At 49.6% G+C, this 144,179-nt stretch overlaps 2 protein-coding genes across 4 annotated transcripts in view; both read left to right on the top strand.

Moving 5' to 3' along the window:
* Window positions 1–15,879, top strand: part of SAPCD2 (suppressor APC domain containing 2) — a 30,553-nt gene extending 14,674 nt beyond the window's left edge. For both annotated transcript variants that reach the window (XM_076056090.1, XM_076056091.1), the window contains exons 5-8: window positions 6,161–6,280; window positions 6,826–6,927; window positions 7,592–7,708; window positions 8,499–15,879. In XM_076056090.1, the coding sequence (XP_075912205.1) occupies window positions 6,161–6,280; window positions 6,826–6,927; window positions 7,592–7,708; window positions 8,499–8,633 (474 nt within the window). In that variant the 3' untranslated portion in view covers window positions 8,634–15,879. The remainder of the gene's footprint in view (window positions 1–6,160; window positions 6,281–6,825; window positions 6,928–7,591; window positions 7,709–8,498) is intronic.
* Window positions 15,880–39,495: 23,616 nt separating this feature from the next.
* CCHCR1 (coiled-coil alpha-helical rod protein 1) lies at window positions 39,496–127,415 on the top strand. 2 transcript variants are annotated; one of them, XM_076056085.1, is made up of 18 exons: window positions 39,496–39,802; window positions 44,422–44,572; window positions 90,630–90,788; window positions 93,036–93,070; window positions 93,817–94,643; window positions 98,544–98,676; window positions 100,020–100,130; window positions 104,208–104,396; window positions 104,895–105,005; window positions 111,224–111,330; window positions 113,506–113,618; window positions 116,462–116,546; window positions 116,957–117,072; window positions 117,909–118,109; window positions 118,785–118,886; window positions 122,577–122,728; window positions 123,874–123,961; window positions 124,794–127,415. In XM_076056085.1, exons 2-18 carry the CDS (start codon window positions 44,482–44,484, stop codon window positions 124,883–124,885), a joined length of 2,712 nt encoding a protein of 903 aa, XP_075912200.1. In that variant the 5' UTR covers window positions 39,496–39,802; window positions 44,422–44,481; the 3' UTR covers window positions 124,886–127,415. The 2 variants fall into 2 exon arrangements, with proteins under 2 accessions (XP_075912200.1, XP_075912201.1); XM_076056086.1 differs by lacking the exon at window positions 104,208–104,396 and having other exon boundaries at window positions 39,497–39,802.
* Window positions 127,416–144,179: the final 16,764 nt, after the last annotated feature.

Raw genomic sequence — 144,179 nt, 5'->3', positions numbered from 1 at the left:
CACCATCACACGGTACACCACCATCACCAGGTACACCATCACTACCATCACACGGTACACCACCATCACACGGTACACCACCATCACACGGTACACCACCATCACACGGTACACCATCACTACCACCACACGGTACACCACCATCACACGGTACACCACCATCACACGGTACACCACCATCACACGGTACACCACCATCACACGGTACACCATCACTACCACCACACGGTACACCACCATCACACGGTACACCACCATCACACGGTACACCACCATCACACGGTACACCACCATCACACGGTACACCACCACTATACGGTACACCACCATCACACGGTACACCACCATCACACAGTACACCACCATCACACGGTACACCACCATTATACGGTACACCACCATCACACGGTACACCACCATCACACGGTACACCATCACCGCCATCACGGGACTCGACCATCACTCAGTACACCATCACCACCATCACACGGTACACCATCACCATTACACGGTACACCACCATCACATGGTACACCATCATACGGTACACCATCACTACAATCACACGGTACACCATCACCACCATCACGGGACTCGACCATCACTCGGTACACTGCCACCATCACACGGTACACCACCATCACCAGGTACACCATCACTACCATCACACGGTACACCACCATCACACGGTACACCACCATCACACGGTACACCACCATCACACGGTACACCATCACTACCACCACACGGTACACCACCATCACACGGTACACCACCATCACACGGTACACCACCATCACACGGTACACCACCATCACACGGTACACCACCATCACACGGTACACCACCATCACACGGTACACCATCACTACCACCACACGGTACACCACCATCACACGGTACACCACCATCACACGGTACACCACCATCACACGGTACACCACCATCACACGGTACACCACCACTATACGGTACACCACCATCACACGGTACACCACCATCACACGGTACACCACCATCACACGGTACACCACCATTATACGGTACACCACCATCACACGGTACACCACCATCACACGGTACACCATCACCGCCATCACGGGACTCGACCATCACTCAGTACACCATCACCACCATCACACGGTACACCATCACCATTACACGGTACACCACCATCACATGGTACACCATCATACGGTACACCATCACTACAATCACACGGTACACCATCACCACCATCACGGGACTCGACCATCACTCGGTACACTGCCACCATCACACGGTACACCACCATCACCAGGTACACCATCACTACCATCACACGGTACACCACCATCACACAGTACACCACCATCACACGGTACACCACCATCACACGGTACACCATCACTACCACCACACGGTACACCACCATCACACGGTACACCACCATCACACGGTACACCACCATCACACGGTACACCACCATCACACGGTACACCACCATCACACGGTACACCATCACTACCACCACACGGTACACCACCATCACACGGTACACCACCATCACACGGTACACCACCATCACACGGTACACCACCATCACACGGTACACCACCACTATACGGTACACCACCATCACACGGTACACCACCATCACACAGTACACCACCATCACACGGTACACCACCATTATACGGTACACCACCATCACACGGTACACCACCATCACACGGTACACCATCACCGCCATCACGGGACTCGACCATCACACGGTACACCATCACCACCATCACACGGTACACCACCATCACACGGTACACTACCATCACACGGTACACCATCACCACCATCACGGGACTCGACCATCACATGGTACACCACCACCACCATCACACGGTACACCACCATCACACGGGACTCGACCATCACACGGTACACTGCCACCATCACACGGTACACCATCACTACCATCACACGGTACACCACCATCACACGGTACACCACCATCACCAGGTACACCACTACCATCACACGGTACACCATCACACGGTACACCATCACCGCCATCACAGGACTCAACCATCACACGGTACACTGCCACCATCACACGGTACACTGCCACCATCACACGGTACACCACCATCATCAGGTACACCATCACTACCATCACACGGTACACCACCATCACACGGTACACCACCATCACACGGTACACCATCACTACCACCATCACCACCATCACAGAGCTCGACTATCACACGGTACACCATCACCACCACTAATACCACCACCATTCGCCACTAAGTGACGGTGACGTCACCATGGCTCCTGTACCAGGCTAGGTTCACTTTGAGGCTATCGCGTGAAATGACGAAGGCTCTCTGCTGGCAGGAGGTCACGGGACAGACCCTGCAGGTGCCATGGGTTGACCGACTGAGATGATCGGTAGATGCTACCATCTGTACATCCTACTATGCCAACTTGCTGCGCTTTAGCCACCCGGCGCTCCGCTCGTTGTTGTGAGCGTCGCTCCTCCGCCCTCTGTTGTTGTTGGAGGGCGACTGCCTCCAACAGCCCAGTAGCAGCGTCCTTCACGAGCCTCCTCGACAGAGGCCGATCTTGACACCGCTGGTACCAGTCATCGGCAAGTCCACTCAGCCCCACGTCCTCCTGTACCACATCACTCCATCTCTTCTCTAGCCCGTGCCGCGCCCGTTTAGCCCCCCCGATCCGGCCGAACAAAAGCTGTTTCGGCATGCGGTGGCTGGGCATGCGGGCTACATGACCTAGCCATCGCAGCCTTGCCTGCCGGAGGAGCTCACCGATGGGACCTTACCCAGATCTTTCAAGGATTTGTGAGCTCCTCACACAATCCAGCCTGGTTAAACCCAGGAAGGATCGTAGGCAGGCCAGCCTAAATGTTTCTAACTGGCAAAGATGTTCCATTTGGGGGGGGGGGTCCACGTTTTGCAAGCGTAGAGAAGGGAGGGCATGACTGTCACCACCACCATCATCACCACCATCACCACCATCACGGGGTTCAACCATCACACGGCACGCCATTGTGGTGTTTGTGTGTATGTCTGGTTATAGTGGTGGTTGTGTGTGTGTGGTTATAGTGGTGGTTGTGTATGTGTGTGGTTGTAGTGATGGTTGTGTGTGTGGTTATAGTGATGGTTGTGTGTGTGTGTGGTTATAGTGGTGGTTGTGTGTGTGTGGTTATAGTGGTGGTTGTGTGTGTGTGTGGTTATAGTGGTGGTTGTGTGTGTGTGTGTGGTTATAGTGATGGTTGTGTGTGTGTGTGGTTATAGTGATGGTTGTGTGTGTGTGTGGTTATAGTAGTGGTTGTGTGTGTGGTTATAGTGGTTGTGTGTGTGTGGTTATAGTGGTGGTTGTGTGTGTGTGTGTGGTTGTAGTGATGGTTGTGTTGTGTGTGTGTGTGGTTATAGTGGTGGTTGTTGGTGGTCATGTGTATGTATTATAGTGGTTGTGTGTGTGTGTGGTTATAGTGGTGGTTGTTGGTGGTCATGTGTATGTGTTATAGTGGTTGTGTGTGTGTGGTTATAGTGGTGGTTGTTGGTGGTCATGTGTATGTATTAGTGGTTGTGTGTGTGTGTGTGGTTATAGTGATGGATGTGTGTGTGTGTGGTTGTAGTGATGGTTGTGTGGGTGTGTGTGGTTATAGTGGTGGTTGTTGGTGGTCATGTGTATGTATTATAGTGGTTGTGTGTGTGTGTGGTTATAGTGGTGGTTGTTGGTGGTCATGTGTATGTATTATAGTGGTTGTGTGTGTGTGGTTATAGTGGTGGTTGTTGGTGGTCATGTGTATGTATTATAGTGGTTGTGTGTGTGTGTGGTTATAGTGGTGGTTGTTGGTGGTCATGTGTATGTATTATAGTGGTTGTGTGTGTGTGGTTATAGTGGTGGTTGTTGGTGGTCATGTGTATGTATTAGTGGTTGTGTGTGTGTGTGGTTATAGTGATGGATGTGTGTGTGTGTGGTTATAGTGATGGATGTGTGTGTGTGTGTGGTTGTAGTGATGGTTGTGTGTGGTTATAGTGGTGGTTGTTGGTGGTCATGTGTATGTATTATAGTGGTTGTGTGTGTGGTTATAGTGGTGGTTGTTGGTGGTCATGTGTATGTATTATAGTGGTTGTGTGTGTGGTTATAGTGGTGGTTGTTGGTGGTCATGTGTATGTATTATAGTGGTTGTGTGTGTGTGGTTATAGTGGTGGTTGTTGGTGGTCATGTGTATGTATTAGTGGTTGTGTGTGTGTGTGGTTATAGTGATGGATGTGTGTGTGTGTGGTTATAGTGATGGATGTGTGTGTGTGTGTGGTTGTAGTGATGGTTGTGTGTGTGTGGTTATAGTGGTGGTTGTTGGTGGTCATGTGTATGTATTATAGTGGTTGTGTGTGTGTGGTTATAGTGGTGGTTGTTGGTGGTCATGTGTATGTATTAGTGGTTGTGTGTGTGTGTGGTTATAGTGATGGATGTGTGTGTGTGTGGTTATAGTGATGGATGTGTGTGTGTGTGTGGTTGTAGTGATGGTTGTGTGTGTGTGGTTATAGTGGTGGTTGTTGGTGGTCATGTGTATGTATTATAGTGGTTGTGTGTGTGTGGTTATAGTGGTGGTTGTTGGTGGTCATGTGTATGTATTATAGTGGTTGTGTGTGTGTGGTTATAGTGGTGGTTGTTGGTGGTCATGTGTATGTATTATAGTGGTTGTGTGTGTGTGTGTGGTTATAGTGGTGGTTGTTGGTGGTCATGTGTATGTATTATAGTGGTTGTGTGTGTGTGTGTGTGGTCATAGTGGTGGTTGTTGGTGGTCATGTGTATGTATTATAGTGGTTGTGTGTGTGTGTGGTTATAGTGGTGGTTGTTGGTGGTCATGTGTATGTATTATAGTGGTTGTGTGTGTGTGTGTGGTCATAGTGGTGGTTGTTGGTGGTCATGTGTATGTATTATAGTGGTTGTGTGTGTGTGGTTATAGTGGTGGTTGTTGGTGGTCATGTGTATGTATTAGTGGTTGTGTGTGTGTGTGGTTATAGTGATGGATGTGTGTGTGTGTGGTTATAGTGATGGATGTGTGTGTGTGTGTGGTTGTAGTGATGGTTGTGTGTGTGTGGTTATAGTGGTGGTTGTTGGTGGTCATGTGTATGTATTATAGTGGTTGTGTGTGTGTGGTTATAGTGGTGGTTGTTGGTGGTCATGTGTATGTATTATAGTGGTTGTGTGTGTGTGGTTATAGTGGTGGTTGTTGGTGGTCATGTGTATGTATTATAGTGGTTGTGTGTGTGTGTGTGGTTATAGTGGTGGTTGTTGGTGGTCATGTGTATGTATTATAGTGGTTGTGTGTGTGTGTGTGTGGTCATAGTGGTGGTTGTTGGTGGTCATGTGTATGTATTATAGTGGTTGTGTGTGTGTGTGGTTATAGTGGTGGTTGTTGGTGGTCATGTGTATGTATTATAGTGGTTGTGTGTGTGTGTGTGGTCATAGTGGTGGTTGTTGGTGGTCATGTGTATGTATTATAGTGGTTGTGTGTGTGTGTGGTTATAGTGGTGGTTGTTGGTGGTCATGTGCATGTATTATAGTGGTTGTGTGTGTGTGTGGTTATAGTGGTGGTTGTTGGTGGTCATGTGTATGTATTATAGTGGTTGTGTGTGTGTGTGGTTATAGTGATGGATGTGTGTGTGTGTGGTTATAGTGATGGATGTGTGTGTGTGTGTGGTTGTAGTGATGATTGTGTGGGTGTGTGTGGTTATAGTGGTGGTTGTTGGTGGTCATGTGTATGTATTAGTGGTTGTGTGTGTGTGTGTGGTTATAGTGATGGATGTGTGTGTGTGTGGTTATAGTGATGGATGTGTGTGTGTGTGGTTGTAGTGATGGTTGTGTGTGTGTGTGTGGTTATAGTGGTGGTTGTTGGTGGTCATGTGTATGTATTATAGTGGTTGTGTGTGTGTGTGTGGTCATAGTGGTGGTTGTTGGTGGTCATGTGTATGTATTATAGTGGTTGTGTGTGTGTGTGTGGTCATAGTGGTGGTTGTTGGTGGTCATGTGTATGTATTATAGTGGTTGTGTGTGTGTGTGTGGTCATAGTGGTGGTTGTTGGTGGTCATGTGTATGTATTATAGTAGGGGTGGTGTTTGTGGCGTGGTTGTCGGTGGTGCTTGTGCAGGCGGAGGCAGTGCAGCAGCAGGAGGCACTGTCCTCTGCTCTGCGCGCCCTCGACTCAGCCCGGGTTCGGCTCCAGGACGAGGTCACGGGGAGGGGGCGGAGGGACGGAGGGGCTCCCCTGGTAACCGCTCCGCGTCACACCGCGCCCCACCATTCCACGCCGTGCCACGCAGTTCCACACCACGCGGTGTGAGACAGCTCCACTTATTGCCGCACAGCCCCCCGCCGCTGCCGCTCCTCGCTGCAACAGCGCTTGCAGCCGCTACTGCTGCCGCTCCTCGCTGCAACAGCGCTTGCAACCGCTACTGCTGCTCCACACTGCTTGCAGCCGCTGCTGCTGCCGCTCCACGCTGTAACAGCGCTTGCAGCCGTTGCTACTGCTGCTCCTCGCTGCAACAGCGCTTGCAACCACTGCTGCTGCTGATCCACGCTGTAACAGCGCTTGCAACCGCTGCTGCTGCCGCTCCACGCTGCAACAGCGCTTGCAACCACTGCTGCTGCTGATCCACGCTGTAACAGCGCTTGCAGCCGTTGCTACTGCTGCTCCACGCTGCAACAGCGCTTGCAACCGCTGCTGCTGCTGATCCACGCTGTAACACCGCTTGCCAGTGCTGCTGCTCCGCGCTGCAACACCGCTTGCAGCCGCTGTTCTTTTGCGTTGGCCAGCAGGGTCACCCGGCGGACGTGAACCCGGCCCGCCTGGGGCAGCTCTACCACAGGATCCAGGAGGCGACGCGGATCCTGGCAGAGGTGACCGAGTCGGCAAAGGTGACGGCGCCGTGACGTCGTCGCGGCTGTAAAAACATTTTTTTTTTAAATAAATTAAACACCATGGGTGAGGCCCCCCCCCTCACCCCCATCTGAGCTGCTTGCATAGCTATCTTTCGTTCAGAAGCGACAAAACATCTCCTAGCCACCGTGATGATGATGATGGTGATGAGAGAGACGCAGACTCCAAATCTACAGCAGCAGGCGTTGTCAGGGTCGGGATCGAACCCACGACCTCCTGCGTACCAGGCGAGGTAGTCAACATCTCATAGCCACCGTGATGATGATGAGAGAGAGAGACACGCAGACTCCAAATCTACAGCAGCAGTAGGCGTCGTCAGGGTCGGGATCGAACCCACGACCTCCTGTACACCAGGCGAGGTAGTCAACAACTCACCACTATGATGATGATGATGAGGGAGAGAGACACGCAGACTTAAAGTATACAGCAGGCGTCAGGGTCTGGATCAGACCCAGGACCTCCTGTATACCAGGCGAGGTAGTTAACATCTCACCCAATCACCACCACCACCATCACGGGGCTCGACCATCACTACCACCACCACCGCCGTCATCAACAACAACAACATCATCATCATCGTCGTCGTCGTCTTTATTGTGACTGTGGCCATGTTGCTGTTGGGTGTGGTGGGGGGTGACGCAGGCCGGGACTTACGGAGCGGAAGGCTGCGGGCCCCCCATGGCCCCCATGGCCCCCAGTGCCAGCGTGTTGCAGCAGGCACTGGGCGTCCTGCGTGACCAGAACCGGCTGCTTACACGGGTGAGTAGCCGCTCCCTCACCCCCCCCACCACCACCACCACCACCCCCCACCACCACCACCACCAGCACCACCCCCAGCACCACCACCACCCACCAGGTGTGTAACTCCCTCGCCCCACCCTCACCCCCCACCACCACCACCAGGTGTGTAACTCCCTCACCCCACCCTCACCCCCCACCACCACCCACCAGGTGTGTAACTCCCTCACCCCACCCTCACCCCCCACCACCACCACCAGGTGTGTAACTCCCTCACCCCTCCCTCACCCCCCACCACCACCACCCACCAGGTGTGTATCTCCCTCACCCCCCACCAGCACCACCACCCACCAGGTGTGTAACTCCCTCGCCCCTCCCTCCAGCTCGCGCGTCTCCCCCCGTGCCCCACGCCTCCCCGTGTCTCCCTGTCTCTCGCCACGTATCCCCACGTATCCCCGTGTCTCCCTGTGTCTCTGTGTCTCCCCGTGTCTCCCCGTGTCTCCCCACATCACCCCACATCTCCCCGTGTCTCCCCGTGTCTCCCCACGTCTCCCCGTGCCTCCCCGCGTTACCCTCCACGCCCGTCTCCCCGTGTCTCCCTGTGTCTCTGTGTCTCCCCGTGTCTCCCCGTGTCTCCCCGTGTCTCCCCGTGTCTCTCCACATCTCCCCGTGCCTCCCCGCGTTACCCTCCACGCCCGTCTCCCCGTGTCTCCCTGTGTCTCTGTGTCTCCCCGTGTCTCCCCACGTCTCCCCGTGCCTCCCCGCGTTACCCTCCACGCTCGTCTCCCCCTCCCCCCCCACCGTGGCGCAGGAGGTCTCCGAGAAGAGTGACCGCATCTCTCAGCTGGAGCACGAGAAGTCGCTGCTGATCCAGCAGCTGTTCGAGGCTCGCTCACGCCACCACGGCAACGCCAGCCTCCTCCTCGCGGACTCCACCTTCATTTGAACGCCGCGGGGCGGGCGCTGACCCTCGGCACGACCTCGCCACCGCGACGCGCCCGCCGAGCCCCAAGTCTCGCCCCCTGCTACCGCCTTGTACACCGCCGCCACCACCCCCCCCGCCATCCCGCCCCGGGATATCGGCGCAACTCGTTGCAGGGACGAGGGTCCGCGCGACGCCACGGACGAGTTGCCGCAACCGGCGGCGGCTGTCATTGGCGGCGGCGGCGGCGGCGGCGGCGTCTGGAGCCCGGCCGCGACGCCACGCGGGGGAGAAGAAACGACGCGGCGGGAGCAGCAGCAGAAGCAGTAGTAGAAGCAGTAGCAGAAGCAGTAGCAGAAGCAGAAGCAGCAGCAGAAGCAGCAGCAGAAGCAGCAACAGAAGCAGCAGCAGAAGCAGCAGAAGCAGTAGAAGCAGTAGAAGCAGCAGAAGCAGCAACAGAAGCAGCTCCAGAAGCAGCAGCAGAAGCACAGCAGAAGCAGCAGCAGAAGCAGCTCCAGAAGCAGCAGAAGCAGCAGAAGCAGTAGAAGCAGCAACAGAAGCAGCAACAGAAGCAGTAGAAGCAGCACCAGAAGCAGCAGAAGCAGCAGTAGAAGCAGCAGCAGAAGCAGTAGAAGCAGCAGCAGCATCAGCAGAAGCAGCAGCAGAAGCAGCATCAGAAGCAGGAGAAGCAGCAGCAGAAGCAGTAGAAGCAGCAGAAGCAGCAGCAGAAGCAGCAGAAGCAGCAGCAGAAGCAGCAGAAGCAGCAGCAGAAGCAGGGCCAGGCGCTGCTTTGTACACGTGTGTGTGTGTACGTTGGGCTTCTTTCACATCACCGTACGTCGCCGACCGCTGTTGATCGGAGCACAAGAACAACAACAACAATCAAGTTTAAGGAAAATAACGTCGCGGTGGAGAGGGTAGCGTCGTGATGTTGAGGCTGTGTGTGTCAGTGTTGAGGCTGTGTGTGTGTGTTAGTGTGAGGCTGTGTGTGTGTGTCAGTGTGAGGCTGTGTGTGTGTGTGTCAGTGTTGCGGCTCTGTGTGTGTGTCAGTGTGAGGCTGTGTGTGTGTGTGTCAGTGTTGAGACTGTGTGTGTCAGTGTTGAGGCTGTGTGTGTGTCAGTGTTGAGGTTGTGTGTGTGTCAGTGTTGAGGCTGTGTGTGTGTCAGTGTTGATGTTGTGTGTGTCAGTGTTGAGACTCTGTGTATGTGTGTCAGTGTTGAGGCTGTGTGTGTGTCAGTGTTGAGGCTGTGTGTGTGTCAGCGTTGAGGCTGTGTGTGTGTCAGTGTTGAGGCTGTGTGTGTGTCAGTGTTGAGGCTGTGTGTGTCACCGTTGAGGCTGTGTGTGTGTCAGTGTTGAGACTCTGTGTATGTGTGTCAGTGTTGAGGCTGTGTGTGTCAGTGTTGAGGCTGTGTGTGTGTCAGTGTTGAGGCTGTGTGAGTGTGTCAGTGTTGAGGCTGTGTGTGTGTCAGTGTTGAGGCTGTGTGTGTGTGTGTCAGTGTTGAGGCTGTGTGTGTGTCAGTGTTGAGGCTGTGTGTGTCAGTGTTGAGGCTGTGTGTCAGTGTTGAGGCTGTGAGTGTGTCAGTGTTGAGGCTGTGTGTGTGTGTCAGTGTTGAGGGTGTGTGTGTGTCAGTGTTGTGGCTGTGTGTGTGTGTCAGTGTTGAGGCTGTGTGTGTGTCAGTGTTGAGGCTGTGTGTGTCAGTGTTGAGGCTGTGTGTGTGTCAGTGTTGAGGCTGTGTGTGTCAGTGTTGAGGCTGTGTGTGTGTCAGTGTTGAGGCTGTGTGTGTGTCAGTGTTGAGGCTGTGTGTCAGTGTTGAGGCTGTGTGTGTCAGTGTTGTGGCTGTGTGTGTGTCAGTGTTGAGGCTGTGTGTGTGTCAGTGTTGAGGCTGTGTGTCAGTGTTGAGGCTGTGTGTGTGTCAGTGTTGAGGCTGTGTGTCAGTGTTGAGGCTGTGTGTGTCAGTGTTGAGGCTGTGTGTGTGTCAGTGTTGAGGCTATGTGTGTGTCAGTGTTGAGGCTGTGTGTCAGTGTTGAGGCTGTGTGTGTCAGTGTTGAGGCTGTGTGTGTCAGTGTTGAGGCTGTGTGTGTGTCAGTGTTGAGGCTGTGTGTGTCAGTGTTGTGGCTGTGTGTGTGTGTCAGTGTTGAGGCTCTGCGTGTGTGTCAGTGTTGAGACTCTGTGGGTAAGAAGAAGGCTGCCTCCATGTTCAGGTTGCACCCTTCGCTAATGGGCCACGAGCGAGCCTAATGCATGTCGCTCGATGCACGCAAAATGAATGCCTCCACCCCGCATCTCGAATGGTATAATCCATGCCCCCCCCCCCCCCGCTTAAATCGCAAATGGCATGCTCCGTATAACTGTGGTGTCGTTGCTGAGAAGGTCGTGAGATGGATTCTTGACAATTGGTCTCCCCCCCGTAGTTACCGATTCCGCAGCGGTCGATCTTCTCAGCTCGAATTGCGGCGACTTTGACGACGGTCCCGCCCCCCACTCAGCTCCCCCGCACGTGTGAAACGGCACTACTCCGCGTCCTTACGTAGCACGTGCCCCTTCGGCAAAACCCCTGTGCATGGAACCGTTCGGCTGCAAACAACACGCGCCACGGGGTGTACGCTATGCAGATCGGCTCAAGCCTCGTGTGAACCCACGTTACTCCTGTGTGGCCACTCCCCCCGCCTGCCCCGCCCACTCCGAGCTCCTCCCCCTCTCCGTGCCGCCGCCCACTGTGAAAACAGACCCCTCTGTGCGGATCTCTTTTGCTGCTCGCTCCTCCCTCCCTCCCTCCCCACTCTTCCATCTCTGTCATCATCATAATCATCGCCATGGTGGCGCCTGGTGTACAGGAGGTCGTGGGTTTAGGTCCTGACTCTGACGATGCCTGCTGCTGTATATTTGGAGTTTCGCGTGCCTCTCATCATCATCATCGTCACGGTGGCTATGAGATGTTAACGCCCTCGCCTGGTATACAGGAGGTCGTGGGTTCGATCCCGACTGACGACGCCTGCTGCTGCTGTATATTTGGAGTTTCCGCGTCTCTCATCATCATCGTCGTCACGGTGGCTATGAGATGTTAACTCCCTCGCCTGGTGTACAGGAGGTCGTGGGTTCGATCCCGACTGACGACGCCTGCTGCTGCTGCTGTATATTTGGAGTTTCCGCGTCTATCATCATCATCGTCATGGTGGCTATGAGATGTTAACTCCCTCGCCTGGTGTACAGGAGGTCGTGGGTTCGATCCCGACTGACGACGCCTGCTGCTGCTGCTGTATATTTGGAGTTTCCGCGTCTCTCTCCCCGTGGTCACGTGGGATATTTTTTTTCCTCCACGTCCCTCCGTTATTTTTTCTTTTCCGCAAGCGTCGACGGCGATGACGAGGACGACGACGACGATGATGATGAGACACTTCGTTGAGCTATCGCTTGCGGGTCGCTTACCCAGGGTCGCTTACCCTGGTTAACGGTCAAGTAAAAAAAAACCGCCACCCTTTCATCAACCCCGAGATGTTGGGGCCCAGTCATTCCTCATCCTCCCCATCCTCCTCTCTCCCTGCTGCTCGTCCTGATGAACGATGACCCCCTCCCCTCCTCTCTCTCTCTCTCTTCATCTTCTTGGTTCTTTCGGTAAAGTCACCACGTAGAAGGGAAACAATAAAATAATAAAAATATAAAACAATACAATTCTCACGACGTTTCGACTGCAACACAAGCAATCAGCACCAGGTGTGGTTTTCACACCTGATGATGATGATTTCTTGTGTTGCAGTCGAAACACCTGATGATGATTGCTTGTGTTGCAGTCGAAACGTCGTGAGAATTTCATTGTTTTATATATTTTTTATTTTATTGTTTCCCTTCTAACGTGGTGACTTTACCGAAAGAACCAAGAATATGAATCCCTGCAGTCACGAAAGCTTTAAATCAAAAATCTCTTCATCTTGTTTGCCTCTGTCCCAGCCTCCCGCTCCCTTCTGTCTGTAATATAACACCTAATCATGTTGCGCAATACAACGTCGCCATTGCCGCTCCGCTGTTCGCGGGCATGGTGTCGAGGTCCGACGTTTGAACGGCGGACCGGCGTGAGTTTTGTTGTTTTTTTGCCACGAAGCACAGAAGCCCGCCGCCGGCTAATCGCTCAGTCATTGGTCGTTGGTCGGATGTCAGCGACGTCGCAGCGTCGGTGTGGCGAGGGGCCACCCACTGCTAACCACCCCCGCGGGCAACTGGCCCAGACTACCCACACTGCCCACACTACTAAGACTGCCCACACTACGAAGACTGCCCGGATTACCCAGACTGCCCAGACTACCCAGACTGCCCAGACTACAAAGACTGCCCAGATTACCCAGACTGCCCAGACTAGGAAGACTGCCCGAACTACCCAGACTGGGCAGTCTGGGTAATCCGGGCAGACTACCCAGACTACTCAGACTGCCCACACTACCCAGACTACCCAGACTGCCCACACTACCCACACTACTAAGACTGCCCACACTATCCAGACTGCCCACACTGCCCACACTACCCACACTGCCCACACTACCCAGACTGCCCACACTACGAAGACTGCCCGCACTACCCAGTCTACCCAGACTACTAAGACTGCCCACACTACCCAGACTACCCAGTCTACCCAGACTGCCCAGACTACTAAGACTGCCCACACTACCCAGACTGCCCACACTACCCAGACTACCCAGACTGCCCACACTACCCAGACTGCCCACACTACCCAGTCTACCCAGACTGCCCAGACTACTAAGACTGCCCACACTACCCAGACTGCCCACACTACCCAGACTGCCCACACTACCCAGACTGCCCGCACTACCCAGACTGCCCGCACTACCCAGAGTGCCCAGATTACTCAGACTGCCCACACTACCCAGACTGCCCACACTACTAAGACTGCCCACACTACCCAGACTTCCCGGATTACCCAGACTGCCCGCACTACCCAGACTGCCCGGATTACCCAGACTACTCAGACTGCCCACACTACCCAGACTACTCAGACTGCCCACACTACCCACACTACTCAGACTGCCCACACTACCCAGACTACTCAGACTGCCCACACTACCCACACTACTAAGACTGCCTGCACTACCCAGACTGCCCGGATTACCCAGACTGCCCGCACTACCCAGACTGCCCACACTACCCACACTACTAAGACTGCCCACACTACCCAGACTGCCCACACTACCCAGACTACCCAGACTGCCCGGACTGTGACTGCCCGGCCGCCGCCCGTCCGACAGATCAGTAAACAAGGCGCCAGAAACCCAACACGACTGCGACGGAAGCGGCCGCTGGAGCGAAAGTCTCGCGCTGCGCTGCAGAGGTCACGTGGGGCGACGAGGCCGCCGGCAGTGATGCGACTCAAGCGGTGCCCCCCCCCACCACCACGCGTGGCCTCCCCACCACGCCTGGCCCCCCCACCACTCGTGCCCCCCCCCCACCACTCGTGGCCTCCCCACCACGCCTGGCCTCCCCACCACGCGTGGCCTCCCCACCACTCGTGACCCCCCCACCACTCGTGACCCCCCCACCACTCGTGACCCCCCCACCACTCGTGACCCCCCCACCACTCGTGGCCCCCCCACCACTCGTGGCTCCACCACCACTCGTGGCCTCCCCACCACGCCTGGCCCCCCCACCACGCCTGGCCCCCCCACCACGCCTGCCCCCCACCACGCCTGGCCTCCCCACCACGTGTGGCCCCCCCACCACTCGTGTCCCCCCCCACCACGCGTGCCCCCCCCCCACCACGCAGGGGGGGGGTGGCACGTGCCCCCCCCGCCCCCCAATGATCCGATCGAAATCTCTAATTTCGATGGGATCATTGGGGTTTGTTAGTAATAAATCGGCATTTTGCGACCCCCACTGCCACCGTGTAGCATATTATTACGTGGCCAGCCAGGGACTCTACGAGATGATAGGACAGTGGTCTGAGTCCGTAATTGGCGATAAGGAACGGCAAAGCGGTTTATAAGCGACTCGCAGAATTGTGCTCAGTCGCGTCTACAGAGTCCACGACTTCCCTGAATGCATCGGCACCTTCAGCGAGCGCGGTGGCGATGATCGCTAACGACGCGGTGCGAATTCGACCCCTCGCCATCGACGGCCGCGCGTGCCCGCTGTTATTCTTTAATGCCCCTAGATTTGTTTCGAGCACGTTTTTTTTAATTCTCTCTAAGCATGGATTCTTGTAAATGCATTTCCCCGTGATTTATCATCGCGTTTTTTTTTGTGGCCAATGCGATGACTCGCTTGCCCGAGAAAGCAACGTTTTTTTTGGGAGGTTCATGCCCCGTTTGGAATCTCTGGGACGGTACCGGTTACATTGGAGGTTGTTTTGTTTGGCCATGGGAAGGAACCTGGAGAACACGGAGCAAACCCATGAAGAACAGGGAGAGAAAATACACACTCCACTCCACTCTGTCAAACAGGGGGAGATCATACAAACTCCACTCACTCACTCTCAGAACAGGGGGAGATCATACAAACTCCACTCTCTCACTTTGTAGAACAGGGGGGGATCATACAAACTCCACTCACTCTGTAGGACACGGGGAGATTATACAAACTCCACTCACTCTGTATTACAGGGGGAGATCATACAAACTCCACACACTCTGCAGAACAGGGGGAGATCACACAAACTCCGCTCACTCTGCAGAACAGGGGGAGATCATACAAACTCCACTCACTCTGCAGAACAGGCGGAGATCACACAAACTCCACTCTGTAGAACAGGGGGAGATCACACAAACTCCACTCACTCACTCTTTAGAACAGGGGGAGATCATACAAACTCCACACACTCTGTCAAACAGGGGGAGATCATACAAACTCCACTCTGTAGGACAGGGGGAGATCATACAAACTCCACTCACTCTATAGTACAGGGGGAGATCGTACAAACTCCACTCACTCACTCTGCAGAACAGGTGTAGAACATACAAACTCCTCACGCAGAGAGGCACTCGTATCAGGAATCAAACCCAGCCCCTTGTTGCTGTGAGGCACAGGCGTAGTCGACCACTGCTGCATCGCCACCCCACCACCGTATTATTTCCCCTCCGATCTGTGATGTTTACGTTTTTCGTTTTAATTATCATCGTTCATGTAACGTCCTTTTAACTTACGCTTATGTAACCTCTTGTCAATTAACAGCAGTAACCGATGCAATACTTCGTCGTTATTATAATTGTTCGTGGTTATGATCGTCTGACGTTCGTTTTTTTTACGACGCAAATACAATGCTTAGTCAAATCCGCATTCGGCATTGAATCATTATGTCATTGTTGGCTCAAGGTTCCGTGTTCTGATATTTCTATGAAGGCAAGAAGACACAGCATCATGGAGGAGCCTTAGTCTGGCCCTGTGAGTCTCAGTGATTAACACTGAACCCTGTGGGAGCCTTAGTCTGGCTCTATGAGCATTAGTGATTAACACTGAACCCTGTGGGAGCCTTAGTTTGGCTCTATGAGCATTAGTGATTAACACTGAACCCTGTGGGAGCCTTAGTCTGGCTCTATGAGCATTAGTGATTAACACTGAACCCTGTGGGAGCCTTAGTTTGGCCCTGTGAGTCTCAGTGATTAACACTGAACCCTGTGGGAGCCTTAGTCTGGCCCTGTGAGTCTCAGTGATTAACACTGAACCCTGTGGGAGCCGTTGTTTGGCTCTGTGAGCGTCAGTGATTAACACTGAACCCTGTGGGAGCCTTAGTCTGGCTCTGTGAGTCTCAGTGATTAACACTGAAACCTGTGGGAGCCTTAGTCTGGCTCTATGAGTCTCAGTGATTAATACTGAACCATATGGGAGCCTTAGTCTGGCCCTGTGAGCCTCAATGATTAACACTGACCCCTGTGGGAGCCTTCGTCTGGCTCTGTGAGTCTCAGTGATTAACACTGAACCCTGTGGGAGCCTTAGTTTGGCCCTGTGAGTCTCAGTGATTAACACTGAACCCTGTGGGAGCCTTAGTCTGGCTCTGTGAGTCTCAGTGATTAACACTGAACCCTATGGGAGCCTTAGTTTGGCCCTGTGAGTCTCAGTGATTAACACTGAACCCTGTGGGAGCCTAAGTCTGGCCCTGTGAGTCTCAATGATTCACACTGAACCGTGTGGGAGCCTTAGTCTGGCTCTGTGAGTTTCAGTGATTAACACTGAACCCTATGGGAGCCTTAGTTTGGCCCTGTGAGTCTCAGTGATTAACACTGAACCCTGTGAGAGCCTAAGTCTGGCCCTGTGAGTCTCAATGATTCACACTGAACCCTGTGGGAGCCTTAGTCTGGCTCTCTGAGTCTCAGTGATTAACACTGAACCCTGCAGGAGCCTTAGTCTGGCTCTGTGAGTCTCAGTGATTAACACTGAACCCTGTGGGAGCCTTAGTCTGGCTCTATGAGCATTAGTGATTAACACTGAACCCTGTGGGAGCCTTAGTTTGGCCCTGTGAGTCTCAGTGATTAACACTGAACCCTGTGGGAGCCTAAGTCTGGCCCTGTGAGTCTCAATGATTCACACTGAACCCTGTGGGAGCCTTAGTCTGGCTCTGTGAGTCTCAGTAATTAACACTGAACCCTGTGGGAGCCTTAGTCTGGCTCTGTGAGTCTCAATGATTAACACTGAACCCTGTGGGAGCCTTAGTCTGGCTCTGTGAGTCTCAGTGATTAACACTGAACCCTGTGGGAGCATTAGTCTGGCTCTGTGAGCCTCAGTGATTAAGAATGAACCTAGTGGGAGTCTCAGTGATAAACAATGAACCCTATGGAAGTCTCAGTGATTAACACCGAACCCTATGGGAGTCTCAGTGATTAACACTGAACCCTATGGGAGTCTCAGTGATTAACACTGAACCCTATGGGAGTCTCAGTGGTTAACACTGAACCCTGTGGGAGTCTCAGTGATTAACATTGAACCCTGTGGAAGTCTCAGTGATTAACACTGAACCCTATGGGCGTCGCAGTGATTAACACCGAACCTTATGGGAGTCTCAGTGATTAACACTGAACCCTATGGGAGCTTCAGTGATTAACACTGAACCCTATGGGAGTCTCAGTGATTAACACTGCACCTTATGGGAGTCTCAGTGATTAACACCGAACCCTGTGGGAGTCTCAGTGATTAACACTGAACCCCATGGGATCCCCCCAGTGATTAACACTGAACCCTGTGGGAGTCCCAGTGATTAACATTGAAGCCTGTGGGAGCCCCCAGTGATTAACATTGAACCCTATGGGAGCATTTGTCATTAACACTGAACCCTATGGGAGTCTCTGTGATTAACACTGAACCCTATGTGAGTCTCAGTGATTAACACTGAACCCTGTGGGAGTCCCAGTGATTAACACTGAACCCTATGGGAGTCTCTGTGATTAACACTGAACCCTATGGGAGTCCCAGTGATTAACACTGAACCCTATGGGAGTCTCAGTGGTTAACACTGAACCCTATGGGAGTCTCAGTGATTAACACTGAACCCTATGGGAGTCTCTGTGATTAACACTGAACCCTATGGGAGTCCCAGTGATTAACACTGAACCCTATGGGAGTCTCAGTGGTTAACACTGAACCCTGTGGGAGTCTCAGTGATTAACACTGAACCCTATGGGAGTCTCTGTGATTAACACGAACCCTGAAGGAGTCTCAGCGATTAACACTGAACCCTATGGGAGTCTCTGTGATTAACACTGAACCCTATGGGAGTCTCAGTGATTAACACTGAACCCTATGGGAGTTTCAGTGATTAACACTGAACCCTATGGGAGTCTCAGTGATTAACACTGAACCCTATGCGAGCCTCAGTGATTAACACTGAACCCTGTGGAAGTCTCAGTGATGAACACTGAACCCTATGGGAGTCTCAGTGATTAACACTGAACCCTATGGGAGTCTCAGTGATTAACACTGAACCCTATGGGAGTCTCTGTGATTAACACTGAACCCTATGGGAGTCTCAGTGATTAACACTGAACCCTATGGGAGTCTCAGTGATTAACACTGAACCCTCTGGGAGTCTCAGTGATTAACACTGAACCCTGTGGAAGTCTCAATGATGAACACTGAACCCTATGGGAGTCTCATTGATTAACACCGAACCCTATAGGAGTCTCAGTGATTAAGACCGAACCCTATGGGAGCCTCAGTGATTAACACTGCACCCTATGGAAGTGTCATTGATTAACACCGATCCATATGGGAGGCTCAGTGATTAACACCGAACCATATGGGAGTCTCAGTGATTAACACCGAACCCTATGGGAGTCTCAGTGATTAACACTGAACCTATGGGAGCCTCAGTGATTAACACTGAACCCTATGGAAGTCTCAGTGATTAACACCGAACCCTATGGGAGTCTCAGTGATTAACACTGAACCCTATGGGAGTCTCAGTGATTAACACCGAACCCTATGGGAGTCTCAGTGATTAACACTGAACCCTATGGGAGCCTCAGTGATTAACACTGAACCCTATGGGAGTCTCAGTGATTAACACTGAACTCTATGGGAGCCTCATTGATTAACACTGAACCCTATGGGAGTCTCAGTGATTAACACCGAACCCTGTGGGAGTCTCAGTGATTAACACTGAACCCCATGTGATCCCCCCAGTGATTAACACTGAACCCTGTGGGAGTCCCAGTGATTAACATTGAAGCCTGTGGGAGCCCCCAGTGATTAACATTGAACCCTATGGGAGCATTTGTGATAAACACTGAACCCTATGGGAGTCTCTGTGATTAACACTGAACCCTATGGGAGTCTCTGTGATTAACACTGAACCCTCTGCGAGTCCCAGTGATTAACACTGAACCCTATGGGAGTCTCTGTGATTAACACTGAACCCTATGGGAGTCCCAGTGATTAACACTGAACCCTATGGGAGTCTCAGTGGTTAACACTGAACTCTATGGGAGTCTCAGTGATCAACACTGAACCCTATGGGAGTCTCTGTGATTAACACTGAACCCTATGGGAGTCCCAGTGATTAACACTGAACCCTATGGGAGTCTCAGTGGTTAACACTGAACCCTGTGGGAGTCTCAGTGATTAACACTGAACCCTATGGGAGTCTCTGTGATTAACACTGAACCCTGTGGGAGTCTCAGCGATTAACACTGAACCCTATGGGAGTCTCTGTGATTAACACTGAACCCTATGGGAGTCTCAGTGATTAACACTGAACCCTATGGAAGTCTCAGTGATTAACACCGAACCCTATGGGAGTCTCAGTGATTAACACTGAACCCTATGGGAGTCTCAGTGATTAACACTGAACCCTATGGGAGTCTCAGTGGTTAACACTGAACCCTGTGGGAGTCTCAGTGATTAACATTGAACCCTGTGGAAGTCTCAGTGATTAACACTGAACCCTATGGGAGTCTCAGTGATTAACACTGAACCCTATGGAAGTCTCAGTGATTAACATTGAACCCTGTGGAAGTCTCAGTGATTAACACTGAACCCTATGGGAGTCTCAGTGATAAACACTGAACCCTATGGGAGTCTCAGTGATGAACACTGAACCCTATGGGAGTCTCAGTGATTAACACTGAACCCTATGGGAGTTTCAGTGATTAACACTGAACCCTATGGGAGTCTCTGTGATTAACACTGAACCCTATGGGAGTCTCAGTGATTAACACTGAACCCTATTGGAGTCTCAGTGATTAACACTGAACCCTATGGGAGTCTCAGTGATTAACACTGAACCCTGTGGAAGTCTCAGTGATGAACACTGAACCCTATGGGAGTCTCATTGATTAACACTGAACCCTATAGGAGTCTCAGTGATTAAGACCGAACCCTATGGGAGCCTCAGTGATTAACACTGAACCCTATGGGAGTCTCATTGATTAACACCGATCCATATGGGAGGCTCAGTGATTAACACCGAACCCTATGGGAGTCTCAGTGATTAACACCGAACCCTATGGGAGTCTCAGTGATTAACACTGAACCCTATGGGAGCCTCAGTGATTAACACTGAACCCTATGGGAGTCTCAGTGATTAACACCGAACCCTATGAGAGTCTCAGTGATTAACACCGAACCCTATGGGAGTCTCAGTGATTAACATCGAACCCTATGGGAGTCTCAGTGATTAACACTGAACCCTATGGGAGTCTCAGTGATTAACACTGAACCCTATGGGAGTCTCAGTGATTAACACCGAACCCTATGGGAGTCTCAGTGATTAACACCGAACCCTATGGGAGTCTCAGTGATTAACACCGAACCCTGTGGGAGTCTCAGTGATTAACACTGAACCCCAAGGGATCCCCCCAGTGATTAACACTGAACCCTGTGGGAGTCCCAGTGATTAACATTGAAGCCTGTGGGAGCCCCCAGTGATTAACATTGAACCCTATGGGAGCATTTGTGATTGACACTGAACCCTGTGGGAGTCCCAGTGATTAACACTGAACCCTGTGGGAGTCTCAGTGATTAACACTGTGCCCTATGGGAATCTCTGTGATTAACACTGAACCCTATGGGAGTCTCAGTGAATAACACCGAACCCTATGGGAGTCTCAGTGATTAACACCGAACCCTATGGGAGCCTCAGTGATTAACACTGAACCCTATGGGAGTCTCAGTGATTAACACTGAACCCTGTGGGAGTCCCAGTGATTAACACTGAACCCTATGGGAGTCTCAGTGGTTAACACTGAACCCTGTGGGAGTCTCAGTGATTAACACTGAACCATATGAGAGTCTCAGTGATTAACACTGAACCCTATGGGAGTCTCATTGATTAACACCGAACCTATGGGAGTCTCAGTGATTAACACTGAACCCTATGGGAGTCTCAGTGATTAACACTGAACCCTATGGGAGTCTCAGTGATTAACACCGAACCCTATGGGAGTCTCAGTGATTAACACCGAACCCTATGGGAGTCTCAGTGATTAACACTGAACCCTATGGGAGTCTCAGTGATTAACACTGAACCCTATGGGAGTCTCAGTGATTAACACCGAACCCTATGGGAGTCTCAGTGATTAACACCGAACCCTATGGGAGTCTCAGTGATTAACACCGAACCCTGTGGGAGTCTCAGTGATTAACACTGAACCCCAAGGGATCCCCCCAGTGATTAACACTGAACCCTGTGGGAGTCCCAGTGATTAACATTGAAGCCTGTGGGAGCCCCCAGTGATTAACGTTGAACCCTATGGGAGCATTTGTGATTGACACTGAACCCTGTGGGAGTCCCAGTGATTAACACTGAACCCTGTGGGAGTCTCAGTGATTAACACTGTGCCCTATGGGAATCTCTGTGATTAACACTGAACCCTATGGGAGTCTCAGTGAATAACACCGAACCCTATGGGAGTCTCAGTGATTAACACCGAACCCTATGGGAGCCTCAGTGATTAACACTGAACCCTATGGGAGTCTCAGTGATTAACACTGAACCCTGTGGGAGTCCCAGTGATTAACACTGAACCCTATGGGAGTCTCAGTGGTTAACACTGAACCCTGTGGGAGTCTCAGTGATTAACACTGAACCATATGAGAGTCTCAGTGATTAACACTGAACCCTATGGGAGTCTCATTGATTAACACCGAACCTATGGGAGTCTCAGTGATTAACACTGAACCCTATGGGAGTCTCAGTGATTAACACTGAACCCTATGGGAGTCTCAGTGATTAACACCGAACCCTATGGGAGTCTCAGTAATTAACACCGAACCCTATGGGAGTCTCAGTGATTAACACTGAACCCTATGGGAGTCTCAGTGATTAACACTGAACCCTATGAGAGTCTCAGTGATTAACACCGAACCCTATGGGAGTCTCAGTGATTAACACCGAACCCTTTGTGGGAGTCTCAGTGATTAACACCGAACCCTGTGGGAGTCTCAGTGATTAACACTGAACCCCAAGGGATCCCCCCAGTGATTAACACTGAACCCTGTGGGAGTCCCAGTGATTAACATTGAAGCCTGTGGGAGCCCCCAGTGATTAACATTGAACCCTATGGGAGCATTTGTGATTGACACTGAACCCTGTGGGAGTCCCAGTGATTAACACTGAACCCTATGGGAGCCTCAGTGGTTAACACTGATCCCTATGGGAGTCTCAGTTATTAACACCCAACCCTATGGGAGTCTCAGTGATTAACACTCAACCCTATGGGAGTCTCAGTGATTAACACTGAACCCTATGGGAGTCTCAGTGATTAACACCGAACCCTATGGGAGTCTCAGTGATTAACACCGAACCCTATGGGAGTCTCAGTGATTAACACCGAACCCTGTGGGAGTCTCAGTGATTAACACTGAACCGCAAGGGATCCCCCCAGTGATTAACACTGAACCCTGTGGGAGTCCCAGTGATTAACATTGAAGCCTGTGGGAGCCCCCAGTGATTAACATTGAACCCTATGGGAGCATTTGTGATTGACACTGAACCCTGTGGGAGTCCCAGTGATTAACACTGAACCCTGTGGGAGTCTCAGTGATTAACACTGTGCCCTATGGGAATCTCTGTGATTAACACTGAACCCTATGGGAGTCTCAGTGAATAACACCGAACCCTATGGGAGTCTCAGTGATTAACACCGAACCCTATGGGAGCCTCAGTGATTAACACTGAACCCTATGGGAGTCTCAGTGATTAACACTGAACCCTGTGGGAGTCCCAGTGATTAACACTGAACCCTATGGGAGTCTCAGTGGTTAACACTGAACCCTGTGGGAGTCTCAGTGATTAACACTGAACCATATGAGAGTCTCAGTGATTAACACTGAACCCTATGGGAGTCTCATTGATTAACACCGAACCTATGGGAGTCTCAGTGATTAACACTGAACCCTATGGGAGTCTCAGTGATTAACACTGAACCCTATGGGAGTCTCAGTGATTAACACCGAACCCTATGGGAGTCTCAGTGATTAACACCGAACCCTATGGGAGTCTCAGTGATTAACACTGAACCCTATGGGAGTCTCAGTGATTAACACTGAACCCTATGGGAGTCTCAGTGATTAACACCGAACCCTATGGGAGTCTCAGTGATTAACACCGAACCCTATGAGAGTCTCAGTGATTAACACCGAACCCTGTGGGAGTCTCAGTGATTAACACTGAACCCCAAGGGATCCCCCCAGTGATTAACACTGAACCCTGTGGGAGTCCCAGTGATTAACATTGAAGCCTGTGGGAGCCCCCAGTGATTAACGTTGAACCCTATGGGAGCATTTGTGATTGACACTGAACCCTGTGGGAGTCCCAGTGATTAACACTGAACCCTGTGGGAGTCTCAGTGATTAACACTGTGCCCTATGGGAGTCTCAGTGATTAACACTGAACCCTATGGGAGTCTCAGTGATTAACACCGAACCCTATGGGAGTCTCAGTGATTAACACCGAACCCTATGGGAGTCTCAGTGATTAACACTGAACCCTATGGGAGTCTCAGTGATTAACACTGAACCCTATGGGAGTCTCAGTGATTAACACCGAACCCTATGGGAGTCTCAGTGATTAACACCGAACCCTATGAGAGTCTCAGTGATTAACACCGAACCCTGTGGGAGTCTCAGTGATTAACACTGTGCCCTATGGGAGTCTCAGTGATTAACACTGAACCCTATGGGAGTCTCAGTGATTAACACCGAACCCTATGGGAGTCTCAGTGATTAACACCGAACCCTATGGGAGTCTCAGTGATTAACACTGAACCCTATGGGAGTCTCAGTGATTAACACTGAACCCTATGGGAGTCTCAGTGATTAACACCGAACCCTATGGGAGTCTCAGTGATTAACACCGAACCCTATGAGAGTCTCAGTGATTAACACCGAACCCTGTGGGAGTCTCAGTGATTAACACTGAACCCCAAGGGATCCCCCCAGTGATTAACACTGAACCCTGTGGGAGTCCCAGTGATTAACATTGAAGCCTGTGGGAGCCCCCAGTGATTAACGTTGAACCCTATGGGAGCATTTGTGATTGACACTGAACCCTGTGGGAGTCCCAGTGATTAACACTGAACCCTGTGGGAGTCTCAGTGATTAACACTGTGCCCTATGGGAATCTCTGTGATTAACACTGAACCCTATGGGAGTCTCAGTGAATAACACCGAACCCTATGGGAGTCTCAGTGATTAACACCGAACCCTATGGGAGCCTCAGTGATTAACACTGAACCCTATGGGAGTCTCAGTGATTAACACTGAACCCTGTGGGAGTCCCAGTGATTAACACTGAACCCTATGGGAGTCTCAGTGGTTAACACTGAACCCTGTGGGAGTCTCAGTGATTAACACTGAACCATATGAGAGTCTCAGTGATTAACACTGAACCCTATGGGAGTCTCATTGATTAACACCGAACCTATGGGAGTCTCAGTGATTAACACTGAACCCTATGGGAGTCTCAGTGATTAACACTGAACCCTATGGGAGTCTCAGTGATTAACACCGAACCCTATGGGAGTCTCAGTGATTAACACCGAACCCTATGGGAGTCTCAGTGATTAACACTGAACCCTATGGGAGTCTCAGTGATTAACACTGAACCCTATGGGAGTCTCAGTGATTAACACCGAACCCTATGGGAGTCTCAGTGATTAACACCGAACCCTATGGGAGTCTCAGTGATTAACACCGAACCCTGTGGGAGTCTCAGTGATTAACACTGAACCCCAAGGGATCCCCCCAGTGATTAACACTGAACCCTGTGGGAGTCCCAGTGATTAACATTGAAGCCTGTGGGAGCCCCCAGTGATTAACGTTGAACCCTATGGGAGCATTTGTGATTGACACTGAACCCTGTGGGAGTCCCAGTGATTAACACTGAACCCTGTGGGAGTCTCAGTGATTAACACTGTGCCCTATGGGAATCTCTGTGATTAACACTGAACCCTATGGGAGTCTCAGTGAATAACACCGAACCCTATGGGAGTCTCAGTGATTAACACCGAACCCTATGGGAGCCTCAGTGATTAACACTGAACCCTATGGGAGTCTCAGTGATTAACACTGAACCCTGTGGGAGTCCCAGTGATTAACACTGAACCCTATGGGAGTCTCAGTGGTTAACACTGAACCCTGTGGGAGTCTCAGTGATTAACACTGAACCATATGAGAGTCTCAGTGATTAACACTGAACCCTATGGGAGTCTCATTGATTAACACCGAACCCTATGGGAGTCTCAGTGATTAACACTGAACCCTATGGGAGTCTCAGTGATTAACACTGAACCCTATGGGAGTCTCAGTGATTAACACCGAACCCTATGGGAGTCTCAGTAATTAACACCGAACCCTATGGGAGTCTCAGTGATTAACACTGAACCCTATGGGAGTCTCAGTGATTAACACTGAACCCTATGAGAGTCTCAGTGATTAACACCGAACCCTATGGGAGTCTCAGTGATTAACACCGAACCCTTTGTGGGAGTCTCAGTGATTAACACCGAACCCTGTGGGAGTCTCAGTGATTAACACTGAACCCCAAGGGATCCCCCCAGTGATTAACACTGAACCCTGTGGGAGTCCCAGTGATTAACATTGAAGCCTGTGGGAGCCCCCAGTGATTAACATTGAACCCTATGGGAGCATTTGTGATTGACACTGAACCCTGTGGGAGTCCCAGTGATTAACACTGAACCCTATGGGAGCCTCAGTGGTTAACACTGATCCCTATGGGAGTCTCAGTTATTAACACCCAACCCTATGGGAGTCTCAGTGATTAACACTCAACCCTATGGGAGTCTCAGTGATTAACACTGAACCCTATGGGAGTCTCAGTGATTAACACCGAACCCTATGGGAGTCTCAGTGATTAACACCGAACCCTATGGGAGTCTCAGTGATTAACACCGAACCCTGTGGGAGTCTCAGTGATTAACACTGAACCGCAAGGGATCCCCCCAGTGATTAACACTGAACCCTGTGGGAGTCCCAGTGATTAACATTGAAGCCTGTGGGAGCCCCCAGTGATTAACGTTGAACCCTATGGGAGCATTTGTGATTGACACTGAACCCTGTGGGAGTCCCAGTGATTAACACTGAACCCTGTGGGAGTCTCAGTGATTAACACTGTGCCCTATGGGAGTCTCAGTGATTAACACTGAACCCTATGGGAGTCTCAGTGATTAACACCGAACCCTATGGGAGTCTCAGTGATTAACACCGAACCCTATGGGAGTCTCAGTGATTAACACTGAACCCTATGGGAGTCTCAGTGATTAACACTGAACCCTATGGGAGTCTCAGTGATTAACACCGAACCCTATGGGAGTCTCAGTGATTAACACCGAACCCTATGAGAGTCTCAGTGATTAACACCGAACCCTGTGGGAGTCTCAGTGATTAACACTGTGCCCTATGGGAGTCTCAGTGATTAACACTGAACCCTATGGGAGTCTCAGTGATTAACACCGAACCCTATGGGAGTCTCAGTGATTAACACCGAACCCTATGGGAGTCTCAGTGATTAACACTGAACCCTATGGGAGTCTCAGTGATTAACACTGAACCCTATGGGAGTCTCAGTGATTAACACCGAACCCTATGGGAGTCTCAGTGATTAACACCGAACCCTATGAGAGTCTCAGTGATTAACACCGAACCCTGTGGGAGTCTCAGTGATTAACACTGAACCCCAAGGGATCCCCCCAGTGATTAACACTGAACCCTGTGGGAGTCCCAGTGATTAACATTGAAGCCTGTGGGAGCCCCCAGTGATTAACGTTGAACCCTATGGGAGCATTTGTGATTGACACTGAACCCTGTGGGAGTCCCAGTGATTAACACTGAACCCTGTGGGAGTCTCAGTGATTAACACTGTGCCCTATGGGAATCTCTGTGATTAACACTGAACCCTATGGGAGTCTCAGTGAATAACACCGAACCCTATGGGAGTCTCAGTGATTAACACCGAACCCTATGGGAGCCTCAGTGATTAACACTGAACCCTATGGGAGTCTCAGTGATTAACACTGAACCCTGTGGGAGTCCCAGTGATTAACACTGAACCCTATGGGAGTCTCAGTGGTTAACACTGAACCCTGTGGGAGTCTCAGTGATTAACACTGAACCATATGAGAGTCTCAGTGATTAACACTGAACCCTATGGGAGTCTCATTGATTAACACCGAACCTATGGGAGTCTCAGTGATTAACACTGAACCCTATGGGAGTCTCAGTGATTAACACTGAACCCTATGGGAGTCTCAGTGATTAACACCGAACCCTATGGGAGTCTCAGTGATTAACACCGAACCCTATGGGAGTCTCAGTGATTAACACTGAACCCTATGGGAGTCTCAGTGATTAACACTGAACCCTATGGGAGTCTCAGTGATTAACACCGAACCCTATGGGAGTCTCAGTGATTAACACCGAACCCTATGGGAGTCTCAGTGATTAACACCGAACCCTGTGGGAGTCTCAGTGATTAACACTGAACCCCAAGGGATCCCCCCAGTGATTAACACTGAACCCTGTGGGAGTCCCAGTGATTAACATTGAAGCCTGTGGGAGCCCCCAGTGATTAACGTTGAACCCTATGGGAGCATTTGTGATTGACACTGAACCCTGTGGGAGTCCCAGTGATTAACACTGAACCCTGTGGGAGTCTCAGTGATTAACACTGTGCCCTATGGGAATCTCTGTGATTAACACTGAACCCTATGGGAGTCTCAGTGAATAACACCGAACCCTATGGGAGTCTCAGTGATTAACACCGAACCCTATGGGAGCCTCAGTGATTAACACTGAACCCTATGGGAGTCTCAGTGATTAACACTGAACCCTGTGGGAGTCCCAGTGATTAACACTGAACCCTATGGGAGTCTCAGTGGTTAACACTGAACCCTGTGGGAGTCTCAGTGATTAACACTGAACCATATGAGAGTCTCAGTGATTAACACTGAACCCTATGGGAGTCTCATTGATTAACACCGAACCTATGGGAGTCTCAGTGATTAACACTGAACCCTATGGGAGTCTCAGTGATTAACACTGAACCCTATGGGAGTCTCAGTGATTAACACCGAACCCTATGGGAGTCTCAGTAATTAACACCGAACCCTATGGGAGTCTCAGTGATTAACACTGAACCCTATGGGAGTCTCAGTGATTAACACTGAACCCTATGAGAGTCTCAGTGATTAACACCGAACCCTATGGGAGTCTCAGTGATTAACACCGAACCCTTTGTGGGAGTCTCAGTGATTAACACCGAACCCTGTGGGAGTCTCAGTGATTAACACTGAACCCCAAGGGATCCCCCCAGTGATTAACACTGAACCCTGTGGGAGTCCCAGTGATTAACATTGAAGCCTGTGGGAGCCCCCAGTGATTAACATTGAACCCTATGGGAGCATTTGTGATTGACACTGAACCCTGTGGGAGTCCCAGTGATTAACACTGAACCCTATGGGAGCCTCAGTGGTTAACACTGATCCCTATGGGAGTCTCAGTTATTAACACCCAACCCTATGGGAGTCTCAGTGATTAACACTCAACCCTATGGGAGTCTCAGTGATTAACACTGAACCCTATGGGAGTCTCAGTGATTAACACCGAACCCTATGGGAGTCTCAGTGATTAACACCGAACCCTATGGGAGTCTCAGTGATTAACACCGAACCCTGTGGGAGTCTCAGTGATTAACACTGAACCGCAAGGGATCCCCCCAGTGATTAACACTGAACCCTGTGGGAGTCCCAGTGATTAACATTGAAGCCTGTGGGAGCCCCCAGTGATTAACATTGAACCCTATGGGAGCATTTGTGATTGACACTGAACCCTGTGGGAGTCCCAGTGATTAACACTGAACCCTGTGGGAGTCTCAGTGATTAACACTGTGCCCTATGGGAATCTCTGTGATTAACACTGAACCCTATGGGAGTCTCAGTGAATAACACCGAACCCTATGGGAGTCTCAGTGATTAACACCGAACCCTATGGGAGCCTCAGTGATTAACACTGAACCCTATGGGAGTCTCAGTGATTAACACTGAACCCTGTGGGAGTCCCAGTGATTAACACTGAACCCTATGGGAGTCTCAGTGGTTAACACTGAACCCTGTGGGAGTCTCAGTGATTAACACTGAACCATATGAGAGTCTCAGTGATTAACACTGAACCCTATGGGAGTCTCATTGATTAACACCGAACCTATGGGAGTCTCAGTGATTAACACTGAACCCTATGGGAGTCTCAGTGATTAACACTGAACCCTATGGGAGTCTCAGTGATTAACACCGAACCCTATGGGAGTCTCAGTGATTAACACCGAACCCTATGGGAGTCTCAGTGATTAACACTGAACCCTATGGGAGTCTCAGTGATTAACACTGAACCCTATGGGAGTCTCAGTGATTAACACCGAACCCTATGGGAGTCTCAGTGATTAACACCGAACCCTATGAGAGTCTCAGTGATTAACACCGAACCCTGTGGGAGTCTCAGTGATTAACACTGAACCCCAAGGGATCCCCCCAGTGATTAACACTGAACCCTGTGGGAGTCCCAGTGATTAACATTGAAGCCTGTGGGAGCCCCCAGTGATTAACGTTGAACCCTATGGGAGCGTTTGTGATTGACACTGAACCCTGTGGGAGTCCCAGTGATTAACACTGAACCCTGTGGGAGTCTCAGTGATTAACACTGTGCCCTATGGGAGTCTCAGTGATTAACACTGAACCCTATGGGAGTCTCAGTGATTAACACCGAACCCTATGGGAGTCTCAGTGATTAACACCGAACCCTATGGGAGTCTCAGTGATTAACACTGAACCCTATGGGAGTCTCAGTGATTAACACTGAACCCTATGGGAGTCTCAGTGATTAACACCGAACCCTATGGGAGTCTCAGTGATTAACACCGAACCCTATGAGAGTCTCAGTGATTAACACCGAACCCTGTGGGAGTCTCAGTGATTAACACTGAACCCCAAGGGATCCCCCCAGTGATTAACACTGAACCCTGTGGGAGTCCCAGTGATTAACATTGAAGCCTGTGGGAGCCCCCAGTGATTAACGTTGAACCCTATGGGAGCATTTGTGATTGACACTGAACCCTGTGGGAGTCCCAGTGATTAACACTGAACCCTGTGGGAGTCTCAGTGATTAACACTGTGCCCTATGGGAATCTCTGTGATTAACACTGAACCCTATGGGAGTCTCAGTGAATAACACCGAACCCTATGGGAGTCTCAGTGATTAACACCGAACCCTATGGGAGCCTCAGTGATTAACACTGAACCCTATGGGAGTCTCAGTGATTAACACTGAACCCTGTGGGAGTCCCAGTGATTAACACTGAACCCTATGGGAGTCTCAGTGGTTAACACTGAACCCTGTGGGAGTCTCAGTGATTAACACTGAACCATATGAGAGTCTCAGTGATTAACACTGAACCCTATGGGAGTCTCATTGATTAACACCGAACCTATGGGAGTCTCAGTGATTAACACTGAACCCTATGGGAGTCTCAGTGATTAACACTGAACCCTATGGGAGTCTCAGTGATTAACACCGAACCCTATGGGAGTCTCAGTGATTAACACCGAACCCTATGGGAGTCTCAGTGATTAACACTGAACCCTATGGGAGTCTCAGTGATTAACACTGAACCCTATGGGAGTCTCAGTGATTAACACCGAACCCTGTGGGAGTCTCAGTGAATAACACTGAACCCCAAGGGATCCCCCCAGTGATTAACACTGAACCCTGTGGGAGTCCCAGTGATTAACATTGAAGCCTGTGGGAGCCCCCAGTGATTAACGTTGAACCCTATGGGAGCATTTGTGATTGACACTGAACCCTGTGGGAGTCCCAGTGATTAACACTGAACCCTGTGGGAGTCTCAGTGATTAACACTGTGCCCTATGGGAGTCTCAGTGATTAACACTGAACCCTATGGGAGTCTCAGTGATTAACACCGAACCCTATGGGAGTCTCAGTGATTAACACCGAACCCTATGGGAGTCTCAGTGATTAACACTGAACCCTATGGGAGTCTCAGTGATTAACACTGAACCCTATGGGAGTCTCAGTGATTAACACCGAACCCTATGGGAGTCTCAGTGATTAACACCGAACCCTATGAGAGTCTCAGTGATTAACACCGAACCCTGTGGGAGTCTCAGTGATTAACACTGAACCCCAAGGGATCCCCCCAGTGATTAACACTGAACCCTGTGGGAGTCCCAGTGATTAACATTGAAGCCTGTGGGAGCCCCCAGTGATTAACGTTGAACCCTATGGGAGCATTTGTGATTGACACTGAACCCTGTGGGAGTCCCAGTGATTAACACTGAACCCTGTGGGAGTCTCAGTGATTAACACTGTGCCCTATGGGAATCTCTGTGATTAACACTGAACCCTATGGGAGTCTCAGTGAATAACACCGAACCCTATGGGAGTCTCAGTGATTAACACCGAACCCTATGGGAGCCTCAGTGATTAACACTGAACCCTATGGGAGTCTCAGTGATTAACACTGAACCCTGTGGGAGTCCCAGTGATTAACACTGAACCCTATGGGAGTCTCAGTGGTTAACACTGAACCCTGTGGGAGTCTCAGTGATTAACACTGAACCATATGAGAGTCTCAGTGATTAACACTGAACCCTATGGGAGTCTCATTGATTAACACCGAACCTATGGGAGTCTCAGTGATTAACACTGAACCCTATGGGAGTCTCAGTGATTAACACTGAACCCTATGGGAGTCTCAGTGATTAACACCGAACCCTATGGGAGTCTCAGTGATTAACACCGAACCCTATGGGAGTCTCAGTGATTAACACTGAACCCTATGGGAGTCTCAGTGATTAACACTGAACCCTATGAGAGTCTCAGTGATTAACACCGAACCCTATGGGAGTCTCAGTGATTAACACCGAACCCTTTGTGGGAGTCTCAGTGATTAACACCGAACCCTGTGGGAGTCTCAGTGATTAACACTGAACCCCAAGGGATCCCCCCAGTGATTAACACTGAACCCTGTGGGAGTCCCAGTGATTAACATTGAAGCCTGTGGGAGCCCCCAGTGATTAACATTGAACCCTATGGGAGCATTTGTGATTGACACTGAACCCTGTGGGAGTCCCAGTGATTAACACTGAACCCTATGGGAGCCTCAGTGGTTAACACTGATCCCTATGGGAGTCTCAGTTATTAACACCCAACCCTATGGGAGTCTCAGTGATTAACACTGAACCCTAAGGGAGTCTCAGTGATTAACACCGAACCCTATGGGAGTCTCAGTGATTAACACTGAACTCTATGGGAGCCTCAGTGATTAACACCGAACCCTATGGGAGTCTCAGTGATTAACACTGAACTCTATGGGAGTCTCAGTGATTAACACCGAACCCTTTGTGGGAGTCTCAGTGATTAACACCGAACCCTGTGGGAGTCTCAGTGATTAACACTGAACCCCAAGGGATCCCCCCAGTGATTAACACTGAACCCTGTGGGAGTCCCAGTGATTAACATTGAAGCCTGTGGGAGCCCCCAGTGATTAACATTGAACCCTATGGGAGCATTTGTGATTGACACTGAACCCTGTGGGAGTCCCAGTGATTAACACTGAACCCTATGGGAGCCTCAGTGGTTAACACTGATCCCTATGGGAGTCTCAGTTATTAACACCCAACCCTATGGGAGTCTCAGTGATTAACACTGAACCCTAAGGGAGTCTCAGTGATTAACACCGAACCCTATGGGAGTCTCAGTGATTAACACTGAACTCTATGGGAGCCTCAGTGATTAACACCGAACCCTATGGGAGTCCCTGTGATTAACACTGAACCCTGTGGGAGTCTCAGCGATTAACACTGAACCCTGTGGGAGTCTCTGTGATTAACACTGAACCCCGTGGGAGTCCCAGTGATTAACACTGAACCCTATGGGAGTCCCAGTGATTAACACTGAACCCCGTGGGAGTGTCAGTGATTAACACCGAACCCTATGGGAGCCTTAGTCTGGTGCGTGACCTAATTTATGGACGGCCCCTAATAAGTAAATTCCTACAGAGGGGCTTTGCCCTGGTAGGATGGGGTTTAGTGTTGTATTTGTAAAGCGCTTGGATGATTTGTTCATATTTTCTCCGCTTTCGCGTTTGTCCTACCTCTGCTCACGTTCAGTTTCACTTATTTGGTATAGCCCCGTGAGCCATCCGGCTCTTGAATCATGAACAAGAAAAAACATATTCTTAGCTCTTTCAGTAAAGTCACGTTGAAGGGAAGCAATTAAATAATAAAATATATATAAAACAATAAAAATTCCACGGCGTTTCGACCATAACACAAACGGTCGTTATCAGGTGTGACGGTGTTATGGTCGAAACGTCGTGAGAATTTTTATTGTTCTATATATATTTTTTATTACTTTATTGTTTCCCTTCAACGTGGTGACTTTACCGAAAGAGCTAAGAATATGAATTACTGCAGTCACGAAAGCTTTAAATCAAAATTAAAAAAACATCTTAACCGAGCGTGGAGCGGCAGCAGACGGCACCTCGAGCCATCACCGCGCGATTCCACGAGAAAGAACCACGGTCCACGCTCACGAGGAATTGTCCCGCAACAAACGCAGGGCGTGTTGCTCCATTCAGAAAGCGTTTCTTTCGTGAACGGTTTGGTAACACTGGCGCGCAAGCAGTTTAGAAGAGGTGGGTGGCTCTGAAAAGAGCCTTTGGGTTGGTCTTGTGCGCGAGAGATGGCCGCTCAGCCTGTTTGGTTCTTTCGATAAAGTCGTCATCACGTAGAGTGTAAAATAAATTAACTGACGACGTTTCGGGCGCGCACACAAACGTCCGTCATCGGGTGGGAAAACCACAGCAAGAGTAATGGATTCCTGCAGGCACGAAAGCTTCAAATTAAAATCATCATCATCATCATCGCCATGTGGAAATTTTTTATAGCAGCCAAATATTCTAAAACGCGTGGCGTTCATTCCACAGACTCGCAGAGACCCACAGAGACTCTAATATATAAACCGTAGAGACCCACAGAGACCCACAGAGACCCTAATATATAAACCGTAGAGACCTACAGAAACCGATACTCAACAAGACCCATACTTAAACTGAACAAATTTATTTTACCAGCTTCAAATTAAGATCATCATTATCATCGCCATGTGGAAATTTATAACAGCCAAATATTCTAAAACGCGTGGCGTTGATTCCACAGACTCGCAGAGACCCACAGAGACCCTAATATATAAACCGTAGAGACTCACAGAAACCCACAGAGACCCTAATATATAAACCGTAGAGACCCACAGAGACCCTAATATATAAACCGTAGAGACCCACAGAGACCCACAGAGACCCTAATATATAAACCGTAGAGACCCACAGAAACCGATACTCAACAAGTCCCATACTAAAACTGAACAAATTTATTTTACCAGCTTCAAATTAAAATCATCATCATCATCGCCATGGGGAAATGTATAGCTGCCAAATATTCTAAAACGCGTGACGTTGATTCCACAGACTCGCAGAGACCTACAGAGACCCACAGAGACCCTAATATATAAACCGTAGAGACCCATAGAAACCGATACTCAACGAGACCCATACTAAAACTGAACAATTTTATTTTACCAGGTAAGGCTCACCGAGCTACGTGACGCTCTTTTTCATAAGTGACTCTGCCTATCGCAAATGATAACAGCTCAACGGGTAGTTCATCATCATCACCATCATCACCACCACCATGCAGCCAGCTATGGCTCTAGGGTTTGGTGTTACATGTTACTTACGTAGTTTATTGTAAAAATTCGATCACAGTCCCTATGATCACTGTTACGTTGCAATTATGGCTTTATTTTTTGGTGATTTCGAAAAGTTTTTTTGGTTTGGACATGTTTGTTTTGTTGTTGTACGGAGTTAGACTGATGGCCTTAATCTAAGTTTTCTTGTTGTGGTTGTTGTTGCTTGACTTGCATCCCACTGGAATTTTTTGCACACAGCGTTGGTGTACGGTGCTTTTTTCAGGAATGTTTTGCTGTTTTTTTAAATGGATTTTCTGTTTTGCACAGTCACACAAAGTCACTTTAAGATGTTTTCTTGTTCGTGTTTTCGTTTTTTTGTTTGTTGTCGTTGCACCCGATTCAAGAGCCGAATGGCTCACAGGGCTATACCAAAATAAAGAAACTAAACTAAAACTAAACCACCATCATCATCATCACCACGTGGAAATGAACAGCAGCAGCCAAACACTCTAAACGTGTGGTCATGTCGATTATAAATGTGGAAGGGGAAAAACCGGAGCTGTGTGGAGTCGCTGGTGACCCCTGAATGTGGTGAGCGTGGTTGTCATCAGGTGGAGTCGCTGGAGACCCCTGAATGTGGTGAGCGTGGTTGTCATCAGGTGGAGTCGCTGGTGACCCCTGAATGTGGTGAACGTGGTTGTCATCAGGTGGCGTCGCTGGTGACCCCTGAATGTGCTTAGCATGGTCGTCATCAGGTGGGGTCGCTGGTGACCCCTGAATGTGGTTAACGTGGTCGTCATCAGGTGGGGTCGCTGGTGACCCCTGAATGTGCTTAGCGTGGTTGTCATCAGGTGGGGTCGCTGGTGACCCCTGAATGTGGTGAGCGTGGTTGTCATCAGGTGGGGTCGCTGGTGACCCCTGAATGTGCTTAGCGTGGTTGTCATCAGGTGGGGTCGCTGGTGACCCCTGAATGTGCTTAGCGTGGTTGTCATCAGGTGGGGTCGCTGGTGACCCCTGAATGTGCTTAGCGTGGTTGTCATCAGGTGGAGTCGCTGGTGACCCCTGAATGTGGTTAACGTGGTTGTCATCAGGTGGGGTCGCTGGTGACCCCTGAATGTGCTTAGCGTGGTTGTCATCAGGTGGAGTCGCTGGTGACCCCTGAATGTGGTTAGCGTGGTTGTCATCAGGTGGAGTCGCTGGTGACCCCTGAATGTGGTGAGCGTGGTTGTCATCAGGTGGGGTCGCTGGTGACCCCTGAATGTGCTTAGCGTGGTTGTCATCAGGTGGGGTCGCTGGTAACCCCTGAATGTGGTTAGCGTGGTTGTCATCAGGTGGGGTCGCTGGTGACCCCTGAATGTGCTTAGCGTGGTTGTCATTAGGTGGAGTTGCTGGTGACCCCTGAATGTGCTTAGCGTGGTTGTCATCAGGTGGGGTCGCTGGTGACCCCTGAATGCGCTTAGCGTGGTTGTCATCAGGTGGAGTCGCTGGTGACCCCTGAATGTGCTTAGCGTGGTTGTCATCAGGTGGAGTCGCTGGTGACCCCTGAATGCGGTTAGCGTGGTTGTCATCAGGTGGGGTCGCTGGTGACCCCTGAATGTGCTTAGCGTGGTTGTCATCAGGTGGAGTCGCTGGTGACCCCTGAATGTGGTTAGCGTGGTTGTCATCAGGTGGAGTCGCTGGTGACCCCTGAATGTGGTTAGCGTGGTCGTCATCAGGTGGGGTCGCTGGTGACCCCTGAATGCGGTTAGCGTGGTTGTCATCAGGTGGGGTCGCTGGTGACCCCTGAATGTGCTTAGCGTGGTTGTCATCAGGTGGGGTCGCTGGTGACCCCTGAATGTGCTTAGCGTGGTTGTCATCAGGTGGGGTCGCTGGTGACCCCTGAATGTGGTTAGCGTGGTTGTCATCAGGTGGGGTCGCTGGTGACCCCTGAATGCGCTTAGCGTGGTTGTCATCAGGTGGAGTCGCTGGTGACCCCTGAATGTGGTGAGCGTGGTCGTCATCAGGTGGGGTCGCTGGTGACCCCTGAATGTGCTTAGCGTGGTTGTCATCAGGTGGGGTCGCTGGTGACCCCTGAATGTGGTTAACGTGGTCGTCATCAGGTGGGGTCGCTGGTGACCCCTGAATGTGCTTAGCGTGGTTGTCATCAGGTGGGGTCGCTGGTGACCCCTGAATGTGCTTAGCGTGGTTGTCATCAGGTGGAGTCGCTGGTGACCCCTGAATGTGCTTAGCGTGGTTGTCATCAGGTGGAGTCGCTGGTGACCCCTGAATGTGGTGAGCGTGGTTGTCATCAGGTGGGGTCGCTGGTGACCCCTGAATGTGGTGAGCGTGGTTGTCATCAGGTGGGGTCGCTGGTGACCCCTGAATGTGCTTAGCGTGGTTGTCATCAGGTGGCGGGACAACCACAACAGGAAACAATTGCCCCACCTGATGACGGACGCTTGTGCTGTTGCGTCCGAAACGTCGTGATTTAATTCATATTATTTTATACCCACGTGACTTTACCGAAATAACCAAGGAGTGCATGGATCGCTGCAGTCACGAAATACTTCAAATCTGGATTTTTGTTGGGGCTGTGTTTGTCGTTGTTACGTTCTTACTGGGGCTGAACGATTTGGCAGAAAATATCTCATTGAGATTTTTCTGACAGATATTGCGATTCAATTTTTTTAAAGTCAAGCTTCAGTTCAATATTCACCGAGTTATAGATTTAAAACACGTGATGGAGCATTACCACGTGATACCATCATGTATATTAACTGCTCTATATATATTCTAATGCAAGGATGAGAACTTAAAATATATGAATTGCTTCCAACATGCATTTATTAAAATGTTTTAACTGAAATAGAACAATTAAACGCACAACAATTGCTAGGTTAAATAAAAACAAGTTTTTTAAATAATAAATAATGAAAACAATTCCAATCAGAATGTAATAGGACTTTTCAAATCGCAAAAAAACCGCAGCCTTTTTCAAATTGCGATTTCGATTTGAAATCGATTAATCGTTCAGCCCGCGTTCTAACCTAGTGGGACACTATTGTTTGTTAAAGAGCTTCATAGCTCATCGGATTCATCCTGCAGTATCAACAAATATTCTGACACTGGCGTTTTAGCCACGTCATCACGCTATCAAGCGTATCGATTGCGTGACGTCACCGCGTTATCGCTGCAAGGTCACTCGGTCGTGACGTCATCGCGCTAACTCTACCAGACGGCAACGCGAGACGTCACCGCGCTATTGCCTACAAGCCCACTCGCTCGTGACGTCATCGCGTCAACCCTTCTCCAAACCCAGTCGCTCGTGACGCGTCTCTGGTGTGACGTCATCACGGCAACCTCTCGACAAGCCCACTCCTGCTCGTTACGTCTCTGCGCGCGCGCTGTGAGCGGGAAAGCCGTTGCCGTGGTGCGCGTGACGTCATCTCGCACAACCCTTCGACAAGCCCACTCGCTCGTGACGTCATCTACGCGCTAGCCGTGAGCGGTAAAAAGGTGACCGTGCGCGTGACGTCATCACGCCAAACCCTCTGCAGGCACACTTGCTCGTGACGTCATCCGCGCGCGGAGCTGTGGGTGGCAAAGCCGTTGCCGTGGGTGCGCGAGACGTCATCACGCACAACGCTCCAAATACCCCCTCGCTCGTGACGTCTTCTGCGCGCGGAGCCCTGGGCGGGAAAGCCGTTGGCCGTGGCTGCGCTTGACGTCATCACGCACAACTCACAAGCCCCCTCGCTCGTGACGTCATTCGCGCGCGGAGCCCTGGGCGGCAAAGCCGTTGCCGTGGGTGCGCGTGACGTCATCACGCACAACTCAACAAGCCCCCTCGCTCGTGACGTCATTCGCGCGCGGAGCCGTGGGCGGCAAAGCCGTTGCCGTGGGTGCGCGTGACGTCATCACGCACAATGCTCCAAATACCCCCTCGCTCGTGACGTCATCTGCGCGGAGCCGTGGGCGGGAAAGCCGTTGGCCGTTGGTGCGCTTACTCAACAAGCCCCCTCGCTCGTGACGTCATCCGCGCGCGGAGCCGTGGGCGGCAAAGCCGTTGCCGTGGGTGCGCGTGACGTCATCACGCACAACTCAACAAGCCCCCTCGCTCGTGACGTCATTCGCGCGCGGAGCCCTGGGCGGGAAAGCCGTTGCCGTGTGTGCGCGTGACGTCATCACGCACAACTCAACAAGCCCCCTCGCTCGTGACGTCATCTGCGCGCGGAGCCGTGGGCGGGAAAGCCGTTGCCGTGGGTGCGCGTGACGTCACCGCGACGGTTTGTGAGGCCGCCCGCGTTCGCTCGCGGCGTTTTAAAACGAAGCCGCCTCAGCCGCCTCAGACACAAAATAAAGAACGATGAATGTTTGCCAAAGTTTATATTTTTGTTCGTATTAAAATGTAGCTCTTACTTTAACTAACGCCCGCCCCCCCCTCTCTACGGGAATTGACAACAACCAGAACAGCGACGACAAAACCACCACCACCAGCATCACCGTAGCCGTAAGTGAAGAAGATGAAACGCATTGACGTCTGACTTGCTTGTAGACTTGCTAGGGCCACTGCTGAAGTCGCCGTGCTGACTGTTGACTGAAGTCGCCGTGTTGACTGTTGACTGAAGTCGCCGTGTTGACTGTTGACTGAAGTCGCCGTGTTGACTGTTGACTGAAGTCGCCGTGTTGACTGTTGACTGAAGTCGCCGTGTTGACTGTTGACTGAAGTCGCCGTGTTGACTGAAGTCGCCGTGTTGACTGTTGACTGAAGTCGCCGTGTTGACTGTTGACTGAAGTCGCCGTGTTGACTGTTGACTGAAGTCGCCGTGTTGACTGAAGTCGCCGTGTTGACTGTTGACTGAAGTCGCCGTGTTGACTGTTGACTGAAGTCGCCGTGTTGACTGTTGACTGAAGTCGCCGTGTTGACTGTTGACTGAAGTCTCCGTGTTGACTGTTGACTGAAGTCGCCGTGTTGACTGTTGACTGAAGTCGCCGTGTTGACTGTTGACTGAAGTCGCCGTGTTGACTGAAGTCGCCGTGTTGCCTGAAGTCGCCGTGTTGACTGTTGACTGAAGTCGCCGTGTTGACTGTTGACTGAAGTCGCCGTGTTGACTGTTGACTGAAGTCGCCGTGTTGACTGTTGACTGAAGTCGCCGTGTTGACTGAAGTCGCCGTGTTGACTGTTGACTGAAGTCGCCGTGTTGCCTGTTGACTGAAGTCGCCGTGTTGACTGAAGTCGCCGTGTTGACTGTTGACTGAAGTCGCCGTGTTGACTGTTGACTGAAGTCGCCGTGTTGACTGTTGACTGAAGTCGCCGTGTTGATTGTTGACTGAAGTCGCCGTGTTGCCTGTTGACTGAAGTCGCCGTGTTGACTGAAGTCGCCGTGTTGACTGTTGACTGAAGTCGCCGTGTTGACTGTTGACTGAAGTCGCCGTGTTGACTGTTGAGTGAAGTCGCCGTGTTGACTGTTGAGTGAAGTCGCCGTGTTGACTGTTGAGTGAAGTCGCCGTGTTGAGTGAAGTCGCCGTGTTGACTGTTGAGTGAAGTCGCCGTGTTGACTGTTGAGTGAAGTCGCCGTGTTGAGTGAAGTCGCCGTGTTGAGTGAAGTCGCCGTGTTGACTGAAGTCGCCGTGTTGACTGAAGTCGCCGTGTTGACTGAAGTCGCCCTGTTGACTGAAGTCGCCGTGTTGACTGTTGACTGAAGTCGCCGTGTTGCCTGAAGTCGCCGTGTTGACTGAAGTCGCCGTGTTGACTGTTGACTGAAGTCGCCGTGTTGACTGAAGTCGCCGTGTTGACTGTTGACTGAAGTCGCCGTGTTGAGTGAAGTCGCCGTGTTGACTGTTGACTGAAGTCGCCGTGTTGACTGAAGTCGCCGTGTTGACTGAAGTCGCCGTGTTGACTGTTGACTGAAGTCGCCGTGTTGATTGTTGACTGAAGTCGCCGTGTTGACTGTTGACTGAAGTCGCCGTGTTGACTGTTGACTGAAGTCGCCGTGTTGCCTGAAGTCGCCGTGTTGACTGAAGTCGCCGTGTTGACTGTTGACTGAAGTCGCCGTGTTGACTGTTGACTGAAGTCGCCGTGTTGACTGTTGACTGAAGTCGCCGTGTTGACTGTTGACTGAAGTCGCCGTGTTGACTGAAGTCGCCGTGTTGACTTTTGACTGAAGTCGCCGTGTTGCCTGAAGTCGCCGTGTTGCCTGAAGTCGCCGTGTTGCCTGAAGTCGCCGTGTTGACTGTTGACTGAAGTCGCCGTGTTGCCTGAAGTCGCCGTGTTGACTGTTGACTGAAGTCGCCGTGTTGACTGAAGTCGCCGTGTTGACTGTTGACTGAAGTCGCCGTGTTGACTGAAGTCGCCGTGTTGACTGTTGACTGAAGTCTCCGTGTTGACTGAAGTCGCCGTGTTGACTGTTGACTGAAGTCGCCGTGTTGACTGTTGACTGAAGTCGCCGTGTTGACTGTTGACTGAAGTCGCCGTGTTGCCTGTTGACTGAAGTCTCCGTGTTGACTGTTGACTGAAGTCGCCGTGTTGACTGTTGACTGAAGTCGCCGTGTTGCCTGAAGTCGCCGTGTTGCCTGTTGACTGAAGTCGCCGTGTTGACTGAAGTCTCCGTGTTGACTGTTGACTGAAGTCGCCGTGTTGACTGAAGTCGCCGTGTTGACTGTTGACTGAAGTCTCCGTGTTGACTGAAGTCGCCGTGTTGACTGTTGACTGAAGTCGCCGTGTTGACTGTTGACTGAAGTCGCCGTGTTGACTGTTGACTGAAGTCGCCGTGTTGACTGAAGTCGCCGTGTTGACTGAAGTCGCCCTGTTGACTGAAGTCGCCGTGTTGACTGTTGACTGAAGTCGCCGTGTTGCCTGAAGTCGCCGTGTTGACTGAAGTCGCCGTGTTGACTGTTGACTGAAGTCGCCGTGTTGACTGAAGTCGCCGTGTTGACTGTTGACTGAAGTCGCCGTGTTGAGTGAAGTCGCCGTGTTGACTGTTGACTGAAGTCGCCGTGTTGACTGAAGTCGCCGTGGTGACTGAAGTCGCCGTGTTGACTGTTGACTGAAGTCGCCGTGTTGACTGTTGACTGAAGTCGCCGTGTTGACTGTTGACTGAAGTCGCCGTGTTGCCTGAAGTCGCCGTGTTGACTGAAGTCGCCGTGTTGACTGTTGACTGAAGTCGCCGTGTTGACTGTTGACTGAAGTCGCCGTGTTGACTGTTGACTGAAGTCGCCGTGTTGACTGTTGACTGAAGTCGCCGTGTTGACTGAAGTCGCCGTGTTGACTTTTGACTGAAGTCGCCGTGTTGCCTGAAGTCGCCGTGTTGCCTGAAGTCGCCGTGTTGCCTGAAGTCGCCGTGTTGACTGTTGACTGAAGTCGCCGTGTTGCCTGAAGTCGCCGTGTTGACTGTTGACTGAAGTCGCCGTGTTGACTGAAGTCGCCGTGTTGACTGAAGTCGCCGTGTTGACTGTTGACTGAAGTCGCCGTGTTGACTGAAGTCGCCGTGTTGCCTGAAGTCGCCGTGTTGACTGTTGACTGAAGTCGCCGTGTTGACTGTTGACTGAAGTCGCCGTGTTGCCTGTTGACTGAAGTCTCCGTGTTGACTGTTGACTGAAGTCGCCGTGTTGACTGTTGACTGAAGTCGCCGTGTTGACTGTTGACTGAAGTCGCCGTGTTGACTGTTGACTGAAGTCGCCGTGTTGACTGAAGTCGCCGTGTTGACTGTTGACTGAAGTCGCCGTGTTGACTGTTGACTGAAGTCGCCGTGTTGACTGTTGACTGAAGTCGCCGTGTTGACTGAAGTCGCCGTGTTGACTGTTGACTGAAGTCGCCGTGTTGACTGTTGACTGAAGTCGCCGTGTTGACTGTTGACTGAAGTCGCCGTGTTGATTGAAGTCGTCGTGTTGACTGTTGACTGAAGTCGCGGCCACTTGGTGGTGGTCGTTGTTGTCTTTCTGCAAGTCAACCCATGGCACCTGCTGGGTCTGTGCCGTGACCTCCTCCTGCACCTAGCCTGGCACAGCAGTCAACCCATGGCACCTGCTGGGTCTGTGCCGTGACCTCCTCCTGCACCTAGACTGGCACAACAGTCAACCCATAGACATCTGGGTCTGTGCCGTGACCTCCTCCTGCACCTAGCCTGGCACAGCAGTCAACCCATAGACACCTGGGTCTGTTCCGTGACCTCCTCCTGCACCTAGCCTGGCACAGCAGTCAACCCATGGCACCTGCTGGGTCTGTGCCGTGACCTCCTCCTGCACCTAGCCTGGCACAGCAGTCAACCCATAGACATCTGGGTCTGTCCCGTGACCTCCTCCTGCACCTAGCCTGGCACAGCAGTCAACCCATAGCACCTGGGTCTGTCCCGTGACCTCCTCCTGCACCTAGCCTGGCACATCAGTCAACCCATAGACACCTGGGTCTGTTCCGTGACCTCCTCCTGCACCTAGCCTGGCACAGCAGTCAACCCATGGCACCTGCTGGGTCTGTGCCGTGACCTCCTCCTGCACCTAGCCTGGCACAGCAGTCAACCCATAGACATCTGGGTCTGTCCCGTGACCTCCTCCTGCACCTAGCCTGGCACAGCAGTCAACCCATAGCACCTGGGTCTGTCCCGTGACCTCCTCCTGCACCTAGCCTGGCACAGCAGTCAACCCATAGACACCTGGGTCTGTTCCGTGACCTCCTCCTGCACCTAGCCTGGCACAGCAGTCAACCCATGGCACCTGGGTCTGTTCCGTGACCTCCTGCACCTAGCCTGGCACAGCAGTCAACCCACGGCACCTGGGTCTGTCCCGTGGCTTCCTGCACCTAGCCTGGCACAGCAGTCAACCCATAGCACCTGGGTCTGTCCCGTGGCTTCCTGCACCTAGCCTGGCACAGCAGTCAACCCATAGCAGCTGGGTCTGTCCCGTGACCCTTTCTCCTGCCAGCGGCGAGAGCCGTCCACACTTCAACGTGACGGGCCTCAAAGTGCACCTAGCCTGGCGCAAGCGCAGTTGTGAAGTCACCGCTACTAAGCGGGCTTTACCTGGTAAAATAAAAAAATAGTTTTAGTATTTTTAGTAATTCGCTTGGATCTTTCCGACCCCGTGTCGCCCCCCCCCCCGACTGGACATCTGTCGCCCGTCGGATTCCTCCTGCAGCCGGAACAACGATTCGGACGCTTGGCCCGCGTGGCAAAAGCCGCGGTCTCTGTCGTCGCGATGTTTCGGACGCCGGTGAACCGAGGCAACGCCGGGAGCGAAGGAACGGCCCCGAGACTCTGCCCTCCGTGCACGTTTTCGACCACCGCAGGTTTGCCCAAATGCTCACCAACAGCCCCTTCCGCTCCGCGCTTTGTTCATTGCAGTGCGTAGTATCGCGCGCAGTGGTGTACAGTAGTGTATAGTGTAGTGTACGATCTCTCCCTTGGAACGCAGCTTCTGCGCGTGCGTGCGGCGACGGGACTCCTTTCGATCTCTGACCCCGCCTGCTTACCCTTGGGTGACACCCACCTTGAACCGATGTGCGTTGAAACCTTGGATTGCGAGCGTAATACGTTCCCGGAAAACGTGTTTGTATTCCAGAGCACTCCGTATGTCCAAGCACTCGTACATCAGTTGTGTGATCACGTGACGCTCGGCAAGTACAAAGCGTGCGCACGTACGCTACTGCTCGTGTTGCAAGACCCTCTCGCTCGTTTATCAAGTTAATATTTATTTAAAATGTTTTGCTCGTATTGCAAAACACCTCGCAGACCAAGTTGCTCGAAATCCAAGGTTTTACTGTACATAACCTCGATTGGAACCTCCTTTGCCAGTAGCAAAATACGATCATTGTTTTTTTTTAACCCTAATTGTTTTTTTTTACCCTAGTGCTTACCCCGAGCTCTCATACTCTGATGGTGCATTGTCTTTGAGTTGTGCGCCTTTTGGCGTCATCTGGTCCAACACCAACGTGAGACTGGGCTCTAAGGAAAGCCGTCTCGGGTGTGGACCAATCAATTTCAAGGACAGTGCCAATATCATTTTCAGAGTTGTTGGTTTTTGTTTGCGTTCCGACCGCAGGTATTGTGGTCAATGTAAACATGACCCCTTGTAAAAAATAAGGTGTCAGTTTTGTTGCCAGATAAAAGGGTAAAAAAAAGCAATTCGCGTACGTACGTAACCTCTCGTTGCAGCAGCCAATCTCCTGTTCAGCAGTCCTACTGCCGTGCCTTTTCCACCCGATGACGATTTGCTTGTGCCGCGATCGAAACGTCGCGATTCATTATTTTATTTTTTCCACCCCGCGCGAGGACTCCAACCGAAGGAACCAAAGAGTGTGAGTTCCTGCGTTCGCGAACATTTCAAATCGAGAGTGTGCACAGTGTAGTCAGTGCTGCATGAAGACTGTGTAGGCCCCTGTGCTGCGGGTACTGCGAGGCCCCCAGTAATATTTTCATACGGAAAAAAAAAGTCGAAGAAAAATATGTGATTCGTTTTTCACGAGGCTCACAACGAATACAATTCAGCGTTCACAAATGAAATAACTGTTTCACTTAATCTCTGGAGGCCCTCCAGCTGGTGGAGACCCCTGGGCCGCAGCCCCCTAAAGCCCCCCCGCCTTAATCCGGTAGTGTATAGTAGCGTAGTGTATAGTAGCGTAGTGTGTAGTAGCGTAGTGTATAGTAGCGTAGTGTGTAGTAGCGTAGTGTATAGTAGTGTAGTGTATAGTAGCGTAGTGTATAGTAGCGTAGTGTATAGTAGTGTGTAGTGTATAGTAGCGTAGTGTATAGTAGCGTAGTGTATAGTAGTGTGTAGTGGCGTAGTGTGTAGTGGCGTAGTGTGTAGTGGTGTAGTGTGTAGTGGTGTAGTGTGTAGTAGTGTAGTGTATAGTAGTGTAGTGTATAGTAGTGTAGTGTATAGTAGTGTAGTGTGTAGTAGTGTAGTGTGTAGTAGTGTAGTGTGTAGTAGTGTAGTGTGTAGTAGTGTAGTGTATAGTAGTGTAGTGTATAGTAGCGTAGTGTATGGTAGCGTAGTGTATAGTAGCGTAGTGTGTAGTAGTAGTGTAGTGTATAGTAGTGTAGTGTATAGTGGAGTAGTTTATAGCAGCGTAGTGTGTAGTAGTAGTGTAGTGTATAGTAGCGTAGTGTATAGTAGCATAGTGTATAGTAGCATAGTGTATAGTAGCATAGTGTATAGTAGCGTAGTGTATAGTGGAGTAGTGTATAGTAGCGTAGTGTGTAGTAGTAGTGTAGTGTATAGTAGTGTAGTGTATAGTAGCGTAGTGTATAGTAGCGTAGTGTATAGTAGCGTAGTTTATAGTAGCGTAGTGTATAGTAGCGTAGTGTATAGTAGCGTAGTGTATAGTAGCGTAGTGTATAGTAGTGTAGTGTATGGTAGCGTAGTGTATAGTAGCGTAGTGTGTAGTAGTAGTGTAGTGTATAGTAATGTAGTGTATAGTGGAGTAGTTTATAGTAGCGTAGTGTGTAGTAGTAGTGTAGTGTATAGTAGCGTAGTGTATAGTAGCATAGTGTATAGTAGCGTAGTGTATAGTGGAGTAGTGTATAGTAGCGTAGTGTGTAGTAGTAGTGTAGTGTATAGTAGCGTAGTGTATAGTAGCATAGTGTATAGTAGTGTAGTGTATAGTAGCGTAGTGTATAGTAGCGTAGTGTATAGTAGCGTAGTGTATAGTAGCGTAGTGTATAGTAGCGTAGTGTATAGTAGCGTAGTGTATAGTAGCGTAGTGTATAGTGGCGTAGTGTATAGTGGCGTAGTGTATAGTGTAGTGTATAGTGGCGTAGTGTATAGTGGCGTAGTGTATAGTGGCGTAGTGTATAGTGGAGTAGTGTATAGTAGCGTAGTGTATAGTAGCGTAGTGTATAGTAGCGTAGTGTTTAGTGGCGTAGTGTATAGTGGTGTAGTGTATAGTGGCGTAGTGTATAGTGGCGTAGTGTATAGTAGCATAGTGAATTGTAGTGTATAGTAGTGTAGTGTATAGTAGCGTGTAGTAGTATATAGTATAGTGTATAGTGTAGTAGTGTATATTAATGTATAGTGTAGTAGAGCATAGTAGTGCATAGTAATGTATAAGAGTGTATAGTCGTGTGTAGTAGTGTATAGTGTAGTAGTGTATAGTAATGTATAAGAGTGTATAGTCGTATGTAGTAGTGTATAGTTGTGTATAGTGTAGTAGTGTATAGTGATGTATAGTGTAGTAGAGCATAGTAGTGTATAGTAATGTATAAGAGTGTATAGTCGTGTGTAGTAGTGTATAGTAGTGTACACTGTAGTGTATAGTAATGTATAGTGCAGAAGAGCATAGTAATGTATAAGAGTGTATAGTCGTGTGTAGTAGTGTATAGTAGTAACTATGACTCTCTTAAGACTCTCTTAACGGTGCGTTCCCTTGGGTAAGGAACATGAGTCTTAGTGGCCTTGACCTCCACGTGGTCCCGCTGGTAACATCATCTCTTGATGATGGCTAACAAGACTAATGCACCCATTCCATCTCCTATCTCGCATGGAGGCCGCTATGCGTGATTACTAGAGGCCACAAACAAAACTTATGACTGACAAACTTAAGTTCTCAAGCCAGTTGGCACGAGGCCTGGCAAAACAACGTGCTATGGATGGCGCTCGGGTTGGCGATCCACCCATTACAGTTAGACCCACAGAAACCGATCTGTGCAACACTGAGGGTTCATGGGGACGCCGTCCTATGAAACTCTTGTTTGTCTCGGTGTCAACCCAGACACAGAATGAAGATGCCCTCTGGGCATCTGATGTTGCTAAACCTATGGCGTCTAGGTCGGCGCTAAAAATGACTAGTATACCTTCCATGACCTTCCATAACTCGTCCTTGGAAAAGGAAGAGGAGATGAACTACGATTTTTACGAACAGATTAAAAGTCTAGTTGAGTCGGATGACTCTTCAGATGACTTTACAGAGGATGATGAGGATGTGGAGGAGTCCTTCCTCGACATATCGGCTGAGGAACCCGTGTTGGGAAAGTTTCCCATTGACACCAAGGGAACTATCACGGTTGTACTGCCTAGTCTGGAGTATATATGCGTTATCTGTAAACAACACATGGGCAAAGCATCCGAACTTGTTGCACATTTTAACATCAAACACAGAGACATTCCTCTGGTGTTTAAGTGCGCTAAATGTGACAAAACCAACTCAAACCACCGATCGATTGCCTGTCATGCCCCCAAATGTGGGGGAATAAAGTTAACTGAGGAAAGCTTACCAATGGTCTGTGAATGTTGCCAGGCACGCTTTGCGACTCTAAGTGGCCTTTCGCAGCACAAGAGGCATGCTCACCCAGTCACCCGTAATGAGGAAAGGATTAAAGATGGTATAAAGGGTACCTCGCAGAGAGGGGTACACCGTAGCTGCTGGTCTTTGAAGGAAGTAGAACAGCTGGCCCTTCTAGAGTTGCAGTTTCAGGGGAAAAAGAATATCAATAAGATCATTGCTGAAGCGCTTGGGACTAAGACCAACAAGCAAGTCTCTGACAAGAGACGGGACCTAAGTAAAAAGACAGGGGCCCCCATGTTAGACAGCTTACATTTTTCTTCTAGGCTTCTTGAGACATTGTCTCCCCCACCAAATGTAACAACGGGGACTTCATCCATACTCGCTCAAGCAGCTGAGCGGCTTACGAATGAGAATTCTGGGACCCTGGAAAAGCCTGCAATGGAGGCAATAAAGGCTTGGCTTAACGGCGAGGGCCAACATGATGCCCTCGTAGAAACTGCCACAGCATTGATGCTTTGTCCGATGAGATTGGTGAAAAACAAAGGCAAACGTTCAAAACCCGAGAACGACATTATTAAACCCAGGATATTACCCACACGATCTTGGATGAAGAAGAGAGCGGAAAAACGAGGAAGCTTCATGAAGCACCAGAAGCTCTTCTTTAAGAACCGCTCTCTTCTTGCGTCCTTAGTCCTGGATGGCACTGAACGTCATGAATGCCGAATCCCGAACGCAGATGTATATCGTTTTTACTGCGAAAAATGGGAGGTGTTGCCATTCAATGGCCTGGGCCAATTTAAGTCATCAGGTGTTGCAAATAACGAATACTTTGAGCCCCTAATTTCGGTGGAGGAAGTTCAGACTGCCATACGGGCCATTAAACCAACGTCAGCAGCTGGGCCAGATGGCCTAACAAGGGCTGCAATCTGTGCTGCCGACCCCGAGGGTCGGACACTGACAGCCCTATTTAATGCATGGATGATTACAGGAATTATTCCCAAAGAGTTGAAAAAGAATAGGACGATTCTTATTCCTAAGGTTATGGACGATGAAAAGCTGAAAGAATTGGGGAACTGGAGACCAATAACGATTGGTTCAATGATTCTGAGATTATTTTCCAGAATAATGACTGCACGTCTTGCTCGTGCTTGTCCCTTAAACCCAAGGCAGCGTGGTTTTATAGCGGCATCTGGCTGCTCTGAAAATCTTAAGGTGCTACAGGACCTTATGAGACACGCTAAGAAATTGCACAGGCCGTTGGCTGTCATGTTCATCGACATAGCGAAAGCTTTTGACTCGGTTTCGCATGCTCATATTTTATGGGTGTTAAGGCACAAGAAAGTAGATGAACACGTGGTGGGCATCATCCAGAACGCCTACGATCGGTGTACGACCTCGTTCAAAAGCAATGGCGAGTCGACTCGAGAAATTAGCATACGTGTTGGTGTCAAACAGGGTGACCCCATGTCACCCCTGCTCTTCAATCTTGCCATGGACCCTTTGATATGCACCCTAGAGTCACACGGAGTTGGGTACTCCATTGATACCGACCACGTGACAGCTCTTGCGTTTGCTGATGATTTGGTGTTGGTGAGCGAATCTTGGGTTGGTATGGCCGCCAATCTAGCGATCTTGGAATCATTTTGTGGGCTATCGGGATTGGAGGTTCAGGCCAGAAAGTGCCAGGGCTTCATGATAAGCCCAACCAAAGATTCATATACGGTGAACAACTGCGACCCATGGACTATCAAAAATAAAGATGTCCATATGATCCAACCTGATGAATCAACGAAATACCTTGGTCTGAAAATTGGCCCTTGGACTGGCACTATACAGCCTGATCTACATTGTCAGCTAAAGACATGGATCTCGAAAATCGATGAGGCGCCTCTGAAGCCAACTCAGAAGGTTGAACTACTCAATGCCTATAACCTACCCAGATTGTTATATCCTGCAGACCACTCGGACTGCAAGCAATCAACTCTCCGTGTGTTGGACCAAGAGATTAGAAAGGCGGTAAAAGGATGGCTCCACCTTCCCGCTTCAACTTGTGATGGACTGTTATATGCCAGAGCCCGAGACGGAGGCCTTGCCATCTTAAAACTGGAAAAAACAATCCCTTCGGTTCAAGTTAGAAGGCTGCAACGTATAGCAAACTCGTCCGATGCTATCACCCGTAATATTGTGTCCTCGCAGGGTATGGAGGAAGAATACCGTAATTTGTGGGTACGAGCAGGGGGTGACAGTGATGCAATCCCAACATTCGTTCTCAGGGACTCGGTGTCAAAAGAACCTGTATATCCGAGACCCTGCAATTGGAGGGAGCATGAATTTCAGAGATGGTGCGAAAAGCCGGTTCAAGGAAGGGGCATTGTAAACTTTGCGCATGATAGAATCAGTAATGCTTGGTTGAAGCCATGGTGCGGCTTTAAACAATGCTTCTTTATTGCAGCACTACAACTAAGGGCAAATATTTACCCAACAAGAGAAAGCTTGAACAGAGGCAGAGATGGGGCCTTACGTTCCTGCAGGAAATGCTCTGCCAGACTCGAGTCCCTTTCGCACATTCTCGGTCAATGTCCTGCAGTACAGAAAGCAAGAATTGCGCGACATAACAAGATCAGTAACATTCTGGCAGACGAAGCGGCTAGATTGGGCTGGTCTGTATACAAAGAGCCACGGTTCATATCCGAGACGGGAGAGATGAGAAAGCCTGACCTCGTGTTTGCAAAAGATGAGGAGGCGGTTGTGATCGATGTCACCGTCCATTTTGAGCTTTCAAAGAATACGTTGTCAGATGCTGCCTCGCACAAAGTTTCGTACTATACCCCTCTTGGTGATCAAGTCAAAGTGCTGACGAAGGCTAGCAAGGTCACATTCTTTGGATTCCCGGTTGGGGCAAGAGGAAAGTGGCCCCTTGAGAATAACGAGGTACTTACCTCCCTGGGCCTGACCAAACCCAGAACGACATCACTGGCCAAGATGATTTCCCGCAGAACGCTGCTTTTCTCTCTTGATATTCTGAGAATGTTCTGTGGAAATTATGCGGTCTATGAACAGTCATAGACAACCTCCGAAACAAATAATAGTTTTGTTTTAAGATGTCATTTGTTTTAGATTGATTTTGTTATTTTCGAAGGTGAAGTCGGTTTTTATTTCATTTTACTATTTCCCACAATTTAGATTGTTATTTTCCAAGACGAAGTCTTGGTTCTTTTTTTTATTGTTAGTTTTTTTTTAACACGTCGTATTTGTTACTTTAGAGCTTAGAGGGGACTTTATTTTCGACTTAGTATTTTCTGCCTACAAAGAAGATTAAAAATAAGCTTTTTTCAAGATGGTTTTGTTATTTTCCAAGGTGAAGTCTTGGTATTCTTATATTACTATTTTCCATAAAGAAGACCTTTCTTTTAGATTTTGTTATTTTCCAAGACGAAGACTTGGTATTTTTATTATATTGCTATTTTTTTTACACGAAGCTTATTCAAGAGCACTTATATAGATTAGACTTTGTTATTTTAATTCTTTATTTTTGGACTACATCAGTTAGAGAGTCCTGTAACTTACTGTTTTCTGCCTACAAAGAAGACTACAAATGAGCTTTATTTAAGATGTTTTAGATTAGATTTTTTTTTTCCAAGGTGAAGTCTTGGTTTTTTTTATTTTACTATTTTCCATAAAGAAGACTTTTCTTTTCTTTTAGATTTTGTTATTTTCCAAGACGAAGACTTGGTATTCTTTTGCTATTTTTTTTACAGGAAGCTTTATTCAAGAGCACTTATATAGATTAGACTTTGTTATTTTAATTCTTTATTTTTGCACTACATCAGTTCGAGAGAAGACTACAAACCAGCTTTATTTAAGATGTTTTAGATTAGATTTTGTTATTTTCCAAGGTGAAGTCTTGGTTTTTTTATTTTACTATTTTCCACAAAGAAGACTTTTCTTTTAGATTTTGTTATTTTCCAAGACGAAGACTTGGTATTTTTTTATTGCTATCTTTTTTACACGAAGCCTATTCAAGAGCACTTATATAGATTGGTCTTTGTTATTTTAATTATTTATTTTGGGAATACATCAGTTCGAGAGTCCTGTAACTTACTATTTTCTGCCTACAAAGTAAGCTTTATTTAAGATGTTTTAGATTAGATTTTGTTATTTTCCAAGGTGAAGTCTTGGTTTTTTTATTTTACTATTTTCCACAAAGAAGACTTTTCTTTTCTTTTAGATTTTGTTATTTTCCAAGACGAAGACTTGGTTTTTTTATATTGCTATTTTTTTTTTACACTGCTTTATTCAAGAGCGCTTATATAGATTAGACTTTGTTATTTTAATTCTTTATTTTTGGAATACATCAGTTCGAGAGTCCTGTAACGTACTATTTTCTGCCTACAAAGAAGACTACAGACAAGCTTTATTTAAGATGCTTAGATTAGATTTTGTTATTTTCCAAGGTGAAGTCTTGGTTTTTTTATTTTACTATTTTCCACAAAGAAGACTTTTCTTTTAGATTTTGTTATTTTCCAAGACGAAGACTTGGTATTTTTTTATTGCTAGTTTTTTTTATATGTTACTTCAGAGCATAGAGAGGACTTTATTTTTACCTTACTATTTTCTGCCTTCAAAGAAGATTAAAAATAAGCTTTATTCAAGATTACTTATATAGATTAGACTTTGTTATTTTAATTATTTATTTTTTGGAGTACATCAGTTCGAGAATCCGGTAACTTACCGACTCTACTCATTGTTGCCATTGATGCACGGCAGCAGGGATTCGATAATACACGGCATCCCGTTCATGGACCAGCTTGATGATGCTGGATCTGCGTTGGATACACCAGCATGGGAGTACAATACGGTTATTGACTCCACCCCGTGTTATCAAAGATGCATGGTAACAGGGCGAAGGAAACTCACAGCATCCTTGCCACGCTTGCGCAGCAAGCAAAGTATTGCTGACCGAAACGTATCGATGAGGGAGCACGCCAGAACGAGCACGCTGGTGTTCGCCGACTAGTCTCTCGATTGCTGAAGATGCCAGACGTCTGCTTGCGGCATCAGCATTATGGCTCAACCAGCCTGGGGGTCCTGGTCCCTTAGACCACACGGCATCCCGTTCAGGGACCAGCTTGATGATGCTGGATCTGCGTTGGATACACCAGCATGGGAGTACAATACGGTTATTGACTCCACCCCGTGTTATCAAAGATGCATGGTAACAGGGCGAAGGAAACTCACAGCATCCTTGCCACGCTTGCGCAGCAAGCAAAGTATTGCTGACCGAAACATATCGATGAGGGAGCACGCCAGAACGAGCACGCTGGTGCTTGCCGACTAGTCTCTCGATTGCTGAAGATGCCAGACGTCTGCTTGCGGCATCAGCATTATGGCTCAACCAGCCTGGGGGTCCTGGTCCCTTAGACCTCCACTCTCTGAATGTCCTTGGTACTGGACATCGGAGTGTCGTCAAAACCAGTACCGCATGTGAATTTTGTACGGCATGCTTATACCAGCCTGGGGGCCCTGGGGGAAAATAAAAAAAATAAAAAACCTGGCCCCCACTCTCTGTTCGTCTCTGGTTCCGGACGACAGAGTGACGTCAAGCCCGGAAACCCCAGGGGAATCTCGTAACGCCTTGTAACATCCTGCGCATTTCACTTTTGACGGTGGAACATGGACGGGCCATCCAACCCGGAAAAGGTCGGCGTCGAAAGAAGCCGAGTACCAAAGTGTAGTAGTGTATAGTAATGTAGAGCTAGAGTCTGTCGCCAGGGGAAGAGGTGTGGACCGCCACTACTCAACACGCTGCCGCCGTGACCCTCACCGGGACAAGCGGATTGAGAAACGAGCGAATGTGGATTATTATAAAACCGCACGCTTTATCTAAATAAAAAAAATACTAATTTAAATCCACCATATTTCAATGCAGATATGGCGTAAAACACAGTGAGGAAATAAAACAAAAAAACACAGCATCCATAAAGAAACGTAGTGTAATCAATGCGCCAATAGCGGAGAGCCCAGACGAAACCCGTGCAGAACAGGGGGAGATCACACAAACTCCACTCACTCTGTAGAACAGGGGGAGATCATACAAACTTCACTCACTCACTCTGTAGAGCAGGGGGAGATCACACAAACTTCACTCACTCACTCTGTAGAACAGGGGGAGATCACACAAACTCCAGTCACTCACTCTGTAGAACAGGGGGAGATCACACAAACTCCACTCACTCACTCTGTAGGACAGGGGGAGATCATACAAACTCCACTCACCCACTCTACAAAACAGGGGGAGATCATACAAACTCCACTCACTCACTCTGTAGAACAGGGGGAGATCACGCAAACTCCAGTCACTCACTCTGTAGAACAGGGGGAGATCACACAAACTCCACTCACTCACTCTGTAGGACAGGGGGAGATCATACAAACTTCACTCACTCACTCTGTAGAGCAGGGGGAGATCACACAAACTTCACTCACTCACTCTGTAGAACAGGGGGAGATCACACAAACTCCACTCACTCACTCTGTAGTACAGGGTGAGATCACACAAACTCCACTCACTCATTCTGTAGAACAGGGGGAGATCACACAAACTCCACTCACTCACTCTGTAGGACAGGGGGAGATCATACAAACTCCACTCACTCACTCTACAAAACAAGGGGAGATTATACAAACTCCACTCTGCAGAACAGGGGGAGATCATACAAACTCCACTCACTCACTCTGTAGAACAGGGGAAGATCATACACACTCCACTCACTCACTCTGTAGAACAGGGGGAGATCATACAAACTCCACTCGCTCACTCTGTAGAACAGGGGGAGATCACACAAACTCCACTCACTCACTCTGTAGAACAGGGTGAGATCATACAAACTCCACTCACTCACTCTGTAGAACAGGGGGAGATCATACAAACTCCACTCACTCACTCTACAAAACAGGGGGAGATCATACAAACTCCACTCACTCTGCAGAACAGGGGGTTATCATACAAACTCCACTCACTCACTCTGTAGAACAGAGGGAGATCATACAAACTCCACTCACTCACTCTGTAGAACAGGGGGAGATCATACAAACTCCACTCACTCATTCTGTAGAACAGGGGGAGATCATACAAACTCCACTCACTCACTCTGTAGAACAGGGGGAGATCATACAAACTCCACTCTCTCACTCTGTAGAACAGGGGGAGATCATACAAACTCCACTCACTCACTCTGTAGGACAGGGGGAGATCATACAAACTCCACTCACTCACTCTGTAGAACAGGGGGAGATCATACAAACTCCACTCACTCACTCTGTAGGACAGGGGAAGATCATACAAACTCCACTCACTCTGCAGAACAGGGAGAGATCATACAAACTCCACTCACTCACTCTGTAGAACAGGGGGAGATCACACACACTCCACTCACTCACTCTGTAGGACAGGGGGAGATCATACAAACTCCACTCACTCACTCTACAAAACAAGGGGAGATTATACAAACTCCACTCTGCAGAACAGGGGGAGATCATACAAACTCCACTCACTCACTCTGTAGAACAGGGGAAGATCATACACACTCCACTCACTCACTCTGTAGAACAGGGGGAGATCATACAAATTCCACTCGCTCACTCTGTAGAACAGGGGGAGATCACACAAACTCCACTCACTCACTCTGTAGAACAGGGTGAGATCATACAAACTCCACTCACTCACTCTGTAGAACAGGGGGAGATCATACAAACTCCACTCACTCACTCTACAAAACAGGGGGAGATCATACAAACTCCACTCACTCTGCAGAACAGGGGGTTATCATACAAACTCCACTCACTCACTCTGTAGAACAGAGGGAGATCATACAAACTCCACTCACTCACTCTGTAGAACAGGGGGAGATCATACAAACTCCACTCACTCATTCTGTAGAACAGGGGGAGATCATACAAACTCCACTCACTCACTCTGTAGAACAGGGGGAGATCATACAAACTCCACTCTCTCACTCTGTAGAACAGGGGGAGATCATACAAACTCCACTCACTCACTCTGTAGGACAGGGGGAGATCATACAAACTCCACTCACTCACTCTGTAGAACAGGGGGAGATCATACAAACTCCACTCACTCACTCTGTAGGACAGGGGAAGATCATACAAACTCCACTCACTCTGCAGAACAGGGAGAGATCATACAAACTCCACTCACTCACTCTGTAGAACAGGGGGAGATCACACACACTCCACTCACTCACTCTGTAGGACAGGGGGGGATCACACAAACTCCACTCACTCACTCTGTAGGACAGGGGGAGATTATACAAACTCCACTCACTCACTCTGTAAGACAGGGGGAGATCATACAAACTCCACTCACTCACTCTGTAGAACAGGGGGAGATCACACAAACTCCACTCACTCACTCTGCAGAACAGGGGGAGATCACACAAACCCCACTCACTCACTCTGTAGAACAGGGGGAGATCATACAAACTCCACTCACTCACTCTACAAAACAGGGGGAGATCATACAAACTCCACTCACTCTGCAGAACAGGGGGAGATCATACAAACTCCACTCACTCATTCTGTAGAACAGGGGGAGATCACACAAACTCCACTCACTCACTCTGCAGAACAGGGGGAGATCACACAAACTCCACTCACTCACTCTGCAGAACAGGGGGAGATCACACAAACTCCACTCACTCACTCTGCAGAACAGGGTGAGATCATACAAACTCCACTCACTCACTCTGTAGTACAGGGTGAGATCACACAAACTCCACTCACTCACTCTGTAGAACAGGGAGAGATCATACACACTCCACTCACTCACTCTACGAAACAGGGGGAGATCATACAAACTACACTCACTCACTCTGTAGAACAGGGGAAGATCATACAAACTACACTCACTCACTCTGTAGAACAGGGGGAGATCATACAAACTCCACTCACTCTGCAGAACAGGGGGAGATCATACAAACTCCACTCACTCACTCTGTAGAACAGGGGGAGATCACACAAACTCCACTCACTCACTCTGCAGAACAGGGGGAGATCACACAAACTCCACTCACTCATTCTGTAGAACAGGGGGAGATCATACAAACTCCACTCACTCACTCTGTAGAACAGGGGGAGATCATACAAACTCCACTCTCTCACTCTGTAGAACAGGGGGAGATCATACAAACTCCACTCACTCACTCTGTAGGACAGGGGGAGATCATACAAACTCCACTCACTCACTCTGTAGAACAGGGGGAGATCATACAAACTCCACTCACTCACTCTACAAAACAGGGGAAGATCATACAAACTCCACTCACTCTGCAGAACAGGGAGAGATCATACAAACTCCACTCACTCATTCTGTAGAACAGGGGGAGATAATACAAACTCCACTCGCTCACTCTGTAGAACAGGGGGAGATCATACAAACTCCACTTTCTCACTCTGTAGAACAGGGGGAGATCATACAAACTCAACTCACTCACTCTGTAGGACAGGGGGAGATCATACAAACTCCACTCACTCACTCTGTAGAACAGGGGGAGATCATACAAACTCCACTCACTCACTCTACAAAACAGGGGAAGATCATACAAACTCCACTCACTCTGCAGAACAGGGAGAGATCATACAAACTCCACTCACTCACTCTGTAGAACAGGGGGAGATCACACACACTCCACTCACTCACTCTGTAGGACAGGGGGGGATCACACAAACTCCACTCACTCACTCTGTAGGACAGGGGGAGATTATACAAACTCCACTCACTCACTCTGTAAGACAGGGGGAGATCATACAAACTCCACTCACTCACTCTGTAGAACAGGGGGAGATCACACAAACTCCACTCACTCACTCTGCAGAACAGGGGGAGACACACAAACCCCACTCACTCACTCTGTAGAACAGGGTGAGATCATACAAACTCCACTCACTCACTCTGTAGAACAGGGGGAGAGCATACAAACTCCACTCACTCACTCTGTAGAACAGGGGGAGATCATACAAACTCCACTCACTCACTCTACAAAACAGGGGGAGATCATACAAACTCCACTCACTCTGCAGAACAGGGGGAGATCATACAAACTCCACTCACTCATTCTGTAGAACAGGGGGAGATCACACAAACTCCACTCACTCACTCTGCAGAACAGGGGGAGATCACACAAACTCCACTAACTCACTCTGCAGAACAGGGGGAGATCACACAAACTCCACTCACTCACTCTGCAGAACAGGGTGAGATCATACAAACTCCACTCACTCACTCTGTAGTACAGGGTGAGATCACACAAACTCCACTCACTCACTCTGTAGAACAGGGAGAGATCATACACACTCCACTCACTCACTCTACAAAACAGGGGGAGATCATACAAACTACACTCACTCACTCTGTAGAACAGGGGAAGATCATACAAACTACACTCACTCACTCTGTAGAACAGGGGGAGATCATACAAACTCCACTCACTCTGCAGAACAGGGGGAGATCATACAAACTCCACTCACTCACTCTGTAGAACAGGGGGAGATCACACAAACTCCACTCACTCACTCTGCAGAACAGGGGGAGATCACACAAACTCCACTCACTCATTCTGTAGAACAGGGGGAGATCATACAAACTCCACTCACTCACTCTGTAGAACAGGGGGAGATCATACAAACTCCACTCTCTCACTCTGTAGAACAGGGGGAGATCATACAAACTCCACTCACTCACTCTGTAGGACAGGGGGAGATCATACAAACTCCACTCACTCACTCTGTAGAACAGGGGGAGATCACACAAACCCCACTCACTCACTCTGTAGAACAGGGTGAGATCATACAAACTCCACTCACTCACTCTGTAGAACAGGGGGAGAGCATACAAACTCCACTCACTCACTCTGTAGAACAGGGGGAGATCATACAAACTCCACTCACTCACTCTACAAAACAGGGGGAGATCATACAAACTCCACTCACTCTGCAGAACAGGGGGAGATCATACAAACTCCACTCACTCATTCTGTAGAACAGGGGGAGATCACACAAACTCCACTCACTCACTCTGCAGAACAGGGGGAGATCACACAAACTCCACTCACTCACTCTGCAGAACAGGGGGAGATCATACAAACTCCACTCACTCATTATGTAGAACAGGGGGAGATCACACAAACTCCACTCACTCACTCTGTAGAACAGGGGGAGATCACACAAACTCCACTCAATCACTCTGTAGAACAGGGGGTTATCATACAAACTCCACTCACTCACTCTGTAGAACAGAGGGAGATCATACAAACTCCACTCACTCACTCTGTAGAACAGGGGGAGATCATACAAACTCCACTCACTCATTCTGTAGAACAGGGGGAGATCATACAAACTCCACTCACTCACTCTGTAGAACAGGGGGAGATCATACAAACTCCACTCTCTCACTCTGTAGAACAGGGGGAGATCATACAAACTCCACTCACTCACTCTGTAGGACAGGGGGAGATCATACAAACTCCACTCACTCACTCTGTAGAACAGGGGGAGATCATACAAACTCCACTCACTCACTCTACAAAACAGGGGAAGATCATACAAACTCCACTCACTCTGCAGAACAGGGAGAGATCATACAAACTCCACTCACTCACTCTGTAGAACAGGGGGAGATCACACACACTCCACTCACTCACTCTGTAGGACAGGGGGGGATCACACAAACTCCACTCACTCACTCTGTAGGACAGGGGGAGATTATACAAACTCCACTCACTCACTCTGTAAGACAGGGGGAGATCATACAAACTCCACTCACTCACTCTGTAGAACAGGGGGAGATCACACAAACTCCACTCACTCACTCTGCAGAACAGGGGGAGATCACACAAACCCCACTCACTCACTCTGTAGAACAGGGTGAGATCATACAAACTCCACTCACTCACTCTGTAGAACAGGGGGAGAGCATACAAACTCCACTCACTCACTCTGTATAACAGGGGGAGATCGTACAAACTCCACTCACTCACTCTACAAAACAGGGGGAGATCATACAAACTCCACTCACTCTGCAGAACAGGGGGAGATCATACAAACTCCACTCACTCATTCTGTAGAACAGGGGGAGATCACACAAACTCCACTCACTCACTCTGCAGAACAGGGGGAGATCACACAAACTCCACTCACTCACTCTGCAGAACAGGGGGAGATCACACAAACTCCACTCACTCACTCTGCAGAACAGGGTGAGATCATACAAACTCCACTCACTCACTCTGTAGTACAGGGTGAGATCACACAAACTCCACTCACTCACTCTGTAGAACAGGGAGAGATCATACACACTCCACTCACTCACTCTACAAAACAGGGGGAGATCATACAAACTACACTCACTCACTCTGTAGAACAGGGGAAGATCATACAAACTACACTCACTCACTCTGTAGAACAGGGGGAGATCATACAAATTCCACTCACTCTGCAGAACAGGGGGAGATCATACAAACTCCACTCACTCACTCTGTAGAACAGGGGGAGATCACACAAACTCCACTCACTCACTCTGCAGAACAGGGGGAGATCACACAAACTCCACTCACTCATTCTGTAGAACAGGGGGAGATCATACAAACTCCACTCACTCACTCTGTAGAACAGGGGGAGATCATACAAACTCCACTCTCTCACTCTGTAGAACAGGGGGAGATCATACAAACTCCACTCACTCACTCTGTAGGACAGGGGGAGATCATACAAACTCCACTCACTCACTCTGTAGAACAGGGGGAGATCATACAAACTCCACTCACTCACTCTACAAAACAGGGGAAGATCATACAAACTCCACTCACTCTGCAGAACAGGGAGAGATCATACAAACTCCACTCACTCATTCTGTAGAACAGGGGGAGATCATACAAACTCCACTCACTCACTCTGTAGAACAGGGGGAGATCATACAAACTCCACTCTCTCACTCTGTAGAACAGGGGGAGATCATACAAACTCCACTCACTCACTCTGTAGGACAGGGGGAGATCATACAAACTCCACTCACTCACTCTGTAGAACAGGGGGAGATCATACAAACTCCACTCACTCACTCTACAAAACAGGGGAAGATCATACAAACTCCACTCACTCTGCAGAACAGGGAGAGATCATACAAACTCCACTCACTCACTCTGTAGAACAGGGGGAGATCACACACACTCCACTCACTCACTCTGTAGGACAGGGGGGGATCACACAAACTCCACTCACTCACTCTGTAGGACAGGGGGAGATTATACAAACTCCACTCACTCACTCTGTAAGACAGGGGGAGATCATACAAACTCCACTCACTCACTCTGTAGAACAGGGGGAGATCACACAAACTCCACTCACTCACTCTGCAGAACAGGGGGAGATCACACAAACCCCACTCACTCACTCTGTAGAACAGGGTGAGATCATACAAACTCCACTCACTCACTCTGTAGAACAGGGGGAGAGCATACAAACTCCACTCACTCACTCTGTAGAACAGGGGGAGATCATACAAACTCCACTCACTCACTCTACAAAACAGGGGGAGATCATACAAACTCCACTCACTCTGCAGAACAGGGGGAGATCATACAAACTCCACTCACTCATTCTGTAGAACAGGGGGAGATCACACAAACTCCACTCACTCACTCTGCAGAACAGGGGGAGATCACACAAACTCCACTCACTCACTCTGCAGAACAGGGGGAGATCACACAAACTCCACTCACTCACTCTGCAGAACAGGGTGAGATCATACAAACTCCACTCACTCACTCTGTAGTACAGGGTGAGATCACACAAACTCCACTCACTCACTCTGTAGAACAGGGAGAGATCATACACACTCCACTCACTCACTCTACAAAACAGGGGGAGATCATACAAACTACACTCACTCACTCTGTAGAACAGGGGAAGATCATACAAACTACACTCACTCACTCTGCAGAACAGGGGGAGATCACACAAACTCCACTCACTCATTCTGTAGAACAGGGGGAGATCATACAAACTCCACTCACTCACTCTGTAGAACAGGGGGAGATCATACAAACTCCACTCTCTCACTCTGTAGAACAGGGGGAGATCATACAAACTCCACTCACTCACTCTGTAGGACAGGGGGAGATCATACAAACTCCACTCACTCACTCTGTAGAACAGGGGGAGATCATACAAACTCCACTCACTCACTCTACAAAACAGGGGAAGATCATACAAACTCCACTCACTCTGCAGAACAGGGAGAGATCATACAAACTCCACTCACTCACTCTGTAGAACAGGGGGAGATCACACAAACTCCACTCACTCACTCTGCAGAACAGGGGGAGATCACACAAACCCCACTCACTCACTCTGTAGAACAGGGTGAGATCATACAAACTCCACTCACTCACTCTGTAGAACAGGGGGAGAGCATACAAACTCCACTCACTCACTCTGTAGAACAGGGGGAGATCATACAAACTCCACTCACTCACTCTACAAAACAGGGGGAGATCATACAAACTCCACTCACTCTGCAGAACAGGGGGAGATCATACAAACTCCACTCACTCATTCTGTAGAACAGGGGGAGATCACACAAACTCCACTCACTCACTCTGCAGAACAGGGGGAGATCACACAAACTCCACTCACTCACTCTGCAGAACAGGGGGAGATCACACAAACTCCACTCACTCACTCTGCAGAACAGGGTGAGATCATACAAACTCCACTCACTCACTCTGTAGTACAGGGTGAGATCACACAAACTCCACTCACTCACTCTGTAGAACAGGGAGAGATCATACACACTCCACTCACTCACTCTACAGAACAGGGGGAGATCATACAAACTACACTCACTCACTCTGTAGAACAGGGGAAGATCATACAAACTACACTCACTCACTCTGCAGAACAGGGGGAGATCACACAAACTCCACTCACTCATTCTGTAGAACAGGGGGAGATCATACAAACTCCACTCACTCACTCTGTAGAACAGGTGGAGATCATACAAACTCCACTCTCTCACTCTGTAGAACAGGGGGAGATCATACAAACTCCACTCACTCACTCTGTAGGACAGGGGGAGATCATACAAACTCCACTCACTCACTCTGTAGAACAGGGGGAGATCATACAAACTCCACTCACTCACTCTACAAAACAGGGGAAGATCATACAAACTCCACTCACTCTGCAGAACAGGGAGAGATCATACAAACTCCACTCACTCACTCTGTAGAACAGGGGGAGATCACACACACTCCACTCACTCACTCTGTAGGACAGGGGGGGATCACACAAACTCCACTCACTCACTCTGTAGGACAGGGGGAGATTATACAAACTCCACTCACTCACTCTGTAAGACAGGGGGAGATCATACAAACTCCACTCACTCACTCTGTAGAACAGGGGGAGATCACACAAACTCCACTCACTCACTCTGCAGAACAGGGGGAGATCACACAAACCCCACTCACTCACTCTGTAGAACAGGGTGAGATCATACAAACTCCACTCACTCACTCTGTAGAACAGGGGGAGAGCATACAAACTCCACTCACTCACTCTGTAGAACAGGGGGAGATCATACAAACTCCACTCACTCACTCTACAAAACAGGGGGAGATCATACAAACTCCACTCACTCTGCAGAACAGGGGGAGATCATACAAACTCCACTCACTCATTCTGTAGAACAGGGGGAGATCACACAAACTCCACTCACTCACTCTGCAGAACAGGGGGAGATCACACAAACTCCACTCACTCACTCTGCAGAACAGGGGGAGATCACACAAACTCCACTCACTCACTCTGCAGAACAGGGTGAGATCATACAAACTCCACTCACTCACTCTGTAGTACAGGGTGAGATCACACAAACTCCACTCACTCACTCTGTAGAACAGGGAGAGATCATACACACTCCACTCACTCACTCTACAAAACAAGGGGAGATCATACAAACTACACTCACTCACTCTGTAGAACAGGGGAAGATCATACAAACTACACTCACTCACTCTGTAGAACAGGGGGAGATCATACAAACTCCACTCACTCTGCAGAACAGGGGGAGATCATACAAACTCCACTCACTCACTCTGTAGAACAGGGGGAGATCACACAAACTCCACTCACTCACTCTGCAGAACAGGGGGAGATCACACAAACTCCACTCACTCATTCTGTAGAACAGGGGGAGATCATACAAACTCCACTCACTCACTCTGTAGAACAGGGGGTAATCATACAAACTCCACTCTCTCACTCTGTAGAACAGGGGGAGATCATACAAACTCCACTCACTCACTCTGTAGGACAGGGGGAGATCATACAAACTCCACTCACTCACTCTGTAGAACAGGGGGAGATCATACAAACTCCACTCACTCACTCTACAAAACAGGGGAAGATCATACAAACTCCACTCACTCTGCAGAACAGGGAGAGATCATACAAACTCCACTCACTCACTCTGTAGAACAGGGGGAGATCACACAAACTCCACTCACTCACTCTGCAGAACAGGGGGAGATCACACAAACCCCACTCACTCACTCTGTAGGACAGGGGGAGATCATACAAACTCCACTCACTCACTCTGTAGAACAGGGGGAGATCATACAAACTCCACTCACTCACTCTACAAAACAGGGGAAGATCATACAAACTCCACTCACTCTGCAGAACAGGGAGAGATCATACAAACTCCACTCACTCACTCTGTAGAACAGGGGGAGATCACACACACTCCACTCACTCACTCTGTAGGACAGGGGGGGATCACACAAACTCCACTCACTCACTCTGTAGGGCAGGGGGAGATTATACAAACTCCACTCACTCACTCTGTAAGACAGGGGGAGATCATACAAACTCCACTCACTCATTCTGTAGAACAGGGGGAGATCATACAAACTCCACTCACTCACTCTGTAGAACAGGGGGAGATCATACAAACTCCACTCTCTCACTCTGTAGAACAGGGGGAGATCATACAAACTCCACTCACTCACTCTGTAGGACAGGGGGAGATCATACAAACTCCACTCACTCACTCTGTAAGACAGGGGGAGATCATACAAACTCCACTCACTCACTCTGTAGAACAGGGGGAGATCACACAAACTCCACTCACTCACTCTGCAGAACAGGGGGAGATCACACAAACCCCACTCACTCACTCTGTAGGACAGGGGGAGATCATACAAACTCCACTCACTCACTCTGTAGAACAGGGGGAGATCATACAAACTCCACTCACTCACTCTACAAAACAGGGGAAGATCATACAAACTCCACTCACTCTGCAGAACAGGGAGAGATCATACAAACTCCACTCACTCACTCTGTAGAACAGGGGGAGATCACACACACTCCACTCACTCACTCTGTAGGACAGGGGGGGATCACACAAACTCCACTCACTCACTCTGTAGGGCAGGGGGAGATTATACAAACTCCACTCACTCACTCTGTAAGACAGGGGGAGATCATACAAACTCCACTCACTCATTCTGTAGAACAGGGGGAGATCATACAAACTCCACTCACTCACTCTGTAGAACAGGGGGAGATCATACAAACTCCACTCTCTCACTCTGTAGAACAGGGGGAGATCATACAAACTCCACTCACTCACTCTGTAGGACAGGGGGAGATCATACAAACTCCACTCACTCACTCTGTAGAACAGGGGGAGATCATACAAACTCCACTCACTCACTCTACAAAACAGGGGAAGATCATACAAACTCCACTCACTCTGCAGAACAGGGAGAGATCATACAAACTCCACTCACTCACTCTGTAGAACAGGGGGAGATCACACACACTCCACTCACTCACTCTGTAGGACAGGGGGGGATCACACAAACTCCACTCACTCACTCTGTAGGACAGGGGGAGATTATACAAACTCCACTCACTCACTCTGTAAGACAGGGGGAGATCATACAAACTCCACTCACTCACTCTGTAGAACAGGGGGAGATCACACAAACTCCACTCACTCACTCTGCAGAACAGGGGGAGATCACACAAACCCCACTCACTCACTCTGTAGAACAGGGTGAGATCATACAAACTCCACTCACTCACTCTGTAGAACAGGGGGAGAGCATACAAACTCCACTCACTCTGTAGAACAGGGGGAGATCATACAAACTCCACTCACTCACTCTACAAAACAGGGGGAGATCATACAAACTCCACTCTGCAGAACAGGGGGAGATCATACAAACTCCACTCACTCATTCTGTAGAACAGGGGGAGATCACACAAACTCCACTCACTCACTCTGCAGAACAGGGGGAGATCACACAAACTCCACTCACTCACTCTGCAGAACAGGGGGAGATCACACAAACTCCACTCACTCACTCTGCAGAACAGGGTGAGATCATACAAACTCCACTCACTCACTCTGTAGTACAGGGTGAGATCACACAAACTCCACTCACTCACTCTGTAGAACAGGGAGAGATCATACACACTCCACTCACTCACTCTACAAAACAGGGGGAGATCATACAAACTACACTCACTCACTCTGTAGAACAGGGGAAGATCATACAAACTACACTCACTCACTCTGTAGAACAGGGGGAGATCATACAAACTCCACTCACTCTGCAGAACAGGGGGAGATCATACAAACTCCACTCACTCACTCTGTAGAACAGGGGGAGATCACACAAACTCCACTCACTCACTCTGCAGAACAGGGGGAGATCACACAAACTCCACTCAGTCATTCTGTAGAACAGGGGGAGATCATACAAACTCCACTCACTCACTCTGTAGAACAGGGGGAGATCATACAAACTCCACTCTCTCACTCTGTAGAACAGGGGGAGATCATACAAACTCCACTCACTCACTCTGTAGGACAGGGGGAGATCATACAAACTCCACTCACTCACTCTGTAGAACAGGGGGAGATCATACAAACTCCACTCACTCACTCTACAAAACAGGGGAAGATCATACAAACTCCACTCACTCTGCAGAACAGGGAGAGATCATACAAACTCCACTCACTCACTCTGTAGAACAGGGGGAGATCACACACACTCCACTCACTCACTCTGTAGGACAGGGGGGGATCACACAAACTCCACTCACTCACTCTGTAGGACAGGGGGAGATCATACAAACTCCACTCACTCACTCTGTAGAACAGGGGGAGATCATACAAACTCCACTCACTCACTCTACAAAACAGGGGAAGATCATACAAACTCCACTCACTCTGCAGAACAGGGAGAGATCATACAAACTCCACTCACTCACTCTGTAGAACAGGGGGAGATCACACACACTCCACTCACTCACTCTGTAGGACAGGGGGGGATCACACAAACTCCACTCACTCACTCTGTAGGGCAGGGGGAGATTATACAAACTCCACTCACTCACTCTGTAAGACAGGGGGAGATCATACAAACTCCACTCACTCATTCTGTAGAACAGGGGGAGATCATACAAACTCCACTCACTCACTCTGTAGAACAGGGGGAGATCATACAAACTCCACTCTCTCACTCTGTAGAACAGGGGGAGATCATACAAACTCCACTCACTCACTCTGTAGGACAGGGGGAGATCATACAAACTCCACTCACTCACTCTGTAGAACAGGGGGAGATCATACAAACTCCACTCACTCACTCTACAAAACAGGGGAAGATCATACAAACTCCACTCACTCTGCAGAACAGGGAGAGATCATACAAACTCCACTCACTCACTCTGTAGAACAGGGGGAGATCACACACACTCCACTCACTCACTCTGTAGGACAGGGGGGGATCACACAAACTCCACTCACTCACTCTGTAGGACAGGGGGAGATTATACAAACTCCACTCACTCACTCTGTAAGACAGGGGGAGATCATACAAACTCCACTCACTCACTCTGTAGAACAGGGGGAGATCACACAAACTCCACTCACTCACTCTGCAGAACAGGGGGAGATCACACAAACCCCACTCACTCACTCTGTAGAACAGGGTGAGATCATACAAACTCCACTCACTCACTCTGTAGAACAGGGGGAGAGCATACAAACTCCACTCACTCTGTAGAACAGGGGGAGATCATACAAACTCCACTCACTCACTCTACAAAACAGGGGGAGATCATACAAACTCCACTCACTCTGCAGAACAGGGGGAGATCATACAAACTCCACTCACTCATTCTGTAGAACAGGGGGAGATCACACAAACTCCACTCACTCACTCTGCAGAACAGGGGGAGATCACACAAACTCCACTCACTCACTCTGCAGAACAGGGGGAGATCACACAAACTCCACTCACTCACTCTGCAGAACAGGGTGAGATCATACAAACTCCACTCACTCACTCTGTAGTACAGGGTGAGATCACACAAACTCCACTCACTCACTCTGTAGAACAGGGAGAGATCATACACACTCCACTCACTCACTCTACAAAACAAGGGGAGATCATACAAACTACACTCACTCACTCTGTAGAACAGGGGAAGATCATACAAACTACACTCACTCACTCTGTAGAACAGGGGGAGATCATACAAACTCCACTCACTCTGCAGAACAGGGGGAGATCATACAAACTCCACTCACTCACTCTGTAGAACAGGGGGAGATCACACAAACTCCACTCACTCACTCTGCAGAACAGGGGGAGATCACACAAACTCCACTCACTCATTCTGTAGAACAGGGGGAGATCATACAAACTCCACTCACTCACTCTGTAGAACAGGGGGTAATCATACAAACTCCACTCTCTCACTCTGTAGAACAGGGGGAGATCATACAAACTCCACTCACTCACTCTGTAGGACAGGGGGAGATCATACAAACTCCACTCACTCACTCTGTAGAACAGGGGGAGATCATACAAACTCCACTCACTCACTCTACAAAACAGGGGAAGATCATACAAACTCCACTCACTCTGCAGAACAGGGAGAGATCATACAAACTCCACTCACTCACTCTGTAGAACAGGGGGAGATCACACAAACTCCACTCACTCACTCTGCAGAACAGGGGGAGATCACACAAACCCCACTCACTCACTCTGTAGGACAGGGGGAGATCATACAAACTCCACTCACTCACTCTGTAGAACAGGGGGAGATCATACAAACTCCACTCACTCACTCTACAAAACAGGGGAAGATCATACAAACTCCACTCACTCTGCAGAACAGGGAGAGATCATACAAACTCCACTCACTCACTCTGTAGAACAGGGGGAGATCACACACACTCCACTCACTCACTCTGTAGGACAGGGGGGGATCACACAAACTCCACTCACTCACTCTGTAGGGCAGGGGGAGATTATACAAACTCCACTCACTCACTCTGTAAGACAGGGGGAGATCATACAAACTCCACTCACTCATTCTGTAGAACAGGGGGAGATCATACAAACTCCACTCACTCACTCTGTAGAACAGGGGGAGATCATACAAACTCCACTCTCTCACTCTGTAGAACAGGGGGAGATCATACAAACTCCACTCACTCACTCTGTAGGACAGGGGGAGATCATACAAACTCCACTCACTCACTCTGTAAGACAGGGGGAGATCATACAAACTCCACTCACTCACTCTGTAGAACAGGGGGAGATCACACAAACTCCACTCACTCACTCTGCAGAACAGGGGGAGATCACACAAACCCCACTCACTCACTCTGTAGGACAGGGGGAGATCATACAAACTCCACTCACTCACTCTGTAGAACAGGGGGAGATCATACAAACTCCACTCACTCACTCTACAAAACAGGGGAAGATCATACAAACTCCACTCACTCTGCAGAACAGGGAGAGATCATACAAACTCCACTCACTCACTCTGTAGAACAGGGGGAGATCACACACACTCCACTCACTCACTCTGTAGGACAGGGGGGGATCACACAAACTCCACTCACTCACTCTGTAGGGCAGGGGGAGATTATACAAACTCCACTCACTCACTCTGTAAGACAGGGGGAGATCATACAAACTCCACTCACTCATTCTGTAGAACAGGGGGAGATCATACAAACTCCACTCACTCACTCTGTAGAACAGGGGGAGATCATACAAACTCCACTCTCTCACTCTGTAGAACAGGGGGAGATCATACAAACTCCACTCACTCACTCTGTAGGACAGGGGGAGATCATACAAACTCCACTCACTCACTCTGTAGAACAGGGGGAGATCATACAAACTCCACTCACTCACTCACTCTACAAAACAGGGGAAGATCATACAAACTCCACTCACTCTGCAGAACAGGGAGAGATCATACAAACTCCACTCACTCACTCTGTAGAACAGGGGGAGATCACACACACTCCACTCACTCACTCTGTAGGACAGGGGGGGATCACACAAACTCCACTCACTCACTCTGTAGGACAGGGGGAGATTATACAAACTCCACTCACTCACTCTGTAAGACAGGGGGAGATCATACAAACTCCACTCACTCACTCTGTAGAACAGGGGGAGATCACACAAACTCCACTCACTCACTCTGCAGAACAGGGGGAGATCACACAAACCCCACTCACTCACTCTGTAGAACAGGGTGAGATCATACAAACTCCACTCACTCACTCTGTAGAACAGGGGGAGAGCATACAAACTCCACTCACTCTGTAGAACAGGGGGAGATCATACAAACTCCACTCACTCACTCTACAAAACAGGGGGAGATCATACAAACTCCACTCTGCAGAACAGGGGGAGATCATACAAACTCCACTCACTCATTCTGTAGAACAGGGGGAGATCACACAAACTCCACTCACTCACTCTGCAGAACAGGGGGAGATCACACAAACTCCACTCACTCACTCTGCAGAACAGGGGGAGATCACACAAACTCCACTCACTCACTCTGCAGAACAGGGTGAGATCATACAAACTCCACTCACTCACTCTGTAGTACAGGGTGAGATCACACAAACTCCACTCACTCACTCTGTAGAACAGGGAGAGATCATACACACTCCACTCACTCACTCTACAAAACAGGGGGAGATCATACAAACTACACTCACTCACTCTGTAGAACAGGGGAAGATCATACAAACTACACTCACTCACTCTGTAGAACAGGGGGAGATCATACAAACTCCACTCACTCTGCAGAACAGGGGGAGATCATACAAACTCCACTCACTCACTCTGTAGAACAGGGGGAGATCACACAAACTCCACTCACTCACTCTGCAGAACAGGGGGAGATCACACAAACTCCACTCAGTCATTCTGTAGAACAGGGGGAGATCATACAAACTCCACTCACTCACTCTGTAGAACAGGGGGAGATCATACAAACTCCACTCTCTCACTCTGTAGAACAGGGGGAGATCATACAAACTCCACTCACTCACTCTGTAGGACAGGGGGAGATCATACAAACTCCACTCACTCACTCTGTAGAACAGGGGGAGATCATACAAACTCCACTCACTCACTCTACAAAACAGGGGAAGATCATACAAACTCCACTCACTCTGCAGAACAGGGAGAGATCATACAAACTCCACTCACTCACTCTGTAGAACAGGGGGAGATCACACACACTCCACTCACTCACTCTGTAGGACAGGGGGGGATCACACAAACTCCACTCACTCACTCTGTAGGACAGGGGGAGATCATACAAACTCCACTCACTCACTCTGTAGAACAGGGGGAGATCATACAAACTCCACTCACTCACTCTACAAAACAGGGGAAGATCATACAAACTCCACTCACTCTGCAGAACAGGGAGAGATCATACAAACTCCACTCACTCACTCTGTAGAACAGGGGGAGATCACACACACTCCACTCACTCACTCTGTAGGACAGGGGGGGATCACACAAACTCCACTCACTCACTCTGTAGGGCAGGGGGAGATTATACAAACTCCACTCACTCACTCTGTAAGACAGGGGGAGATCATACAAACTCCACTCACTCATTCTGTAGAACAGGGGGAGATCATACAAACTCCACTCACTCACTCTGTAGAACAGGGGGAGATCATACAAACTCCACTCTCTCACTCTGTAGAACAGGGGGAGATCATACAAACTCCACTCACTCACTCTGTAGGACAGGGGGAGATCATACAAACTCCACTCACTCACTCTGTAGAACAGGGGGAGATCATACAAACTCCACTCACTCACTCTACAAAACAGGGGAAGATCATACAAACTCCACTCACTCTGCAGAACAGGGAGAGATCATACAAACTCCACTCACTCACTCTGTAGAACAGGGGGAGATCACACACACTCCACTCACTCACTCTGTAGGACAGGGGGGGATCACACAAACTCCACTCACTCACTCTGTAGGACAGGGGGAGATTATACAAACTCCACTCACTCACTCTGTAAGACAGGGGGAGATCATACAAACTCCACTCACTCACTCTGTAGAACAGGGGGAGATCACACAAACTCCACTCACTCACTCTGCAGAACAGGGGGAGATCACACAAACCCCACTCACTCACTCTGTAGAACAGGGTGAGATCATACAAACTCCACTCACTCACTCTGTAGAACAGGGGGAGAGCATACAAACTCCACTCACTCTGTAGAACAGGGGGAGATCATACAAACTCCACTCACTCACTCTACAAAACAGGGGGAGATCATACAAACTCCACTCTGCAGAACAGGGGGAGATCATACAAACTCCACTCACTCATTCTGTAGAACAGGGGGAGATCACACAAACTCCACTCACTCACTCTGCAGAACAGGGGGAGATCACACAAACTCCACTCACTCACTCTGCAGAACAGGGGGAGATCACACAAACTCCACTCACTCACTCTGCAGAACAGGGTGAGATCATACAAACTCCACTCACTCACTCTGTAGTACAGGGTGAGATCACACAAACTCCACTCACTCACTCTGTAGAACAGGGAGAGATCATACACACTCCACTCACTCACTCTACAAAACAGGGGGAGATCATACAAACTACACTCACTCACTCTGTAGAACAGGGGAAGATCATACAAACTACACTCACTCACTCTGTAGAACAGGGGGAGATCATACAAACTCCACTCACTCTGCAGAACAGGGGGAGATCATACAAACTCCACTCACTCACTCTGTAGAACAGGGGGAGATCACACAAACTCCACTCACTCACTCTGCAGAACAGGGGGAGATCACACAAACTCCACTCACTCACTCTGCAGAACAGGGGGAGATCACACAAACTCCACTCAGTCATTCTGTAGAACAGGGGGAGATCATACAAACTCCACTCACTCACTCTGTAGAACAGGGGGAGATCATACAAACTCCACTCTCTCACTCTGTAGAACAGGGGGAGATCATACAAACTCCACTCACTCACTCTGTAGGACAGGGGGAGATCATACAAACTCCACTCACTCACTCTGTAGAACAGGGGGAGATCATACAAACTCCACTCACTCACTCTACAAAACAGGGGAAGATCATACAAACTCCACTCACTCTGCAGAACAGGGAGAGATCATACAAACTCCACTCACTCACTCTGTAGAACAGGGGGAGATCACACACACTCCACTCACTCACTCTGTAGGACAGGGGGGGATCACACAAACTCCACTCACTCACTCTGTAGGACAGGGGGAGATTATACAAACTCCACTCACTCACTCTGTAAGACAGGGGGAGATCATACAAACTCCACTCACTCACTCTGTAGAACAGGGGGAGATCACACAAACTCCACTCACTCACTCTGCAGAACAGGGGGAGATCACACAAACCCCACTCACTCACTCTGTAGAACAGGGTGAGATCATACAAACTCCACTCACTCACTCTGTAGAACAGGGGGAGAGCATACAAACTCCACTCACTCACTCTGTAGAACAGGGGGAGATCATACAAACTCCACTCACTCACTCTACAAAACAGGGGGAGATCATACAAACTCCACTCACTCTGCAGAACAGGGGGAGATCATACAAACTCCACTCACTCACTCTGTAGTACAGGGTGAGATCACACAAACTCCACTCACTCACTCTGTAGAACAGGGGGAGATCATACAAACTCCACTCACTCACTCTACAAAACAGGGGGAGATCATACAAACTCCACTCACTCTGCAGAACAGGGGGAGATCATACAAACTCCACTCACTCACTCTGTAGAACAGGGGGAGATCACACAAACTCCACTCACTCACTCTGCAGAACAGGGGGAGATCACACAAACCCCACTCACTCACTCTGTAGGACAGGGGGAGATCATACAAACTCCACTCACTCACTCTGTAGAACAGGGGGAGATCATACAAACTCCACTCACTCACTCTACAAAACAGGGGAAGATCATACAAACTCCACTCACTCTGCAGAACAGGGAGAGATCATACACACTCCACTCACTCACTCTGCAGAACAGGGTGAGATCATACAAACTCCACTCACTCACTCTGTAGTACAGGGTGAGATCACACAAACTCCACTCACTCACTCTGTAGAACAGGGAGAGATCATACACACTCCACTCACTCACTCTACAAAACAGGGGGAGATCATACAAACTACACTCACTCACTCTGTAGAACAGGGGAAGATCATACAAACTACACTCACTCACTCTGTAGAACAGGGGGAGATCATACAAACTCCACTCACTCTGCAGAACAGGGGGAGATCATACAAACTCCACTCACTCACTCTGTAGAACAGGGGGAGATCACACAAACTCCACTCACTCACTCTGCAGAACAGGGGGAGATCACACAAACTCCACTCACTCACTCTGCAGAACAGGGGGAGATCACACAAACTCCACTCAGTCATTCTGTAGAACAGGGGGAGATCATACAAACTCCACTCACTCACTCTGTAGAACAGGGGGAGATCATACAAACTCCACTCTCTCACTCTGTAGAACAGGGGGAGATCATACAAACTCCACTCACTCACTCTGTAGGACAGGGGGAGATCATACAAACTCCACTCACTCACTCTGTAGAACAGGGGGAGATCATACAAACTCCACTCACTCACTCTACAAAACAGGGGAAGATCATACAAACTCCACTCACTCTGCAGAACAGGGAGAGATCATACAAACTCCACTCACTCACTCTGTAGAACAGGGGGAGATCACACACACTCCACTCACTCACTCTGTAGGACAGGGGGGGATCACACAAACTCCACTCACTCACTCTGTAGGACAGGGGGAGATTATACAAACTCCACTCACTCACTCTGTAAGACAGGGGGAGATCATACAAACTCCACTCACTCACTCTGTAGAACAGGGGGAGATCACACAAACTCCACTCACTCACTCTGCAGAACAGGGGGAGATCACACAAACCCCACTCACTCACTCTGTAGAACAGGGTGAGATCATACAAACTCCACTCACTCACTCTGTAGAACAGGGGGAGAGCATACAAACTCCACTCACTCACTCTGTAGAACAGGGGGAGATCATACAAACTCCACTCACTCACTCTACAAAACAGGGGGAGATCATACAAACTCCACTCACTCTGCAGAACAGGGGGAGATCATACAAACTCCACTCACTCACTCTGTAGTACAGGGTGAGATCACACAAACTCCACTCACTCACTCTGTAGAACAGGGGGAGATCATACAAACTCCACTCACTCACTCTACAAAACAGGGGGAGATCATACAAACTCCACTCACTCTGCAGAACAGGGGGAGATCATACAAACTCCACTCACTCACTCTGTAGAACAGGGGGAGATCACACAAACTCCACTCACTCACTCTGCAGAACAGGGGGAGATCACACAAACCCCACTCACTCACTCTGTAGGACAGGGGGAGATCATACAAACTCCACTCACTCACTCTGTAGAACAGGGGGAGATCATACAAACTCCACTCACTCACTCTACAAAACAGGGGAAGATCATACAAACTCCACTCACTCTGCAGAACAGGGAGAGATCATACAAACTCCACTCACTCACTCTGTAGAACAGGGGGAGATCACACACACTCCACTCACTCACTCTGTAGGACAGGGGGGGATCACACAAACTCCACTCACTCACTCTGTAGGGCAGGGGGAGATTATACAAACTCCACTCACTCACTCTGTAAGACAGGGGGAGATCATACAAACTCCACTCACTCTGTAGAACAGGGGGAGATCACACAAACTCCACTCACTCACTCTACAAAACAGGGGGAGATCATACAAACTCCACTCTGCAGAACAGGGGGAGATCATACAAACTCCACTCACTCATTCTGTAGAACAGGGGGAGATCATACAAACTCCACTCACTCACTCTGTAGAACAGGGGGAGATCATACAAACTCCACTCTCTCACTCTGTAGAACAGGGGGAGATCATACAAACTCCACTCACTCACTCTGTAGGACAGGGGGAGATCATACAAACTCCACTCACTCACTCTGTAGAACAGGGGGAGATCATACAAACTCCACTCACTCACTCTACAAAACAGGGGAAGATCATACAAACTCCACTCACTCTGCAGAACAGGGAGAGATCATACAAACTCCACTCACTCACTCTGTAGAACAGGGGGAGATCACACACACTCCACTCACTCACTCTGTAGGACAGGGGGGGATCACACAAACTCCACTCACTCACTCTGTAGGACAGGGGGAGATTATACAAACTCCACTCACTCACTCTGTAAGACAGGGGGAGATCATACAAACTCCACTCACTCACTCTGTAGAACAGGGGGAGATCACACAAACTCCACTCACTCACTCTGCAGAACAGGGGGAGATCACACAAACCCCACTCACTCACTCTGTAGAACAGGGTGAGATCATACAAACTCCACTCACTCACTCTGTAGAACAGGGGGAGAGCATACAAACTCCACTCACTCTGTAGAACAGGGGGAGATCATACAAACTCCACTCACTCACTCTACAAAACAGGGGGAGATCATACAAACTCCACTCACTCTGCAGAACAGGGGGAGATCATACAAACTCCACTCACTCATTCTGTAGAACAGGGGGAGATCACACAACTCCACTCACTCACTCTGCAGAACAGGGGGAGATCACACAAACTCCACTCACTCACTCTGCAGAACAGGGGGAGATCACACAAACTCCACTCACTCACTCTGCAGAACAGGGTGAGATCATACAAACTCCACTCACTCACTCTGTAGTACAGGGTGAGATCACACAAACTCCACTCACTCACTCTGTAGAACAGGGAGAGATCATACACACTCCACTCACTCACTCTACAAAACAGGGGGAGATCATACAAACTACACTCACTCACTCTGTAGAACAGGGGAAGATCATACAAACTACACTCACTCACTCTGTAGAACAGGGGGAGATCATACAAACTCCACTCACTCTGCAGAACAGGGGGAGATCATACAAACTCCACTCACTCACTCTGTAGAACAGGGGGAGATCACACAAACTCCACTCACTCACTCTGCAGAACAGGGGGAGATCACACAAACTCCACTCACTCATTCTGTAGAACAGGGGGAGATCATACAAACTCCACTCACTCACTCTGTAGAACAGGGGGAGATCATACAAACTCCACTCTCTCACTCTGTAGAACAGGGGGAGATCATACAAACTCCACTCACTCACTCTGTAGGACAGGGGGAGATCATACAAACTCCACTCACTCACTCTGTAGAACAGGGGGAGATCATACAAACTCCACTCACTCACTCTACAAAACAGGGGAAGATCATACAAACTCCACTCACTCTGCAGAACAGGGAGAGATCATACAAACTCCACTCACTCACTCTGTAGAACAGGGGGAGATCACACACACTCCACTCACTCACTCTGTAGGACAGGGGGGGATCACACAAACTCCACTCACTCACTCTGTAGGACAGGGGGAGATTATACAAACTCCACTCACTCACTCTGTAAGACAGGGGGAGATCATACAAACTCCACTCACTCACTCTGTAGAACAGGGGGAGATCACACAAACTCCACTCACTCACTCTGCAGAACAGGGGGAGATCACACAAACCCCACTCACTCACTCTGTAGAACAGGGTGAGATCATACAAACTCCACTCACTCACTCTGTAGAACAGGGGGAGAGCATACAAACTCCACTCACTCACTCTGTAGAACAGGGGGAGATCATACAAACTCCACTCACTCACTCTACAAAACAGGGGGAGATCATACAAACTCCACTCACTCTGCAGAACAGGGGGAGATCATACAAACTCCACTCACTCACTCTGTAGTACAGGGTGAGATCACACAAACTCCACTCACTCACTCTGTAGAACAGGGAGAGATCATACACACTCCACACACTCACTCTACAAAACAGGGGGAGATCATACAAACTACACTCACTCACTCTGTAGAACAGGGGAAGATCATACAAACTACACTCACTCACTCTGTAGAACAGGGGGAGATCATACAAACTCCACTCACTCTGCAGAACAGGGGGAGATCATACAAACTCCACTCACTCACTCTGTAGAACAGGGGGAGATCACACAAACTCCACTCACTCACTCTGCAGAACAGGGGGAGATCACACAAACTCCACTCACTCATTCTGTAGAACAGGGGGAGATCATACAAACTCCACTCACTCACTCTGTAGAACAGGGGGAGATCATACAAACTCCACTCTCTCACTCTGTAGAACAGGGGGAGATCATACAAACTCCACTCACTCACTCTGTAGGACAGGGGGAGATCATACAAACTCCACTCACTCACTCTGTAGAACAGGGGGAGATCATACAAACTCCACTCACTCATTCTACAAAACAGGGGAAGATCATACAAACTCCACTCACTCTGCAGAACAGGGAGAGATCATACAAACTCCACTCACTCATTCTGTAGAACAGGGGGAGATCATACAAACTCCACTCACTCACTCTGTAGAACAGGGGGAGATCATACAAACTCCACTCTCTCACTCTGTAGAACAGGGGGAGATCATACAAACTCCACTCACTCACTCTGTAGGACAGGGGGAGATCATACAAACTCCACTCACTCACTCTGTAGAACAGGGGGAGATCATACAAACTCCACTCACTCACTCTACAAAACAGGGGAAGATCATACAAACTCCACTCACTCTGCAGAACAGGGAGAGATCATACAAACTCCACTCACTCACTCTGTAGAACAGGGGGAGATCACACACACTCCACTCACTCACTCTGTAGGACAGGGGGGGATCACACAAACTCCACTCACTCACTCTGTAGGACAGGGGGAGATTATACAAACTCCACTCACTCACTCTGTAAGACAGGGGGAGATCATACAAACTCCACTCACTCACTCTGTAGAACAGGGGGAGATCACACAAACTCCACTCACTCACTCTGCAGAACAGGGGGAGATCACACAAACCCCACTCACTCACTCTGTAGAACAGGGTGAGATCATACAAACTCCACTCACTCACTCTGTAGAACAGGGGGAGAGCATACAAACTCCACTCACTCACTCTGTAGAACAGGGGGAGATCATACAAACTCCACTCACTCACTCTACAAAACAGGGGGAGATCATACAAACTCCACTCACTCTGCAGAACAGGGGGAGATCATACAAACTCCACTCACTCATTCTGTAGAACAGGGGGAGATCACACAAACTCCACTCACTCACTCTGCAGAACAGGGGGAGATCACACAAACTCCACTCACTCACTCTGCAGAACAGGGGGAGATCACACAAACTCCACTCACTCACTCTGCAGAACAGGGTGAGATCATACAAACTCCACTCACTCACTCTACAAAACAGGGGGAGATCATACAAACTCCACTCACTCTGCAGAACAGGGGGAGATCATACAAACTCCACTCACTCATTCTGTAGAACAGGGGGAGATCACACAAACTCCACTCACTCACTCTGCAGAACAGGGGGAGATCACACAAACTCCACTCACTCACTCTGCAGAACAGGGGGAGATCACACAAACTCCACTCACTCACTCTGCAGAACAGGGTGAGATCATACAAACTCCACTCACTCACTCTGTAGTACAGGGTGAGATCACACAAACTCCACTCACTCACTCTGTAGAACAGGGAGAGATCATACACACTCCACTCACTCACTCTACAAAACAGGGGGAGATCATACAAACTACACTCACTCACTCTGTAGAACAGGGGAAGATCATACAAACTACACTCACTCACTCTGCAGAACAGGGGGAGATCACACAAACTCCACTCACTCATTCTGTAGAACAGGGGGAGATCATACAAACTCCACTCACTCACTCTGTAGAACAGGGGGAGATCATACAAACTCCACTCTCTCACTCTGTAGAACAGGGGGAGATCATACAAACTCCACTCACTCACTCTGTAGGACAGGGGGAGATCATACAAACTCCACTCACTCACTCTGTAGAACAGGGGGAGATCATACAAACTCCACTCACTCACTCTACAAAACAGGGGAAGATCATACAAACTCCACTCACTCTGTAGGACTGGGGGGGATCACACAAACTCCACTCACTCACTCTGTAGAACAGGGGGAGATCATACAAACTCCACTCACTCATTCTGTAGAACAGGGGGAGATCACACAAACTCCACTCACTCACTCTGCAGAACAGGGGGAGATCACACAAACTCCACTCACTCACTCTGCAGAACAGGGGGAGATCACACAAACTCCACTCACTCACTCTGCAGAACAGGGTGAGATCATACAAACTCCACTCACTCACTCAACAAAACAGGGGGAGATCATACAAACTCCACTCACTCTGCAGAACAGGGGGAGATCATACAAACTCCACTCACTCATTCTGTAGAACAGGGGGAGATCACACAAACTCCACTCACTCACTCTGCAGAACAGGGGGAGATCACACAAACTCCACTCACTCACTCTGCAGAACAGGGGGAGATCACACAAACTCCACTCACTCACTCTGCAGAACAGGGTGAGATCATACAAACTCCACTCACTCACTCTGTAGTACAGGGTGAGATCACACAAACTCCACTCACTCACTCTGTAGAACAGGGAGAGATCATACACACTCCACTCACTCACTCTACAAAACAGGGGGAGATCATACAAACTACACTCACTCACTCTGTAGAACAGGGGAAGATCATACAAACTACACTCACTCACTCTGCAGAACAGGGGGAGATCACACAAACTCCACTCACTCATTCTGTAGAACAGGGGGAGATCATACAAACTCCACTCACTCACTCTGTAGAACAGGGGGAGATCATACAAACTCCACTCTCTCACTCTGTAGAACAGGGGGAGATCATACAAACTCCACTCACTCACTCTGTAGGACAGGGGGAGATCATACAAACTCCACTCACTCACTCTGTAGAACAGGGGGAGATCATACAAACTCCACTCACTCACTCTACAAAACAGGGGAAGATCATACAAACTCCACTCACTCTGTAGGACTGGGGGGGATCACACAAACTCCACTCACTCACTCTGTAGAACAGGGGGAGATCACACAAACTCCACTCACTCACTCTGCAGAACAGGGGGAGATCACACAAACCCCACTCACTCACTCTGTAGAACAGGGTGAGATCATACAAACTCCACTCACTCACTCTGTAGAACAGGGGGAGAGCATACAAACTCCACTCACTCACTCTGTAGAACAGGGGGAGATCATACAAACTCCACTCACTCACTCAACAAAACAGGGGGAGATCATACAAACTCCACTCACTCTGCAGAACAGGGGGAGATCATACAAACTCCACTCACTCATTCTGTAGAACAGGGGGAGATCACACAAACTCCACTCACTCACTCTGCAGAACAGGGGGAGATCACACAAACTTCACTCACTCACTCTGCAGAACAGGGGGAGATCACACAAACTCCACTCACTCACTCTGCAGAACAGGGTGAGATCATACAAACTCCACTCACTCACTCTGTAGTACAGGGTGAGATCACACAAACTCCACTCACTCACTCTGTAGAACAGGGAGAGATCATACACACTCCACTCACTCACTCTACAAAACAGGGGGAGATCATACAAACTACACTCACTCACTCTGTAGAACAGGGGAAGATCATACAAACTACACTCACTCACTCTGCAGAACAGGGGGAGATCACACAAACTCCACTCACTCATTCTGTAGAACAGGGGGAGATCATACAAACTCCACTCACTCACTCTGTAGAACAGGGGGAGATCATACAAACTCCACTCTCTCACTCTGTAGAACAGGGGGAGATCATACAAACTCCACTCACTCACTCTGTAGGACAGGGGGAGATCATACAAACTCCACTCACTCACTCTGTAGAACAGGGGGAGATCATACAAACTCCACTCACTCACTCTACAAAACAGGGGAAGATCATACAAACTCCACTCACTCTGCAGAACAGGGAGAGATCATACAAACTCCACTCACTCACTCTGTAGAACAGGGGGAGATCACACACACTCCACTCACTCACTCTGTAGGACAGGGGGGGATCACACAAACTCCACTCACTCACTCTGTAGGACAGGGGGAGATTATACAAACTCCACTCACTCACTCTGTAAGACAGGGGGAGATCATACAAACTCCACTCACTCACTCTGTAGAACAGGGGGAGATCACACAAACTCCACTCACTCACTCTGCAGAACAGGGGGAGATCACACAAACCCCACTCACTCACTCTGTAGAACAGGGTGAGATCATACAAACTCCACTCACTCACTCTGTAGAACAGGGGGAGAGCATACAAACTCCACTCACTCACTCTGTAGAACAGGGGGAGATCATACAAACTCCACTCACTCACTCTACAAAACAGGGGGAGATCATACAAACTCCACTCACTCTGCAGAACAGGGGGAGATCATACAAACTCCACTCCCTCATTCTGTAGAACAGGGGGAGATCACACAAACTCCACTCACTCACTCTGCAGAACAGGGGGAGATCACACAAACTCCACTCACTCACTCTGCAGAACAGGGGGAGATCACACAAACTCCACTCACTCACTCTGCAGAACAGGGTGAGATCATACAAACTCCACTCACTCACTCTGCAGAACAGGGGGAGATCATACAAACTCCACTCACTCACTCTGTAGAACAGGGGGAGATCACACAAACTCCACTCACTCACTCTGCAGAACAGGGGGAGATCACACAAACTCCACTCACTCACTCTGTAGAACAGGGGGAGATCATACAAACTCCACTCACTCACTCTACAAAACAGGGGAAGATCATACAAACTCCACTCACTCTGCAGAACAGGGAGAGATCATACAAACTCCACTCACTCACTCTGTAGAACAGGGGGAGATCACACACACTCCACTCACTCACTCTGTAGGACAGGGGGGGATCACACAAACTCCACTCACTCACTCTGTAGGACAGGGGGAGATTATACAAACTCCACTCACTCACTCTGTAAGACAGGGGGAGATCATACAAACTCCACTCACTCACTCTGTAGAACAGGGGGAGATCACACAAACTCCACTCACTCACTCTGCAGAACAGGGGGAGATCACACAAACCCCACTCACTCACTCTGTAGAACAGGGTGAGATCATACAAACTCCACTCACTCACTCTGTAGAACAGAGGGAGAGCATACAAACTCCACTCACTCACTCTGTAGAACAGGGGGAGATCATACAAACTCCACTCACTCACTCTACAAAACAGGGGGAGATCATACAAACTCCACTCACTCTGCAGAACAGGGGGAGATCATACAAACTCCACTCCCTCATTCTGTAGAACAGGGGGAGATCACACAAACTCCACTCACTCACTCTGCAGAACAGGGGGAGATCACACAAACTCCACTCACTCACTCTGCAGAACAGGGGGAGATCACACAAACTCCACTCACTCACTCTGCAGAACAGGGTGAGATCATACAAACTCCACTCACTCACTCTGCAGAACAGGGGGAGATCATACAAACTCCACTCACTCACTCTGTAGAACAGGGGGAGATCACACAAACTCCACTCACTCACTCTGCAGAACAGGGGGAGATCACACAAACTCCACTCACTCATTCTGTAGAACAGGGGGAGATCATACAAACTCCACTCACTCACTCTGTAGAACAGGGGGAGATCATACAAACTCCACTCTCTCACTCTGTAGAACAGGGGGAGATCATACAAACTCCACTCACTCACTCTGTAGGACAGGGGGAGATCATACAAACTCCACTCACTCACTCTGTAGAACAGGGGGAGATCATACAAACTCCACTCACTCACTCTACAAAACAGGGGAAGATCATACAAACTCCACTCACTCTGCAGAACAGGGAGAGATCATACAAACTCCACTCACTCACTCTGTAGAACAGGGGGAGATCACACACACTCCACTCACTCACTCTGTAGGACAGGGGGGGATCACACAAACTCCACTCACTCACTCTGTAGGACAGGGGGAGATTATACAAACTCCACTCACTCACTCTGTAAGACAGGGGGAGATCATACAAACTCCACTCACTCACTCTGTAGAACAGGGTGAGATCATACAAACTCCACTCACTCACTCTGTAGAACAGGGGGAGAGCATACAAACTCCACTCACTCACTCTGTAGAACAGGGGGAGATCATACAAACTCCACTCACTCACTCTACAAAACAGGGGGAGATCATACAAACTCCACTCACTCTGCAGAACAGGGGGAGATCATACAAACTCCACTCACTCATTCTGTAGAACAGGGGGAGATCACACAAACTCCACTCACTCACTCTGCAGAACAGGGGGAGATCACACAAACTCCACTCACTCACTCTGCAGAACAGGGGGAGATCACACAAACTCCACTCACTCACTCTGCAGAACAGGGTGAGATCATACAAACTCCACTCACTCACTCTGCAGAACAGGGGGAGATCATACAAACTCCACTCACTCACTCTGTAGAACAGGGGGAGATCACACAAACTCCACTCACTCACTCTGCAGAACAGGGGGAGATCACACAAACTTCACTCACTCACTCTGCAGAACAGGGGGAGATCACACAAACTCCACTCACTCACTCTGCAGAACAGGGTGAGATCATACAAACTCCACTCACTCACTCTGTAGTACAGGGTGAGATCACACAAACTCCACTCACTCACTCTGTAGAACAGGGAGAGATCATACACACTCCACTCACTCACTCTACAAAACAGGGGGAGATCATACAAACTACACTCACTCACTCTGTAGAACAGGGGAAGATCATACAAACTACACTCACTCACTCTGCAGAACAGGGGGAGATCACACAAACTCCACTCACTCATTCTGTAGAACAGGGGGAGATCATACAAACTCCACTCACTCACTCTGTAGAACAGGGGGAGATCATACAAACTCCACTCTCTCACTCTGTAGAACAGGGGGAGATCATACAAACTCCACTCACTCACTCTGTAGGACAGGGGGAGATCATACAAACTCCACTCACTCACTCTGTAGAACAGGGGGAGATCATACAAACTCCACTCACTCACTCTACAAAACAGGGGAAGATCATACAAACTCCACTCACTCTGCAGAACAGGGAGAGATCATACAAACTCCACTCACTCACTCTGTAGAACAGGGGGAGATCACACACACTCCACTCACTCACTCTGTAGGACAGGGGGGGATCACACAAACTCCACTCACTCACTCTGTAGGACAGGGGGAGATTATACAAACTCCACTCACTCACTCTGTAAGACAGGGGGAGATCATACAAACTCCACTCACTCACTCTGTAGAACAGGGGGAGATCACACAAACTCCACTCACTCACTCTGCAGAACAGGGGGAGATCACACAAACCCCACTCACTCACTCTGTAGAACAGGGTGAGATCATACAAACTCCACTCACTCACTCTGTAGAACAGGGGGAGAGCACACAAACTCCACTCACTCACTCTGTAGAACAGGGGGAGATCATACAAACTCCACTCACTCACTCTACAAAACAGGGGGAGATCATACAAACTCCACTCACTCTGCAGAACAGGGGGAGATCATACAAACTCCACTCACTCATTCTGTAGAACAGGGGGAGATCACACAAACTCCACTCACTCACTCTGCAGAACAGGGGGAGATCACACAAACTCCACTCACTCACTCTGCAGAACAGGGGGAGATCACACAAACTCCACTCACTCACTCTGCAGAACAGGGTGAGATCATACAAACTCCACTCACTCACTCTGCAGAACAGGGGGAGATCATACAAACTCCACTCACTCACTCTGTAGAACAGGGGGAGATCACACAAACTCCACTCACTCACTCTGCAGAACAGGGGGAGATCACACAAACTCCACTCACTCATTCTGTAGAACAGGGGGAGATCATACAAACTCCACTCACTCACTCTGTAGAACAGGGGGAGATCATACAAACTCCACTCTCTCACTCTGTAGAACAGGGGGAGATCATACAAACTCCACTCACTCACTCTGTAGGACAGGGGGAGATCATACAAACTCCACTCACTCACTCTGTAGAACAGGGGGAGATCATACAAACTCCACTCACTCACTCTACAAAACAGGGGAAGATCATACAAACTCCACTCACTCTGCAGAACAGGGAGAGATCATACAAACTCCACTCACTCACTCTGTAGAACAGGGGGAGATCACACACACTCCACTCACTCACTCTGTAGGACAGGGGGGGATCACACAAACTCCACTCACTCACTCTGTAGGACAGGGGGAGATTATACAAACTCCACTCACTCACTCTGTAAGACAGGGGGAGATCATACAAACTCCACTCACTCACTCTGTAGAACAGGGTGAGATCATACAAACTCCACTCACTCACTCTGTAGAACAGGGGGAGAGCATACAAACTCCACTCACTCACTCTGTAGAACAGGGGGAGATCATACAAACTCCACTCACTCACTCTACAAAACAGGGGGAGATCATACAAACTCCACTCACTCTGCAGAACAGGGGGAGATCATACAAACTCCACTCACTCATTCTGTAGAACAGGGGGAGATCACACAAACTCCACTCACTCACTCTGCAGAACAGGGGGAGATCACACAAACTCCACTCACTCACTCTGCAGAACAGGGGGAGATCACACAAACTCCACTCACTCACTCTGCAGAACAGGGTGAGATCATACAAACTCCACTCACTCACTCTGCAGAACAGGGGGAGATCATACAAACTCCACTCACTCACTCTGTAGAACAGGGGGAGATCACACAAACTCCACTCACTCACTCTGCAGAACAGGGGGAGATCACACAAACTCCACTCACTCATTCTGTAGAACAGGGGGAGATCATACAAACTCCACTCTCTCACTCTGTAGAACAGGGGGAGATCATACAAACTCCACTCACTCACTCTGTAGGACAGGGGGAGATCATACAAACTCCACTCACTCACTCTGTAGAACAGGGGGAGATCATACAAACTCCACTCACTCACTCTACAAAACAGGGGAAGATCTATACAAACTCCACTCACTCTGCAGAACAGGGAGAGATCATACAAACTCCACTCACTCACTCTGTAGAACAGGGGGAGATCACACACACTCCACTCACTCACTCTGTAGGACAGGGGGGGATCACACAAACTCCACTCACTCACTCTGTAGGACAGGGGGAGATTATACAAACTCCACTCACTCACTCTGTAAGACAGGGGGAGATCATACAAACTCCACTCACTCACTCTGTAGAACAGGGGGAGATCACACAAACTCCACTCACTCACTCTGCAGAACAGGGGGAGATCACACAAACCCCACTCACTCACTCTGTAGAACAGGGTGAGATCATACAAACTCCACTCACTCACTCTGTAGAACAGGGGGAGAGCATACAAACTCCACTCACTCACTCTGTAGAACAGGGGGAGATCATACAAACTCCACTCACTCACTCTACAAAACAGGGGGAGATCATACAAACTCCACTCACTCACTCTGTAGAACAGGGGGAGATCACACAAACTCCACTCACTCACTCTGCAGAACAGGGGGAGATCACACAAACTCCACTCACTCATTCTGTAGAACAGGGGGAGATCATACAAACTCCACTCACTCACTCTGTAGAACAGGGGGAGATCATACAAACTCCACTCTCTCACTCTGTAGAACAGGGGGAGATCATACAAACTCCACTCACTCACTCTGTAGGACAGGGGGAGATCATACAAACTCCACTCACTCACTCTGTAGAACAGGGGGAGATCATACAAACTCCACTCACTCACTCTACAAAACAGGGGAAGATCATACAAACTCCACTCACTCTGCAGAACAGGGAGAGATCATACAAACTCCACTCACTCACTCTGTAGAACAGGGGGAGATCACACACACTCCACTCACTCACTCTGTAGGACAGGGGGGGATCACACAAACTCCACTCACTCACTCTGTAGGACAGGGGGAGATTATACAAACTCCACTCACTCACTCTGTAAGACAGGGGGAGATCATACAAACTCCACTCACTCACTCTGTAGAACAGGGGGAGATCACACAAACTCCACTCACTCACTCTGCAGAACAGGGGGAGATCACACAAACCCCACTCACTCACTCTGTAGAACAGGGTGAGATCATACAAACTCCACTCACTCACTCTGTAGAACAGGGGGAGAGCATACAAACTCCACTCACTCACTCTACAAAACAGGGGGAGATCATACAAACTCCACTCACTCATTCTACAAAACAGGGGGAGATCATACAAACTCCACTCACTCTGCAGAACAGGGGGAGATCATACAAACTCCACTCACTCATTCTGTAGAACAGGGGGAGATCACACAAACTCCACTCACTCACTCTGCAGAACAGCGGGAGATCACACAAACTCCACTCACTCACTCTGCAGAACAGGGGGAGATCACACAAACTCCACTCACTCACTCTGCAGAACAGGGTGAGATCATACAAACTCCACTCACTCACTCTGTAGTACAGGGTGAGATCACACAAACTCCACTCACTCACTCTGTAGAACAGGGAGAGATCATACACACTCCACTCACTCACTCTACAAAACAGGGGGAGATCATACAAACTCCACTCACTCTGTAGAACAGGGGGAGATCATACAAACTCCACTCACTCACTCTGTCGAACAGGGGGAGATCATACAAACTACACTCACTCACTCTGTAGAACAGGGGAAGATCATACAAACTACACTCACTCACTCTGTAGAACAGGGGGAGATCATACAAACTCCACTCACTCTGCAGAACAGGGGGAGATCATACAAACTCCACTCACTCACTCTGTAGAACAGGGGGAGATCACACAAACTCCACTCACTCACTCTGCAGAACAGGGGGAGATCACACAAACTCCACTCACTCACTCTGCAGAACAGGGGGAGATCACACAAACTCCACTCACTCACTCTGCAGAACAGGGTGAGATCATACAAACTCCACTCACTCACTCTGTATTACAGGGTGAGATCACACAAACTCCACTCACTCACTCTGTAGGACAGGGGGAGATCATACAAACTCCACTCACTCACTCTGTAGAACAGGGGGAGAGCATACAAACTCCACTCACTCACTCTGTAGAACAGGGGGAGATCATACCGATTCCACTCACTCAGTGCTCTCAGCGAATAGCAGCACCTATGAAGGCCGGCACGGCACACAAGGGGGTGGGTGACCAGCACCCACCACGCCTGGCCGCCTTTGTCTCCGCGGTGCTGATGTTGTTTACACACCACACCGGGTGCTCAGTTAAGGCTGAGTCGACCTAGGGGAGGCGCGGGATCGGTTCAGATAATCCGTCACCGGTGTTGGCAGCCGTGAGCGGGAATCGAACTCGGGCGGCCGCCGGTTTCATCGTGCAGCGTAGCCCTAATCGCTGCGCCGCCGCTCCCCGTGATAGCTCACCTCCGTTGTCGGACGCGTGCCGGCAAGCCTGACAACCCGCGCCTGTGCGTGGTTCTTGTTCCTTGTTCGCAGGCGCCGCCAGCCTCATCCCTCCGTCTCACTTTGCCACGCCGGCGACCCCAAAGGAACCGGCATCCAAGTTCGATTCCCTCCTCCAGGAAGTGCTGCACCTCAGGCAAGAGAACGGACGCCTTAAAGAGGCCCTTCTGTGGACACCGGCCGCCCCCTCAGGTAGGTGAGGTTCATGATGGCCGTGTTGGCATGCGGGTCCAACGCTGCGAAACCCTAGCCGGTCGCGGCGGGTCCCATTACGTTCTTGAAAATAGACTCACATTGAGACCCATAGACTCACACAGAGACCCATAGACTCGCATAGAGACCCAAAGACTCGCATAGAGGTCCACAGATTAACATGGAGACGAATAGACTCACACGGAGACCCATAGACTCGCATAGAGACCCACAGATTAACATGGAGACGAATAGACTCGCACAGAGACCCATAGACTTCCACAGAGACCCATAGACTGACATAGAGACCCACAGACTCACGCAGAGACACATAGACTCACACAGAGACCTGTAGACTCACACAGAGACCCATATACTTACACAGAGACCCATAGACTCGCATAGAGACCCATAGACTCACATAGAGACCCACAGACTCACGCAGAGACACATAGACTCACACAGAGACCTGTAGACTCACACAGAGACCCATATACTCACACAGAGACCCATAGACTCACACAGAGACCTGTAGATTCACACAGAGACCCATAGACTCACACAGAGACCCATAGACTCGCATAGAGACCCAAAGACTCGCATAGAGATCCACAGATTAACATGGAGACGAATAGACTCACACGGAGACCCATAGACTCGCATAGAGACCCACAGGTTAACATGGAGACGAATAGACTCGCACAGAGACCCATAGACTTCCACAGAGACCCATAGACTTCCACAGAGACCCACAGACTCACGCAGACACCCATAGACTAACATTGACACCCACAGACTAGCACAGACACCCATAGATTAACATTGACACCCACAGACTCGCACTGACACCCATAGACTAACATTGACACCCATAGACTCACAGAGAGACCCATAGACTCCAATATCACCGGTCTCTACTGGCAGCACTGACGCCTCTGGCTTGCGGGTGAAGTGCTGAGTCACTGCATGCCACACAGGGACAGCTGCCGCTGGGAGGGGGGGGGGGAAGGGGGCTCCCTTCGATTTATTGACATGGTGGTTGTTATAAGGAGATTTTATGAGCAAGTATGAAACAATAATAAACACATTCCTGCGGAGGGAGCTGGTAGGAACGTTGGGTTGCTCGGTCAATTGCCAGGGTCAACAGCGGCACCACGTGGTGCATTCCGCACAATATGCCCGACTGTGAGGGCGGGCACAAGCCGGCGTGAGTAGGTTAAACGTTGAGTTTTATAAGGGCACCACGGGGTGACCAGCCCCTCCCCACCCAGCCCCACCCCTCCCACCCCCCACCCAGCCCCACCTCTCCCACCCCCACCCAGCCCCTCCCCACCCTCCCCACCCTCCCCACCCAGCCCCACCCCTCCCACCCCCCACCCAGCCCCACCCCACCCAGCCCCACCCTCCCCACCATCCCTTCCCCACCCAGCCCCTCCCCACCCAGCCCCTCCCCACCCAGCCACACCCTCCCCACTCAGCCCCTCCCCACCCAGCCGCACCCTCCCCACTCAGCCCCTCCCCACTCTCCCCTCCCCACTGAACCCCTCCCCACCCAGCCCCTCCCCACCCTCCCCTCTCCACCCAGCCCCACCCCTCCCATTTTTGGATGCACGACGGACGGACGGACACAATAATCCCCTGTGGGCTGGTGATGTAACCAGGAGGTTCCTACACAGTATTATGTGTTTACACTTTCTGGCAACAACACAGGAGTTGTGTGTGTGTCTCTCTCTCTGTGTGTCTCTGCTTGTGTCTCCGTCTGTCTGTGTGTCTCCGTGTCTGTGTTTTGTCTCTCTCTCAAATGTAGTTCTACCTGATGACGGTTGCTTGTGTTGCAATCGAAACGTCGTATTCTGTTATTTAATTTATTTTCTCTCCACGCGACGTTACCGAAAGAACCGAAGAATAATTCCTTCAGTCACGAAAGCCTCAAATCGAGTTTGTGTTAAGGTGTCCAAACGCCAAATATAAACCTTTTGCAAGGAATCAAGTTACTGCATTCAACCACACGCAGTACTTGTCATGAATATGAAAACAATGTACGCACTGTCTTTGAAGCTGATTGGCCTACACCCGAGACAGCCTTCTTGAGGGCCTAGTCTCTCAACAGTGTCAGACCAGGGAACGCCCAAAGGCCACTATAAGAGCATTTCTAGCTCGGGGTGAGCAGCTACAAAATGGGACATTTTATTTTGCCAGCATTGTGAGCAAGCGTTCAGCGTGGAAATGTTTTCCTGTTCACTGAAGGTTTGCCGGGACAGTCGAGACTCGAAGACGCACAGGTGAGAATGATAATATTGCTACAGTAATAATAATCACACACAGACTATGGTCAATCCGCAGCTGGATGAAGGTGACCCTGCAGTGGGGTGCCGTAGTGGCTAGGAGATGTTAACTACCTCGCTCGGTATACAGGAGGTCGTGGGTTCGATCCCGACCCTGACGCCTGGTGTATATTTAGAGTCTGCGTGTCTCTATCTCATCATCATCATCACGGTGGCTAGGAGATGTTAACTACCTCGCCTGATATTCAGGAGGTTGTGGGTTCGATCCCGACCCTGACACCTGCTGCTATATATTTAGAGTCTGTGTGTCTCTATCTCATCATCATCATCACGGTGGCTAGGAGATGTTAACTACCTCGCTTGGTATACAGGAGATCGTGGGTTTGATCCCGACCCTGACACCTGCTGCTGTATATTTAGAGTCTGCGTGTCTCTATCTCATCATCATCATCATCACGGTGGCTAGGAGATGTTAACTACCTCGCCTGGTATACAGGAGTTCGTGGGTTCGATCCCGACCCTGACGCCTGGTGTATATTTGGAGTCTGCGTGTCTATCTCATCATTATCATCGTCACCACGGTGGTGAAATGTTAACTACCTTGCCTGATAATGATTATGATAATAGTGATGATGATGGTCATGATGATTATGATAACAGATGTGGCGGCGGTGGTGGTGGTGATGATGGTCGTGGTGATGTTGGCAATAGTGGTGTGATGATCATGGTGGTTGTGACGTCAGACCCGACTGCAGGAGACGCGTCAACCGCACGAAGAGCGCGGGAGAATTGGGAGTGAGGAGCGGGAGAGGGTGCGTAGTGAAGAGCGGGAGAGGGTGCGTAGTGAGGAGAGAGAGAGAGTGCGGAGGGAAGAGAGGGTGCGTAGTGAGGAGAGGGAGAGAGTGCGGAGGGAAGAGAGGGTGCGTAGTGAGGAGAGGGAGAGAGTACGTAGTGAGGAGAGAGTGCAGACAGAAGCACTAGAGAAAGTTCGGAGTAAAGAGCGCGAGAGACTGCGGGGCGAAGAGAGAGACCGGATATACGGCGAGGAGCTGGAGAGAGTGCGGGGCGAGGAGCGTGAGAGACTGCGGGGCGAAGAGAGAGACCGGATATACGGCGAGGAGCTGGAGAGAGTGCGCGGCGAGGAGCGTGAGAGACTGCGGGGCGAAGAGAGAGACCGGATATACAGCGAGGAGCTGGAGAAAGTGCGCGGCGAGGAGCGTGAAAGACTGCGGGGCGAAGAGAGAGACCGGATATACGGCGAGGAGCTGGAGAGAGTGCGGGGCGAGGAGCGTGAGAGACTGCGGGGCGAAGAGAGAGACCGGATATACAGCGAGGAGCTGGAGAAAGTGCGCGGCGAGGAGCGTGAGAGACTGCGGGGCGAAGAGAGAGACCGGATATATGGCGAGGAGCTGGAGAGAGTGCGGGGCGAGGAGCGTGAGAGACTGCGGGGCGAAGAGAGAGAGGGAGCGCTCCACGGAGAGCGGGAGGAGAGGGAGAGGGAGCTGTGCCGCCTTGGGTCCCTGCTGCGGGAGATGGAGCGCCGCGAGGAGCAGCTGCAGCAGGAGCTGGGGTCCGTCTGCCCTTCACAACGACATTCATAATAAAGGTTTCATGGGTTAGATGGCGTCAATATGAAGACGTCGTTAAAATACACACTAGCAGGTTAAGGCGCACTGAACTTTCCAGGGACTCCTCTGCTTACGGACGTGTTGGGTTCCAGAGGTCTGCTCGTGAGTCCATCTTAACTCCCGTCGATTCCAAACGCGTTGTACGGCGTGTACACTAAACACGCGAAATGGCTTTAAAAGTTGTATGATCTGTCGATGGAGATGCCACTGGTTCTTCATGTTCTGTAGATGCCACTGGTTCTTCATGTTGTGTAGATGCCACTGGTTCTTCATGTTCTGTAGATGCCACTGGTTCTTCACGTTCTGTAGATGTAGATGCCACTGGTTCTTCACGTTCTGCAGATGTAGATGCCACTGGTTCTTCATGTTCTGCAGATGTAGATGCCACTGGTTCTTCACGTTCTGCAGATGTAGATGCCACTGGTTCTTCACGTTCCGCAGATGTAGATGCCACTGGTTCTTCATGTTCTGTAGTTGCCACTGGTTCTTCACGTTCTGCAGATGTAGATGCCACTGGTTCTTCACGTTCTGCAGATGTAGATGCCACTGGTTCTTCACGTTCTGCAGATGTAGATGCCACTGGTTGTTCACGTTCTGCAGATGTAGATGCCACTGGTTCTTCACGTTTTGTAGATGTAGATGCCACTGGTTCTTCACGTTCTGCAGATGTAGATGTCACTGGTTATTCACGTTCTGTTGATGTAGATGCCACTGGTTCTTCACGTTCTGCAGATGTAGATGCCACTGGTTCTTCACGTTCTGCAGATGTAGATGCCACTGGTTCTTCACGTTCTGCAGATGTAGCTGCCACTGGTTCTTCATGTTCTCTAGATGCCACTGGTTCTTCACGTTCTACAGATGTAAATGCTACTGGTTCTTCACGTTCTGCAGATGTAGATGCCACTGGTTCTTCACGTTCTGTAGATGTAGATGCCACTGGTTCTTCACGTTCTGCAGATGTATATGCCACTGGTTTTTCACGTTCTGCAAGATGTAGATGCCACTGGTTCTTCACGTTCTGCAAGATGTAGATGCCACTGGTTCTTCATGTTCTGCAGATGTAGATGCCACTGGTTCTTCACGTTCCGCAGATGTAGATGCCACTGGTTCTTCATGTTCTGTAGATGCCACTGGTTCTTCATGTTCTGCAGATGTAGATGCCACTGGTTCTTCATGTTCTGCAGATGTAGATGCCACTGGTTCTTCACGTTCTGCAGATGTAGATGCCACTGGTTCTTCACGTTCTGCAGATGTAGATGCCACTGGTTCTTCACGTTCTGCAGATGTAGATGCCACTGGTTCTTCACGTTCTGCAGATGTAGATGCCACTGGTTCTTCACGTTCTCCAGATGTAGATGCCACTGGTTCTTCACGTTCTGCAGATGTAGATGCCACTGGTTCTTCACGTTCTGCAGATGTAGATGCCACTGGTTCTTCACGTTCTGCAGATGTAGATGCCACTGGTTCTTCACGTTCTGCAGATGTAGATGCCACTGGTTCTTCACGTTCTGCAGATGTTAGATGCTACTGGTTCTTCACGTTCTGCAGATGTAGATGCCACTGGTTCTTCACGTTCTGCAGATGTAGATGCCACTGGTTCTTCACGTTCTGCAGATGTAGATGCCACTGGTTCTTCACGTTCTCCAGATGTAGATGCCACTGGTACTTCACGTTCTGCAGATGTAGATACCACTGGTTCTTCACGTTCTGCAGGTGTAGATGCCACTGGTTCTTCATGTTCTGCAGATGTAGATGCCACTGGTTCTTCACATTCGGAAGATGTAGATGCCACTGGTTCTTCATGTTCTGTAGATGCCACTGGTTCTTCATGTTCTTGAGGTGTAGATGCCACTGGTTCTTCACGTTCCGCAGATGTAGATGCCACTGGTTCTTCACGTTCTGCAGATGCCACTGGTTCTTCACGTTCTGCAGATGTAGATGCCACTGGTTCTTCACGTTCCGCAGATGTAGATGCCACTGGTTATTCACGTTCTGCAGATGTAGATGCCACTGGTTCTTCACGTTCTGCAGATGTAGATGCCACTGGTTCTTCACGTTCTGCAGATGTAGATGTCACTGGTTCTTCACGTTCTGCAGATGTAGATGCCACTGGTTCTTCACGTTCAGCAGATGTAGATGCCACTGGTTCTTCACGTTCTGCAGATGTAGATGCCACTGGTTCTTCACGTTCTGCAGATGTAGATGCCACTGGTTCTTCACGTTCTGCAGGTGTAGATGCCACTGGTTCTTCACGTTCTGCAGGTGTAGATGCCACTGGTTCTTCACGTTCTGCAGATGCACATGCCACTGGTTCTTCACGTTCTGCAGATGTAGATGCCACTGGTTCTTCACGTTCTGCAGATGTAGATGCCACTGGTTCTTCACGTTCTGTAGATGTAGATGCCACTGGTACTTCACGTTCTGTAGATGTAGATGCCACTGGTTCTTCACGTTCTGTAGATGTCGATGCCACTGGTTCTTCATGTTCTGTAGATGCCACTGGTTCTTCACGTTCTGCAGATGTAGATGCCACTGGTTCTTCACGTTCTGCAGATGCCACTGGTTCTTCACGTTCTGCAGATGTAGATGCCACTGCTTCTTCACGTTCTGTATATGTAGATGCCACTGGTTCTTCACGTTCTGCAGATGTAGATGCCACCACCGCCAAGTCAAATGTTCGTTAATAGAGAAGTCCCTCTTGGTTCTTTCGGTAAAGTCACGTAGAATGGAAATTAAATAATACAAATAATAAAATATAATTCTCACGACGTTTCGGCCACAACACAAGTAGCCTTTTGTGTTGTGGCCGAAACGTCGTGAGAATTTTATTTTATTACGTTTTATTTTTATTATTTTATTTCCATTGTGACTTTGCCGAAAGAACCAAGAAGATTAATCCCTGCAGTCACGAAAGCTATAAATCGAGAAGTCCCTGTTTGGCTCTTTTTCTGAAGCGACCTAGTTTCACAAAGGCAATTGAGATATCGTCGCTTCGTCTCTGAATGATTCTCTACCCTCCGAATCATGGTGTGGTTTACCCTCTGAATCATTCTCTACCCTCTCACTCTCTCTGAATCGCTCTCTGCCTCTCTGAATAATTCTCTGCTCTCTCTACCTCTCTGAATCACCCTCTGCCCTCTGAATCGTTCTCTGCACTGTCACTCTCTCTGAATCACTCTCTGCCTCTCTGAATCATTCTCTGCACTCTCTACCTCTCTGAATCACTCTCTGCCCTCTCACTCTCTCTGAATCGTCTCTACTCTCAGAATCATTCTCTGCCCTCTCACTCTCTCTGAATCGTTCTCTACCTCTCTGAATCATTCTCTGCCCTGTCACTCTCTCTGAATCGTTCTCTACCTCTCTGAATCGTTCTCTGCCCTCTCACTCTCTCCGAATCGTTCTCTGCTCCCTCGCTGAATCATTCCCTCCACTCTCTCCCACTGTGCCGGGTGAGCAGCGACCGTGTGGCCCGTATTGTCGTGATGACAATTAGCGCGTGAGCAGGCAGCATGCGTCTGTGCACCTGCGTAGGCAGACGCGGGGAGCGGCGGCGCAGTGGTTAGCTCGCCGCGCTACGAGCCCGCCGGCCCGAGTTCATTTCCCGCCTTGGCCGGTCCCCTGGGCCTCCCCCTAGGTCGGCTCGGCCTTAAACGACTAGCCGGGGTACGGCGCGTGAGCATCGGCACCGGCGGAGGCGGAGCGGTCCGGCCCGTGGCGTGAGCCACGGCGCCCCATCGCGTGTCACGCCGGCCTTCGTAGGCGGCACTTGCCCCGACGGCTTGTGTGGGCTACACTGTGTGTGTGGGGGGGGGGGGGGGTCCGCCTTTGCCTTTGTGGCGCAGGCAGTGCCGCAGTGAGGCCGCGAGTCACGCGCAGCTGGTGCAGCAGATGCGCCGCTACGTGGGCACCCGGGCACGGGAGGAGGAGGAGGAGGAGGAAGGACCCGACAGGGACAGTCTGTTGGCACGCGTACAGGTCAGTGTGTACGTGCGTGTGTGTGTGTGGGGGCAGGGGGGAGCGGTAGTGTAGTGGCTAGCGCTACGCTGCGTTACGAACCCGGCAACAACCCGAGTTCGATTCCCGCGCACGGTTAACACCAGTGACGATTATCTGTCTCCCTCTGTGTCTCCGCGTGTCTCCCCTGTGTCTCTCTGTATCCCCCTGCATCTCCATGTGTCTCCCCTGTCTCTCCCCGTGTGTCTTCCCGTATCTCCATGTGTCTCCATGTGTCTCCCTGTATCTCCATGTGTCTCCCTGTGTCTCCCTGTGTGTCTCCCTGTCTCTCCCTGTGTCTCCCTGTATCTCCATGTGTCTCCCTGTGTCTCCCCGTGTGTCTCCCTGTGTCTCCCTGTGTCTCCCCTGTATCTCCATGTGTCTCCCTGTGTCTCCCCGTGTGTCTCCCTGTGTCTCCCTGTGTCTCCCCTGTATCTCCATGTGTCTCCCTGTGTCTCCCCGTGTGTCTCCCTGTGTCTCCCCGTGTGTCTTCCTGTATCTCCCATGTATCTCCCTGTGTCTCCCTGTATCTCCATGTGTCTCCATGTGTCTCCCTGTGTCTCCCCGTGTGTCTCCCTGTGTCTGCCTGTGTCTCCCCTGTATCTCCATGTGTCTCCCTGTGTCTCCCCGTGTGTCTCCCTGTCTCCCCGTGTGTCTTCCTGTATCTCCCATGTATCTCCCTGTGTCTCCCCATGTATCTCCATGTGTCTCCCCGTGTGTCTCCCTGTATCCCCCTGCATCTCCATGTGTCTCCCCTGTCTTCCTGTGTCTCCCCGTGTGTCTCCCTGTATCTCTGTGTCTCCCTGTATCTCATGTGTCTCCATGTGTCTCCCTGTATCTCCGTGTGTCTCCCTGTATCTCCCTGTGTGTCTCCGTGTGTCTCCCCGTGTGTCTCCCTGTGTCTCCCCGTGTGTCCCTGTGTCTCCCCGTGTGTCTCCCTGTGTCTCCCCGTGTCTCCCCGTGTGTCTCCCCGTGTGTCTCCATGTGTCTCCCCGTGTGTCTCCCTGTGTCTCCCCGTGTGTCTCCCCGTGTGTCTCCCCTGTGTCTCCCTGTATCTCCCCTGTGTGTCTCCCCTGTGTCTCCCTGTGTATCCCTGTATCTCCCCTGTGTCTCCCCTGTGACTCCCCTGTGTCTCCCCGTGTGCCTCCCCGTGTGTCTCCCTATGTCTCCCTGTATCTCGCCGTGTGTCTCCTTGTGTCTCCCCTGTGTCTCCCCGTGTGTCTCCCCGTGTGTCTCCTTGTATCTCCATGTGTCTCCCCTGTTTCTCCCTGTATCTCCCCGTGTGTCTCTTTTTATCTCCGTGTGTCTCCCCGTGTGTCTCCCAGGTTCTGGACAAGGAAAACTCTCGCCTCCGGGCAGAGTCCGAGCTGCAGTGTCTCCGTCTCTCGTCGCTGTCTCACATCCTGACCACGCAGGAGGCCATTATCAACCCACCGGTCAGACACCCACTCACACACGCACAGACACTCACTCACACACGCACAGACACTCACTCACGCACAGACACTCACACACGCACAGACACACACACGCACAGACACTCACTCACACACGCACAGACACTCACTCACACACGCACAGAGACACACACGCACAGACACTCACTCACACACGCACAGACACACACTCACACACGCACAGACACACACTCACACAACAACAACAACCGCCATTCACCACTAAGTGGCGGTGACGTCACCACGACTCTTGTGCCAGGCTATATGCACCCTGAGGCCACGTGAAGTGTCGAACGCCCGCTGGCAGGAGGTCACGGGGCAGACCCAGGTGCCACGGGTCGACTGACTGAGATGACTGGCTAATGCACCACCTGTGCCCCCTACTGTGCCAACCTGCTGTGCTTTAGCCACCCGGCGCTCCGCTCGTTGTTGTGAGCGTCGTTCCTACGCCCTCCGTTGTTGTTGGAGGGCGACTACCTCCAACTGCCCAGTAGCGTCCTTCACGAGCCTCCTCCACAGAGGCCGATCTTGACACCGCTGGTACCAGTCATCGGCAAGTCCACTCAGCTCCACGTCCTCCTGTACCACATCACTCCATCTCTTCTCTAGCCCGTGCCGCGCCCGTTTAGCCCCCTCAATCCGGCCGAACAAAAGCTGTTTCGGCATGCGGTGGCTGGGCATGCGGGCTACATGACCCAGCCATCGCAGCCTTGCCCGCCGGAGGAGCTCACCGATGGGACCTTGCCCAGATCTTTCAAGGATTTGTGAGCTCCTCACACAATCCAGTCTGGTTAAACCCAGGATGGTTTGTAGGCAGGTCAGCCTAAATGTTTCTAACCAGCGAAGATGTTCCATTAGGGGGGTCCACGTTTCGCAAGCGTAGAGAAGGGAGGGAATGACCGTGGCTGAGAAGACCTGAAGCTTAGTGCGGAGCGACAGACCAGGTAGCTTCCACACAGCGTTACACAACCGATGAAAAGATATTGCCGCTCGACTGATTCGGAGTGAGACCTCCGCTGTTAAACTGGAGCCGGTCATAAGCACACTGCCCAGGTATGGGAAACTCTCCACTCGCTCCACAACTGCCCCATCACCGATTGGGAGTTGTGGGGGTGTAGTGTCCGATGGTACAAAATACCCAGGCAGGTGCTTAGTTTTGGTGGGGCTGATGGTAAGGCCCCACCTCTTAGTGGCACGCTCCAGTCTCAGCAGCAGCGTCTCCAACTCCTCCTCTGAATGAGCAGCTATTACCAAATCATCAGCATACATAACGTGGTTGAGCAATAGGGAGCCATCCCTTGACCGCACCCAGGCATCGATCAGCCTCCCATTATATCTGTACCATATGGAGATTCCCCCGGTACAGCTATTGAAGGCTTCACGAACTACGTGGTCAAAATAGATGTTAAATAATGTGGGAGCCAGAGGACATCACTGTCGCACCCCAAGGTGTACAGGGAATGGCTCTGACTCCCAACCACGTAGTTTTACCCGGGCCCGCTCACCATCATGAAGGTCCTTAATGATCGTGAGCAGAGGGTCAGGTACTCCAAAAGCACGAAGAACAACCCAGAGCCCAGGCCTACTGATGGTATCATAGGCCTTGACCAGGTCAATAAAGCAGAGATGTAGGTCTTGTTGGAATTCCCTACACCTCTGCTGTAGCAGACGGACAGAAAATATGGCATCTGTGCAGGACCGCTCTTTCCTGAAACCGCATTCGGGCTCCGCAAGCCTCTCCTCAGCGTGCCTGGCAAGGCGATGCTGAATAATCCTTGCCAGGACCTTTCCCGGCACACTGAGGAGTAAAATGCCCCTGTAGTTGTTACAGTCTGTGCGGTCCCCCTTCTTAAAAAGGGGGACCACCAGGGCATCCTTCCAATCCTGCGGAACCGTCCAGTGGTCCAGACTGTTGTTATTATGTCATATAGGGCAGTCTGTGCACAAACGCCACCCTCCCTCAGCATTTCGCTTGGGAGATCATCTCTGCCCACTGCCTTTCCTGGTCTCAGACTCCGGATCGCCTTCAGTACTTCCTCAACAGATGGCACCTCAGCCAGCCACTCACAGGGGGTGACTTCTTCCAATATTTGAGGCACCGCAGCCTCAGCAGGGTCATCCTCACTTTGTGCCATGATGTTTTCCTGGCTGAGGGATTTTCCCTCTCCCAGGACCTCACAGAAATGCTCAGCAAATCTGCAAACCTGTTCCTGGGGGTCGGAGATTGGATCACCGTTTTTTCCCCTAATAATGGTAATAGGTGTGGCGCTGCAGGTTACTTTTTTGATGGAGTTAAATAGAGATTTGTGATCACGGGCCACTGAGGCAGACTCCATCTCCTCAGCAACCCGCGACCACCACCCATCCTTGCAGCGCCTCACGACTCTCCGAACCTCCGAGCGAAGGCTGCGGTAAGCCTCCTCAATCTCTGACGTGGGATTCTGTAGCCGATGACAGTGGGCCTCTCGCTTTTTCTCAACCATCCTGAACACCTCCTCTGTCAGCCAGGGTCTCTGGGGAGGTCTGGACCGCGTACCCACTCACACATGCACAGACACACACTCACACACGCACAGACACACACTCACACACACACAGACACACACTCACACACGCACAGACACACACACACGCACAGACACTCACTCACACACGCACAGACACTCACTCACACACGCACAGACACACACTCCCACACGCACAGACACACATTGCACACGCATAAGACAAAGGTCCCCCGTGTAAGGGGCTGTCCATAAATTACGTCACGTGATTTTGGACTATTTTTGACCCACCCCTCCCCCCCAAAAATAAAACATGCTCCAAATCGCTTTAAACTATTGTCATTGTAGTGCATATTTAATGTGGCGCTGCACTCTGATGTTGCAGAAGGAAACATTTATTAAAAAGCATTTAATTAAGTAGAACGCGTTGTCTCTATTTATTTAAAGTTACGCATTTTGATGTGACGTCAGATTTCTCAACCCCCCCCCCCTCGTCACGCATCGTCACAAATGTCTGACCTCCCCCTAGGTGTGTGACGTCATTTATGGACGGCCCCTAACCTCTAACAGATTTTTAGTGCTGTTAGCGAGCAGCGCCTATGAAGGCCGGCATGGCACACAAGGGCGTAAATGGCCCGCGCCAAGCCCGACCGCCTCTGTCTCATTTGAGGCTAAGTCGACCCAGAAGAGGCCCGGGATCGGTTTCAGATAATCGTCACTTTTGTTGGTGGCCGTGAGCGGGAATCAAACTTGGGTGGCTGGGTTCTTACTGCAGCGCGCTAACCGCTACACTACATACACAACAACAACAACAACAGCAACCACCGTTCAACACTAAGTGGCGGTGATGTCACCATGGCGTTTGTGCCATGCTAGGTGCGCTTTAAGAACGCGTGAAGTGTCAAAGGCCCGCTGGCAGGTTACAGGACAGTCCTAGCAGGTGCCACGAGTTGACTGACTCAGATGACTGACCGATGCACCACCTGTCCCCCCTACTGTGCCAGCTTGCTGTGTTTTAGCCACCCGGCGCTCCACTCACTGTTGTGAGCGTCGCTGCTCCGCTATTGCTGGAGGGCGGCTGCCTCCAACTGCTCAGTAGCGGCGTCCTTCACGAGCCTCCTCTACAGAGGCCGATCTTGACACCGCTGGTACCGGGCGTCAGCAAGTCCACCAATAACCCCCCCCCCCCCCTCTGAAAGGCTCACAGTAATGACATCATCTCTGCTTTATTTAAGACCGGAAGCCAGAAGACTCCTTCACAATTGTGGCAAATCGCCTGATGAAGCTCGAATTGCAAATGGCGAGGGTTTACTCCCCAGCGCACCCGGTGTGCTGAAGTTTAAGCGCAAATTGGCACGTTTTGGTCACGCGACGAGCCTCGTGACTGTTATCGGCCTTTGTCGGGTGGTGGGTGGGTTAACGACCGCCAACAACAACAACAACAAAACGTCATCACGAACGGCGACGACGCTGACCATCCCGACAGCAGCGACGGTCGCGGGGAGGAAGCAGCTGGCGCATCCTAATCGTGCCCGCGTGCGTCCAAACCCAGGCCGCGACGGGCGGCGGCGACGGCGACGGGGACGGCGACGGGGACGGGCGGCGGGCGCTGCCGCCGCCGCCGCCGCCGCCGCTGCTGCTGCTGCTGTCGCGCTGGCGTGAGAAAGTCTACGCCCTCCTCGTGCAGCTCGGCTGCCAGGAGGCCCGGCAAAGGGAGGAGGCGAGGGAGCGACAGTCCGAGGTACGAAGGGACGGCAGCCGCCAATCGCCAACCAGGTGGCGGCCGGTCATTGTTGCCGGCGCGAGAGAGCCGGTGGTTTTGTCAGCGTTCGGAGGTAGGTAGCCCCCCCGCCCCCCCCCCCCACGCCCTGTGAGGGGCCTGGGTGATTTGTGTGCATGCGTCTTGCACGCCCGCGGCGGCTGCGCCGCGCTTCGAAGCCCGCGGCCCGGGATTCCGTTCCCGCTAACGGTCGCCAACACCGGTGACGATCGCCCGAATCGGTCCTGGGACCCTCCCCTAGGTCGAATCGGCCTCGAATGAGTTACCTGGTGTAGCGGTGTGCAGTAAACATCGCCGGGGGTTGGGGGGGGGGGGGGCAGACAAAGGCGGCCGGACGTGGTGCTGGCCACCCAACCCCTCGTGTTCGGTGCCGGCCTTCATAGGTGTGCCGGTGCTCGCTTGCAGCACTTGCCCCAGCAGCCTGCTAGGTCTGTACGGGGGATCTTTGTCTTTGTACAGCTGTTGGAACTGCAGCAGGACCTGCGGAAGAACGAGGGGCAGGTGAAGCTACTGGAACTCGGCCTCTCCGACCGCACGGCCGAACTGAAGCTGCAGACCATCAGAGCTCAGGTTCGACTCCCTTGACAGCCACCACCACCGCTTTCACCTTGTCCATCATCCTCACTGTGTTTGATCACCGTCCTGCAGGAGTGTAGGGGTCTTTGGGTCTCTGTGGGAGTCTGCGGGTCTCTTTGTGAGTCTATGGATGTCTGTGGGAGTCTGTGGGTCTCTGTGGGGGTTTGTGGGTTCTTTGGGAGTTTTGTGGGTCTCTGTGTGAGTCTATGGGTCTCTGTGTGACTCTATGAGTCTCTGTGAGAGTCTATGGGTCTCTGTGTGAGTCTTTGGGTCTCTGTGTGTGTCTATGGGTCTCTGTGTGAGTCTATGGGTCTCTGTGTGAGCCTATGGGTCTCTGTGTGAGTCTATGGGTCTCTGTGTGAGTTTATGGGTCTCTGTGTGAGTATATGGGTCTCTGTGTGAGTCTATGGGTCTCTGTGTCAGTATATGGGTCTCTGTGTGAGTCTATGGGTATTTGTGTGAGTCTTTGGGTCTCTGTGTGAGTCTATGTGTCTCTGTGTGAGTCTATGGGTCTCTGTGTGAGTCTATGGATCTCTGTGTGAGTCAATGTGTCTCTATGTGAGTCTTTGTGTATCTGTGTGAGTCTATGTGTATCTGTGTGAGTCTATGTGTATCTGTGTGAGTCTATGGGTCTCTATGTGAGTCTATGGGTCGTCTCTGTGTGAGTCTATGTGTCTCTGTGTGAGTCTGTGTCTCTGTGCGAGTCTATCAGAATCAGAATCAGAAAGGGTTTTATTCGCCATGTAAGTTCACACCGACACGGAATTTACTTTGGCAGGATGGTGCATACATTCAACATATAAGAATCTAAAATCTTAAATAAGTTTTAAACAAGTCTTACTATAATAAGGGTTAAAAGTCTAACACTAAGGGGCTGAAGTATATAAAATTAAATAAATATCGAATATAAAATAGCTTTAAGATATAATTAAAAAATACAAATAGGGAAACATAGTTAATATCAGCAACGTGTCGTTATGTAGATCAAATGTTAAAAACAGTGTTAGCCCTTGGCCTTGTTTAACAGGCCAGCAGCAGATGGGAAGAAACTGTTTTTATGGCGTGAGGTTTTGGTCCTGATGGACCGAAGCCTTCTGCCGGAGGGGAGTAGCTGAAACAGAGAGTGTCCAGGGTGGGAGAAATCGGCCATAATCTTCCTCGCTCGCCTCATAGACCTTGTCGTGTGCAGGTCCTCGAGGGTCGGTAGATTGCAGGCAATTACCTTCTCAGCAGTGTGGATGATACGCTGCAGTCTGCTCTTGTCCTTGGCAGTGGCAGCAGCGTACCAGACGGTTATGGAGGAGGTGAGGATGGATTCAATGATCGCTGTATAGAATTGCACCATCATTGTCTTTGGCAGGTTGAATTTCTTCAGCTGCCGTAGAAAGTGCATTCTCTGTTGAGCTTTCTTGGTGAGGGAGCTGATGTTCAATTCCCACTTGAGGTCCCGGGAGAGAATAGTGCCCAGGAAGCGGAAGGACTCTACAATTTTGACTGGGGAGTCTAACAGGGTGATGGGGGTGAGTGGTGCTGTATTCTTCCTGAAGTCCACAACCATCTCAACTGTCTTTAGAGCATTTAGCTCTAAGTTGTTCTGGCTACACCAGGTCACCAGATTGTCAGCTTCCCACCTATAGTCAGACTCATCCCCACCAGAGATCAGCCCAATGAGGGTGGTGTCATCCGCAAACTTCAATAGTTTGACGGACAGATGATTGGAGGTGCAGCTGTTGGTATACAGGGAGAAGAGCAGAGGGGAAAGGACGCAGCCCTGAGGAGTTCCGGTGCTGATGGACCTGGAGCCAGAGACTTGTGTTCCCAACTTAACGCACTGCTTCCTGTCAGACAGGAAGTCTGTGATCCATTTACAGGTGGTGTATGGCACGTTCAGCTGGAAGAGCTTGTCCTGAAGCAGGGCAGGGATGATGGTGTTGAAGGCAGAGCTGAAGTCCACAAACAGGATCCTGGCGTAGGATGCTGGGGCGTCCAGATGCTGTAGGGTGAAGTGGAGGGCCATGTTAACTGCATCGTCCACAGACCTGTTGGCTCTGTAGGCAAACTGAAGGGGGTCCAGGAGAGGGTCTGTGATGGCTTTGAGGTGTGCCAGGACCAGGCGCTCAAAAGACTTCATTACCACAGATGTAAGGGCGACCGGTCTGTAATCATTTAGTCCTGTTGGCCTTAGCTTTTTGGGCACAGGGATGATGGTGGAGGACTTGAGACAGGCTGGTACATGGCATGTCTCCAGGGAGGTGTTAAAGATGTTGGTGAACACCGGAGACAGCTGGTCAGCGCAGTGCCTGAGGGTGGCTGGAGAGACAGAGTCCGGCCCGGCTGCTTTGCGTGGATTCTGCCTCTTGAAAAGTCTATTAACTTCTCCCTCCTGAAAGGAGATAGTCGTCTCTGTAGTATTGGTGGGGGATGGGGCCTCTTGGGTTGGAAGGGGTGGTTCAGGACAGTCCAATTGTCTTTCAAATCTACAGTAGAACTCGTTCAGGTCGTTGGCTAGGCGGGAGTCGTTAGTGGTGTGGGGGGCTCTGGGTTTGTAGTTGGTGATCTGCCTGAGCCCTCTCCAGACAGAAGCAGCGTCGTTTGTAGAGAACTGGTGTTTTAGTCTCTCTGAGTACAGTCGTTTAGCCTCTCTCACCGCTTTGCTAAACCTGTTCTTCGACTCCTTGAATCTGTCTCTATCTCCACTCCTAAACGCTTCCTCCTTCTCCAACCTCAACCTTCTGAGCTTTGCTGAGAACCAGGGCTTATTGTTGTTAAAGTTCACCCTGGTACGTGTTGGGATACAGCAGTCCTCACAGAAGCTGATGTAGGACGTCACAGCCTCTGTGAGTTCATCCAGACTATTGGTAGCAGTCGTGAACATATCCCAGTCAGTACAGTCTAAGCACGCCCGCAAATCTTCCACAGCCTCACTGGTCCACTATTTAGATGTCCTCACAGCAGGTTTACAGAGTTTTAGTTTCTGCCTGTATGCAGGAATCAGGTGGACCATGGCATGGTCAGAGTGTCCTAGTGCTGCTCGGGGGACGGCGTGGTAGGCTCTACTGACTGTAGTGTAGCAGTGATCCAGAGTGTTCCCTTCTCTGGTTGGGCATTTAATGAATTGTATGTATTTGGGGAGTTCGTGGCTGAGATTACCTTTGTTAAAGTCGCCAAGTACGATAACCAACGAATCTGGATTTGCTCGCTCCACACTCAGAATCTGATCGGCGAGCATGCGTTGGGCCTCTTTAACCTGAGGACAAGGCGGCAGATAAACTCCAACCAAAATGAGCGACGCGAACTCGCGAGGCGAGTAAAACGGTTTACAGGTTATAAAAATTGATTCAAGGAGTGGAGAACAATGTTGCAGAATCACTGTGACATCTACACACCAGCCACTGTTAATGTAAAAACAAATACCACCGCCTTTCGTCTTGCCGGAGAGTGCTATGTCACGATCCGATCTTACAAGATGGAATCCTGCTAGTTGTAGCGAAGTGTCCGGAATCAAATCACACAGCCATGTTTCCGTGAAGCACAATGCAGAAGCTGAAAGAAAGTCTTTGTTTTTTACCATCAGTAGCTGAAGTTCATCCATTTTGTTGTACAGTGAACGTACGTTGGAGAGGAAAAAGCTCGGAAGCACTGTTCGGATCCCGCGTCTGCGTAGCCGTACTAGAGCCCCCGACCGTTTACCCCTTGGGCGGCGTTTCGTTGCTTGAGCAAAGCCTAGCGCGGCATTGACTAGAATGCCTACTAATTCTGCCGCTGGAAGCAGAAAAGTAGGAATTAAATCCACAGGAGTTGTTTCCCTGATATTTAAAAGTTCGTCTCTTGTTAGAGAACTCCGAAAATCTTGGCAAAACACTGAATTGACAGACAAAACAAGACAAAACAGGGCGCACCGACCGGCTGAGGCTACCATCATCAGCGCCATCTTCGCACCAGCACGGGTGTGCTGAACAGCAGGACTCTCTCACCAGCACTGGTGTGTTGAACAGTAGGCCCCTCTCACCAGCATGGGAGTGGTGAACAGCAGGCCCCTCTCACCAACACGGGTGTGATGAACAGTAGGCCTCTCTCACCAGCATGGGAGTGAACAGCAGGCCCCTCTCACCAACACGGGGGTGATGAACAGCACGCCCCTCACACCAGCACGGGTGTGATGAATAGTAGGCCTCTCTCACCAGCACGGGTGTGATGAACAGCAGGCCCCTCTCACCAGCACGGGTGTGTTGAACAGCAGGCCCCTCTCACCAGCACGGGTGTGTTGAACAGCAGGCCCCTCTCACCAGCACGGGTGTGTTGAACAGCAGGCCCCTCTCACCAGCACGGGTGTGCTGAACAGTAGGCCCCTCTCACCAGCACGGGTCTGTTGAACAGCAGGCCCCTCTCACCAGCACGGGTGTGCTGAACAGTAGGCCCCTCAACACGGGTGTGCTGAACAGCAGGCCTCTCTCACCAACACGGGTGTGCTGAACAGTAGGCCCCTCAACAGCAGGCCCCTCTCACCAGCACGGGTGTGCTGAACAGCAGGCCCCTCAACACGGGTGTGCTGAACAGCAGGCCTCTCTCACCAGCACCGGTGTGCTGAACAGCAGGCCCCTCTCACCAACACGGATGTGATGAACAGCAGGCCCCTCTCACCAGCACGGGTGTGCTGAACAGCAGGCCCCTCAACACGTGTGAGCTGAACAGCAGGCCTCTCTCACCAGCACGGGTGTGCTGAACAGCAGGCCCCTCTCACCAGCACGGGTGTGCTGAAAAGCAGGCCCCTCTCACCAGCACGGGTGTGTTGAACAGCAGGCCTCTCTCACCAGCAAGGGTGTGCTGAACAGCAGGCCCCTCAACACGGGTGTACTGAACAGCAGGCCTCTCTCACCAGCACGGGTGTGATGAACAGCAGGCCCCAAAACAGCAGGCCTCTCTCACCAGCACGGGTGTGATGAACAGCAGGCCTCTCTCACCAGCACGAGTGTGTTGAACAGCAAGCCCCTCTCAAGACAAAACAAGACAAAACTGGACAAAACAGGGCGCACCAACCGGCCGAGGCTGCCATCATCGGCGCCATCTTGTGTCTCTCTGTGTGATTCTATGGGTCTCTGTGTCTCTGTGTGAGTCTATGTGTCTCTGTGTGAGTCTATGGGTCTCTGTGTGAGTCTATGGGTCTCTGTGTGAGTCTATGGGTCTCTGTGTGAGTCTATGGGTCTCTGTGTGAGTCTATGGGTCTCTGTGTGACTCTGTGTCTCTGTGTGAGTCTATGGGTCTCTGTGTGAGTCTATGGGTATCTGTGTCAGTCTATGGGTATCTGTGTGAGTCTATGTACGTCATCGCAATGGGAAAGGGTTAACAGTGCATAGCTTCAGGGGCTTCCTAATGAAAGATTAGATGTGATGCAAACACGCAGTGATCTGCAAGCGCCACTGTACATAACAATTCATTATCAATGTCGTTGTTGTTGGTATTGTTGTTCCACCATTGGAACCTCCTTTGCCAGTAGCAAAATATGATAATAGTTAAATTTTGATTTAAAGCTTTCGTGACTGCAGTAATTCATAATCTTAGTTTTTTCGGTAAAGTCACGTTGAAGAGAAACAACAAAATAATAAAATATATAAAACAATAAAAAATACTCACGACGTTTCGACCGTTTGAGTTATGGTCGAAACGTCGTGAGAATTTTTTATTGTTTTATATATATTTTATTATTTTGTTGTTTCTCTTCAACGTGACTTTACCGAAAAAACTAAGCATATGATAATAGTTTTTTTACCCTTTTATCTGGCAACAAAACTAACACCTTTTTTACAAGGAGTCATGTTTACATTGACCACAATACCTGCGCCTTTTGGCGTCATCTGGTCCAACACCATGTGAGACTAGGCTCTAAAGAAAGCTGTCTCGGGTGTGGACCAATCAATTTCAAGGGCAGTGGATACATTATCAGAGTTATGTTTTTTGTTTGCATTCCGACCGCAGGTATTGTGGTCAATGCAAACATGACTCCTTGTAAAAAAGGTGTCAGTTTTGTTGCCAGATAAAAGGGTAAAAAAACAATTATCATTATGGTATTGTTGTTGTTGTTGATATTCATGTTGTTGGTATTGTTGTTGTTGATATTCATGTTGTTGATATTAATGTTGTTGATGGTGGTGCTGTTGGTGGTGGTATTGTTGTTGTTGTTGTCGTTGGTGGTATTGTTGTTGTTGTGGTGTCAGGGTCTCCAGGAGGATCTGGATGCGTTGAAGGCAGCGGCCCAAGAGGCGCAGGAGAGGGCAGCGCTGGCGGAAGCGGCGGTGCACCGACTGCAGGAAACAGTCAGCAGGTTGGGCACCTCCCCGCCCCTCCCCCTCCCCGCCCCTCCCCGCCCCTCCCTCCCCGCCCCTCCCCCCCCCCGCCCGCCCCTCCCTCCCCTCCCCAGATATTTATTTACCGAAATCAAGTTGATTTGAAGCTTTCGTGACTCTTTGGTTCTTTCGGTAAGGCGGTAAAGTCACGTTGAAAGAAATTAAATTAAGGTAGGGCACTCATAAGGGGTTGATGGGTATCTAGTAGAGTAGTGTATAGTATAGTGTATTGTGTAGTGTATAGTGTAGTGTATAGTGGAGTGTATAGTGTAGTGTATAGTGTAGTGTATAGTGTAGTGTATAGTGTAGTCTATAGTGGAGTGTATAGTGTAGTGTATAGTGTAGTGAATAGAGTAGTGTATAGTGTAGTCTATAGTGGAGTGTATAGTGGAGTGTATAGTGTAGTGAATAGAGTAGTGTATACTGTAGTGTATAGTGGAGTGTATACTATGGTGTATAGTCTAGTGTATACTGTAATGTATAGTGGAGTGTATAGTGGAATGTAGTGTATAGTGTAGTGTATACTATAGTGTATAGTGGAGTGTATAGTGTAGTGTGTAGTGTATATTGTAGTGTATACTGTAGTGTATAGTGGAGTGTATAGTGGAGTGTATATTGTAGTGTATACTGTAGTGTATAGTGGAGTGTATAGTGTAGTGTATACTATAGTGTATAGTGGAGTGCATAGTGGCGTGTATATGATGAATGTTGAGATTTATAAGAGTATGGGGTGACTAATGAGGTTTGAATTGATCTGTAATCATGTAGAGCACTGATAAGAGGTTGATTGGTATGATCTGCTGTCCCTTGGGGGTTCGCTATGCCGTTCTCATGCTTTAAACATATGCCATTGTTTTGTCTTCTTCATGTCATAGTTGTTCGTTGTTATTGTTATTATTACAAAGAATTATGCCGATAGCACAATCGGGTTACAAGACCCAAAGCCGCGGTGGCTATGAGATGTTAGCTCCCTCGCGTGGTATGCAGGAGGGCGTGGGTTCGATCCCGACCCTGACGCCTGCTGCATATTTGGAGTTTGCGTGTCTCTCATCATCAACACGTTGGCTAGGAGATGTTAACTACCTCGCCTGGTATGCAGGAGGGCGTGGGTTCGATCCCGACCCTGATGCCTGCTGTATAATTGGAGTTTGCGTGTTATCCCCGTTGTCACGTGGATTTTTCTCCAGGTCCTCCACATTTAGAAACACGCCTTTGAGAGTATTTGGCTGCTGTAAATTTCCACGTGGCAAACTCATTTATTTAGAACTGCTTATTATTGTGTTCAGTTTGTTGTCCTTCCCCTGTGCCTCCGATTAGCACGGTTGGCTTTGCGTACGGTGTGGAAGAAGTTCAACTTACAACAACAACAAACAACAACTGTCATGCGTCACTAAGTGGCGGTGACGTCACCACAACGCTTGTGCCAGGCTATGTGCACCTTGAGGCCACGTGAAGTGTCGAACGCCCGCTGGCAGGAGGTCACGGGGCAGACCCAGCAGGTGCCACGGGTCGACTGACTGAGATGGCTGAGATGAGTGGCTGATGCACCACCTATGCCTCTACTGTGCCAACTTGCTGTGCTTTAGCCACCCGGCGCTCCACTCGTTGTTGTGAGCGTCGCTCCTCCGCCCTCCGTTGTTGTTGGAGGGCGACTGCCTCCAACTGCCCAGTAGCGTCCGTCACGGGCTTTCTCCTCCACAGAGGCCGATCTAGACACCGCGGTACCAGTCATCGGCAAGTCCACTCAGCTCCACGTCCTCTTGTACCACATCACTCCATCTCTTCTCTAGCCCGTGCCGCGCCCGTTTAGCCCCCTCGATCCGGCCGAACAGAAGCTGTTTAGGCATGCGGTGGCTGGGCATGCGGTGGCTGAGCATGTGGGCTACATGGCCCAGCCAACGCAGCCTTGCCTGCCGGAGGAGCTCACCGATTGGACTTTGTCCAGATCTTTCAAGGATTTGTGAGCTCACACAATCCTGCCTGGTTAAACCCATGATGGATAGTAGGCAGGCCAGCCTAAATGTTTCTAACCGGCGAAGTTGCTCCATTAGGGGGGGGGGGGGTCCACGTTTTGCAAGCGTACACACCCACACGCGCGCACGCACGCCCTTTACAGACGGACGGACGGAACCGAATGTGCTGCTTCTTGACAGGCGCTGGAGAGAGGTGACGGACGGCGAAGGGAAAGTCGTGGGCGCGATGGAGTCGCTCGGCCGCCTCTCCGAACGCATCCGTTTCGCCACGAGGAGAGTGGACCTCGTACGAGGTACAGGGCCTGGGTTCGCTGTGTCGACACGGGAGGTGTGGGCGGGCAGCTTACGCGCTAGAGCAATAAATAGCGTCACAATCGGCTCGCGCGCGTGCGAATGTGTGCGTGTTGTGCGTGTGTTGAACTTCTTTCGCACCGTACGTAGCCAACCGTGCTAATCGGAGGTTGTGTATAGTGTAGTGTATCATAGTGTAGTGTATGTTAGAAATGGGTTCTCAATCTAGTATGTGGCGGTGGTGGTGGTGGCGGCGGCGGCGGCGGCGATTTGGCTGTGGTAGTGATGGTGGTGGTTGCCTGGTGGTGGTGGTGTAGGTTTGTATGTATGTTGAACTTCTTTCACACCACCGTACGTGGCCGACCGTGATGATCGGAGGTGCGGGGGAAGGACATCAAACTAAACACAACAACAAGCAGTTGTAAATAAATGACGTTGCGGTGGAGAGGGGAGCCTCGTGATGGGTCGGATGTTGAGGCTGCGTGTGTGTCAGTGTTGAGGCTACGTGCGTCAGTGTTGAGACTGTGTGTGTCAGTGTTGAGGGTGTGTGTGTCAGTGTTGAGGCTACGTGTGTCAGTGTTGAGGGTGTGTGTGTCAGTGTTGAGACTGTGTGTGTCAGTGTTGAGACGGTGTGCGTCAGTGTTGAGGCTGTGTGTCAGTGTTGAGACTGTGTGTCAGTGTTGAGGGTGTTTGTGTGTCAGTGTTGAGGTTGTGTGTGTGTCAGTGTTGAGGGTGTGTGTGTGTCAGTGTTGAGGGTGTGTGTGTCAGTGTTGAGACGGTGTGTGTCAGTGTTGAGGCTGTGTGTCAGTGTTGAGACTGTGTGTCAGTGTTGAGACTGTGTGTCAGTGTTGAGGCTGTGTGTGTGTCAGTGTTGAGGCTGCGTGTGTGTCAGTGTTGAGGCTGTGTGTGTGTCAGTGTTGAGGCTGTGTGTGTGTCAGTGTTGAGGCTGTGTGTGTGTCAGTGTTGAGGCTGTGTGTGTCACCGTTGAGGCTGTGTGTGTGTGTCAGTGTTGAGGCTGTGTGTGTGTGTCAGTGTTGAGGCTGTATGTGTGTCAGTGTTGAGGCTGTGTGTGTGTCAGTGTTGAGACTGTGTGTCAGTGTTGAGGGTGTTTGTGTGTCAGTGTTGAGGTTGTGTGTGTGTCAGTGTTGAGGGTGTGTGTGTGTCAGTGTTGAGGGTGTGTGTGTCAGTGTTGAGACGGTGTGTGTCAGTGTTGAGGCTGTGTGTCAGTGTTGAGACTGTGTGTCAGTGTTGAGACTGTGTGTCAGTGTTGAGGCTGTGTGTCAGTGTTGAGGCTGTGTGTCAGTGTTGAGGCTGTGTGTGTGTCAGTGTTGAGGCTGTGTGTGTCAGTGTTGAGACTGTGTGTCAGTGTTGAGGTTGTGTGTGTGTCAGTGTTGAGACTCTGTGTATGTGTGTCAGTGTTGAGGCTGTGTGTGTCAGTGTTGAGGCTGTGTGTGTGTGTGTCAGTGTTGAGGCTGTGTGTCAGTGTTGAGGCTGTGTGTGTGTCAGTGTTGCGGCTGTGTGTGTCAGTGTTGAGGCTGTTTGTGTGTCAGTGTTGAGGCTGTGTGTGTGTCAGTGTTGAGGCTGCGTGTGTTAGTGTTGAGGCTACGTGTGTCAGTGTTGAGGGTGTGTGTGTCAGTGTTGAGACTGTGTGTGTCAGTGTTGAGGCTGTGTGTGTGTGTGTCAGTGTTGAGACTGTGTATGTCAGTGTTGAGACTGTGTGTGTCAGTGTTGAGACTGTGTGTGTCAGTGTTGAGACTGTGTGTGTCAGTGTTGAGACTGTGTGTGTGTCAGTGTTGAGGCTGCATGTATGTCAGTGTTGAGGCTGTGTGTGTCAGTGTTGAGACTGTGTGTCAGTGTTGAGGCTGCGTGTGTTAGTGTTGAGGCTGTGTGTGTGTCAGTGTTGAGACTGTGTGTGTCAGTGTTGAGACTGTGTGTGTCAGTGTTGAGGCTGCATGTATGTCAGTGTTGAGGCTGCATGTATGTCAGTGTTGAGGCTGCGTTTGCGTCAGTGTCGAGGCTGCTTGTCAATATTGAGGCTGTGTATGTCAGTGTTGAGGCTGCGTTTGCGTCAGTGTTGAGGCTGCATGTGTCAGTGTTGAGGCTGTGTGTGTCAGTGTTGAGGCTGCGTGTATGTCAGTGTTGAGGCTGCGTTTGCGTCAGTGTCGAGGCTGCTTGTCAATATTGAGGCTGTGTATGTCAGTCTATGGGTCTGTGCGTGAGTCTGTGGGTCTCTGCGTGAGTCTGTGGGTCTCTGCGTCAGTCTATGGGTCTGTGCGTGAGTCTGTGGGTCTCTGCGTGAGTCTGTGGGTCTCTGCGTGAGTCTGTGGGTCTCTGCGTGAGTCTGTGGGTCTCTGCGTGAGTCTCTGGGTCTCTGCGTGAGTCTGTGGGTCTCTGCGTGAGTCTGTGGGTCTCTGCGTGAGTCTGTGGGTCTCTGCGTGAGTCTGTGGGTCTCTGCGTGAGTCTGTGGGTCTCTGCGTGAGTCTGTGCATCTCTGCGTGAGTCTGTGGGTCTCTGCGTGAGTCTGTGGGTCTCTGCGTGAGTCTGTGGGTCTCTGCGTGAGTCTGTGCGTCTCTGCGTGAGTCTATGGGTCTCTGCGTGAATCTTTGGGTCTCTGCGTGAGTCTGTGGGTCTCTGCGTGAGTCTGTGGGTCTCTGCGCGAGTCTGTGGGTCTCTGCGTGAGTCTGTGGGTCTCTGCGTGAGTCTGTGGGTCTCTGCGTGAGTCTGTGGGTCTCTGCGTGATGAGTCTGTGGGTCTCTGCGTGATGAGTCTGTGGGTCTCTGCATGACAACGGTGCGGTGCCATTCAGTGGTGCACTGTGTGGTATGGCAACCTGGTGCGGTTTCAGGGCTGGTGCTGAGGAGGGACGCCCTGCACCGTCTCGCCCTGCAGGAGCAGCCCACCATTGCTCCCAGCCCCGACGTCCCCGCCAGGCACGACATCACTTCCTGTCCGTCGCCCTGTGTGCTGCCATTTGTTGATAGCGGTGTTGTGGTCGCATGGTGATCGTGATGAAGGATGATATTGATGCCTCGATGATATGAGACGCTGTGATGTGGGGATGACGATGATCATGGTGATGTTGAAATATTGTAATGTGGTGGTGGTGGTACTACTAGTAACTTAGCGATATTTTCATCATGATGATGACTGGCGATGAAGATGTTGCAACGGCGATGATGATGGTGTGGTTATGGTGCTCCATGTTGAAGATGACAAAGTGGACATAACGATGTAGGCCATGCAGTGAACTTGTCGCTACTTTGTAATGATGGTGTGGTGGTGATGGCGGTGATGATGTCGACGACGATGTTGACGATGGTGATGTGGTGATGTTGTGCAGGCCGGATCTGCAGGCTGAGCTGAGCCATCTCCAAGCGGAGAGAGACCTCCTCTCGTCACAGATGCAGAGGGACGCTCTCCTCCTGCAAGAGAAAATCTCACTCGCCACGCACAGGGGTAGGTACATGGAGACAGAGACACACGGGGAGAGAGACACAGGGCTATGGACATGGGGACAGAGACACGGGTAGGGACGTGGAGACAGAGACACACGGGGAGAGAGACACAGAGGTAGGGACATGGGGACAGAGAGACACGGGGAGAGAGACACAGAGGTACGGATATTGAGACAGAGACACATGGGGAGAGAGACACAGAGGTAGGGATATGGAGAAAGAGACACACGGAGAGAGAGACACAGAGGTAGGGATATGGAGACAGAGACACACGGGGAGAGAGACACAGAGGTAGGGATATGGAGACAGAGACACACGGGGAGAGAGACACAGGGTAGGGACATGGGGACAGAGACACAGGGGTAGGGACATGGGGACAGAGAGACACGGGGAGAGAGACACAGAGGTAGGGACATGGAGACAGAGACACGGGGAGAGAGACACAGGGGGAGAGAGACGCACGGGGACAGAGACACACGGGGAGAGAGACAGGGGTAGGGACATAGGGGTCTCTCTCCCCTATGTCCCTGATGATGATGTTGACGTTGATGACGATGCTGATGGCAACGATGATGATGTTGATGGCGACGATGACGATGTTGATGATGTTGACGATGGGGATGTTGATGATAATGATGCTGACGATGTTGAAGTTGATGATGATGTTGAAAGTTGATGATGTTGATGATGATGATGATGTTGAAGTTGATGATGTTGATGACGATGATGTTGAATTTGATGATGTTGACGATGATGTTGAAGTTGATGATGTTGACGATGTCGATGACGACGACGTTGACGACGACGACGACGACGATGATGATGTCCACATCCCAGCGGAGGAGGCCTGTGCGGAGCAGCTCCGGCGCCTGTGGTCTCTGGCTGAGGAGCGGGGCGAGCTGCACGAGGAGACCCAGGCTCGCCTGCAGCAGGCGCAGCACGAGCTGCAGCAGGCGCAGCATGAGCTGGAAGCCGCCCGCACCCAGCAGCAGCAGCAGCTGGAACAGCTGCAGCAGGAGCGCGGAGCGAAGGATCAGGGTGCCCAACACACGCAGACGTACAATACGGGCCTCATCGTCGGCGTCGCCATCGTCGCTACCATCAGCATCATTGCCATCATCATTATCGGTATCATCGCTACCATCATCATCGCCGCCACCATCATCACCGCTACCATCATCATCACCGCCACCATCATCATCGCGATCATCATCATAGCTACCATCATCGTCACCGCTGCCATCAACATCGCTATCAGCATCATCATCGCTACCATCGTTATCACCGCCACCATCATCACCGCTACCATCATCATCAACGCCACCATCATCATCGCGATCATCATAGCTACCATCATCGCCACCGCTGCCATCAACATCGCTATCAGCATCATCATCGCTACCATCATCACCCCCTTTGTGGTACGTCACCTTCGTAGGTGCTTGCGAATAACACTTGCCTCGACAGTCTGCTAAAGGCTATACGGGGGATCTTTGGTGGTGGTTGTGGCAGTGGTGGTGGTGTCGGTGTTGGTTGCTAAATTATGAGTTGTGGCTGAGTGTAGTTGTTGTGGTGGTGGTGGTAGTGGTGTCGGTATTGGTTGTAAAATGATGAGTTGTGGGTGAGTGTAGTTGTGGTGGTGGTGGTGGTGTCGGTATTGGTTGTTAAATGATGAGTTGTGGGTGAGTGTAGTTGTGGTGGTTGTGGTTGTAGCGGTGCGAGCTGTTGAGCGGGACCTCCACGCTCGCTACGCGGAGCAGCTCTCCGGCTTGGAGCAGAGTCTGAACCAGGCACGCAGGGAGCACGGCAAGGCTGGTACGCAGACACCACTCGCTCGCTCACTCACTCGCTCGCTCGCTCACTCACTCACTCACCTACTCACTCGCTCACTCACTCACTCGCTCACTCACTCGCTCACTCACTCACTCGATCACTTACTCACCTACTCACTCGCTCACTCACCTACTCACTCGCTCACTCACTCGCTCACCTACTCACTCGCTCACTCACTCACCTACTCACTCGTTCACCTACTCACTCGATCACTTACTCACCTACTCACTCGCCTGCTCACTCGCTCACTCACCTACTCACTCGCTCACTCACTCGCTCACCTACTCACTCGCTCACTCACTCACCTACTCACTCGCTCACCTACTCACTCGATCACTTACTCACCTACTCACTCGCCTGCTCACTCGCTCACTCACCTACTCGCCCACTCACTCGCTCACTCACTCACCTACTCACTCGCCTACTCACTCGCTCACCTACTCACTTGCTCACTTACTCACCTACTCACTCGCCTACTCACTCGCCTACTCACTCGCTCACTCACTCGCTCACCCACTCACTCAGTCTGAACCAGGCACGCAGGGAGCACGGCAAGGCTGGTACGCAGACACCACTCGCTCGCTCACTCACTCGCTCACTCACTCGCTCACTCACTCGCTCACCTACTCACTCGCTCACTTACTCACCTACTCACTCGCCTAACCACTCGCTCACTCACTCACCTCACTCGCTCACTCGCTCGCTCACTCAGTCTGTACCAGGTGCGCAGGGAGCACGGCAGGGCCGGTATACACACACGCAACTCACTCATCCACCTACTCATTCGCTCAAACACCCGCTCACTCAATCATCCACCTACTGACTCGCTCAATCACCCGCTCACTCACCCACTCACTCGCCCATTCGCTCACCTACTTACTCACCTACTCACTCGCTCACTCACTTACCCACTCACTCATCCATTCACTCACTCCCTCACTCACTATGTGTCTCGGAGTCTCTCTGTTAGTTTGTTTATCATATTATTAAGCCCATCCCACTTTTAACCCGGCCTCTATGTATCTCAGTGCATCTCTGTGTGTCTCTATGAGTCTCTGCGTCTCTAGGAGTCTCTATGTATCTTTGTGTGTCTCAATGAGTCTTTTTGTATCTAAATGCACCGCTGTGTGTCTCTGAGTCTCTATGTGTCTCTAGGAGTCTCTATGTATCTCTATGTATCTCTGTGTGTCTCTTTGAGTCTCTAGGTATGTATGTGTGTCTATGAGTCTCTATGTGTTTCTAGGGGTTTCTATATCTCTGTGAGTCTATTTATCTCTGCATTTCTGTGTGCCTCTGAGTCAGTGTGTCTCTAGGAGTGTCTATGTATCTCTCTGTATCTCCATGTATCTCTATGAGTATGCATCTCTATGTATATCTATGTGTCTCTGAGTCTCTACGTATCTGTATGTGCCTGTCTGAGTTTCTATGTATCTCTATGTATCTCTGTATGCCTGTATGAGTCTATGTATCTCTGTGTGTGTATGAGTCTGTATCTGTGTGTGTCTGTATGAGTCTATGTATCTCTGTGTGTCTGTATGAGTCTATGTATCTCTGTGTGTGTCTGTGTGTGTCTGTATGTCTGTGTGTGTCTGTATGAGTCTATGTATATCTGTCTGTATGAGTCTATGTATCTCTGTGTGTATCTGTATGTGTCTCTGTATCTCTGTATGAGTCTATGTATCTCTGTGTGTCTGCATGAGTCTATGTATCTCTGTGTGTGTCTGTATGAGTCTATGTATCTCTGTGTGTGTCTGTATGTGTCTCTGTATCTCTGTGTGTCTATGAGTCTATGTATCTCTATGTATCTGTATGTCTGTGTGTGTCTGTATGAGTCTATGTATCTCTGTGTGTGTCTGTATGAGTCTATGTATCTCTGTGTGTGTCCGTATGTGTCTCTGTATCTCTGTGTGTCTGTATGAGTCTATGTATCTCTGTGTATGAGTCTATGTATCTGCGTATCTCTGTGTGTCTGTATGAGTCTATGTATCTCTGTGTGTGTCTGTTTGAGTCTATGTATCTCTGTGTGTGTCTCTATGTGTCTCTGTATCTCTGTGTGTCTGTATGAGTCTATGTATCTCTGTGTGTATGAGTCTATGTATCTGTGTATCTCTGTGTGTCTGTATGAGTCTATGTATCTCTGTATATCTGTGTGTGTGTGTGCGAGTTTATGTATCTCTAGGAGTCTCTGTCCGTTTGTTTATTATTATATACCTAGCCCACTTTTCACCCAGACGACAAGAGAGCAGTACGGGCTTCAACGTCACCAACCTAACATTTAAACTACGCAACAGCGTATTTGAGAATCACATTTAAAAGACGTGCAACGTGTGCACTGTTGAACATGAGAATGAAAATAACAAGACTCGAAATCTCATTCGTGGCCCTCGGACTAATCCGCGACACTGTTGTTTTCAGTTATCCAAGCGGGCTGATTGTTGCTATCATTTAATTTAGAAACACAGTGAGCAGCAACTGAACGCCGTGAGAAAAAATGTTTGCCCTCGCACACGAGCACGTAGGAAGATCGACCGACGGTTTATTATAGACGAGTTTTACTACCCGGCTTCGCCCGGGACTTGGATTCACCACGCCCGGCCGCCTTTGTCTCCCCAGTGGCGATGTTCACGCACACCACAGCAGTTACTCGTTTGAGGCTGAGTTGACCTAGGGGAGGCCCAGGTCCGGTTCAAATAATCGTCACCGGTGGTGGCCGTGAGCGGGAATCGAACTCGGGTCGCCGGGTTCGTAGCGCGGCGTAGCGCTAACCACTACGCTACCGCTCCCCCCCCCGACACTACACACAGATACACACACACCCAGATATACACACACACACAGATACACACACAGATACACACACGTAAACACACACACAGATACACACACCCACACAGACACACACGCACAGATACACACACACAGATACACAGACAGATACACACACCCACGTATACACAGACACAAAGACAAAGATCCCCCATATAGCCTTAACAGACTGTAGGGGCAAGTGCTGTTAGCGAGCACCTATGAAGGCCGAAACGGTACACGAGGGGGTGGGTGGCCAGCACCACGCCCGACCGCCTTTGTCTCCCTAGTGGCAATGTTTACACACCGCACCAGGTACTCATTTGAGGCTGAGTCGACCTAGGGGAGGCCCGGGACCGGTTCAGATAATCGTCACTGGTGTTGGCCGTGAGCGGGAATCGAACCCGGGTCGCCAGGTTCATAGCGCAGCGCGCTAACCGCTACACTACCACTCCCCACTACTGCTCTATACACAGACACACACACAGATACACACACACACAGACACACACACACCCACACAGACAGACACACACACAGACAGCGCGCTAACCACTACACTACAATGCGTTGCGCTTCCACGTGCGCGGGTCACGTGACAGATTTGACGTCACAGCTCACTTGCCGTGCAAAAAATAAATGCATTATGGAGCTCCCCCCCCAAAAAAAACCCACACAAATGTATTTTAATCATCTTTGCATGGTGTACAGCCTGGAAAGTACCCACATGGCAAATTTCAAGTTTGTTGCATGTCGGGAAGTACGCTCAACATTTGGAACAGACAGACACACAATCACAACTTTGCCTTTTATATATATGGAGATATTAAAACAAACGTGTCGACTCTGTGTCTCTCCTTACCGCAGTGGTGGCTCTTCGCCAGGGGGAGCGCGAGTGGAGCCGGGAGAGGGAGCGAGCCAGGGAGCTGGCTCAGGCTCGCGACAGGCATCACCACGTGCAGCTGCAGCAGCTGCAGAGCCACCTCCAGCAGCTGCAGGTGGACGGTAGCCTCATGAAGGTGCGCTCGTTTCACTCGCTCACCCGCCCACCCACCCACTGACTCACTCACCCACTCACTCACCCACTCACCCACCTAACCACTCACCCACTCACTCACTCACCCATCCACCCACTCACACACCCACTCACCCACTCAGCAAGCCACTCACCCACCCACCTAACCACTCACCCACTCACCCACCCACTCACTCACTCACTTACTCACTCACTCACCCACCCACTCACTCACCCACCCATCCACCCACTCAGCCACCCACTCACCCACCCACTCACCCAACCACTCACCCAACCACTCACCCATCCACCCACCCACTCACCCACTCACTCACCCACCCACTTACTCAACCACTCACCAACTCACTCACCCAACCACTCACCCATCCAACCACTCATCCACTCACTCACCCACTCACTCACTCACCCACCCACCCACTCACTCAACCCACTCACTCTCCCACCCACTCACCCTCTCTCTCACTCACTCACCCACTCAATCACCCACTCACTCACCCACTCACCCACCCACTCACTCACCCACTCACCCACTCACTCACCCACTCACTCACTCACCCACTCACTCACCCACCCACCCACTCACCCAACCACTCACCCAACCACTGAACCCACTCACTCACCCTTCCACCCACCCACTCACCCTCTCACTCACTCACCCACTCACTCACCCACTCACTCACTAACTCACTCACTCACCAACTCACTCAACCCACTCACTCACCCACCCATTCACCCTCTCACCCACTCACTCAACCACTCACCCAACCACTCACCCAACCACTCACCCATCCATCCACTCACTCGCCCTCTCACTCACCCACCCACTCGCCCACCCACTCACCCTCTCACTCACTCACCCACTCACTCACCCACTCACCCGCCCACCCACTGACCCACCCGCTCGCTTGGACGGAATCAGTAGCTCATTTACGGCTGACAGAAAAGGTGGCCGGAAGGGGGTGGCCGGGAGGGGGGTGGTGGTGTTGGTGCCGGCCATCCACCCTCCACGTGCGCCGTGTCGGCCTTCACAGGGCGCCTGCTACAACACGCTCAGACCACTTGCCCCAACAGTCTATTTGAAGGCTGCACGGGGGGGTTGGGGACCTTTGCCTGTGCGAACGTACGCAGGCGACGCTGAGGCAGGAGGGGCTGCTGCAGCAGTACAAGGCGAGGAGAGTTGGAGGGCAGCAGCTGGAGAAAGGGCAGCGTCACGCAGGTGGGCAGTGGCAGCCTGGCACAGGCCACAACAACTCACTCACTCACCCGCTAATCCACTCAATCACTCGCACTCGCCCTCTCACTCGCCCTCTCACTCGCCCTCTCACTCGCCTACCCATTCACATACCCATTCACACACCCTCTCACCCACTCACCCTTTCAATCACCCACTCATCCACCCATTCACCCATCCACTCACTCACCCACTCACCCATTCATCCACCCATTCACCCACCCATTCACTCACCCACCCACTCACCCATTCACCCACCCACTCATCCATTCACCCACTCACTCACCCACTGACCCATTCACCCACCCACTAATTTCACTCACCCACTCACTTGCACATTACATGTGTTGTGTATGTGTATATACTGTGTAAGTGTACGGTGTGTATACGGTGTGTATACTGTGTGTAATGTGTGTGCATACTGTGTACTGTGTGTATTATTTGTGTGTATACTGTGTGTGTACCATGTATACTGTGTGTGTACATACCGTGTGTGTGTACGGTGTGTGTACTGTGTGTATACTGTGTATTGTGTGTGTGTATACTGTGTACTGTGTGTATTGTTTGTGTGTATACTGTGTGTGTACCATGTATACTGTGTGTGTACGTACCGTGTGTGTGTACGGTGTGTGTACTGTGTGTATACTGTGTATTGTGTGTGTATACTGTGTACTGTGTGTATTGTTTGTGTGTATACTGTGTGTGTACCATGTATACTGTGTGTGTACCGTGTATACTGTGTGTGTACGTATCGTGTGTGTGTACTGTGTGTGTGTATATATAGTGTGTGTACCGTGTGTACTGTGTGTGTACGTAGGGTCTCTGAGCTCCGTGCTGAAGGATCTGAAAGCGTTGAGTGTGGAAGCTCTCGCAGAAGAGGCAAAGCAGGGAGGGAGACCCGATGGCTGAATAACTCACAACACGTGCACACGGGTACACGTGTGTACGTACACAACAGCCGCCGTTCGCCACTGAGTGGTGTCACCACGGCACCTGTGCCAGGCTAGGTGCACTTTAAGGCCATCACGTGACGTGCCGAATGCCCGCTGGCAGGAGGTCACGGGACAGACCCAGCAGAGGTGCCCGTGGGTTGACTGACTGAGATGACCGGCAGATGCACCACCAGCTGTACCCCCCTGCTGTGCCAAAGTCACACACAAAGATGAAGAGTTACACGCCACACGCTCATGCACGCAAATGCATACACGTGGACACAAATGCACGCGCGCGTACACACATGTACAAAGGCAAATACACATGCAAGTATGCAATCACGCACACGTACACATTCACAAAGCATGCACAAGCCTTAAGACAGCTAGACAAAGATCCTCCATAGCGCCTTTAACAGACTGTTGGCGCAAGTGCTGTTAACAGGTGAAGGCTGGCACTGTGGCACACGAGGGAGTGGGTGGCCACCACCACACCCGGGCCCGCCTTTGTCTCCCCAGTGCTGATGTTTCATGCGCCGCACCAGGCACTGATTTAAGGCCGAGTCGACCCAGAGGACCAGTCGGCCCAGGACCAGTTAAAATATTCACCGTCGTCGGTTGTGAACGGGAATCGAACTCGGGCCGCCGGGTTTGTGGCGCAGCGCGCTAACCACTGCGCCGCCGCTCGCCACTTGGGCACACACATCACACGTGCACACACACCACACGCGCACACACACCACACACGCACACACATCACACGCGCACACACATCACACGTGCACACACACCACACGTGCACACACACCACACGTGCACACACACCACACGCGCACACACATCACACGCGCACACACATCACACGCGCACACACATCACACACGCACACACACCACACTTGCACACACATCACACGCGCATACACATCACACGCGCACACACACCACACGTGCACGCACATCACACGCGCACACACATCACACGCGTACACACATCACACGCGCACACACATCACACGCGCACACACATCACACGCGCACACACACCACACGCGCACGCACACCACACGCGCACACACATCACACGCGTACACACATCACACGCGCACACACATCACACGCGCACACACATCACACGCGCACACACACCACACGCGCACACACATCACACGCGCACACACACCACACGCGCACACACATCACACGCGCACACACATCACACGTGCACACACATCACACGTGCACACACATCACACGCGCACACACATCACACGTGCACACACATCACACGTGCACACACACCACACGTGCACACACATCACACGTGCACGCACACAGGTACGCAGACAAATCTCGAGTTCCTCAAAATGCTTGGGCAGTTTATACACGGAGTGGGCTTTTAGCGACCAATATTTCCCACAGTAGACGTTTTCCTTGGGTTTGGGGGTCGCGTAAATGTGTCGTCAAACTCGCCGCCGCCACCCGACACGGCCAGTCGGTGTGAGGGGGGGGGGGGTTTGTCACGTGGCCAATTCGTTACCTGTTCAGTGCTTTGAGAGCGAAGCCCGCAACAGCATTGGCGGTCCGAGCAGGTGTGACGTACTCGCCGGTAATTACAACAGCGGTCGGCAGCGTCGTCGGGCGGCAGCCACAGATTTGTGGGGAAATCCTCCCTCCTGTTTCGGTCTCGGATAGACGGGGAGGGATCAACGTGGTGTCGTGACTTTTGAGGCAATCGGGTGCGAAGATCAGATGGGGTGGGGGGTGGTGGTGGTGGTGGTGGTTACTGGATTCATATAAATGACGACGGATATCCATTACCCGGGTGGGTTATTCACCGGGATGAATTAGGCACGAATCGAGCACGTGCTGCGTTTCCGTGACACAAACCCAACAAATTGGCTGTGTCGCGGCCGCGGCGGCGGCGGGTGTAACGACGCGACATTTATATTTAGGCCATCTAACCCGAGAAAAATCGAAACTTTGATTTAAAGCTTTCGTGACTGCAGTAATTCATATTCTTAGCTCTTTCGGTAAAGTCACGTTGAAGGGAAACAATAAAATAATAAAATATATATAAAACAATACAAATTCTCACGACGTCTCGACCATAACACAAACGGTCGTTTGTGTTATGGTCGAGATGCCGTAAGAATTTTTATTGTTTTATATATATTTTATTGTTTCCCTTCAACGTGACTTTACCGAAAGAGCTAAGCATATAAAAATCGAAACCTCTGTTTTTGAAAAGGTTTCGCTTTTGTGCTTCAACATTTTTTCTTGTTCAGCAATGCCCCCACCGCCCCCCCCAGTGCCTTCGTGACGGTGCATTTACGCCGGCGTGCGAATGTTCTTGTCGTCGATGAACGCCCTCAAAGTTTGCGTCGATCGACGCCCAAACCCTCCCTGCCGGTCCAACCCTGGCAAGTAATTTTTTGCCGAAATTGCATTTTTGTTTTTAAAAGCTTTCCACGTACGGGTAATAAAGTTGCGATCGCTGCGAACGTGCATACCCTCCCGAGCGTGAGACTTTGGCCCCGCGATATATTCCACTGCTGGATGGGGAAGCCGCCTTCCCTTCGAACCTGAGTGGTCAGTCATGGGGTGGGGGGGGTGGTGGTGTTTAACCATACTTCACCACACTGGTCAATTTGGGGGGCGGTGGGGGTTGTGTTGGGTTTAAATAGATTTGGGTTGGGGTCCAAACAGGTCTGGTTCAGATATCATCACTTTGACACCGATGTTAGACCGAAGGCATGGGAATTATCATCGTGATCATCACATTCTTACCCCGTGCACCTACTGGACATGTGTGAAAAAGAGCTTAATTGCTCATCGGATTTTTGCAGTGTAAATATTCTGATTCTGACCACCGCCGTCATCACCAAACTTGACAAATCGGACTTACATAAACAACTAACGTGTTAAATTTTGATTTAAAGCTTTCGTGACTGCAGGGATTCATATTCTTGGTTCATTCGGTAAAGTCACCACGTAGAAGGAAAACAGGAAAATAATAAAAATCTAAAACAATAAAATTCTCACGACGTTTCGACTGCAACACAAGCAATCGTCATCAGGTGTGAAAACCACAGCAAGAAAATTTAAAAAAAAAGTGGCGGTTATTTTTTTATTATTTCATTGTTTCCCTTCTACGTGGTGACTTTTACCGAAAGAACCAATAATAACTAACGTATTACTTATTCCGCACGCGGTGACTTGCCAACCCTTTTTTTTCTACTTTTGCACTCTCCTCTGTTCCTTTTTGTTTTGTTTGCCGTTGTGCACTTATCATGAGACCTTTTTGGCAATAAAACAGGAGTTATTAAGATGTTCAAACACCAAGTGGATTCCACCTTTCGCGAGGAATCAAGTCTGCATTAACCACACGGACTGGTGGTGAGCATGCGAACAAACATGCTCCGATAATTACGTGTTATTTTCCAATTGTTTATGCCTTAAAGGTACAGAAAGTGGCTATTATCCCCCCACAAACTTTGCTTTTGTGACCGGGACAGCGATATTTTTACATGTACCGATTTTCAATAAGAAAACGTGCGGTGTGCGTTTCATGTTTATTCCTTCACGTATTGTCCTGGTCACAAAAGCAAATTTTGTGGGGGGGAATAATAGCCATGTTTTTTTTATATATATACTTTCGAGGCATAAGCATTTCGAAAATAACACTTCGTACCCAGGAACAACAATCGTGTTACATCGTATCATGTGTGGATTGTCAACTCGCAAAACCCCACGCGTTCAGTTCGCCATGGCAGTGGAGATTGACAGAACTCTATCCCGCTTCTGGATACATTCTCCTCGGACGCGGCCGAAACGGTCAAATAACCCACACAGCGCTCGCCGAAAGAAAAACGCTCACGGATGCCGATCCGAATGCACCATCGCCCACCCCCGCCGCACAGAAATGCTCCCTCATCGAGACGCTTGTACGCCGGGCTAAGAAAGTGTGATATGGTGAAAGTCTGAGGAGTGAGATGAAACTGAATTGAATGGTTTATAATGACGTGAATGCCAAATATCAAATCAAATAGGACAAGCGTTAACATTGATCAGGCAATTATTAAAATACCGTACCATTGCAGGAGAAACTGATAAACTAGCCAGGTTTATGGAAAAAAACAAAACATCCGAGTTGGATTTGGCACGGTACACGGAATACAAAAACTAACATCTGGTACTAAAGATGTAATTACCGAAGCTATCAACAGACGGGTGTGTACCGGATTAATTTGCTCTTGTGACAAATGCTATGTTGGTCAGACGGGACTAATGATCAGCACGAGACTAAAAGAACACCAATGGAATATGAAATACTTCCAAATAGAACTGGAGGCAGTGGCAGGGCACGCGTGCCAACAAGGACACTCAATTGATTTTGTTAATGTTGAAGTTCCGTGCAAAAACTAGTTACTACTTGCCAAGTACTAATTATAGAATCTATCGAAATCGAGGGAAATAAATATATATATTTAACCGTTCTGATAGCTGCAGGCTTAGGTGCTGTTCGGAAGCTAATCAAGTAGAATTACTACTAGACTTTCACCAGGCAATAACAGCTATTGCGATTCCTTGCACCCAACTGAATGGCAGGACTACGGTACATGTGTAATGGTTTCAATTGAGGCACACTAACTTTGTAGGCAACACAGTTTATTTACTAACGTAACAGATAACTCAGATGTTCACAGGATAACGATATAGGGTGGTGACCATCGCTCCTAACTTAGGGGCCCGTCCATAAATGACGTCACGCACCTGGAGGGGGGGGGGTTGAGAAATGTGACGTCACATCAAAATGCCGAACTTTAAATATATATAGAATTGCTATAACACTAATTGTTATAACAACACTCATACAACATGAGAGTGCAGCGCCACATTAAATACGCACTACAATGACAATAGTTTAAAGCGATTTGAAGCATGGAAATATGGTTTGGGGGGGGGGGGCAGAGCTTTGTGACGTCATATTTGAGGCGGGGTCTGACTTTTTTGTGACATCGTGTGCCGAAGGGGGGGGGGGAGGTCAAAAATCGTCCAAAATCGCGTGACGTCATTTATGTACGGCCCCTTAACGAAGACTCGAGGGGTTAACTATATAACCGGACCAGGGCAGCTTAACAGGCTGCCTGGTCCACGAGCGGAGATCGGAGACCCAGGAGCGTAGCTGCCGTCTCCTTTCCCCGCCCGGAGTTGAACAGCCCCGACCGGCTCCGCCCGTGACCACGCCTCCGACCACGCCCCCTTCCGGATCCTTCAGGGGGAAGGGTCGGCTCCCCTCACCACGTGACGCTCGCACTTTTATCCGGGTGTCCCCTGGCCCGCCTGGGTCCGCTCACGTGCCCTGTCGTGTTCACCCGGGGTGTCGCGTGTCCTGAGCCGACCTCGGTGACACCCGGACTCTGCCCCCCCCCCACCCCGAGTGAATCATGCCGTGCCATGCTCATGCTGGTACCGTAGAGAGCAGGGACGTGCGGTCAGGGGAGGCAGAGCCTCGTCTGTCATGCTCCAATGAAGATTGCTGTTACGAAAAGTGTAAAAAAACCTTAAGATAATTCAAAAACCTTTTTCTTGACTTTTCGTTAACAGCTATTAGAGGCCGTCCATAAATGGCGTCACGTGACCTGGGGGGGGGTGTTGAGAAATATGACGTCACATCAAAATGCGCAACTTTAAATAAATATAACAATAAAATAATAAAAATATAAAACAATTAAATTCTCACGACGTTTCGACTGCGATACAAGCAATCGTCATCAGGTGTGAAAACCACAGCAAGAAAATTTGAAAAAAAGTGGCGGTTATTTTTTTTAATTATTTCATTGTTTCCCTTCTACGTGGTGACTTTTACCGAAAGAACCAAGAATAACTAACGTATTACTTATTCCGCACGCGGTGACTTGCCAACCCTTTTTTTTTCTACTTTTGCACTCTCCTCTGTTCCTTTTTGTTTCGTTTGCCGTTGTGCACTTATCATGAGACCTTTTTGGCAATAAAACAGGAGTTATTAAGATGTTCAAACACCAAGTGGATCAAACCTTTCGCGAGGAATCAAGTCTGCATTAACCACACGGACTGGTGGTGAGCATGCGAACAAACATGCTCCGATAACTACGTGCTATTTTCCAATTGTTTATGCCTTAAAGGTACAGAAAGTGGCTATTATCCCCCCCACAAACTTTGCTTTTGTGACCGGGACAGCGATATTTTTACATGTACCGATTTTCAATAAGAAAACGTGCGGTGTGCGTTTGTGTTTATTCCTTCACGTATAGCCCTGGTCACAAAAGCAAAGTTTGTGGGGGGTAATAATAGCCATGGTTTTTTTAATATATATACTTTTGAGGCATAAGCATTTAGAAAATTACACTTCGTACCCAGGAACAACAATCGTGTCACATCGTATCATGTGTGTATTGTCAACTTGCAAAACCCCACGCGTTCAGTTCACCATGGCAGTGGAGATTGACAGAACTCTATCCCACTTCTGGATACATTCTCCTCGGACGCGGCCGAAACGGTCAAATAAGCCACACAGCGCTCGCCGAAAGAAAAAACGCTCACGGATGCCGATCCGAATGGAACCATCGCGCACCCCCGCCGCACAGAAATGCTCCCTCATCGAGACGCTCGTACGCCGGGCTAAGAAAGTGTGATACGGTGAAAGTCTGTGGAATGAGATGAAACTGAACTGAACGGTTTATAATGACGGACAAATCAACAAGGCACTGAATGCCAAATATCAAATCAAATAGGACAAGCGTTAACATTGATCAGGCAATTATTAAAATACCCTACCATGGCAGGAGTAACTGATAAACTAGACAAATTTTTGGAAAAAACAAAACATCCGAGTAGGATTTGGCACGATACACGAAATACAAAAACATCTGGTACTAAAGATGTAAATACCCAAGCTATCAAGAGACGGGTGTGTACCGGATTAATTTGCTCTTGTGACAAATGCTATGTTGGTCAGACGGGACTAATGATCAGCACGAGACTAAAAGAACACCAATTGAATATGAAATCCTTCCAAATAGAACTGGAGGCAGTGGCAGGGCACGCGTACCAACAAGGACACTCAATTGACTTTGATAATGTTGAAGTTCCGTGCAAAAACTAGTTACTACTTGCCAAGTACTAATTATAGAATCTATCGAAATCGAGGGAAATAAAAAATATATTTTAACCGTTCTGATAGCTGCAGGCTTAGGTGCTGTTCGGAAGCTAATCAAGTAGAATTACTACTAGACTGTTTCACCAGACAATAACAGCTATTGCGATTCCTTGCACGCAACTGAACGGCAGGACTACGGTACATGTGTAATGGTTTCAATTGAGGCACACACTTTAACTTTGTAGGCAACACAGTTTATTTACTAACGTAACAGATACTCAGATGTTCACAGGATAACGATATAGGGTGGTGACCATCGCTCCTAACTTAGGGGCCATCCATAAATGACGTCACGCACCTGGAGGGAGGGGGGGTTTGAGAAATGTGACGTCACATCAAAATGCCCAACTTTAAATATATATAGAATTGCTATAACACTAATTGTTATAACAACGCTCATACAACATCAGAGTGCAGCGCCACATTAAATACGCACTACAATGACAATAGTTTAAAGCGATTTGAAGCATGGAAATATGGTTTGGGGGGGGGGGGCAGAGCTTTGTGACGTCATATTTGAATGGGGGTCTGACTTTTTTGTGACGTCGTGTGACGAAGGGGGGGGGGAGGTCAAAAATCGTCCAAAATCGCGTGACGTCATTTATGTACGGCCCCTTAACGAAGACTCGAGGGGTAAACTATATAACCGGACCAGGGCAGCTTAACAGGCTGCCTGGTCCACGAGCGGAGATCGGAGACCCAGGAGCGTAGCTGACGTCTCCTTTCCCCGCCCGGAGTTGAACAGCCCCGACCGGCTCCGCCCTTGACCACGCCTCCGACCACGCCCCCTTCCGGATCCTTCGGGGAAGGGTCGGCTCCCCTCACCACGTGACGCTCGCACTTTTATCCGGGTGTCCCCTGGCCCGCCTGGGTCCGCTCACGTGCCCTGTCGGGTTCACCCAGGGTGTCGCGTGTCCTGAGCCGACCTCGGTGACACCCGGACCCTGCCCCCCCCGAGTGAGTCATGCCGTGCCATGCTCATGCTGGTACCGTAGAGAGCAGGGACGTGCGGTCAGGGGAGGCAGAGCCTCGTCTGTCATGCTCCAATGAAGATTGCTGTTACGAAAAGTGTAAAAAAACCTTAAGATAATTCAAAAACCTTTTTCTTGACTTTTCGTTAACAGCTATTAGAGGCCGTCCATAAATGGCGTCACGTGACCTGGGGGGGGGTGTTGAGAAATATGACGTCACATCAAAATGCGCAACTTTAAATAAATATAACAATAAAATAATAAAAATATAAAACAATTAAATTCTCACGACGTTTCGACTGCGACACAAGCAATCGTCATCAGGTGTGAAAACCACAGCAAGAAAATTTGAAAAAAAGTGGCGGTTATTTTTTTAATTATTTCATTGTTTCCCTTCTACGTGGTGACTTTTACCGAAAGAACCAAGAATAACTAACGTATTACTTATTCCGCACGCGGTGACTTGCCAACCCTTTTTTTTCTACTTTTGCACTCTCCTCTGTTCCTTTTTGTTTCGTTTGCCGTTGTGCACTTATCATGAGACCTTTTTGGCAATAAAACAGGAGTTATTAAGATGTTCAAACACCAAGTGGATCAAACCTTTCGCGAGGAATCAAGTCTGCATTAACCACACGGACTGGTGGTGAGCATGCGAACAAACATGCTCCGATAACTACGTGCTATTTTCCAATTGTTTATGCCTTAAAGGTACAGAAAGTGGCTATTATCCCCCCACAAACTTTGCTTTTGTGACCGGGACAGCGATATTTTTACATGTACCGATTTTCAATAAGAAAACGTGCGGTGTGCGTTTGTGTTTATTCCTTCACGTATAGCCCTGGTCACAAAAGCAAAGTTTGTGGGGGGTAATAATAGCCATGGTTTTTTTAATATATATACTTTTGAGGCATAAGCATTTAGAAAATTACACTTCGTACCCAGGAACAACAATCGTGTCACATCGTATCATGTGTGTATTGTCAACTTGCAAAACCCCACGCGTTCAGTTCACCATGGCAGTGGAGATTGACAGAACTCTATCCCACTTCTGGATACATTCTCCTCGGACGCGGCCGAAACGGTCAAATAAGCCACACAGCGCTCGCCGAAAGAAAAAACGCTCACGGATGCCGATCCGAATGGAACCATCGCGCACCCCCGCCGCACAGAAATGCTCCCTCATCGAGACGCTCGTATGCCGGGCTAAGAAAGTGTGATACGGTGAAAGTCTGTGGAATGAGATGAAACTGAACTGAACGGTTTATAATGACGGACAAATCAACAAGGCACTGAATGCCAAATATCAAATCAAATAGGACAAGCGTTAACATTGATCAGGCAATTATTAAAATACCCTACCATGGCAGGAGTAACTGATAAACTAGACAAATTTTTGGAAAAAACAAAACATCCGAGTAGGATTTGGCACGATACACGAAATACAAAAACATCTGGTACTAAAGATGTAAATACCCAAGCTATCAAGAGACGGGTGTGTACCGGATTAATTTGCTCTTGTGACAAATGCTATGTTGGTCAGACGGGACTAATGATCAGCACGAGACTAAAAGAACACCAATTGAATATGAAATCCTTCCAAATAGAACTGGAGGCAGTGGCAGGGCACGCGTACCAACAAGGACACTCAATTGACTTTGATAATGTTGAAGTTCCGTGCAAAAACTAGTTACTACTTGCCAAGTACTAATTATAGAATCTATCGAAATCGAGGGAAATAAAAAATATATTTTAACCGTTCTGATAGCTGCAGGCTTAGGTGCTGTTCGGAAGCTAATCAAGTAGAATTACTACTAGACTGTTTCACCAGACAATAACAGTTATTGCGATTCCTTACACCCAACTGAACGGTAGGACTACGGTACATGTATAATGGTTTCAATTGAGGCACACACTTTAACTTTGTAGGCAACACAGTTTATTAACTAACGTAACAGATAACTCAGATGTTCACAGGATAACGATATAGGGTGGTGACCATCGCTCCTAACTTAGGGGGCCATCCATAAATGACGTCACGCACCTGGAGGGAGGGGGGGTTTGAGAAATGTGATGTCACATCAAAATGCCTAACTTTAAATAAATATAGAATTGCTATAACACTAATTGTTATAACAACACTGATACAACATGAGAGTGCAGCGCCACATTAAATACGCACTACAATGACAATAGTTTAAAGCGATTTGAAGCATGGAAATATGGTTTGGGGGGGGGGGCAGAGCTTTGTGACGTCATATTTGAGGCGGGGTCTGACTTTTTTGTGACGTCGTGTGACGAAGGGGGGGAGGTCAAAAATCGTCCAAAATTGCGTGACGTTATTTATGTATGGCCCCTTAACGAGACTCGAGGGGTTAACTATATAACCGGACCAGGGCAGCTTAACAGGCTGCCTGGTCCACGAGCGGAGATCGGAGACCCAGGAGCGTAGCTGCCGTCTCCTTTCCCCGCGCGGAGTTGAACAGCCCCGACCGGCTCCGCCCTTGACCACGCCTCCGACCACGCCCCCTTCCGGATCCTTCGGGGAAGGGTCGGCTCCCCTCACCACGTGACGCTCGCACTTTTATCCGGGTGTCCCCTGGCCCACCTGGGTCCGCTCACGTGCCCTGTCGGGTTCACCCGGGGTGTCGCGTGTCCTGAGCCGACCTCGGTGACACCCGGACCCTGCCACCCCCGAGTGAGTCATGCCGTGCCATGCTCATGCTGGTACCGTAGAGAGCAGGGACGTGCGGTCAGGGGAGGCAGAGCCTCGTCTGTCATGCTCCAATGAAGATTGCTGTTACGAAAAGTGTAAAAAAACCTTAAGATAATTCAAAAACCTTTTTCTTGGCTTTTCGTTAACAGCTATTAGAGGCCGTCCATAAATGGCGTCACGTGACCTGGGGGGGAGGGTGGTGAGAAATATGATGTCACATCAAAATGCGCAACTTAAAATAAATATAACAATAAAATAATAAAAATATGACACAATTACATTCTCACGACGTTTCGACTGCGACACAAGCAATCGTCATCAGGTGTGAAAACCACAGCAAGAAAATTTGAAAAAAGTGGAGGTTATTTTTTATGCTATATTTTTGTTATTTTATTTTCACCTACGTGACTTTACCCAATAGAACCAAAGAGTATGGATCGTAGCAGTCACCAAATCTTTAAATCTAGAATTATTCTTAAATTATTTCATTGTTTCCCTTCTACGTGGTGACTTTACCGAAAGAACCAAGAATAACTAACGTATTACTTATTCCGCACGCGGTGACTTGCCAACCCTTTTTTTCTACTTTTGCACTCTCCTCTGTTCCTTTTTGTTTCGTTTGCCGTTGTGCACTTATCATGGGACCTTTTTGGCAATAAAACAGGAGTTAATAAGATGTTCAAACACCAAGTGAATTCAACCTTTCGCGAGGAATCAAGTCTGCATTAACCACACGGACTGGTGGTGAGCATGCGAACAAACATGCTCCGATAACTACGTGTTATTTTCCAATTGTTTATGCCTGAAAGGTACAGAAACTTTGCTTTTGTGACCGGGACAGCGATATTTTTACAAGTACCGATTTTCAATGAGAAAACGTGCGGTGTGCGTTTGTGTTTATTCCTTCACGTATTGCCCTGGTCACAAAAGCAAAGTTTGTGGGGGGTAATAATAGCCATGTTTTTTTATATATATACTTTTGAGGCATAAGCATTTAGAAAATAACGCTTCGTACCCAGGAACAACAATCGTATTACATCGTATCATGTGTGGATTGTCAACTCGCAAAACCCCTCGCGTTCAGTTCACCATGGCAGTGGAGATTGACAGAACTCTATCCCACTTCTGGATACGTTCTCCTCGGACGCGGCCGAAACGGTCAAATAACCCACACAGCGCTCGCCGAAAGAAAAAAACGCTCACGGATGCCGATCCGAATGCACCATCGCCCACCCCCGCCGCACAGAAATGCTCCCTCTTCGAGACGCTCGTACGCCGGGCTAAGAAAGTGTGATACGGTGAAAGTCTGAGGAGTGAGATGAAACTGAATTGAATGGTTTATAATGACGTGAATGCCAAATATCAAATCAAATAGAACAAGCGTTAACATTGATCAGGCAATTATTAAAATACCGTATCATTGCAGGAGTAACTGATAAACTAGCCAGATTTTTGGAAAAAACAAAACATCCGAGTAGGATTTGGCACGGTACACGGAATACAAAAACTAACATCTGGTACTAAAGATGTAATTACCGAAGCTATCAACAGACGGGTGTGTACCGGATTAATTTGCTCTTGTGACAAATGCTATGTTGGTCAGACGGGACTAATGATCAGCACGAGACTAAAAGAACACCAATTGAATATGAAATACTTCCAAATAGAACTGGAGGCAGTGGCAGGGCACGCGTGCCAACAAGGATACTCAATTGATTTTGATAATGTTGAAGTTCCGTGCAAAAACTAGTTACTACTTGCCAAGTACTAATTATAGAATCTATCGAAATCGAGGGAAATAAAAATATATATTTTAACCGTTCTGATAGCTGCAGGCTTAGGTGCTGTTCGGAAGCTAATCAAGTAGAATTACTACTAGACTGTTTCACCAGACAATAACAGCTATTGCGATTCCTTGCACCCAACTGAACGGCAGGACTACGGTACATGTGTAATGGTTTCAATTGAGGCACACACTTTAACTTTGTAGGCAACACAGTTTATTTACTAACGTAACAGATACTCAGATGTTCACAGGATAACGATATAGGGTGGTGACCATCGCTCCTAACTTAGGGGCCCGTCCATAAATGACGTCACACACCTGGAGGGAGGGGTTTGAGAAATGTAACGTCACATCAAAATGCCGAACTTTAAATATATATAGAATTGCTATAACACTAATTGTTATAACAACACTCATACAACATGAGAGTGCAGCGCCACATTAAATACGCACTACAATGACAATAGTTTAAAGCGATTTGAAGCATGGAAATATGGTTTGGGGGGGGGGGGCAGAGCTTTGTGACGTCATATTTGAGGCGGGGTCTGACTTTTTTGTGACGTCGTGTGACGAAGGGGGGGGGGGGAGGTCAAAAATCGTCCAAAATTGCGTGACGTCATTTATGTATGGCCCCTTAACGAGACTCGAGGGGTTAACTATATAACCGGACCAGGGCAGCTTAACAGGCTGCCTGGTCCACGAGCGGAGATCGGAGACCCAGGAGCGTAGCTGCCGTCTCCTTTCCCCGCGCGGAGTTGAACAGCCCCGACCGGCTCCGCCCTTGACCACGCCTCCGACCACGCCCCCTTCCGGATCCTTCGGGGAAGGGTCGGCTCCCCTCACCACGTGACGCTCGCACTTTTATCCGGGTGTCCCCTGGCCCGCCTGGGTCCGCTCACGTGCCCTGTCGGGTTCACCCGGGGTGTCGCGTGTCCTGAGCCGACGTCGGTGACACCCGGACCCTGCCCCCCCCCCACCCCGAGTGAATCATGCCGTGCCATGCTCATGCTGGTACCGTAGAGAGCAGGGACGTGCGGTCAGGGGAGGCAGAGCCTCGTCTGTCATGCTCCAATGAAGATTCCTGTTACGAAAAGTGTAAAAAAACCTTAAGATCATTCAAAAACCTTTTTCTTGACTTTTCGTTAACAGCTATTAGAGGCCGTCCATAAATGGCGTCACGTGACCTGGGGGGGGGGGGGTGTGAAATGTGACGTCACATCAAAATGCGCAACTTTAAATAAAAATAACAATAAAATAATAAAAATATGAAACAATTACATTCTCACGACGTTTCGACTGCGACACAAGCAATCGTCATCAGGTGTGAAAACCACAGCAAGAAAATTTGAAAAAAGTGGAGGTTATTTTTTATGCTATATTTTTGTTATTTTCTTTTCACCTACGTGACTTTACCCAATAGAACCAAAGAGTATGGATCGTAGCAGTCACCAAATCTTTAAATCTAGAATTATTTTTAAATTATTTCATTGTTTCCCTTCTACGTGGTGACTTTACCGAAAGAACCAAGAATAACTAACGTATTACTTATTCCGCACGCGGTGACTTGCCAACCCTTTTTTTCTACTTTTGCACTCTCCTCTGTTCCTTTTTGTTTCGTTTGCCGTTGTGCACTTATCATGAGACCTTTTTGGCAATAAAACAGGAGTTATTAAGATGTTCAAACACCAAGTGGATTCAACCTTTCGCGAGGAATCAAGTCTGCATTAACCACACGGACTGGTGGTGAGCATGCGAACAAACATGCTCCGATAACTACGTGTTATTTTCCAATTGTTTATGCCTTTAAAGGTACAGAAAGTGGCTATTATCCCCCCACAAACTTTGCTTTTGTGACCGGGACAGCGATATTTTTACATGTACCGATTTTCAATAAGAAAACGTGCGGTGTGCGTTTGTGTTTATTCCTTCACGTATTGCCCTGGTCACAAAAGCAAAGTTTGTGGGGGGTAATAATAGCCATGTTTTTTTATATATATAAATACTTTTATATATATATTTAGAAAATAACACTTCGTACCCAGGAACAACAATCGTGTTACATTGTGTCATGTGTGGATTGTCAACTCGCAAAACCCCACGTGTTCAGTTCACCATGGAAGTGGATATTGACAGAACTCTATCCCGCTTCTGGATACATTCTCCTCGGACGCGGCCGAAACGGTCAAATAACCCACACAGCGCTCGCCGAAAGAAAAAACGCTCACGGATGCCGATCCGAATGCACCATCGCCCACCCCCGCCGCACAGAAATGCTCCCTCATCGAGACGCTCGTACGCCGGGCTAAGAAAGTGTGATACGGTGAAAGTCTGTGGAGTGAGATTAAACTGAACTGAAGGGTTTATAATGACGGTCAATCAACAAGGCACTGAATGCCAAATATCAAATCAAATAGGACAAGCGTTAACATTGATCAGGCAATTATTAAAATACCGTATCATTGCAGGAGTAACTGATAAACTAGCCAGGTTTATGGAAAAAAACAAAACATCCGAGTAGAATTTGGCACGGTACACGGAATACAAAAACTAACGTCTGGTACTAAAGATGTAATTACCGAAGCTATCAACAGCCGGTTGTGTACCGGATTAATTTGCTCTTGTGACAAATGCTATGTTGGTCAGACGGGACTAATGATCAGCACGAGACTAAAAGAACACCAATGGAATATGAAATACTTCCAAATAGAACTGGAGGCAGTGGCAGGGCACACGTGCCAACAAGGACACTCAATTGATTTTGATAATGTTGAAGTCCCGTGCAAAAACTAGTTACTACTTGCCAACTACTAATTATAGAATCTATCGAAATCGAGGGAAATAAAAATATATATGTAACCGTTCTTATAGCTGCAGGCTTAGGTGCTGTTCGGAAGCTAATCAAGTAGAATTACTACTAGACTTTCACCAGACAATAACAGCTATTGCGATTCCTTTCACCCAACTGAATGGCAGGACTATGGTACATGTGTAATGGTTTCAATTGAGGCACACACTTTAACTTTGTAGGCAACACAGTTTATTTACTAACGTAACAGATAACTCAGATGTTCACAGGATAACGATATAGGGTGGTGACCATCGCTCCTAACTTAGGCGCCCGTCCATAAATGACGTCACGCACCTGGAGGGGGGGGGGGTTTGAGAAATGTGACGTCACATCAAAATGCCCAACTTTAAATATATATAGAATTGCTATAACACTAATTGTTATAACAACACTCATACAACATGAGAGTGCAGCGCCACATTAAATACGCACTACAATGACAATAGTTTAAAGCGATTTGAAGCATGGAAATATGGTTTGGGGGGGGGGGGGCAGAGCTTTGTGACGTCATATTTGAGGCGGGGTCTGACTTTTGTGACGTCGTGTGACGAAGGGGGGGGAGGTCAAAAATCGTCCAAAATCGCGTGACGTCATTTATGTACGGCCCCTTAACGAAGACTCGAGGGGTTAACTATATAACCGGACCAGGGCAGCTTAGCAGGCTGCCTGGTCCACGAGCGGAGATCGGAGACCCAGGAGCGTAGCTGCCGTCTCCTTTCCCCGCCCGGAGTTGAACAGCCCCGACCGGCTCCGCCCTTGACCACGCCTCCGACCACGCCCCCTTCCGGATCCTTCGGGGGGAAGGGTCGGCTCCCCTCACCACGTGACGCTCGCACTTTTATCCGGGTGTCCCCTGGCCCGCCTGGGTCCGCTCACGTGCCCTGTCGGGTTCACCCGGGGTGTCGCGTGTCCTGAGCCGACCTCGGTGACACCCGGACCCTGCCCCCCCCCACCCCGAGTGAATCATGCCGTGCCATGCTCATGCTGGTACCGTAGAGAGCAGGGACGTGCGGTCAGGGGAGGCAGAGCCTCGTCTGTCATGCTCCAATGAAGATTGCTGTTACGAAAAGTAAAAAAAAAACCTTAAGATCATTCAAAAACCTTTTTCTTAACTTTTCGTTAACAGCTATTAGAGGCCGTCCATAAATGGCGTCACGTGACCTGGGGGGGGGGGTGTGAAATGTGACGTCACATCAAAATGCGCAACTTTAAATAAAAATAACAATAAAATAATAAAAATATGAAACAATTACATTCTCACGACGTTTCGACTGCGACACAAGCAATCGTCATCAGGTGTGAAAACCACAGCAAGAAAATTTGAAAAAAGTGGAGGTTATTTTTTATGCTATATTTTTGTTATTTTATTTTCACCTACGTGACTTTACCCAATAGAACCAAAGAGTATGGATCGTAGCAGTCACCAAATCTTTAAATCTAGAATTATTTTTAAATTATTTCATTGTTTCCTTTCTACGTGGTGACTTTACCGAAAGAACCAAGAATAACTAACGTATTACTTATTCCGCACGCGGTGACTTGCCAACCCTTTTTTTCTACTTTTGCACTCTCCTCTGTTCCTTTTTGTTTCGTTTGCCGTTGTGCACTTATCATGGGACCTTTTTGGCAATAAAACAGGAGTTATTAAGATGTTCAAACACCAAGTGGATTCAACCTTTCGCGAGGAATCAAGTCTGCATTAACCACACGGACTGGTGGTGAGCATGCGAACAAACATGCTCCGATAACTACGTGTTATTTTCCAATTGTTTATGCCTTAAAGGTACAGAAAGTGGCTATTATCCCCCCACAAACTTTGCTTTTGTGACCGGGACAGCGATATTTTTACAAGTACCGATTTTCAATGAGAAAACGTGCGGTGTGCGTTTGTGTTTATTCCTTCACGTATTGCCCTGGTCACAAAAGCAAAGTTTGTGGGGGGTAATAATAGCCATGTTTTTTTATATATATACTTTTGAGGCATAAGCATTTAGAAAATAACGCTTCGTACCCAGGAACAACAATCGTATTACATCGTATCATGTGTGGATTGTCAACTCACAAAACCCCTCGCGTTCAGTTCACCATGGCAGTGGAGATTGACAGAACTCTATCCCACTTCTGGATACGTTCTCCTCGGACGCGGCCGAAACGGTCAAATAACCCACACAGCGCTCGCCGAAAGAAAAAAACGCTCACGGATGCCGATCCGAATGCACCATCGCCCACCCCCGCCGCACAGAAATGCTCCCTCATCGAGACGCTCGTACGCCGGGCTAAGAAAGTGTGATACGGTGAAAGTCTGAGGAGTGAGATGAAACTGAATTGAATGGTTTATAATGACGTGAATGCCAAATATCAAATCAAATAGAACAAGCGTTAACATTGATCAGGCAATTATTAAAATACCGTATCATTGCAGGAGTAACTGATAAAGTAGCCAGATTTTTGGAAAAAACAAACCATCCGAGTAGGATTTGGCACGGTACACGGAATACAAAAACTAACATCTGGTACTAAAGATGTAATTACCGAAGCTATCAACAGACGGGTGTGTACCGGATTAATTTGCTCTTGTGACAAATGCTATGTTGGTCAGACGGGACTAATGATCAGCACGAGACTAAAAGAACACCAATTGAATATGAAATACTTCCAAATAGAACTGGAGGCAGTGGCAGGGCACGCGTGCCAACAAGGATACTCAATTGATTTTGATAATGTTGAAGTTCCGTGCAAAAACTAGTTGCTACTTGCCAAGTACTAATTATAGAATCTATCGAAATCGAGGGAAATAAAAATATATATTTTAACCGTTCTGATAGCTGCAGGCTTAGGTGCTGTTCGGAAGCTAATCAAGTAGAATTACTACTAGACTGTTTCACCAGACAATAACAGCTATTGCGATTCCTTGCACCCAACTGAACGGCAGGACTACGGTACATGTGTAATGGTTTCAATTGAGGCACACACTTTAACTTTGTAGGCAACACAGTTTATTTACTAACGTAACAGATACTCAGATGTTCACAGGATAACGATATAGGGTGGTGACCATCGCTCCTAACTTAGGGGCCCGTCCATAAATGACGTCACACACCTGGAGGGAGGGGTTTGAGAAATGTAAAAGTCACATCAAAATGCCGAACTTTAAATATATATAGAATTGCTATAACACTAATTGTTATAACAACACTCATACAACATGAGAGTGCAGCGCCACATTAAATACGCACTACAATGACAATAGTTTAAAGCGATTTGAAGCATGGAAATATGGTTTGGGGGGGGGGGGGCAGAGCTTTGTGACGTCATATTTGAGGCGGGGTCTGACTTTTTTGTGACGTCGTGTGACGAAGGGGGGGGGGGAGGTCAAAAATCGTCCAAAATTGCGTGACGTCATTTATGTATGGCCCCTTAACGAGACTCGAGGGGTTAACTATATAACCGGACCAGGGCAGCTTAACAGGCTGCCTGGTCCACGAGCGGAGATCGGAGACCCAGGAGCGTAGCTGCCGTCTCCTTTCCCCGCCCGGAGTTGAACAGCCCCGACCGGCTCCGCCCTTGACCACGCCTCCGACCACGCCCCCTTCCGGATCCTTCGGGGAAGGGTCGGCTCCCCTCACCACGTGAAGCTCGCACTTTTATCCGGGTGTCCCCTGGCCCGCCTGGGTCCGCTCACGTGCCCTGTCGGGTTCACCCGGGGTGTCGCGTGTCCTGAGCCGACGTCGGTGACACCCGGACCCTGCCCCC

This window comes from Petromyzon marinus, chromosome 74, assembly GCF_048934315.1.
Source record: "Petromyzon marinus isolate PM22_M1 ecotype Great Lakes invasive population chromosome 74, UKy_Petmar_22M1.pri1.0, whole genome shotgun sequence".
Classification (NCBI taxonomy): Eukaryota; Metazoa; Chordata; class Hyperoartia; order Petromyzontiformes; family Petromyzontidae; genus Petromyzon; species Petromyzon marinus.
The sequence above is the reverse complement of the archived record's forward strand: the minus strand, read 5'-3'. Positions and strand labels throughout refer to the sequence as shown.

What these genes read in the sequence shown, in the direction of transcription:
- CCHCR1 (XM_076056085.1), top strand. Translation starts at nt 44,482, where the DNA reads ATGTTTCGGACGCCGGTGAACCGAGGCAACGCCGGGAGCGAAGGAACG. An exon ending in CACGTTTTCGACCACCGCAG is followed by an intron (nt 44,573 to 90,629) that starts GTTTGCCCAAAT and finishes CCTTGTTCGCAG; the next exon opens with GCGCCGCCAGCCTCATCCCT. An exon ending in GAGAGTGGACCTCGTACGAG is followed by an intron (nt 113,619 to 116,461) that starts GTACAGGGCCTG and finishes GTGCGGTTTCAG; the next exon opens with GGCTGGTGCTGAGGAGGGAC.